The sequence below is a fragment of the Podarcis cretensis genome (assembly GCF_951804945.1).
Source record: "Podarcis cretensis genome assembly, chromosome: 11".
NCBI lineage: Eukaryota > Metazoa > Chordata > Lepidosauria > Squamata > Lacertidae > Podarcis > Podarcis cretensis.
The window spans coordinates 15,631,105-15,766,848 of NC_137180.1; the positions used below are offsets into that span (position 1 = coordinate 15,631,105).

General features: G+C 42.8%; 2 protein-coding genes and 2 long non-coding RNA genes across 4 annotated transcripts; 1 reads left to right on the plus strand and 3 right to left on the minus strand.

The window, feature by feature from the left end:
- Positions 1–22,377: 22,377 nt before the first annotated feature.
- Positions 22,378–32,890, minus strand: ISOC1 (isochorismatase domain containing 1). Its single transcript, XM_079995766.1, has 5 exons — positions 32,309–32,890; positions 27,582–27,701; positions 27,234–27,437; positions 26,773–26,889; positions 22,378–23,773 (listed from the first exon to the last, which is right to left on the minus strand). Exons 1-5 carry the CDS (start codon positions 32,762–32,764, stop codon positions 23,627–23,629), a joined length of 1,044 nt encoding a protein of 347 aa, XP_079851892.1. The 5' UTR covers positions 32,765–32,890; the 3' UTR covers positions 22,378–23,626.
- Positions 23,782–26,097, plus strand: LOC307226914. Its single transcript, XR_013843691.1, has 2 exons — positions 23,782–24,370; positions 24,762–26,097. It is a non-coding gene; the product is annotated as an uncharacterized lncRNA (long non-coding RNA).
- A 7,424-nt stretch (positions 32,891–40,314) lies between the features above and the next one.
- On the minus strand, positions 40,315–43,695 carry LOC307226851. Its single transcript, XR_013843585.1, has 2 exons — positions 42,832–43,695; positions 40,315–41,743 (listed from the first exon to the last, which is right to left on the minus strand). It is a non-coding gene; the product is annotated as an uncharacterized lncRNA (long non-coding RNA).
- Positions 43,696–47,930: 4,235 nt separating this feature from the next.
- Positions 47,931–87,767, minus strand: SLC27A6 (solute carrier family 27 member 6). The gene is made up of 10 exons (XM_079995557.1): positions 86,919–87,767; positions 77,214–77,420; positions 74,438–74,596; positions 71,544–71,668; positions 66,173–66,367; positions 57,311–57,401; positions 55,034–55,232; positions 53,583–53,680; positions 51,288–51,418; positions 47,931–48,766 (listed from the first exon to the last, which is right to left on the minus strand). The coding sequence occupies exons 1-10, from the start codon at positions 87,397–87,399 to the stop codon at positions 48,590–48,592; spliced, it is 1,863 nt and encodes a 620-aa protein (XP_079851683.1). The 5' UTR covers positions 87,400–87,767; the 3' UTR covers positions 47,931–48,589.
- Positions 87,768–135,744: the final 47,977 nt, after the last annotated feature.

Below are 135,744 nucleotides of genomic sequence, written 5' to 3' on the forward strand. Positions count from 1 at the left end.
GTTTTAAAGCCTTGCTTACAATAGGGTTGCCATATTTCAAAAATGTTAAAAAATGATACCCTGAAAGTTTTGAAAGACCTCAAAATTGTTGAGTTTTTTTCTTACAAAAACGTCAAAAGAACCATTTGATTTTTTTGATTGACTTGCCTAAGATCCAGGACAAAACGCTGTCTTTCAGAAATTCCTTCCGGGCATCAATTCCGCCTTTGAAATCCCAGTAATGTCCAGGAAAATCCGGGCGTATGGCAGCCCTAGCTTACAGGGCAAAGCAAGCATTTCTTCCTATTTTTATTGTTTGCAAAAATGTACGTCCAAACAATGTACAAAATCTCCTGTTTATGTTGACAGTTGGTACGTATTGCATAAAGAGGTGAGAAATTGCTCTTACAGGGTCAGGTGGGGTAGGCATGTAGTTCATCCACATTTTATTAAACCTGGTCAGATGGGATGAGAAGCCTTCATAATATAAAATCAAAATGTGGTGGCAATAAGCCCAATTTACCACAAACTATCACCACCTCTTAGAATAAAATTCAGCTTTCTTCAAGGTAGACAGCTGCAAAAAGTCATCACCAAAATATTTTTAAGGTTTACTTTATCTGGGAGTCACACATTCATGACCAAGAGTGACTGGATCTGTCTATTGTGTGCTTCCTCTGTCGTCCTTGTGTTTCAGACATTTCCCTGTGCTCAGTTGGGACTGAAGGAAGAGGGAGGTGGAACAGAGATAAAGTTAGGAGGTAATGTGTGCTTGTGGCGAGATTATGTCAGCCCACATGATGTAAACACCCTGACTTGGGAGTTACAGAAAGAAGCTGTGCTATCGAAATTGCTTTTTCAGTAACGTGTCTGTGCAAAGAGATCAATGCTTGCGTTTGTTTAAAAACACGATCTTAAGTAGAAAAAAGGTTTCTCTTCTTAAGATGAATGTTACATCTGTTATCTATACTATCGGCTTTTCTTTTAAATAATTGCCACTTGAAATCTAGTTCAAAGTTATTTGGATTTCGTACAAAGGGTGATTGGCCACCGATGGCTTCACGGTTTGGATTTTGCTAATTGATCTTTCTTGGCACGTCGTATTACCCCCATTCTTACCTAATGTTACACAAACGTCCAGAGTTAAGACAAAGCCACTAATTTGCATTTAATTTTGTTTAAAATGGCAGCACTGCCAAAACAGCATGCCGTTATAACAGAGTCAACATGTGTGGTCATTGTTTAAGAAATATTGCTCCTTCTGTGAAAAGTTATACATTGAAAAAGAGTACTTTTCATCATCTACAGTGTTCCTGTTCCAGTTACACATTAGCACCCATGGGATGAAGACAGATGCAACAAAGTAGAAGAAATCACAGCTTGTTCGCCACACCGATACGCACAAACATACCCAATGTGTGCTTGGCTTCATAACTTAAATGGCAGATCCACACACAAGCAAGTTGAGCGCTGATTCAGCCAAGGAGTTCCAGACTGAATAAACCTATAGTGGCATTGCTAGTTCCCAAATAAATGTAGCCATTTTCAGGGCGCTCCATTCTTCAAACAGCTCCTGTCCTCCACATGGTCATGCTCAATTGGGAACAGGAAAGAGCATCATTGCCTTTGCAATTAAATTTGCCTATCTTGACTAGTATTTTAAAGTTTGGGCAGCTTAACTTTTTAAACAAAGCAAACCGTGTCTATCTTGGCTGCAAAAGAAGGAAGAGGCATGCTTGGATTAGTTGTTTCACCTTAGATGACCAAAGTCGCCTCCTTCCACTATTTATTCCTGCTTTGGTGCCAATGCTCAAGAAACTGAATATCCTAAAGGAGTTTCTTAATTCCTGATGGTCTTTTCCATGGAGCAGGCAATGTCTTTATTCAGTCTACTTCATTGCTTTGAGAAGCAAAGCCATGTGCAAGAAAAGAATGGAGGAAGCCTCCAGGTGTATAGAAATATGTTTATTCCAAATATAAATCCTTCTAAGTCTTTGGTCTCCAGCTCTGTTGCAAAATAGAGTCCATTCCAAAAGCTTTTGAATGTCAGTTTTATTTGGAGGTTTATCAAAGCACCAACATCCTTATCATATTTCAGAGGGCCTTATTTTTTCAAACATAAAAATACGGAAGTCAAACGGAATCTGTTCCTGAAGTCCATTCGATTTCCAAAACATTCAGAAATCAAGGCACGGGTTCCGATTGGCTGCAGGAAGCTCCTGCAGCCAATCGGAAGCGACGTAAGCCGCGTTGGACGTTTGGGTTCCAAAGAACGTTTGCAAACCGGAACACTCACTTCTGGGGTAGCGGCGTTCGGGAGCCAAAACGTTTGAGTCGCAAGGCGTTCGTCAACCAAGGTACGACTGTAATAGATATATTTTCTAAATTATTTTTACTGCTATAATTCCGACACTTGAACCAAGGGCTGCTTTGCGATACATATCTCAGAAATTGAACTGATTCTGGTGCAATATTCATAAATTATTATATACTGAAGCCAGGAATGAATTTGGGCCCAAGACTCTTCCCTCTCCCCTCCTCTTCCCAAACACACTGATTTTGATGTGAAGATTTCCTGTGTTCTCAGCCACAGCTTCTTTTAGTAGCCTGTTTTACTATTTCATTTTTTGAGAGTGGTTGATTGTTAATTTGTCATTATTCAATTCATCGATAATTTGCATCTTGACAATGCATTAGCAGCATATTTGCTATTTCATTCCTTCACTGGAATTAGTTTTCCACTAGCTGGATAACAAAGAATCAGGATTGCTCTTTGGGGTTTTTAATGGACAATGATGAGTGAGGCAAGTAGCTTCAGATTGTATTCTGCTGCCATGCTTGGGTTTGGATTGATGAATGTCAGTAAGCCAAGAGACTGTCAAGGCCATATGAAAGTTTTCAGCGCTAAGAATGACCTAATCTATCACTTCACATACGTTACATACATTGTGTACTTTCTGTTCAGTTCTTCATGTTGTCCCTTGGCTGGCATGTATGAATGAACACAGTCCAGAGCTCCAGCTCTAACATGAAATGATATGGCTCATTCCTCTAGCAGTAGAACATTCTTGTACATCAGAACATCTGGATTCTGTACATTTTCAGTCCCGTGCAGAAATGTTACTGCCTGCAAACATAATATTCATTATGAAGTACAAGCAGGACAAATGATGGGTGAAAGTTTTCAACAGGGTTTTTTCTCCTGGTGAAGAATCTTATTCTAAGAGGTCCCATTGCTGAGTTTTTGCTAATTGTGCTGCAGTCAGTAAAAAGCCTACTAGTTCTCTGTAGCGTAAGGTGGAGCCCAAGTCTATGTCCGATGATAATAGGGAGAAGGAAGCTGGCTTGTAATTGTAACTCTATTCCAGAAGTTTATAACATGGGGGCATTCTCTGAGTTCACATAGAAGTATGAAATGTGTGTGGCACAGTAAAGAGTGTGTGTTTTTGAGATTTTGAGGAGAGTCTTCTTTTTTAAGAAAACGCTCGACATTCTCCTTGGGAGGCCTAGTTGGATCAACCTCTCCTAGGTTTAAGCAATCATAGTTTCTAAAAAGCTGCCACAATTTCTGGGTCCTGTCATTTCATTATGGAAATGACAAGGGATGAAGGTGGGTGTTTTTCTCACAGCTGCGTTACTGCTTGTTTTCTCTTGAACTTTGTTTTTTTTCAACTTTTTAAATTGATTTTCCACATTTATCACAATGATGACATAGTAAAACGCATAACAAAAAGAAAGCAGAAAAAGAAAACACATTACACTACAAAAAAAAAGAAAACTAGGCACAAAAAGATTGTTTCTTCAAGTACCCAATTCTAATTACATTGATAACTGACTTCCTTGAATACCCTCTGTCTGAATTTCATTGTATCACCTGTATAACAGTTCTCCAAATTCATATTTCTAATAATATTAACTCCTTTCATTTACTGACCTCTTCTCCTTTATTAATATTCTAATCCTTAATCTTTACTACCACATATTCTTATTCTACCCCTAAGCCTATTTATTACTTCCAAGAATATTCTATTTATCTTATATTACAATATTTAACTAATTTAAATTTCTTCCAGTCCTCTTGTATCCCCTCCTCTTTCTGGTCACGGATTCTTCCAGTCAGGTCGGCCAGCTCCAAAAAATCCAACATCTTCATCTGCCATTCTTCTGTTGTTTGTTTTCTCTTGAACTTTGTGAGACAAAAGATGAAGAGCAAAGTTTTGGATTCAAATAAAAAAATAATCCTACTTGAATTGGGGAAAAATAGAGAAGGAAGGATTTGAATAGAAAGTTAAGTCTAGAATACTTTTTTTAAAAAAAAATAGTAGGAAACAATTCAATTTTTTAAAAAACAAACCATAACTTTCCAGACCTAAATATGGGCAATAGTAAAGGTAAAGGGACCCCTGACCATTAGATCCAGTCGTGACCAACTCTGGGGTTGCGGCGCTCATCTCACTTTATTGGCTGAGGGAGCCGGCGTATAGCTTCTGGGTCATGTGGCCAGCATAACTAAGCCACTTCTGGAGAACCAGAGCAGCACACGGAAATGCCGTACCTTCCCGCCGGAGCGGTACCTATTTATCTACTTGCACTTTGACATGCTTTTGAACTGCTAGGTTGGCAGGAGCAGGGACCAAGCAACGGGCGCTCACCGCGTTGCGGGGATTCAAACCGCCGACCTTCTGATCGGCAAGTCCTAGGCTCTGTGGTTTAACCCACAGCGCCACCCGCATCCCCATGGGCAATAGTAGTTAATTTCAAATTCTAGTTCAATGCAACAATGTGTTGCATGCAACTAGTAACCATGCATGGGAGATGCATTTCTGGAAGAGTAAATGTATTCAGGCCATTCCATTGTGTCTAGATGAGTAGTGCAATAAAGAAATGGATTTATATCTGTAGAACACAGTGTCCCAGTCCTACCACAGTTTGAAAGTCTCCCACAACAGGTCAGAAGAACCAAGGACTGTTCTATCTCACAGTGCAGGGCAGACTAAAGAAACTAGCCTCAGGTCAGGAGAGAAGGAATAACGTAACTCTCACAAATTATCACTCACATGTATGGAACACAGTACTAGTAAATAATTTCGACACAACATTCTCATTATGAAACAATGCTAATTAAAACTTTAAATATCAATATAGTAGCTGACGGCATAGCATCAGACATTTTATCATTAGCAGGTGCAAATGCTCCTTTGAAAGAAGAACATGTCCACATATGGGGAAATAAATGATCAATGAAGAGGGAACTTTAAAAGTTGAAAAATGAAATAGAATACGGAATGTGAACTTTCCCTACATCCCTTCATAAAAATTAGATGACCAACTTGCAGAAAGTGTAAAAGACGAGACTTCAACCAGCACATGTGTAAAAGATCTTGCAAATTTCCCTTGCCTCCCTTAATAAAAATGAGATGGCCAACTGCACGAAGCATAAAGATGAGACCCAGCAGCAGATGTGTAAAGGAGCAAGAGATAAGAGCCTTAGGTTTGCTTCTCCTATTATAATGTCAAGAAACAGGAGCACCCCAATGAGTCATGTCTACATGAACATATTGTTCAAATAGCCACATAGGTAACAAAGTTCTAAAATTCATGGTTCCATGGGATTGTCTTGCAACAATTTTTGCACACTGCCACTAACAGTCTATTTGTTTTTCTTCCTTTTTTAAGAAATGGAAATGACCAGCTGGAGTTTTGCTCTCTGGGTTTGAAATTTAAGGCTTCTTATTTATTAAATCTGCAACCTGCCTTTCTCCAAAATGAGTGCAGGGTCGCTGCTTCAAGCCAAGGAAGATAAGTCACTAATATAGGCATTCCGTGTCTATTAGAGTGGGGGGTGGAGAATTGAAATTGATTATAATATAGTAATTGCAAGAGTTTGGAATGTGACTGAGGTCTAAATTTACCCTTTGGTCCACTCAGCCTCAGAAATCATCCAGGGTCACATCTGACCTTGTCCTAATTTCTGCAATATTTCACACTGCCAGATGGGTCTGCAAAATTCACATTCCGACACAATTGATGTTTCTTAAATGAAACTTTTCCTAAAAGACGTTTCCTAAATGAAACCAATCTGAAGTGTTGTCTTTACTACTCATCACATGATATGAACTAGCAAAGATATAAAACACAGATCTGTAACCTCCCCCCACCGACTTGCATTACACATCATGGATGATGTAGCAACCCAGAGGGGCTGGATGGATGGATAGATAGATATTATTGTTATTGTTATTGTTATTGTTATTGTTATTGTTATTGTTATTGTTATTGTTATTGTTATTGTTGTTAACAACTGTGCTGGGAGCTGGCATGTGCATTGCATTCAATATCCAGATTAGGGATGAAGAAGGAACTGATTTATACATGGAATGCTTTAAAATGACTTATACGTGAAATTTGGTGGTTTCAATCGCGTTTTGCTTGGATCACTTCCTGCATCAAGTGCCTGTTTATGTCCAAGCTGGTTTTCTCACTGTCAGTGTGTTTTTTAAAAGCTTGATGAATTAGATGCACAAAAGAATATGTCTGTTACATTTTAAATATGTTTTAGACTGTCAACCCTCATGCTGTATTATATTTCTGCAGCACAGATTTAAAAGTATATTAATACATATGTACTTTTATACAGTTACATGCACTGTTGTGTATATCTGCTTATGTGCTAGTTCATTTAGGAAACCTGGAATGCATATGCAGATATTCCATGTTTAATATTGGGCATATAATAACACATAAAACATGAAGTTTGTTCATATGGAATTAGAAACTGTTAATGAACCTTGGGGGGAGGGGGGAACATGCACAAAAGCTTAGCCTCGAGTTTTCCAGAAAATCCCATCCCTAGTCAAAAGCTCACCATGTAGCACTTTAGATCCCAGACTACATAAATAAGATACCCAGATGCATCCCATTTGTTCTCTCTGACATGGAACATAGCAAAAGGCAAAGAAGTGCAAGCACAGCACGTTCTGTTTCTGCTCAGACTAATTATGTGGCAGGAACATCCACTGAGAAGCCAGAGAGCCAGTTTCAGAGCCTCTGGCCATAGTACTAAAATCTCACAACATGAAGAGCACCACTGTCATGTCTGATGCATGGCAAGAAGTAACCCAAGTCATGGAACTTGGGTTTCATTCAGTTGGTGCACAGCATATTTGAAGGCAGGAGACAGCACATCCAACACATTAGATATTCACATTGATCTTTAACTGTATTAGCTTTTTGAAAAAATAAAAAAATCTCGTATTTTATTGTATTACAATTTGAAATACAGCCATACCTTGGTTTTCGAACAGCTTAGTTCTCAAAGGTTTTGGCTCCTGAACACCACAAATCCGGAAGTGAGTGTTCCGGTTTGCAAACTATTTTTGGAAGCCGAACGTCTGATGGGACTTCCGCGGGTTCCAATTGGCTGCAGGAGCTTCCTGCAGCCAATCGGAAGCCTCGCTTTGGTTTCTGAACGTTTTGAAAGTCGAACGGACTTCTGGAACAGATTTCGTTCAACTTCCAAGGTATGATTGCATGTAAGAAATGAAACGAGCAACAAAAGTACAATTTAAAACCATACAGCGTAGAGTTCAGCTCATTACAGTTGCTACAACAGGCATCAAGAAAGAATCAAGTGGTCCGCCAAGACCCTCAGGTATTTTCAAGTGGTTCATGGAAAGGGGTAAGTCATCACTGGTCTGTGGGCACAGAAACAAGTGCATATGCATGGATGCAGAAGAGACCAAGCCCCACATATTTAGCCCTGCGGAGGAAATGGTTGCCTTTCACCAAGTAGTACAGCAGAGATTTCTACTGAACAATTTTCTCTGCCCACCCCCCACCCCATCTCCTTTAGCATGAGCATCTAATGCACAGCACAGTTTTATAGCAACACACCCAGGCATCTGGTAAATCCTCTTCTTTTTCCAGATGGGTGTTCTCCAATTCACCAGCATCGCCCCCAAAAAACATGTGTTTCAAGAAACAGCACATGAGCTTTGCTATCCGACAGCAGAAAATACAGAACTAGGACAATATTATCACCCACCCCCCTTCCACTGGTCCATGTTTTCTGTTAGAGTTAACTTAGATACTTCTCACAAAGGTTTACTGATTTGTAACTCACCATTCAACAATAAATCCAATAAAAAGCATAGTAAACCAATAACCAGCAATTAAGAAATGATGAAACAAAACAATAATCATAATCATAAAACTCAAGCGACCTAAGGCTCAAAATCATGGATAAATAAAAACTCCTCTTATGTGTGTCAACTGTGAGACCATGGCAGGCGTTATTTGGGGGGAAAGCTGTACAGATAAGGGGTCACTATCAGAAATACCACAGTTTTAATCTCAGTTTAGGTGGTTGGTAGTGAAGAACCTTATTACCACATCTCAGTTCCAGGAAGTACATACATGTGAGAAAACGCACCACCCTCCATGTGTCACAGACCCAGGCCATTTAGGACACTAAAAATCTAAACCAGCATCTTTTAAGACTGGTACTATATGCTGTGTAAAGTATTGCTATAGATTTATAAGTGGTAGAATGCAATTAAGGTCTGGGAATGTCAAAACATTCCTTGGAGGAAATAGCCAGAGCCAAGTGTATATTAGGGCTAGTAAGGAGTTTGGTGGACCTTCTGATAAGCCTCTGTTATCAGCACAAGTAAAAGCTTGTTAAATAGGCACACGTGCTGGGTTGTGTCTTGGACATTGTAATCCTAGCCAAATCAGCAACTGTTGATGAAGTGAGGCAAATGTCTTTGTGAGGTGACCATGGGGGGGTCGGAGTGTTAACCATTAGGAATTCAAAGTGTCAAAGGAAATAGGTGTGTAAACAAAAGGGGGTGGAAGTGATGTAACAAGGAAGTAGAGGGGAACAGCTGAGCTGGAATGGGCCTGGCAGAGCAAGTGAGGCTACCGAGAAAGGATGCTGATGATGAAACTAAGGAATAAGCTGGCGTGTGTTGGGGTGCTGCTGTTGTGAGCCGCTTGAAAGCTTCAGGTCATATATATGTGAAGTGGGAAGCAGTGTCCAGACATGTTGTTGTTGTTTAGTCGGGTCCGACTCTTCGTGACCCCACGGACCAGAGCACGCCAGGCACTCCTGTCTTCCACTGCCTCCCGCAGTTTGGTCAGACTCATGTTTGTAGCTTCGAGAACACTATCCAACCATCTCGTCCTCTGTCTTCCCCTTCTCCTCATGCCCTCCATCTTTCCCAACATCAGGGTCTTTTCCAGGGAGTCTTCTCTTCTCATGAGGTGGCCAAAGTATTGGAGCCTCAGCTTCACGATCTGTCCTTCCCGTGAGCACTCAGGGCTGATTTCCTTCAGAATGGATAGGTTTGATCTTCTTGCAGTCCATGGGACTCTCAAGAGTCTCCTCCAGGACCATAATTCAAAAGCATCAATTCTTCGGCGATCAGCCTTCTTTATGGTCCAGCTCTCACTTCCATACATCACTACTAGGAAAACCATAGCTTTAACTATACTAGCTCCACAACTTAGGGGAAAACTAAGAAAAGCTCAACGATGTTTACATCCAGATTTTCATTTGTTGCAATATGGCAACCCTATCATAAAAACACTATAGCTGCCCTTGTGCCTAATTTCCCAAAGGAAACACAAACGCTGATTAAAAGCAAGTGCCCTGGATTCTCCTCCATAAACAGCATCATATCAGACAACTCCTATAGGCCAAGGTCCCTTCAGCCCCCCCTTAAAATATTTGAGGGGGCCGGGGCCTTCAAAGTTGATGTACATTGCCATTCAAATGGCATGTGTGCACCACATCTTGTGATCGATTACGCAGTGTGGGCCTTACCTGCCCCCCAATATTTTATTCAACTTGGCACCCCAGAACAGCATTAATGTTTGCACTGCACAGTGCTCAGAAATAAGATTGTGGTCTTAGCTTGCCATTCCTTGATTTTCTAAATTTAAGTCTGAAAAGTTAAATCAAAGTGCAAAAGCTTGTTTCTTTAGACACTTCTGACGATTAAAACTTAAAAGCTGTGAGATGAGGGAATGTGGGCAAAGCTATGATGTGACCCCAGCTATGGTGGCCTCCAATGCAAGACAACTTGCAGACTAAAAGTGCACAAGCACTCTGTAGTTCATTTTAAAAAATGCATGTTGCAAAATAATCCTAGATTAGTTTTAATTTGCTTAACGCTACTACCTCCTGCTGGCGAATTTAAATAATTTACAGCATTAGCCAGTTCTGATATAACAACAAAGAATATTTATTGGGGAAATGTTCCATTGCACTATACACATTTGTTTGTTAAATTGTCGTCCATGACCCTGGGATGGCAACTGAACACTAACAGTGTGAAAGATGTACAATAGCTTTTCAAGGTGAAGAAATGGTCAAGAGTGTTGACGGCAAGGAGACTCTCTGCAATTATTCCCCTCTACTGTGGCTATGCTTTTCTTCATTTGTTTTTAATGCATTGCTGTAAACCAGACCATTCTTTCTACCTTACAAAATGTTCAAGGTTAGAGGAAGGAAGTATGTTATGGTACGCTAAGCTGGTACTCATTTTTTGATTCTCTCTGCTTTATTCAGAATAGGAAAAGAGAAGAGAGGAAAGAGTTATGCAGTGAAAATATTATAAATAACTAACAACCACCAAGTCAATTTTGTGAGGCCGAATTTTACATGTTGATATAACAGCTTGGAAAGCTACTAGCATATTTTCTATAGATTTGACATAAATTGGAGGGGGGGGGAGCTTTTCCCCAAGGGATCTCAATGGCATTTGTAAAAGAGCCTGCAAAATCCTTTATTAAAAGGGGGGGGGAGCAAACTCCTCCTCTAATAACTATAATACACACTTTAATAGTAATATACAATGTGCAAGAATTTAATCATTTGTTCAAAAATTTGCATACCACTTAGCCCCATGACTTCTAAGTGACAGTGAGGTTACAATGAGACAGAGAAGATAAGCCAGCTTTTTAAAAAAATAAATAAATAATTGTTGCTTTTTTTTTCAAAATGTGATACAATTACCTAAAGGCAAAACTAAATATATAACAAACCATTATGACTAAAACACTGATTCACAGAGTAGAATAATACACTGATCAGGTAAGACACACAATTTCTCTTCCACTCTCATGACATATATAATATATCAGTACCTATTGGGTATTACTGATGAGAATCAGTAAGAGGATATATTATTTATTAATTAATATTCATTAAATTAATTGTATTTAATTATGTATGTAGGCTAACAGCAAAGGCAAAAACAGGTAGTGCCTGTTTTTAAAACTGTGGGCCTAGCTCAGAGAGCCCCAGTAGCAGACTATTAAATCCCATCCTTAGGTAGACTAATGAAGCATAGAAATAGGCCATTAAACCTTATTTGATTCTGCTCAGCAGCTGACCCCCATCTTGACCCCTTTTCAGTGAAACAGATCACACAGCAAGTTTAAAATGAACTACTTACGGTTTCTAGGTCTCAGACATGCATCTTTCATTATGCAAAGGCAATACAATATTCTGAGTAATACAGCAAAGCAGCCTCAGACACGTGTCTGAGAGGTACATCTGCCTCTGCTGCTTAGTGTGTGAAGAGGCAAGTGGGGGGGACAGGAAATAGGCTTTACTTCCTCCCTCTCAGGAGAAGAGGGGGGCGTGACCTCAGTGAACCTCTTCTAGCAATTAGAACTCTGTGGTCCTTAACCCCTTCATGCACTAACTAGCCCCAATGTGTGGTGCTGTGTAGGGATAGCAGCAGCAAATGAAAAATTGTGAGAGTTGGTAAAAAAAATTGCCTGCTCTGCAATTCTGCTGGTTGCTACTCCTCTCCTGCCACTGCTGGATGGATGGAGATAGATAGATAGATAGATAGATCAGTTAAAAGGCATAGATAACTATCTCTGCCTTAACAAAATATAAAAAAATTCCTTCCAGTAGCACCTTAGAGACCATCTAAGTTTGTTATTGGTATGAGCTTTTCATGCATGCACCCAAAAGCTCAAAGCTCATACCAATAACAAACTTAGCTGGTCTCTAAGGTGCTACTGGAAGGAATTTTTTTAATTTTGTTTTGACTACAGCAGACCAACACGGCTACCTACCTACAACTATCTCTGCCTTTTAGCTGCATAAAAACAAAAACTGAAAACATCCTGATTTGCAAAATAATGCAAGTATACCCCTAGTCATTGTGTTTCTTTGTGAATGCCCCCCGTGATGGGAAACCATTTAGCTTAGCAATTTTCTTTACAGCATCAGGAAGTTATCTGAATCATGTATGAAGCATCCCTAAGGTGTCTCATTGCCCTGTCCTATCCTGCCCTGCTGGCTCAGTGCATGGGAAGCTCTGGGCATTTCATCACAAACCATCCTCTCCGGCTGCAATGTTTAATGCCACACCTTCCCCGAGGCTCCATTTATTACATAACAAATGGACCTTTTGTTCCCAGGGCTCGATCATGTGCAATCTCTGCAGTGCAAAATATTGATTAGCCAGGCCTATTAACAGCAGAGAACTTCTAAAAGCTTGTATGTGGAAACTGGAATGACTCCAGTCCAGTTTCATGACACGCATTAGTTAGGCCAGAGCTCAGGTCCTAGAAGCTATTTAAGTGAGATGTTTTTTGCAAGCTCATGTTTCTCCAGAGGAGTCATTCATATGGGTAAAAATATTTTTTAATGGAAGGAAGGAAGGAACAAAGGAAGGAAGGAGGGAGCACAGTTTGTTTACAGAGCTTTCAATACAATTCAGAGTGAAAATCTTATGTGCTTAGTTTCCCCCAAAAAAATCTACGCTGGAACCAGTTAAACCTCCCCATGGTGGTGCAGTAGGTTTAAGATCACAAGGAAGAAATAATCCATCAACAATGTAGGCTACAGTCATGTGTACACCTACTGGAGAATAAGCCTAAATAGGATTTCCAAAGAAACTTCCATAGATAGCTAATTTAACTGCACTTGACTATGGTGGTACCTATTGCTATGTACTTTTAAATATATTTTTTTTAAAAAATTGTTTATTAAATTTGTATACTGCCCTTCATCCGGAGACCACAGAGTGGCTCACAACATAAAAATGCAAAATGTGAACTCAAAATACATAACAAGAACAGGAATAAGAACAAACCAATAACCTCCCCCCCGCCCCATGAACACATTTTAACAGACATAGAATGCTAATCAGCCAAAGTCTAGGTTAAAGTAAAGGTAAAAAAAAGGTAAAGGGCCCCTGGGCAGTTAAATCCAGTCAAAGGCGACTATGGGGTTCTGACGCTCATCTCACTTTCAGGCCAAGGGAGCTGGTGTTTTTCTGCAGACAGCTTTCTGGGTCATGTGGTCAGCATGACTAAACCACTTTTGGCACAACTGAACACTGTGACAGAAACCAGAGTGCACGGAAACACTGTTTATCTTCCCACTGCAGTGGTACCTGTTTATCTACTCGCACTGGCGTGCTTTCGAACTGCTAGGTTGGCAGGAGCTGGGACAGAGCCATGGGAGCTCACCCCATTGTGGGGATTCAAACTGCCAACCTTCTGATTGGCAAGTCCAAGAGGCTCAGCGATGGAGGTGGTGCTGTGGCCTGGTTAAAGATAAACGTGCTTACCTGGCGCCTAAATATATTTGATGAAGGCAGCAGGCAAGCCTCCCTGGGGAGAGCATTCCACAAACAGGGAGCCACCATAGAAGTCCCATTCTCATGTTGCCACCTTCTGGAGGAGGCACATGAAGAAGGGCCTTAGATGGTGATTGCATGGTCCGGGTCAGTTTCTATGGAGAGAGGTGGTCCTTGAGATATTGTGGTCCTAAGCCACTTCAGGATTTATAGGTCAAAACCATCACTTGGAATTGGGCCCAGAAACTAATTGGCAGCCAGTGCAGTTGGACCAGGATTGGTGTAATATGCTCAAACTGTCTTGTCCCAGTGAGAAACCCCTAAATGATTAGGGTAGATCAGTGTTTAGGCCAGAGGAAGCCAACATGGTGCTTTTAAGATGGACTATGGGGGTTCACCCCAAGTATATGGAACTCCCTTTCTGCAATACTGTGTCAAATTTTCTTTACAGCTTCCATCTCTTGCTAAATTTGTGCCTCTTTCCTATGGCCTTCGGAAACGGAATAATTTATTTTGGTGTCCTCCTTTTAGTATTTTAGTATTTTACCTACACAAGAAGCGAAGCATTAGACAAACCAATTCCTCACATTCTTTCTTGATAAGTAGAACATTTATAATGGAGCGACACTGGCAACAAACATTGTCAGTACCATCTGCTCAACAGAGGGCACTCTAAGCCTGCTTAAATATGGGGTGCATATGGCTTTATTTTCGTTTACAGTAGGGAATCTGTCACTTTAAGTTTCTCTCACTCTTCCTTTTCCCCATCTTCAGTTATCCACATTTCCATATCAGTTTGTGAATTATTTTTTTTAAGATCTCCTGAAAATTCACCAGCATTTTAGTGCAAATTTATCCTAAAATGCACATTTTTGTATACAATTTTGCCTAATATACACATATTTGCAAAGCAATAACATATTATGTTATTGCTTACTAACATCCATATTTTATGCACACTTTACCATAGTATATTCATGTTGATACACATTATTTGGCTGGAGAAGAGCACTGCAAAATTCTGCTAAGTGCAAATTTCAAAGGATGGCAGTGTTTCTTTTGCATATTGTCTTGGAAGTGTGAACTAGGTAGGTTTGCCTTTAAACATAAACAGAGTCAAATTATGCCACTTCATACTTAATCTGTGATTAAATATCTCCCATAAAAATATCTAGTTCTGTAAACTCAAGTGTAGGGAACCTCAGGTCCAGGGTCCAGTTTCAGTCCGCTAAGCACTTCTGCTTGAATTTCAGGACTCTCCATAAGCCACACACTTCCCTAGGTCACATCATTCAGTCACCATGCCCTGCCCTTCAAGTTCCTTCTGTCTGACTGGAACGAGTCCTTAAACACTGATAATGCCTTGCTTGCCTAGATGGAGAGGTTACTGCATGGGTAGAGCCCTCCGGCTTCTGCATGGCTGAGATGTAATCTATGTTCAAAGGTAAGAGCGACATCCCTGGCTCCACCCAGTTTTGCATCTGGCTCCACCCACCCCTGGAACGGTAGTCCTCTGGCTGAAACAGGTTTCCCACACATCTTAAAGGTGAAAGTACCCCTGACCGTTAGGTCCAGTTGCGGATGACTCTGGGGTTGCACGCTCATCTCGCTTTATTGGCCGAGGGAGCCAGCGTACAGCTTCCAGGTCATGTAGCCAGCATGACTAAGCCGCTTCTGGTGAACCAGAGCAGCGCATGGAAACGCCGTTTACCTTCCCGCTGGAGCGGTACCTATTCATCTACTTGCACTTGACATGCTTTTGAACTGTTAGGTGGGCAGGAGCTGGGACCGAACAACAGGAGCTCACCCCGTCGCGGGGATTCGAACCACCAACCTTCTGATCTGCAAGCCCTAGACTCTGCGGTTTACACCACATCACCACCCCATCTTAGGTGGTTATAATTGTTTTCACATAATGTGCAGCCAGAATTTAAGAATCTTGAATGATAAATTCAGCACATAAGGCACGTTTTTCATTTAGCCTTGTGTTTGAATAATCTTATGTGGATGTTAAGAAGCCTGGGGTGTCTCAACAATTTCCCCAGTAACAATATCACCTGTTAAGGTAAAGGTAAAGGTAAAGGTACCCCTGCCCGTACGGGCCAGTCTTGACAGACTCTGGGGTTGTGCGCCCATCTCACTTAAGAGGCCAGGGGCCAGCGCTGTCCGGAGACACTTCCGGGTCACGTGGCCAGCGTGACATCGCTGCTCTGGCGAGCCAGAGTCGCACACGGAAACGCCGTTTACCTTCCCGCTGGTAAGCGGTCCCTATTTATCTACTTGCACCCGGAGGTGCTTTCAAACTGCTAGGTTGGCAGGCGATATCACCTGTTAGTAAAGCCCAAAATCTGCCACTGCATGGCTTATCATGACTGTGAACCATGCCTTTGGACGACAGTGGACCAGATAAATACTTTGATCTGGTATAAAGTGACTTCCTATGATCAAGTAGAAGGGAAGATAAAGCAGGCCAGATGAATTAAACTTTATATCACCTGTTAGTAAAGTTTAATTCATCTGGCCTGCTTTATCTTCCCTTCTACTTGATCATAGGAAGTCACTTTATACCAGATCAAAGTATTTATCTGGTCCACTGTCGTCCAAAGGCATGGTTCACAGTCATGATAAGCCATGCAGTGGCAGATTTTGGGCTTTAACATTTCTGTGGGGCCCTGGCTCTCACCTTCCGTTGTTTGTCGTTGTTGCGATGCCCGCTGCAGCACCCTCTCAGCTCAGTGTACACTGTGGGCAAACTGGTTGTGCTCCCTTACATCCGTCTCTGTGCATTGCTCCCATTTATAATCTACACTGAATCATGTTATTTAGAATTGTAGAGTTGAGAGGGAACACAAGGATCATCTGGTCCAACTTTCTGCAATGCAGGAATCCTCTGGCCAACGTGGTCCTCGAACCCACGTCCCTAAGATTAAGAGTCTCATGCTTTACCAACTGAGCTATCCCTCGGATGATGTGTTTTAATGCAAGACTATGGTTACATTAGGATTCCCACAAAGCAAATAATCATGCCTAATGATGCTCAGCTCCACCAACTGAACACTGGAAGAACACAGGTCAAACTACCGTATTTTTCCGTCTATAAGACACCCCCATGTATAAGACGCCCCCTATTTTGGGGGAGGGGCTCAGATTTAAGAAAATGGGGGGAGATGGCCCAGAGTATAAGATGCCCCCTAATTTTTGACATTATTTTTTAGAGGGCAAAAACCTAGTCTTATACACGGAAAAATAGGGTATTTGTATATCGATCCCACTAGGGTCTGAAGCAGATTCTTTCCCATTACCTGCTCCTTTTCACCAGAAACATCAGGCATTGAACCAGAGACCTTACGAATTCAGGGCATGCGCTCTACCATTGCAAGTCAGATCATATTTTACCAAGTGACGCTAGGGCTTTCACTCTTGCTAGAAGCTTGGCCTTGCCCTCACTGGTTCTGGAAGGGTCCTATAGAAGAGTCCCGTATGCACAGAGACTTTGCACCTGCCCATTAGGGGAAATAGGAAGCCCCAAACATATATATATATTAGATGTCCTTTTTATGTTGAGATTCATAAAGAAACCATTGATCCTTTGCTGAAGAGGCTCGCCGATCTTTCAGACAAGTCTAAACTTAGTTCTCTCCTCTTAGGCAAAGATCACAAGACGACCTGGCTGGTAGCCAGATTCTGCGCCCAGATTTGTAGGCACAGATCATCCTCTAGAATAAAATATCTTACTCGGGAAATGCTGAAGTCGCCCTTTGGGGTGCCTCAGGGTCAATTTTTATGGTAGCCCAAATCTCAGTTGTACGGGTATATGTATACAGTGGTACCTCAGGTTACATAACGCTTTAGGTTACATACGCTTCAGGTTACAGACTCTGCTTACCCAGAAATAGTGCTTCAGGTTAAGAACTTTGCTTCAGGATGAGAACAGAAATCGTGCTCTGGCGGCACAGCAGCAGTGGGAGGCCCCATTAACTAAAGTGGTGCTTCAGGTTAAGAACAGTTTCAGGTTAAGTACAGACCTCCAGAACGAATTAAGTACTTAACCTGAGGTACCACTGTATATCTCAGTTTTAACTCATGAGCTATTGCTGCAGTCTGCTCTGACTGTATATTTTATCTTTATGAATGCTGTTTTTATTGTGTTATGCGAGCTGGTCTTTGACCGTAATAAATTATCTATGAAGGTACCAAGTGACACTATTAAACAAAGCCTTGTGCATTTGAGCTTCTGGTCCAATTCCTGAATCTGGTAACATTTCGCCTGAGTCTCATCATGACAATAGAACTATCTTCTGTCCCATTCTTACCTTTAGGAGGAACAGCAGAGCAAAGCATATGGTTAACTAAACAAATGCTTGCACGCATATAGAGGATTTTTAAATAACACAAAAAAAAACCCTGTATCTGTTAAGATGATCGTAAGTAACAGAAGTAATTGTTACCGCTCGCCAGAAATTGAAACAGCAGCACCACTAATGAGATAATAAATTCCAAGTACAGCCATAGCAACAATCTAGTTTAAAGAGAACGGCTCTCGTTTTCTACACAATTAGCAAAATGTGGCAAAAGAAAGCAAGCCAGGGGTGTAGTGCCTTTGGAAGCTGTGCACACAGCGTTGCGTTGCTCTCCTGAAACCCAAATACTGCACATTGCTGCCAATTACCTAGAGGGAGAATTGCACTGTGAAGGATTTACTCAGTCTACTGTCCAGTTTGGGTTTGCTTCTTTAAAAGGCACAGATACACTACTTGCCTGTAAGCACTTACAGTATTCTCCCGAGTCCTCATTAAAATGAAGCAAACAACACAATTGCTCTTTTGAGCTTTTTCAGCTGCAGCCTCTTGCTGTTTTACTGAGAAAGAGCCTTAATACTTCAGGGGCATAACACTACCAGTCTTTGATACACTTCGTGTTACTTCCCTTTGTGGCATCATGATTGCTACAGTCTTTTCCCACCTTTAAACGTGTTTCTACCGGCCAGTAGCATCTACCCTTCCCTTCACCTCTGACTGCATTGTATACCAATTTTCTCTACTTCTTGACTTCCTATTATCTGAATTTTGCTACTTCAAAACAGCTTCTGTGTGTGTGTGTGTGTATGTGTGTGTGTAAATTTGTGAGGGTTTAATAAAGGAGGATACCTGCCTCTCAAATTCAGGTAAATCAATGGCATTTAATCTATAATATAGAGGTGGGAAACGGATTCCAAACCAATATACTGAATCTCTGAATCATAGTTACAGGTAGGTAGCCGTGTTGGTCTGCTGTAGTTGAAACAAAATAAAATAATTCCTTCCAGTAGCACCTTAGAGACCAACTAAGTTTGTTATTGGTATGAGCTTTCATGTGCATGCACTTCTTCAGGTATCTGAAGAAGTGTGCATGCACACGAAAGCTCATACCAATAACGAACTTAGTTGGTTTCTAAGGTGCTACTGGAAGGATTTATTTTATTTTGTTTCTCCGAATCATGTCAGATCAGTGAATGGCATACAGTATACTAGTAAAGAAGGGCCTTTATACTCGCCAGAAGCGCAGCTCTTCCCTCGCCGGTCCTGGATGGAGCCTTTAGAAAAGTCCCCTATGCCCAGAGACTTTGCACCTGTCCATTGGGAGAGATAGGAAGCCCAGAACACTTGTTCTTTAAATGTCCCTTTTACGAAGAGGCACGCAGTAAGTTCATTGATCCCCTACTGGTGAGGCTCGCCCACCTCCCATAAAAGCAAAAAATTGACCTTTTGCTGTTAGGCAAAGATCAGAAGAAGACCTGGATGGTCGCCAGATTCTGTGTACAAATCTGTAGGCGCAGACCATCGCCCAACTCAAAATAGTCCGGCATGAAAATCCCCAAACTCGGTTCCATAGGTGGCTCTGAGTCAACTCCCTGGGATAGTTTATTGTTGCACATTGTTTCTAAATTTATTGTTGTACACTGTTTTAATTGTCTGTTTTAACCATATTTGCACATCAGTTTCTAATGCTGTGAGTGTCCTCTATTTCAGAGGCTTCTACTCTGCAGCCTCTTATAGTTGTTTTAACTGTGAGTCTTTTAGTTCCTACACTCTTACAGTTGTTTTAACTGCATGTTTTTATTTGTTTTTAGCTCTTATCTGTTTTAATTATCAGTTTTTATCCATCCATTATCCATGTTTAAACTTGTATTTTAGTCAGATGTTTTATCCTATGCTTGTTTCTTTGTCCTTATTTGCTCCAACATTTATCAGTTAAAAAAAAAAAATCCTAACTGTTATTTTATTTATATGTTGTTGTTTTTTTATCCTGGTCTGTGACCGTAATAAAGTTCATTCATTCAGTATACTAGTCATAAACCTACATGGTCTGCATCCTCCGGGAGCAGGACTGTGGAGCAAAGTGGGCTGTGGATTGCAGCAAATGGATCAACTTCACATTTTTTGGTTACATTCTCGTTGACCAAACAATCAAGGCCACAAAAACACACAAAATCAATGCCTGCTGAGATTTGAAAATGTGATATAAGCATTTGCACTGCAACCCTGCACCCAATTAAATGCCCTCTGCACATTTATTTGGAAGAATGTTCTACAGCAAGCAATGTCGTCTGCTTCCAGGTAAATATATTTAAGATCAGGATGAAAATTCTACTGAAGTCAATGGGTTGTTTCCAACTAAGTTCTACTCAAAGTAAACCTACTAAAATTAGTGAATCAGTCACGTCTATTAATTTCAGTGGGTCTACACTGAGTATGACTAATGTTAGATACAACCCAGTAAGTATGTATACCATTTTAACACACATACCTGAAATTTTGTGTCCTATCAGACTACTCAGTGGGCTTCCAAAGAAATAAAAAGGTATTATTATTGCAGTTTTGAAATCAAAAAGTGGGTCTTCCTTGCTTTCAAGAAAGTCAGTTTTGTTTTATTTATTGACTGAATTCAGATTCTGCCCTTCAAATTAAAAAAACATTTCCAGGGCTTTATAAAAATATGCTAAAAGCAACAGTAAAAACCACTAGATAAAATATAAACAGAGCAAGAAACAGCAGGATGAAAGTGGCAGTTAAACACAATTCTGCCAGGTTTTGGGTTTTTTTCAATGTCTCAGGGAAATAAAAATAACTTTGTCTGGAAATTTTAGAATACTTTTGATTAACCAGTTGGCTAGGAATGGTATTTTAAATGCAAGTTAACAGCTCAAGGTGTGAATATTCTAGCTATAAAAATAGCCTTTCTTATCTAGAGTGGCATATCCAGTTAACAGCCACAGACCTCTGTGTGAGAGCATAATCTTAAGGATGGACTGGTATTGATGTTCAGCACAGAACAATCACCTTATTTGTTATAACATGCAAGTTTCCTGGACAACTTCTTCACCGAGGAAGAAAAATAATCCTTAACATATTTTTTTCAGGTGTGAAAAGGTGACCTCGACTGCTCCTGTTGAACAGGGTGAAGAATGTAAACCATTTCACATGAAAAACAACAGGTAACAGCTCACCTTGATTTTCACTTGTGCTTCGAGTGGCATTCCTACAAATTCCTTCTTGTTAAGCATCACTGAACCTAGTGGGAGTCATTTGTGAGTAAGTATGTATATGATTATATTCCTAATCATAGGTAAGGGGTGACACAGAGCTTAAGTATCAATGGGCTACATTAATTTTGTATTTGGGACATTGCATTCTGCAATGGTTTATCCCTTATTCCAGGAAATGAACAGCTTTGTCGTTCTGTAAGATTTTTATAAATATGGCTTGAAATCTTACAGAATTGTAAAACCGACAGTTATGATGCACACAAAAACCCGTTAGCAACAACCCTTTTCCTCAGCAGTGAAAGAGATTTATACTGTATATAAATAGCCTAAAAACTGCCACCTTCCTGTCTCCCCACACAGAGCCATTAAGTCCTATAATGACACAGAATGCTTATGAGAATTTTTTTAATGGGATTTGTGGAGCAGGGATGCAAATGTTATCAGCATACAGTGGTACCTTGGGTTACATACGCTTCAGGCTACAGACTCCGCTAACCCAGAAATGGTGCTTCAGGTTAAGAACTTTGCATCAGGATGAGAACAGAAATCATGCTCCGGCAGCACAGCGGCAGCAGGAGGCCCCATTAGCTAAAGTGGTGCTTCAGGTTAAGAACAGTTTCAGGTTAAGTACGGACCTCCGGAACAAGAGGTACCACTGTATTGGTCCAGCAGCACAATGGTGTGTGTTTCTCAATCGAAAGCTCTTCCTGTTGAATTGAAGACCACTTGAGGAAACTTCACAGGCAAAAATGTGATTTGGCATAGGTGTCTGTTGTTTGGTTGGATGGAATATAAACTCCTGCAGGTCATGAGCACTATATCTAGGGCATACCTAACAATAAATTGCATCAGTGATTGATTTGAACTAGACAATCAAATCTTTGTCTACAAATATGTCTGGTATATGGTGTAATATGTTAAGATGTGTTTTCAGTTTGGTTCGAATGTTGTTGGGCTGTTTCTGCTCTTTGACAGCTGTTCCTTTATACTTTACCCTGCTTGAAAGCACTAATAATAAGACATTAAAAAGTAGGTCACTAATGTGGGGCAGTGATTTCTTCAACTCTTTCGTCTTTTGTCTCCAGTCACATCTTGTGCCTGTTCTAAACTGTGACAAGTTGTTTTCGCTTTGTTTTGTTTTGCAGAAAATGAAAAACAAATTGCTTTCATCCACATGCTTCCCTCCACAGATAGAACGAGACTTTTGAAAACACAATTAAAGGAAGTGTAGAATGAAGACTGAAGTTTTATATCACAACAAGACACAGTAAACATCTGCATTTATTTGAACATACCACGATCATTTTAAGAGTCAATGTTTGTGGGAAATTTAATAATTTTCCATCAATACATGGTTTTTGTTTTTTTAAAAAAAACACATCAGTATTAGTACTGTCATATTGCAAAATATATTCCTATAAAGCCACAAACATACTTGATACAAATCCTAGAACAATTTGAACTCGGTTCTAACATGAATTAATTGGCCTGTATTAAGGGCACTGTTATTCAAATTTACTTCCAGCTATAAAATTATAGATGTCTTTTTCAAAATATACTATTACACCAGACTCCTTTTAAAGCCTATTTAGCATCCATATTGCAGAATACTGCATAAAACTGAAGAAGCTGATTCCCCCCACCCCAAAGCTTGCTTGAACTAATGCAGAAGCCAGATGGAGTTCATTAAATCTAGGCATACAGGGATTAAAAATAAATCCCCCAACGCATCCAGAAAAAAAAGTTATTTTAGTACTTGGAAATGAAGAGTTTGAGCATCTTACTTTGAACTGTCTACAAGTGAATTAACGTCACTCACTTCAGTGTCATCTGTCACTCACTTACTCCCATTAACAAGCTGACAGAATTGCTCTTTATTTTAAAGTGAACATCAACCCGCAGACTTTTTTTTCCAGTTAGAAAGGACTTTGTAACACCATTTAGTAATAAAGTCTTGGATAATCAAGAATCAGCTTTGCTAAGTTACCTTCTAAAGTCCTACATCTATATTGCCTGTTCCCTTAGCTTGTTCTTCTGACTATAAAGCACCATTCCCCCCCACCCAAAGAATATATATATCTATCTCATTTTATTTAAAATATGATTCTATTTGTAGAATGGCAAAACGTTATGTATCACATTTATCTATGTCACTGTATTATTAGTACAAAAAGTAAAACAATTCCAAAGTACATTTGCACAATCGAGGTTTCACAAAAATATGCACTTTTCTGAACTGTGTTACAATCAGTGGGTACAGTAGAGACAAACAGGCACCTCTGTTTTAAAAGTTTGTTTGACAACAAAAATGATCCTATGGTACCCAGAGCCTTGGGATGACTGTGACTAACAGAATACACTCGCACCTGAACAGCGTAACCAAACAAATTCTGCTAAGGCAAGCACAATTACATCGATTTGCAGGTGATGTGAGTGTGTGTGTGTGTACGCGAGTGAGAAAGTTTACATCTTTGACTCTCCGTTACCAATGGTCTTTCAAGAACGTCGTCTTTTACACTTTGGAGAGGAGCCCAGACTCTGGAGCACTTGCCTTAATGAGGTTCTGGATTTCTTTGAATTTGGGGTGGTCTTTGTCGGCTATTAGCTGAAGCAATATAGCTTCACTAGTGGTAACGATAATCCCGGTGCGAGCTAGACGCTGAAAAAAAAAAGCAAAAGACGACAGCTGGGGTGAGTATATGCTGCGTACCTAGTGAGAAACTTTTCAACCACAATACCACTGCCTCTGCAATTTCTCATCACAGGTGAGGGAGGTCCCAGGTAAGGAGGACTGGCAACTTAAGATGATAGACTATGCAGAACTAGCTGGCCTAGCGCACAGAAGAAGAGAGCAAGAAGAACGTATATTTAAAGAGTGGGAGGAGTGGGGAATTTTTTGCCGAGTATATGGAAAACCATTGCGCACAGCTGGAAACACTGGCAGCATTAAGGTAAATTCAACAGTGTAACAAATACTTGAGCAATGTAAGATGGGAGAATAAAACGGTTATGGCAAAATATGCAGGAATGGTGGATAAAAGTAAATGGAACCATGGAAGGGAAAGGAGGGAAGTCATCAAAAGTATGGTACTATGCAAGACGCTTTTTCTGAGATGTAAAACTGAAAACTTAATAAAAACTATAATAATAATACAATTTCTCAGCACAATATAGTATGGTTCGTTATTTTAAAACACGAGAAACATCCATTACCATTTGCAGGGGGAAACTTCTGTTCTCTTTCACTGCAATGTAGGTAAAAGGTAAAGGTAAAGGTACCCCTGCCCGTACGGGCCAGTCATGACAGACTCTGGGGTTGTGTGCCCATCTCATTTAAGAGGCCAGGGGCCAGCGCTGTCCGGAGACACTTCCGGGTCACGTGGCCAGCGTGACATCGCTGCTCTGGCCAGAGCCAGAGCCAGAGCCAGAGCCGCACACGGAAACGCCGTTTACCTTCCCGCTGGTAAGCGGTCCCTATTTATCTACTTGCACCCGGAGGTGCTTTCGAACTGCTAGGTTGGCAGGCGCTGGGACCGAGCAGCGGGAGCGCACCCCGCCGCAGGGATTCGAACCGCCGACCTTTCGATCGGCAAGCCCTAGGCGCTGAGGCTTTAACCCACAGCGCCACCTGCGTCCCTGCAATGTAGGTAGGCTGGATTAAAAATCCAAATGGCTAGGACTTTAAATCATTTATATGGAATAGTAATACACAGGGCTTTTTTTTCCTGCCAGAACTCAGTTCCGGCACTTCTCAGGTGGGCGCCATTGCCATTATAAGATAACAAGGGAGGCATTCCTGACGAGTTCTGGCACCTCTTTTTCTAGCAAAAGGGCACTGGTAATACAAAATTACCTATGTCCTTGGTGAAATTAAACAGGATTTAACAGCAGGAGGTCATATTCCATGTAACATATTAAATTTGACAGATCCTTATTAGAGGAATACCTATTTCCCTGATATCAATTTATTTTTGTCCTGTAATGCTTATTAGACAATCAAGATATTTTAGCTGCTGGTGGGAGAAAAATATGCATAATATATTAAAGAATTCTCGATGGAAACACTGGGATCAGATGCACACCTTTGCCAATGAAAAATAAGATTTGATAGGTTTGTCAAATGGCTGTATTTGTGGTAAAGAAGTGGGTGAGAAATTATACAAAAAATGCCTAGTTTCTAGAGAGATGCTATGCTACTCTGGAACAGCAAAAGAAAGCCTTGTGGTATCTTAAAAACTAACGTTATTTATTATTACAGCATAATCTTTCATGGCTCAATCAGATGTGATACCTGGATACTCCTAACTCTTAAACATTCCAAATATCAACACAAAAACACACACAAGGAACAAGCAAAAATGAGGAAGCAGTAAATAATGCTTTCATTCAGAAAATGAGGCAGTAATTAAAAGAACAAAGAAACTTGCAAATGCAAACTTCAAAAATGTTTGGTCCAGGTGACATTTAAAACAAATAATGACACAAAGTCAAAGTTGGGAATTATCTTCTTTGAATATGCCCGGTTTACAAGGCCATAAGAAATCGTCCTAAATCCCCTATAAGAACATGACTGTTGTCCAGTATGTATTAGAAAAGTTGAGGGCAAATCGCTTTGCACTGAGAATTAGGCAGAAACATTTGCCATCACATATGAAAATTGCTCTCTGCAAGCAGGAGGATAAGAAATAAGTATTACTTAGTGTAGACTTATTTAAAATTAATGGACATAACTTAGTCATGTGGTCAGGAGAGCAATGCTTATGATGGAGAAACAACAACTTCCTCATTGAAAGAAAAGTTAGGGTGGGAAAGTCTGGCCTTTTGTTTTTTGTATAGCTGGACAGCTCAGTTCTAATAGTAAGATGGTTAAACAACATGTCTTAATAACATTTAGTTCCAATGATTTTTATTACAGCAGTTGAATGTTTTGTACCCAAACAAAAAATCATAGAAGTATTTATTAATACTTTATGACATCAGTCCCACTGAGTAACCCACTGAAAACAGCAGAATTACTTCTTGTTAACTGTGCATAGGATTGTACTCTAGGGATGATACAATGAAGAATCAGAGAGGGTTGATTATTTTAATGCTAGATAAAATCAGAGGATAAGTCAGTTGTGGTACAGAAAGGAATTTTTATAGTAACACTATTAGATCGGCAGTCGAGACAGAAAGTCTGGAAAAACACATCTATTATAACCCAACCATCCTGCTATGGTAGAATTCCCTAAATCAAAAACCATTCTTGATTGGCATACTGACCGACTTCCCCTCACAAACTTCCAAAAACAATTTCTTATTTTCTCCATTGTTGGTCCGGTCTTAATATTAAAGCTTAGTAGTTAAAAACAGTAGTGTACAAAACGATCAGCCAAAAGCTTAGATAAATAAAAGAGGCTTTACATGTTTTATGAATTCAGATAAAGAGGGCAACTCCTAGATATCCCCAAACTGCATGACTTGGACAAAATAAGCAAGACATATGGATCTTATCGGATTTTCTACCATTTTTGGTTACAATATGGTTCCCACTTCTCTTCCATGTAGTATGAATCCTAAAGTCTTTTTGATAGGTTATGCCCGTCTTTTTGACGGGTTATGCCCGTCTTGTAACAATTAAAGAGATCAATCTAATACACATCTCAAAGTAGTTACCTCTAGGGCAAACATTCTGTCCATCATACTTCTTGAAGATGTTGCATCGGCCACAATATGAACTTCGAGACCTCTGCCTACCAATTCCAGAGCTGTCTGTTGGATGCAGACATGAGTCTTGGAGAAAAACAAAAATTAACTTCATCAACCATCACATAGACAGAATATCAACGACTTCAGGACAAGCTAGCTGCTTGTGTATTTGTTTTCCACACAGTTAGACAAAATGTTCCGAATATAAGTGTATATAAGTTCAGCAAGCTGTATTTACAGATAGCATGTAACCTATTTGTTCTATTATGGAATAACTTACTGGTTTTCATACAGCTGTTCGTCTCTATGTATATAAATATTTTATAGGATTATTGCCTTGACACTAATAAATACGAAAACGTCACTTTTATCTAAATAATAATACTTCTGCAAAAAGTCTATAGGCAAGTTATGAATGCAGTACTTACTTCTACCCCAAATAAAACAACACTGCGAACTCCAGGGATCTCTGCTATTGCAGACTCAACTTCAGGCAATACCATAGAAAACTTTGTTTTTGGTAAGACAAGTTTAGCTGCAGTTAAATCTATTTCTTGCACTGTGCTTCCAAGACCTTTAGGATACTGTTCCGTTACAATAACTGGGATTCCTAAAATTCGTGCACCTTGAAGCTGCAAATGGAAAAAGCCCACACAAGAATTAAACTTTTATTTAAGCAATAAAGTAGTCCATAACAATAAAAACTATACAGCAGCAGCAGCAGCTGATAACATTAGAAACCAGGTATGTTATACTAAGAAACCAAGTAAACTTACTAATCGTTGGCCTACGCTGATGATATCTCCAAAATACTTGATAGCAGGTCTAAATCTCTCTTGCATATCACAACAGAAAAACACAGTGCTTGAAGGTGTGAGATTGCCCAATGTAGTTAACTGAAATAAAGGAAAAATCAGAAATCACGGTCAAACAAGTCCTATTTGAGGGGAAGTATTTTACATTGGCTAGAAGCCAAATACCCACTTTAGGTGAGCCCAAAGGGCTAGGTGTGTCCAGCAGGATATTGGACTTTTTTTTCTTTGAACAGCATGCGCCCATGTCATATAGTCAACTCACAAATCCTCCGTTTCAAAACCAAGATGTAACAGCAAGAGGAAAAAGAAAAATCAAAAGCTCCTTCAAGTGTGTTGAACTGGTTACACAATTCTTTGGATCCCAGTCATTATCTGCTGCAATAGCTCTGGCATGCAGTCTTCCAGCACCTGAAGACATGTGCAATCCAAACACATTTCAAGATAAAGGTAACAGGCATCGACAGAGATTTGTAAATACAGCAACACCGAACATGACGTATTGCAAATACTTGATAAATTAAAAGCTTAATTTAAAAAACAAATAAGTAAAAAACAGCATTCTAAAGTGAATCACACTAGGTTCTTCCCCTATTATGTGATCCCAACTTCACTATTTACAATCAGACTACTAGCACTGGAAAATTGTTCCCCATTCTAAGGAGCTGTGTCAACCCACCACTTTTGCCCCAGGCAGACTGAACCCTTTCTTAAAGTTGCTCTTTTGAAGTAGCACACAAGAGACACAGACACACACACCCTTCACCATAATGAAAGCCCCACCCCCCAAAAAAAAAATCACAAAAAGTTTAAATGCAAAAAACTGGCACTCGATGCAGAAGGCTTCTCTCCGGAAATCTACAAAACAAGTTTTTCATTTCCCCGAAGCTAGCACAGGACATAGAACTGAAGGAGGGCGGAGATAGCACTCTAAAACCATCTTCACCATCCTTTAAAGCACTGTCAGTCTTTATCCTTACTAATGTCACTCTGAATACGGGAAGAACCCCTGATGACCTTTACTAATACAACCATGTTAACCCCTATGCATAATTCTGCAACTCACACTTTCCAGTATATGTCTATTTAAGGAGAAGGGTTGCAGCTCGGTAGTAGAACTCACATTTTGCGTGTGGAAGGTCAACCTTCAGCAGTTTCTGGAAAGACTCCTGTCTCAAACCCTAGAGATCTACAGCTAGTCAATACCCAACCAGGTAAACCAATTGTCCGAGTCGGTGTAAAGACAGCTTCTTTTGTTTCTAAAACATAGGATGGAATCCAGGAAGCTGTGAGCAATATTCTGCTCATGAAATGGGGCTTTCCCAGCTATTCCATCTCACTGCAGTCCCTTGCACCTTCCCAGGGGCTGCAGCTAGAAGAAATCAAAACTCACCTCCCTTATGTTAGTGGAAGTGGCTCTCTGGACTGCACTCGTAATTTTTCAACAGTGTGAGTAACTACTTGGGAATTATTTTATGTCCGTGATAAGAACACGTAAAGTTGCTTAAAAGATGAAAGTTTAAGCTGGAGCTGACTCACCATCATTAAATGCAGTGTGGCTTAACTTTGTAACATCCTTCCAAGAACCCTTTTTGTGCACACTGGCACAGTTCGTACATCACATTTAACTAAACTTTAGAAGAAACTATGGTTTGACATAGACATAAGACAGCATCTTAAAAAGTAGAGACATCACCTTGCCAACAAAGGTGTGTATAGTAAAAGCTATGATTTTCCCAGTAGTGATGTATGGAAGTGAGAGCTGGACCATAAAGAAGGCTAATCGCCAAATAATTGATGCTTTTGAATTATGATGCTGGAGGAGACTCTTGAAAGTCCCATGGAATACAAGAAGATCAAACCTATCCATTCTGAAGGAAATCAGCCCTGAGTGCTCACTGGAAGGACAGATCCTGAAGCTGAGGCTCCAATACTTTGGCCACCTCATGAGAAGAGAAGACTCTCTGGAAAAGACCCTGATGTTGGGAAAGATGGAGGGCACAAGGAGAAGGGGACGACAGAGGACAAGATGGCTGGATAGTGTTCTCGAAGCTACCAGCATGAGTTTGACCAAACTGCAGGAGGCAGTGGAAGATGGAAGTGCCTGGCGTGCTCTGGTCCATGGGGTCACGAAGAGTTGGACACGACTAAACAACAACAACAACAACATGGTTTGACATAAATGAGAAGCAAGCTGGTGCCTGCAGCTCAAAGGTTCCCTGGCAGTGCTTCCCCCTGTTCCTATCACACTGTAGACAAAGCAAGCCAGCCTGACTTTTTGCGATGTCAAAACACCAGTTTGTGGCAAACAACCCATAAGCAACAGGCCCAGAACAAACCTTGTGGTTTGTCTGAAGAAAAACAAACTACAAGCCTCAGTTCAAAGGACAAGTCAGACAGAGCAGCAGCCGGAGCACTCAGAACTTGCTTCAAACTATGGTTTTAATGTCTGAACAGGGCTAATGTGTGCTATCAAGGTAAGGACAGCAAACCAAAACAAATGTTTAGCATGGTCTCCTACACTCAGTCTGTTCGGCATCTTTCAATTCAGCCTCCCTTTCATGAGCAGCAACACACTATTGATTGTTACTGGGACTTAAAGCTTGCAGCTGTGACAGGATGAGAATGCCTAAATACTGATCAAAATTGGGTAGGGACAAGTAGAGGAAATGAGCGCTTGCACCTCTATTTTGACCAAATTTGTGGAATAGTTAAGTGCAAGTGATCCGAAGCAATATGTTTAAACTAGTCTGTTTTTTAAATACGGTGTCTGACTCTGCACAAGATCAGGCTGTTATTGTTCCTCAAAACACGTTCCCTAACTGACAAAGAGGCATTACTGAATGTACAGTTTGTACTTGTATGCTGTGGCGGTGGATGAAAGTTCCCTGCATTCTCCTGAGGTTACATGCCCTTACACACTTGCTTTCTGGAGATGTATTCTGCACTCAGCTATGTTTCCAAGTGGATGCTTTGCGTAGATTTTTTATATGACTAGTCTCACATACCTAGTTCAAATTGAATGCATTACCAAATGCCCTTTCCTAAATCTGCAAACTCTTACTTTAATCTTGGACTGAGAATACTTTCCTTGCCAGCTTCAGGATAACATCAGTCCAAAAGAAGGCTCTCCTTCGTATTGCCTTTGAGTCCATTTCTGGCTTTCTGGGGCAGGAGGGCACTTTGTCCCTGGATTATCAGATGGGTGAGGTGAAAGGCACTCCCAATTCTCAGTTGGGGTTAGATGAGAAGCCCTTACCCTCATCAAAATTGAGTAAGCTGAAGTTGAGACGTGTCAGGAAAGTCATGCTCCACCTGCCAACATTATTCTCCTGCCTTCTGGAGGTGGGAAGAATCCGATTTCTCCTCCCATCTTCAGGGGATTTCTTGCTACTCTGGCCAGTAATTTAAATGAGGAGATGGAAGCAAGCCGCACTGAAATCACTGGATGGCATGGTCTTAAAATTAAAAATGCTTTGGACTAGATTACCTGATGGGCTGTGCAATAGAGCCCCCCCTTCACATCTCACCTGAGCCACAAACACCTTACATGGCTCTAGGAGGAAAGCCCTCCTCTCTTTTTTGCCTGTGCTACCCAAGCACATACCAACATTTCTCTGATGAAAATAGGGAAGTCCTATTCCATGATGTTGATGATAATAGTAATTAATATATTTATACCTGCCCATCTGACTGGGTTGCCCCAGCCACTCTGGGCAGCTTCCAACTAATGTATAAACAAACATTAAACATTTTAAAAACTTCCCTATACAAGGCTGCCTTCAGATGTCTTCTAAAGGTTGTCTAGTTACTTATCTCCTTGGCGTGGAGGGGTCACATAACTTCATACCCTCCAACATTTCTCTAATGAAAATAGGGATATCCTACCATACCCGCCAATGAAAATAGGGACGTCCTAAGGAAAAGCGAGACCTTCCGGGATAAAACCAGAAACCAGGATGGCTTCTGTAAATCCGGGACCGTCCCTGGAAAATGGGGACACTTTTAGGGTCTGCAAGCGCCATAGTGGCATTGGCCTACCCTCCAAGGTTGGTGGCAAGGATCACTACAAATGGGCATAGCCAGGATTTCTGTTCTGTGGGGGGACGGGACCTATGCGACGGGTCAGTTAGTTATTTCCAGTGCTTTTTTCTGGGGGGGGGGGTACGCATACCCCTAAACATTTTGTGAATCTAAGATCGGCCTCAACGAGGGGCAGTATTTCAATATCAACAGGAAATGAGAGTACTCCTAAACATTTTTAAAGGGAAAAAGCACTGAGTATTTCTATTGTTTTGATGGGGGGGCAGCTGCCCCCCTCTGCTACGCCCATGTCACTACCCTCTTCAGACCTGCACCTGGCAGCTGTTTGTATAAGAGAAAAGGAATGAGAGAGAGAGAGAGAGAGAGAGAGAGAGAGAGAGAGAGATTTATGCTTTTCTCTCTGGGCAGGAGGCAGACCTGGAGTTTGTCCCGCGTGTTTGGGCGGCAGGGAACCAGCAAGCTGCCAGCCGGGAGAGTTCACCTCCTCCTGCCAACAAGAGAGGATGATGGGGGCGCAGGGATCTCCCCCTTTCCGGGACGGGGAAAGTGAGCTGGGGAGACCCACAAGGCGCCCAACCCACAGCGCCAAGGAACGGGTGTGGGTGCGCAAGGCTCGCCCCCCTGCCGGCTCTCCCCCCAGCGCCCACCTGTATCTGCAGCGGCACCAGGCGCACTTTGCAGCGCTCGCCCACCAGGAAGCCCTTGGGCAGGTCGATGTACTGGCTCCACTCGTCGGAGAAGAGCTGCACCACGAACTTGCGGTGCATGTCCAGCTGGTCGCCGTAGAGGCTCAGGAACTTCTGGATCAGCACCTCGTAGCCCGAGCCGTGCGGCACCGTCGAAGGCCTGGCGAACACCGAGAAGCAGAACAGCACCGGCACCGAGCCGGGAGACGAGCCGGCGGCGGAGCCTTGCACCAAGGGCGGCTGCTGCTGCTGCTGCTCCGCCGCCGCCGCCGCCATGTTCGCGGGCAGCCGCTCCAGTTCCGCGCCTCCGCTGCTCCTCCTCCTGCTGCTGCTGCTGCTGCCGGTGCCGCCTCCCGGCCAGACGGGGCGCGCCGGCGGCTCCCAATCGCGGCTCCTGCTCCTCCTCCTCCTCACCATGGGAGCCAGCCCTGCCTTGGCTCGCCCGGCCGGCCGGCCGGGGCGGAGCGCGCAGGTGGCCGCCGCGCTTCGCTTCCCCTCGAGCCTTCCGCGCCCGCCCTCAGGCCGCGTCCCCGTTATCGCCTCGCCGTCGTCTCCTTCGCCCCCCACGCAATCCACGCGCGTTGTGCTGGCTGGCGCGGAAGGATACGGGCTTGCGCTGTGGAGGGGGGGGAATATGAGGTGGCCAGTGACGGCGCTTAGAGCTCTGGCGGCTGCGGCTGCTGCTGCTGCTGCCTCAGCCGCCTGGCAGTCTGAGGGGAAATTCGGGATGGGGTGGAAATGCCCCTTCCCTCGTTTCCTCTGCTCTTGTGGTTTCCATCTGCTGGCGAATAATTGTACCACCACAAGCAGATGCCAGCACCACCCGCGCCAAAGAGAGGCTGTGCCACTTTGGGGTTTTGGCCAGTCAAGTGTTCTCAACATTTCCCTGATGAAAATAGGAACGCCCTATTCCAGAGGTTTTTGACTTTTGGGGTCCGTGGCTCACCTGCCAGTGCCGGATTTACTTATAAGCTAAACAAGCTATAGCTTAGGGCCCCACTCTCTTGGGGGCTCCAAAAAAAAAAAAAAAAAATTAAAGGAAAGAAAACAACTTTATGTACATTTCCAAAATATAAGATAAAAAACAAATAAAATAAAACCTACATACAGCAACAGTGTTTTGTGTTGTGTAGGTTCCTACGATGGAAGTAATGGGCCCTGCCTGCTCCCTAAAATATCCCTGGTTTGCTCATTTCTGTATATAGGGTGCCTACATTCTGCATGTGCAAATGGGTTTAGATACCTATTAAAGGTAAAGGTACCCCTGCCCGTACGGGCCAGTCTTGACAGACTCTGGGGTTGTGCGCCCATCTCACTTAAGAGGCCAGGGGCCAGCGCTGTCCGCAGACACTTCCGGGTCACGTGGCCAGCGTGACATCGCTGCTCTGGCGAGCCAGAGCCGCACACGGAAACGCCGTTTACCTTCCCGCTGGTAAGCGGTCCCTATTTATCTACTTGCACCCGGAGGTGCTTTCGAACTGCTAGGTTGGCAGGCGCTGGGACCGAGCAGCGGGAGCGCACCCCGCCGCAGGGATTCGAACCGCCGACCTTTCAATCGGCAAGTCCTAGGCGCTGAGGCTTTAACCCACAGCGCCACCTGCGTCCCGCAGAGATACCTATTAGGTCCATAAATTATCATATAGCATATATTCAACACAAAGAACAGGGACAATTTGTTGTTGACAAAGGACAGCTGGATATACAGGGTGACAAAGGGCAGCTGGATATACAGGGTGAACTTGTGGATACAGAGTACACATGTTCCACAGGGCCTCTTTTAAAGGACTCGCCCTGTATAAAGGGCCCCATTACCTTCAGTAGCTTAGGGCCTCATCAAACCTAAATCCAGCCCTGCCCTTGACCAACTGCATTCTTTCTGTGGCACCCCTGTGGGGCAGTTATGCTACCCCTTGCCTACAGAGCAGGTAGCCTCTCGCCCTTTTCCAAACACCCTCCCTTGGGGAGGGTTCCCTCAGCTTCCTCTCCTTGGGAGTCCTCTAGGCAGCCGCTGCCAGCACCCCTGGTCTCTGAGCTGCCCTTCCTGCCCCAAAGAGAGGTGCTGTCTCGCACTGCCCCACAGGGGCCTGGGAAGCACCCCCTGACCAGCCCCCGAGGCACCATTCGCCTGGGGAGCTTGTAGCCAGGGCTGCTGTAATAAACAGCTGTGGAAGCCTTTGGGGAGAGCCTTTAAAGGAGGGAGGGAAGGAAAGAAGGGCAGAGGCGTGACCAAAATTCAAGGCACCCCAGGGCCCACAGCACACTGGTTGAAAACCACTGTCCAGATTCTATTATTATTATTATTATTATTATTATTATTATTATTATTATTACCCTGCCCATCTGACTGGGTTGCCCCAGCTACTCTGGGTGGCTTCCAACATACATAAAACATAATAAAACATTAAACATTAAAACTTCCCTATACAGTTCAGATGTCTTCTAAAGGTTGTCTAGTCACTTAGCTCCCTGGCTTGTGGGCCACATAATTCCATGCTCTTCAACATTTCTCCGATGAAAATAGGGATGTCCTAAGGAAAAGCGGGACATTCTGAGGTCAAATCAGAAACTGGGGTGGCTTCTGTAAATTGGACTATCCCTGGAAAATAGGGACACGGAGAGTCAGAAATACATCAATTTTTTTCAGTGGCCAGCTTAATTACTCAACAAGGCTTATCCTAATGCTGATTGAGTTCATGACTGCAGCCAATAATTTAATGCTGTTATGACAGAAGCTCCTGAAGTGGTCAGCTGTATGAGCTAGTCATTAACCAACTTGAATCAATTCCAGTTCCTTAATTAAAATATGATAGTGTCAATCCTATTTAGCTCATTTGATTTAATCAGTCTTAATTTGCCATGTGTTACTTTTAAAGACTACTGTAGTAATTTAGCATTCAGGATGGCATAGTAATGACCAGCATGTTACAGTTTTATTGTACATCTATTGCAATTCCTAATTGCAAATATAGTGTAATGTATTTTGTTGCTTCCCCCCCCCCCAACTTTTCTAGCTATGATGCTAAAATTTTGGATTGGATGCAATGTATTGTGTCAGTGCAATACAAGTCTGGAATAACTCAAGAAGGGCTTGGTTAAACATAATATACTGCAGAGGCAGTCTAGGGCTGTGGCAATATGAAGTATAATCCAATCCATGCTAACCAGCCCAGGTTAGCACTTATGCAGTGCTATTTTCACAAGGGATCTTTAACTCAGGATCAACTTACCTGGAGCTAATAACCAATGTCTCATACATCACACAAGATTGGCACCTCCCATGTTCTCTGGGCACAGCTTTCCACAAAACAGAAATAAATGTGGGATACAGGATGTTGAACAAGATGAATCCTTTGTCTGTTCCATCAGGATTCATGTTTTTTATTTTGACAGCAGTTGAACTGGGAGCAAATGAGCCTCTACAATATTTAGGACAGATAGTCAACCAGCCCAGAAAAGGCCAAGAAAGAGCAGTTCTAGAAGTGTTTAATATGGGAATACCTATCTCTTATTGAGCACCCTATTTCCAGGTCAATGTGGGTGGTAGAAGCGACTGCAGACATTGCCCAGCATTAATTCAATAACATGAGTACCTATTTGACCAAACAGACTTGTTCCTCTGCAAATGCTGATATAGCAGCACACATATGGATATGTATGTTCTTGAGAAAAGGCTTGCTTGCATCATTCATCTCAATTGATCTCTCTCTATTTGTCCATTGAATACATGTACTAAATATTTTTTGCAGCAAAATATTTTTATCCAGCCTTCCTTCCTCTTAGAGTTTAGTTTCTTTTTTAATCAGTCTTTTCTACAAGTCAATTAAATTGTAGCCATTCAGTTTAAACCAGTTTAGTTTCATGGTGTCTGGTCTGACATTTAGTGGATAACATACTGAAGGCTGCTTCAAACATACGTAAGTCTCCTACAAGTATATTTTTTGTATAGCAAAGTACATGTACATTATGCCGTGAAGGTACATCTCTCCCCCCTCCCCCGCTTTCATATGTGATGGTGTCCACACAGGACATGTGTTATCCCTTATCTGTCTTGTGAGAAGCAACCCTGACAAAATTTTGTTCCTTTGTCCAAGAAAAACTTATGCAATCTTGCTGAGGTATTCTTTTCACCACTGTGACCTACTCTTCTTCCTTCCATCATTTAATGTCAGCCGAGGTCTGAACTGATATCCTCATTTTGTCTATAGTCTCTGGAGACCTGTCAAGAGCTTCCTCAACAAGCTGAGCTCTGCTCAACAAGATTTTCTTCCATCCAGTTTCTTTAGTGTCCTGAATTTTGAATGATAGATAAAGCAGTGACTGCTGTCGAGCTTATTTCCCCAACTATATTCTATGTATTGTATCTGTTTCAAGTCTGTAAGTTACCTTACATTTGCCCTGCTAGCTCCGCTGAACTTTTTAAACCATGTGAACTTGTCAACTTGTTCTACATACTTTCCACTGAATGGTACTTCTGCACACTTTTCCTCTTTAATTTCAGCCACTGTATTACCAGCCTTTATTATGAGACCACAGCTGTATTATCCTCTCCATCCAGGTAGGTATATTATTGTGATGGGAGCACCATTAGGTTCTTAAAATTAACATTGCCTTCTGTGCCCCAAGATGTGGCAGCTGGGCCTTGGTAGATTCTATACATTTTGTTTAATTGATTACCGCATTCATTACTTTGAATTGTATACCACCTTGGGAGTTCAATCTGAACTTGCAGAGCCACTGGCTGGAGGAGATTTGAATGGTGTGGAAGTGTTCCTTTGCTAGCAGAGAAAAGTGCTGCTGGGAAGGCAGATCTGTGGCGGATCTCAGCACACCCATGGAAAGCTTAGTGGGTGTAGATCTACCACTGGTGGTTTCTACTAGCAGCAGACCCTGAAACAAAACATGTTGACATCTGTTGAGTCCAATACCCCTTCATTCTCCCATCTACTGTTCGCAGAATACTTCTGAATACAGTTGTACCTTGGCTTTCGAACAGCTTAGTTCTTGAACGCTTTGGCTCCCGAACTCCGCAAGCCCGGAAGTGACTTTTCCAGTTTGTGAACTATTTTTGGAACCCAAATGTCCGACGGGGCTTCCATGGTTTCCGATTGCCTGCAGGAACTTCCTGCAACCAATCGGAAGCTGTGCTTTGGTTTCCAAAAGCGTTTTAGAAATCGAATGGACTTCCGGAACAGATTCTGTTCTACAGGTGAAACTCGGAAAATTAGAATATCGTGGACTCATGAGAATATCATGGACTCAATATTGCTCTATTTGCAGTCCTTGTTTTGATGATTTCATTTAATATTCTAATTTTCTGAGATTGTTAATTTGTGGTTGGTCACTGTGGGAACAGAAGGCTGAACTAAATGGGACTTTGACCTCATTCAGCCCTTCCTCGGCTTCTGGGCAGGGGGTTCAAAACAAAGTTGGAAAGGCTTTGGATGCAGCTGTAGCTCTGCCATGTCTCTACCCACTTCTGATTACTGTGAATGTCTTGCCCTCAAATGCAGTTTCAAAATTCATAAACGAATAACTGAAGTTTGTTTATTGGAGGGATTTTTACCTTGCTCCTCAGCCAGAAAAGGGTCCCAGTTATCTTCCCACAAGGGCCAACAGTGATGCCAAAATCCAGCATCACCTGAGCTCTGTGACTGAAGTGCAAAGTGTCTGAGGACTGCAACATTCACAGGGAAACCCAAAATGCTTGTTTACAAAGCTATTCTACTACCAACCTTACTGTATGCTTGTGAAACATGGACCACTTATAAACGCCATCTCCAACTCCTCGAAAGATTCTATCAACTGTGTCTCCGAAACAATTTACACATCACTTGGGAAGACAGGCAAACTAATGCCAGTGTCGAAGCAGCGATTCTTCAACATCAACTTCGTTGGACTGGTCATGTTGTTTGGATACCTGATTATCGTCTTCCAAAGCAACTACTCTATTCCGAAATTAAAAACGGAAATTTTTAAAGCATGATGCTGGTGGTCAACAAAAGAGGTTTAAAGACTCTTTCCATGCAATTCTTTAAAAATGTAGTATAAATACTGGGAAACACTGGCCTGCGAGCGCTCCAATTGGAGAACAGCCTTTATCAAAGGAACATTCACAACCTCTCTATAGTTTCTAATTTGACTGAAGTGGTACAGAAATCAAAATTGTTTCTGAAATAATGTGTTTTGTTAAATCTGGCCTTATCTTTAAATTTTGTGCATCACTTTAGGCAAAAAGCAAAATGTATTATTATTTTTTGAACATGGAGATAGAAAAGGGAAGCACAGTTCTTAATTTGACAGCAGGCTTCTTGCCTCTAGAAATATATTATAATTGGGAGCAGGAGGGTAATTGCTTTAGGGATTTTGTGTAGAAAGCTGAGTTGCTGGCTCATATCAGACTCCTGAGCTTGAATTACTTTTTAATACATATTCCTGCCTAACACATTAGCAAAAAGAAAAACTCTCATGCATGCAATTGGTGTATTTCTGAAACAGCTTGCCTATTTAGTGTTAGACATAAAGATCCACCATGCTGATTGTTTCTGCAATTATTTGGGTTTCGATTCATTCATCTTCAACTACTTTGCATTTCTTATCACTTGAATTGATCTAAAGGAATTTCATCAGTTCATTTTTTGGGAGGGTATTGTAGTATAGTAACAAAGGGAAAGATTAGAATGTGAGAGCCAAGCTTGTATTCAGTTAAGAGTCTTCCCTTTCATATTGCTTAAAACTGAAAAAGCAACAGAGTTAATTCAGGCCCATTGCCATTTCTGTAAAGTATGGAAATCCTAACAAAAACACATTTATATAAATAGATTGGTACTGGAAAAAACTGAAAATGAAGCATTAACAGAGGGGATTGTTACAAATGTGCTTTATATCTGATCATCGTATTGTATTTGTACAATTCTTACTTGTACTAAATGGAAATCAGATTATCTTCTAGCTTTTCCTTATAACCATAATGAAATGAATGGGGAAAATCCATTAAAACTGAACCACTGAACAGCCTGCAGATGGACAGCAGGATATAACTGTTTAAATAAAACAGTGTAGGCATGATCCAGTCAAACATAAACACTTTTATGTTAAGCATGCTTAACTCTCTTCCACTAGAGTCAACATGACTCTTAACTTAACTTTGGCTAGATAGTAGCACAAGTATTTTCTTCATACCTTGGGAATAAAACAACACATCATGGAGATATAAACTGGTATGCTGATATGCATAATATACAATTACCATTAAGAATGGAAAATATTTGTAGAAATGTATTATTATTTGACTCGGTCATTATTCAATAACTTGAGTCTCATTTTTATTAACTGAAAGTCTAGAGTTCTCCCAACCAACAGATCTGCTGTTCCATAACATGATATTTCAGGGAAAGTTTGTACATCATTAAAGAGGGGCATATTTTCCTCATAACTAATCTGGAAGTTTCTCTGCTCAGAATTTGGTGGGATTTTCCCATATATTCCTGAGCCACAAAATTGTAAACATACCATAAATAAGTGCTGGACCATAAAGAAGGTTGATCGCCGAAGAATTGATGCTTTTGAATTCTGGTCGTGGAGGAGACTCTTGAGAGTCCCATGGACTGCAAAAAGATCCAGCCTCTCCATTCTGAAGGAAATCAGCCCTGAGTGTTCACTGGAAGGACAGATCCTGAAGCTGAGGCTCCAATACTTTAGTCACCTCATGAGAAGAGAAGACTCCCTGGAAAATACCCTGATGTTGGGAAAGATGGAGTGCACAAGGAGAAGGGGACGACAGAGGACGAGATGGTTGGACAGTGTTCTCGAAGCTACCAGCATGAGTTTGACCCAACTGCGGGAGGCAGTGGAAGACAGGAGTGCCTGGCGTGCTCTGATCCATGGGGTCATGAAGAGTCGGACACGACTGAACAGTTAAACAACAATAACAACCATAAGTGCCTGATTAAAACTGAAACAAAAATATGTTACATTTTAAAAATTCTGGTCCTTTATTATTTATGAAAGCAGCTTATTAATACATTTTGTATAATAAAAAAGAAATCACAGGAACACAGAAAGCCTCATATCAAGCTGGACCATTTGTCCATCTTCGTCCCATACCACCTACTCCGACCAACAGCATCCTTTCTCAAGCAGAGAGCAGGAACATCATCCTTTTAACCAGAGGTGCCAGGGAATAAACATCAGGCCTCCTGCCTGAAAAACATGTACTCTACAACTGAGCTATGCTCCCACTCCTTTATCTTCTACCTTTATTTTTTTTATTAAAAAACCAAACCTCTACAACTGAGCTATGTTTCCACTCCTTTATGTTCTACCTTTATTGTTTATTTAAAAAACACCAGTTAATGTGTTTGTAAAATGAGAAAGGAGCTTGCTTTTAATAAAGTCAAGAAAAACAGCATTTACAGAATTGGTATTTTAGTTTAAGATCTCAGAGATCCATTGTTCATCACTTACAAGGAGTTAATGGGCACTTCTGACTCAACAGCACTGGGTCAAGGGTATGAGGCGTTTATATTGCCTCTCATGCTCTGAAGAGCTTACAATGCAATCAGTGTAAAATGGTAGGAAGGGAAATGCAGTATACTTCTTTTTAAAATGTGCTGAGGTTTCTGTACGGGTGTCTTCTTACTGTCTGTGATTGCACTCAGGGATTTTGGCGTAGATCCTAATTTTCATTCTGTGAATGAAGCTAGATGTTCCCAGCAGCCCCTTTCCTCTTAAACCCTCTCTATCCTCTGAATCTCTGCTCCTGAGGACTGGGGGGAAACTGCCAAAACAGAATGGCATATGGCATATGGCTAGCAGCAAGAAAGGGAGGCTGCGTGGGCAGAAGAGCCTCTTCACTCACACAGAAATCCTTTGAATCCATGCCCCAGTTCAGGGGTAGGCAACCTAAGGCCCGGGGGTCAGATACGGCCCAAATGCCTTCTCAATCCAGCCCGCGGAAGGTCCGGGAATCAGCGTGTTTTTACATGAGTAGAAAGTGTCCTTTTATTTAAAACGCATCTCTGGGTTATTTGTGGGGCCTGCCTGGTGTTTTTACATGAGTAGAATGTGTGCTTTTATGTAAAATGCATCTCTGGGTTATTTGTGGGGCATAGGAATTCGTTCATTTCCCCCCAAAAAATATAGTCCGGCCTACCACATTGTTATGTACTGAAGTTCTCACCCTGGGCCAGCAGGGGGATACTGTAGATAGTTATGCAAATAAGGAATCGAAAGTGACATTCAGTGATTGGGTAGTTTTAGAAAATTGTTACAGTTACATTGTACTGGAGCTCTATATAACCAGGCTGACTGAACCCTTTAGTTCAGTTCTGTCCTGGCCTGTGAATAAACAAGAGCTGTTTGAAGAATCGCTGTGTCGTCTGATATGTTCACCCACAACTTAACACACATAGTCTGAGGGACGGTGGACCGGCCCACGGCTGAAAAAGGTTACTGACCCCTGCCCTAGTTTCTAAGGCAATAGAAATGTAAAGGAACAGAAAGTGGATCGGATAGCTAGTTTCTACAAGAATGGGATTGTGTGCCAGGTGGAGTGTCATAATGCATAGGAGGGAAATTTATCAATCATTCATTGTGCGCTGCCATGAATCTGGCACAGAAGAATGGGACTTAAAAATGTATTAAAATAAATAAGTATTGCTTTACAACTAGGAACACCTTCAAGCGAGGGCTGCTTTACAAATGGCAATTCTCTTAGGGGCAAGGGTTTGGGGTTTTTTAATGAACGAACAAAAACACCTGTTGCGTACATGTAAAAAAGTTTTTGTTTTACTACATGTATATGATAGGAAATTCCTAATGTGCAAGATACAGGTACCCAGTGTGCAAAAGACATCTGCACAACCTTCTTGTATTATTGCAGACAAAGGTATTCTTCCTGTATATTGGCATAGGAACAGAAATCAACGTGTTATCTTTGTTTCATGCTCAAAAACAGAACACTAACAGCACAATCCTATGTGTGTCTAGTCTGAGGTAAGTACGTACAGGACTGCAATTTAATTTATTCAGTTTCGGAAATAAAAGCATTCAGAAGAGTTCTGTGCAGAGAGGGACTACAAGCTGGTTCTAAGTTTTTAAACAAAGAATACTACTGTAGTTCAGAGGCCATTGAGATTAGAAAACATTAAAATAAGGAGGATGTGAATAATTTCTGTTTCAGTAAAATAAATAATGTTGCAGTCCTGCGTGTCAGAAGTAATAGCACAATACTGAATATGTCTACTCGGAAGCATGTCCCACTGTATTAAGTAGTGGCTTGGCCCCAGGTGTACAGAATTGCAGCACAAATTATCACAGAGGTATTAACTTTGCAGAGTTAACAAATCAAAATTGTGGCAGGATTCTCTCTTTTCAACTGTTTATTGCTTTTTAAAAATAAATGTTTATAGACATAACTTGGATATATGGTAAGTTCAGTTCCAGACCACTGCAATAAAGCAAATATTGCAAAAAAAGGGAGTCACACTATTTTTATTTTTGTTTCTCAGTGCATATGAGTGTTATATTTACACTATTAAGCAAAGACTCCCTGGCTGTAGGGGCGGGAGGGGAAAAACCTGGCTCAGCCCTGGCCAGCTCCATTCTCAGGAAGAGAGGCAGTATAGTAAGAAGGCCTCCTTTCCCTGGCTGGGCTTCTTGCTGCTGAACCGACATCCTCACAATGATATATTTCTGTAAAGCACAATAAAGCACTGTGCAATAAAAAGAGGTATGCCTATATAGTTAGGAGGTGACCATTAGGAACAACGGCCGTCTACTGCTAATAGTGACCAGTTTTTGTTCAGCAGAGGGAGATTATACTATAAAATATGAAGCACAAGGCAGCGAAAGATAATTTCACTGTAGCTTTGTTATTCTCTCAATGTCATTTGTTTATGTTGATCATAAACAACGTTTTATTAGGAGATATTTATACAAAAACTATAAAATACTGAACCAATGATAGTCTTGTTAGGGTGTGAAACCTAAGACGCTGGCAAGTTAGCAATGTCATGTGACTTTAAGTAGTCAAGCTCGTTAAGTTGTTAAGTTGCTCAGTATATAAAGAGTGTTTGTTTTCTCTGCCTGGGGGGCGTGAAGCAAAAATGTCTGAAAGCTCTGGAGGTGTTTCTGTTATCTTTCTGCAATAAACCTGTCTTTGGAAAGACAGGCTTCCCTGTGTCGTTATTTCTTTGCTGCTGAGACTCTGAAGCTTGTACTGCAACAAGAATCTCTGCACTGGACTTAATTAATGCTCTGCAAAGAGAACTGTTGCTGGTTGCGCAGCGGAAGTGTTTACTGGACCAGTATACAGACTCTCTTAGGTTATGGATCCTTCTACGTTCCTACAGCTGTATTGTGTGCAGAGAAAGTGAGAGCAGCTTTCGGATGAGAGAAGACCAGCTTGGTAGTAAATCCAGCTCTTAAAGGAACTGAGAGGCTGCAGAAAGTTGAGAGAGCTGCGTAAGTGAAGATTTACAGCTTCATTAGGCTGCAAAAGGCTAGCTTGACCTCCCGTTGTGTTTTTGTTTTGTTAATAAAAACAGAGGACGGTGGTAGGTTGCTAGTGAAGAGACGGAGGGAAAAAAGTTTAAAAGGCTTCAGAGAAGGCTGGAGGCATCTGAAAAGTGAGTAAAACAAATCCCAAGGGGAAAGAGAAGCAAGGGCACACAGAGGGAGTAGCAGCCGACCCCAAGAATGGCTGTGGAAAATTTCCAGGTTCCCTTTACAAAGTTGAACTCTGCTAATTACGTGCAGTGGTCTAAGAGGGCTCAAGTCTGGTTAGAAGCCAAAGAAGTGTGCGCTGACTATGTCCAGAGGCAAAAGCCGTTTGTGGCTGTTGCAGCAGATGCCACAGCAGAGCAACAGGCTGCTGCACATGCTCAGAACAGGGAACATGATAAAATGGACACTAAAGCTAGATGCATGTTGATGGTATCGATAGACGATTCCCAATTACCTCATGTGGAAAATTTAAGGTCTGCATTTGAAATTTGGGAAGCTCTTAGGCGAATTCACCTTAGAGCCACCATAGAGCGTGGGGGAACTAGCAGGCAGAGCTGTAAGGAAGCCTCACAAGTGTCTGCTATGGCCAGCAAGTCATGTTTTCGATGTGGCAGCAGGTTTCATTTGATAGCAAAGTGTCCAGAAAAGCAACAGGAATTTCAACAGTCCAAGGCCAGTTTCCGGAGCTACAGGGGAAGACGAAGTGAGAACTACAAGAATCAACGATCCAGAGGGGGAGCAGGTGCTGATAAGGGACTATCTGCAATGGCAGCACAACAGAGTCCTAAAAGGAGCCAACAAACCTTGAAGTGGATTATTGACAGTGGAGCAAGTCACAGTTTAGTTCCAGCGACATCTAGTGGCAGCTTGATGAACTGCAAGACATTGCCAGTTGCAAAAACTGTGACTATAGCAGACAATAGTAAACGAGAAATGAACCTTAAAGGCACAATTTATGTTAATTGTTTGCAAACTAACCTTCCTGTTTTCGTTCTTCCAGGAATGAAGAATGGACTTTTGAGTGTGTCATGCCTGGTAAAAAGTGGTTTTAAGGTTGAGTTTGAAAATGATGTGTGCACCATTTCGAAACAGGGGAAGGAGCTAGTTAAAATTCCCTGTGAGGATGGGCTTTTTGTTTTGGATGAAGAGCAGTTAGCAGCAGGTAGATGTTCAACAGGTGAAGCACAAGCTAAGTGTGTAAATAAGGCTCCTCATACAGGTTGTGCACATCTACTACACAGAAGGTTAGCTCATATATGCTTTAAGTATGTAAGCAAGATGCCAGATTTAGCTGAGGAGTGTAACATTAAACCCTGTCCAAATTTTCTGGATTGTTGTGCTTGTAAACATGCTAAGGTTAAGACATATAATTATCCTAGATCTGATAGAGTAAGCAAGAAACCCTTTGAACTTGTGCACACAGACGTGTGTGGCCCTATGCCAGTCAAATCGCTTGGAGGTGCGAGATTTATGCAAATTTTGGTGGATGATTTTTCAAGGGCTAGTTGGGTTTTCTTTCTGAAAGAAAAATCACAAGCAGCTTCCATCCTGATGGATTGGATTGAAGAAGTCGAATGTAAATTTGACACCAGGGTGCGTAAAATACAATCAGATCGTGGTGGGGAATATGTGAACCACACGCTGGAGACGTGGTTAAAAAGGAAAGGTATAGTTCATAGACTTACCAATCCCTATTCACCACAGGAGAATGCAGTTGCCGAAAGAAAATTTCGAACATTACAGGAAGCCATTGCTGCTTTGCTGTTTGATTCTGGACTTCCACAGTGGTTTTGGGCTGAGGCTGCACTGTATGCGAATTATACTTTTAACAGAGTGTACAATAGCACAGTAGGCAACACTCCTTACTTCATGCTATTTGGGAAAAAACCAAAAATTGATCATCTAAGAGTTTTTGGATGTCGTGCTTATGTGCTGGTGCCTAGGGCACAACGTAGGAAAGGCGATCCTAGATCTAAAGAAATGTTTTTCTGTGGTTATCGAGCAAACACAAAAGGTTGGAGATTTGTGAATGTAGAAGGCAATCAAACAAAAATCACAATCAGCAGAAGTGCAGAATTTTGTGAACAGGATGGTTGGAATAAAATTCATGGAAATCCCGACATACTATTTGATGTGGTGAACAGTAACAATGAAACTCAGGCCCCAGGGCAGGTATTAGTTCCAGAACAGGCTAAGGAATTTGAGTCTGAGGACGAGGGTGAGAAATCGTCTAGTTCACCCAAGTCTGTAAAGTCAGAATCTTCTAGCTCTTCTAGTTCACCTGTACAGCAAGAGAGACCTGTAAAGTCAGAATCTTCTAGCTCTTCTAGTTCACCTGTACAGCAAGAGAGTGTAAAGTCAGAATCAGAAAGTTCTTCAACTACTAGTGACAAACAGGTGACGACTAGTGATTCTGGGTCAGAGGGGGAAACTGAAGGAACATCACAGGAACTGTTAAGGCGTTCCAAGCGTACCAACAAAGGTATACCTCCTGAAAGGTACCAAGCTATTAGTGTTTGGGCTGGTTTGGCAAATTGCGAACCTGAAAGTTTTGAGGAGGTTTCGCAATTACCCCAGGAGGAGGCCAGTAGGTGGCGTGAGGCCATGCAAAAAGAGTTGAATTCTATGAAAGAACTGGGTGTGATTTCCATCACCAAACTGCCAGAAGGTACCAAGGCAGTAAGTTGTAGGTGGGTGTACAGGATAAAGACAACAGCGATGGGGAAACCAGAGTACAAAGCAAGGCTTGTAGCTCGAGGTTTTACGCAAAGAGAGGGGTTACATTATTCCGAAGTCTATGCACCCACTTCAAGGAGTGAAACCCTTCGGGCACTATTAGCAGTTGCTGCTCAGAAAGGGTTCAAAGTGAATCAATTTGATGTCTCTACAGCTTATCTTCATTCAGACTTGGCTGAAGAGCTCTATATGGAGCTACCGCCAGGATTGAAAGTTGGTAAATCAAATCAGGTATGGAAACTACATAAATCTATTTATGGACTCAAGCAATCTGCTCATAATTGGAACGAGTGTTTGAATGACGTTTTGGTAGGCATTGGTTTTAGCAGGAGCAAGGCTGACAATTGCTTATATTTCAGAGGTTCAGGAGATGCTCAAGAATCTTTGCTTGTTTATGTAGATGACCTGATTTATACTTCAAAGACACAAGAACATGTAAAAAAACTAGCCAAAGAATTAAATAAACACTTCAAAGTTAAGAATCTTGGTGATATAAAGGTCTACCTTGGTGTTCAGATAGATAGGACCAAAAATGGCAGTTTTCTACTGAATCAAAAAGGCAAGATATTGCAAATGTTGAAAAAGTTTGGCATGACGGAGTGTGCAGGTGTTAGAACACCAATGGAAATGGGTTTTGTAAAAGACAATGAGTTCAAGGATAGTGCTGAATTCAAGCGTGCTGAAATCTTTCAGTCAGCACTGGGAAGCTTACTTCATCTTTCGCAATGGAGTAAGACCAGACATTGCTTACGCTGTTAACTTACTCAGCAGAGAAGCTTCAAAACCTAGTGTAAATGCATGGAAAGGAATTCAAAGAGTGTTAAGATATTTACAATACACCAAAGATTTTTGCCTTGAATTATCTTCTGAAGGACAAGCACAGATTACTTGTTGGGCAGATAGTGATTGGGCAAATTTAAAGGATAGAAAATCAGTGTCTGGCTGTGTAATAAAATTTGGTAACTCTCTGATTGGGTGGAGATCCAAGAAACAGAACCTGATTGCTTTGTCGTCAACAGAAGCTGAGTTCTGTGCTTTATCTGAGTTATGTAGAGATCTAGAATTTTACAAATGCTTGGCACAAGAGATGTATGAAAAGGCCATCACTCCAATCACTGTATGGGGTGATAATCAACCGTGTCTTAAGTTAGCACAAAATGGGCAGTTTAAAGGTCGTACAAAACATTTGGATATCCGCTTTCAAAATGTATGTCAAACGGTAAAAGCAGGAATTGTTAAATTAAATTACTGTCCCAGTCATGAAAATCAAGCTGATGGTTTTACAAAACCGCTTGGGTTTCAGCGGCATGAAAACTTCTGTGAAGAAATGGGTCTGAAGTAATTTTGTTTTTGTATTGCCAGCGAGAGGGGGTGTTAGGGTGTGAAACCTAAGACGCTGGCAAGTTAGCAATGTCATGTGACTTTAAGTAGTCAAGCTCGTTAAGTTGTTAAGTTGCTCAGTATATAAAGAGTGTTTGTTTTCTCTGCCTGGGGGGCGTGAAGCAAAAATGTCTGAAAGCTCTGGAGGTGTTTCTGTTATCTTTCTGCAATAAACCTGTCTTTGGAAAGACAGGCTTCCCTGTGTCGTTATTTCTTTGCTGCTGAGACTCTGAAGCTTGTACTGCAACAAGAATCTCTGCACTGGACTTAATTAATGCTCTGCAAAGAGAACTGTTGCTGGTTGCGCAGCGGAAGCGTTTACTGGACCAGTATACAGATTCTCTTAAGTCTAAGGCTAGCCTTGGAGTAAATCTTACTGAATTCGATAGGACTTACTTCTGAGTAGACATGCCTAGGATTGCACTACAAGAGGTAGATTAGTATGCACTGATGGTCAAAACACAGAAAGATTAACACAGCACAATCCCTCCCTAATATTTACTGTAAAATTCAACAGTGTACATCTCTTCACCAGGAGACCATACAGAATATAGCTGACAAACATGTTTAAAGTTTTGTCTTGTCTTGTGCAGTAGCTTGTAAAATCCTTATTAATAAACTCTAAAGTTTCACTTGTCCAGATAAGATTCTATCGTGCAGTTCTTCAGTTAATAAAACGTAAGACTTCTTACAACTGTCCAAAAAATATAGTGGGTCACTGATTTCAGATGGATTAAATCCTTCCTGGACCAACTGAAATTTTTGTTGCTTGAAAGTTCCTGTGACTTCCATTACTTCCTACAGGCAAAAGAGAAGATTTTTAGTTTGTTTACTGTAAACAAAACAGGCTCACCAAGAGATGTGTTACATCTTCATCTGAGGGGAGATGAATATCTTCAGAGTCTGAGGCTACCTTTGAATAACTCATGAAACCATGATGCAGCATGATGCGAATGAACCACAATGACCTTGGGTTGCTTATAAGGCCAAGAATCTGGGAGGTTTTGCCTCTGTTTTTAGTTAACCACAATTTGCCATATTCTCCAGACCTTGAATTTTGATTAACACCAACTGTAGTCAGTTTCAACAAACTAGTTCCATAACCCTTGGTTTGAATTTGACATGTTTGAAATTAACAGTTAACGTTAATGACATATATATTTTTAATGTCCCATGACATTACAAACCAGAAGCAAAACTAAATGCTTCTTTAACTCCTCAGCCACAATGCTGGAGGAGAGAGAGAGAGCATATGATTGCAAGGTTTGTTCTTGCTCATGTACATCACAATAAACCATGGTTTAACATGAAATGCAAAATGCAGGTTCATTAACTTGGTTCTCACAAGAAGGAAATCCAAACTATGGCTTACTGAGACCACATGAAAGTCTGAGCTATGAGTTGTAGTCAGTAACAAACTTTGAACACAGCTTGTGATTAGTGAGGAAATAAATCCTGGGAGGCTGCACATTTCAACTGTCTCGGTAAGCTATAGTTTGCCTCATGGAGTTCTGAAGCTTGTGTATGGGATCTTTGAAGCAGAATTTATAAAAGTAGCTTTATAATATACCCATATGCTACAATTTGCTGAACTTTTAAATCTATAAATTTGTTTGGAAACTGTAAAGATTATATTTGATACAAAGATTGATACAAAAGGTTTTAGCTGCCCACATCAATTTCCTCTGACTCATACAACTGTCACAGAAATCAAAGATGGAAAAGGCAGTGAGGCTCATCTCTATACTGACACATGGCTTATTCAATTTTTAAAAATCCTTTGCCCAACCAAAAAAGTGTTCTGCAAAAGCCAGTAAGGACAACTAGGTATATCTACCAAGGCATGTGGTCATATATACCGTATTTTTCGCCCCATAGGACCCACTTTTTCCCCTCCAAAAATGAAGAGGAAATGTGTGTGCGTCCTATGGGGTGAATGCAGGCTTTCACTGAAGCCTGGAGAGCGAGAGGCATCGGTGCGCACCGACCCCTCTCGCTCTCCAGGCTTCAGGAAGCTATCCGCAAGCCTTGCAAGCCCGGTGGGAGTTGCTGCGGGCTCACAAGGCTTGCGGGCAGCAGCCTGCAGCCGCGGCGAGTGTCCCCAAGCCTTGCGCGCCCGGCGGGAGGTACTGCCGAGCGTGCGAGGCTTGGGGCAGCAGCCTGCCGCCCGAAGCACAGGGAGCCCTCCGGAGGGCTCCCCGTGCTTCGGGCGAGCGTCCGCAAGCCTTGCGCGCCCGGTGGGAGGTCCTGCCGGGCGCGCAAGGCTTGGGGCGGCAGCTTGCCGCCCGAAGCATGGGGAGCCCTCTCTTTTTCCTGTTTTACTGTGTGAGGAAATACACAGAGATGCATTTGCTCAATTCAAAAGCAATTCTTAACGGTCTTCCTATTAGAAGCAGAGCAAAGCTAAAGTCTTGCAGGATTCAGTTCTTAGTATGTATCTTTCAGTCTCACCCAAGAGCAGCCTTTATTACCTCCCAGTACCCCTCCCTACCAGATATTGATGCAGGCAAGGACTCCCCCCCCCCCCAGTCCCCCTGGCTCACAATATTCCCATTTACAAAACGTGGTGGCCAACAGATGTAAGCTGAGACTGTATTTATTTTATGGATAGCCAACACAGTGCATTCCATATGCTGTCGAATGACAACTCACTCCTGCCCATTGGCCATGCTGGCTGGGGTTGGTGGGAATAGTCCAACAACAACATCCAGAGGATACCATGTTGGCCAGCCTTGACCCAACTCTTGATTCAGAAGTCACCACTACAAACAACTGTTTAACTGACTTCACTTTTCAAAGCAACGTGACAGTCAGTAGCAGCTGGAACTACTGACCATTGTTGCTGGAACTACTGACCATTGGCAATGCTGTCTGAGGCTGATGGGTACTGTATTTTAGGTCAAAGGATCTGGTGGGCACCAGCTGTGGGGGGGTTGAGTCTGCTATTATGTAATTTCTAATATGCTCTGTTCTAGATGCGGAATCTCTACATTCCAACATTATTTCTTTTGCCAGTCGAAATTTCATTTTGTTATTCCTGATTCATGTTTCTAATCCCACTAATCCCTTTATATTATCTTTCCTGGGGTACACAACTCTTTCCAATTTAGCATAATCTGTAGTTTTCATTAGTGTGCTATCTAATTCCAACTTGTTAATGGAAATGGTAAAGAGGACTAAATGTACAACTGATTAGGTAGCTTTCTCTGAAGTCATCACTTAGTGCTCAGTATGTGTGGCTTAGTAGATCACTGAACTGATTTCCTGCTAATGATTAAGAAGCTTGGAGACATGCCTACGGTGCTTCGTATATTATTACCTGGAGTCTTAAAAAGAGCGGACAGGCATAGCTGGGCAGATACATCACCACATGTTGATAAAGTTGTTCCAGATCTAAAGACTTATTAGGCTTTAAGATGACAGAGGCCATTCCTGCTTTTCCTTCATAACCTGCAGGGGATTATTAATGTTATATCCATTAAAATTCAAAAATGCCCAGCTATCAAATGATATAGTCAGTACTTCTGATATTACACCATAGTATTGCTTTTGGATAAATGAAGAAAACACCATAATAATTCATGGTTGTGGTTGCACATCACCACCCTGTTTGTCTGAGCTTCTTTCCATAACTGTTTAAGCCAGAAAGCTGTATGGGTCACTTAAATCTGTGCTTGCTACAGTGAAGCGTATCTGGTTCAGATTCCAAGCTAGCAACACAAGGACAGACTTGTGTTAATAGAGTATACAGTCTGTTGTTTCTTTTTCCATAAGGGCCCTTCTAAATGCCTATTCTAGTTTTCAGTATTGGGAGTGAAAAATGCATTTTACATTAAATGGATGCTCCTGAGCTTGAGGGGGAAAAAGGGGGGGGGGAAATGAACAAGAATTGTTTTAGTAATACTGCAGGGAGATGGTATTCTTGCTGGTGCATCGAATCTGTTTCCAAACATTTTAAATAGCTATGTGAGTGCTCCTATAGGAATAGTAAAGTTGGGAGCATTCAGGTTTCAGCAGTTGACACAGTGACTTCTACCCATGGGAAACAACTGGGGTTTCTCTATGGTATTTTCGATAGCTTATGGCAATGAGGCAGCAGAGATGGCATTAAAGCGAAGGAGCATAAGACTTGATTGTGACTTCATAGGTTAGAGCTATGTGAATGTCAGACCTGTAGCAAAGGCAGCGGTTAAAAAACTGTACTTCTCTTTCATTCTGTTAGATGCTTAGCATAAAAACAATGCTAATTTCAAATGCAACTCCCCACCTCTGCAAAACTGTCATAATGATCCCAAATACATTTATTGTAAGCTTTGTTCACTGTAAGCTTTCTAAGCAAATATTTCCTCTGCTGATTAACAGAATTAAAAATCTGCAAATTAAGTTATTTACATTTTAGCTAGCCCTCTGTGTTGTTTAGTTTTCGTTTAGTTTTACGCATGCGACGTTCAATGCATGTGTGAACATTTTCTTCCGTCCTCCATTCCAAAATAAGGCCATATCACAAACTACTTAAGGCTAAAATACTATATGCACATTTAATGTGGCTCACTTCTGAGTAAACACGCACATAGGATTACATTGATAAAAACTGGTTTCCCGGCATAGGAAATTTTCTCTTTTGAAAATAAGAACAAAGCCTCAGTATGGGAGGCAACTTAGGGGGCAATACAAACCTCGTTGGAGCACAGTCACCAGCACATCATATACAGATCTATTACTGATGCTGGCCAGGGTGGAAGGTGGAATGGCAGGAAAAATGCTGTTTTGCTGTGCTAGTTCCTAGGCTGATGCACTGACAATACCTTTACCAGGCCTGTTGCTGCTACATGATAACAGCAGGGATGCAGCTGCAAATGCCCCATTTCCATTTAGAGGAGTTCCACTTTGGGGTGTTCCTTATTGGTGGGTCAGCCTCACTGTCAGTGAAACCCCTCTGGCAGATATAGGTGGGTTCAGTTGAGGAATGTGTCCACCTCGTCAAAAAGCCCTCCAGCAGAGCTGACTGGGAATTTAGATAAGTGTGATGCAAATGGCATCTGCTAATATCTCTGGATCATATCATAAGCTTGTTTGTTACACACTGATGTAAAGGTAAAGGTAAAGGTACCCCTGCCCATACGGGCCAGTCTTGTCAGACTCTGGGGTTGTGCGCCCATCTCACTCAAGAGGCCGGGGGCCAGCGCTGTCCGGAGACACTTCCGGGTCACGTGGCCAGCGTGACATTGCTGCTCTGGCGAGCCAGAGCCGCACACGGAAATGCCGTTTACCTTCCCGCTGGTAAGCGGTCCCTATTTATCTACTTGCACCCGGAGGTGCTTTCGAACTGCTAGGTTGGCAGGCGCTGGGACCGAGCAGCGGGAGCGCACCCCGCCGCAGGGATTCGAACCGCCAACCTTTCGATCGGCAAGTCCTAGGCGCTGAGGCTTTAACCCACAGCGCCACCTGCGTCCCACTGATGTACACTGTACACACTGATGTACAGTCTTTCAAATTTCATTACTGACTTCATTTTTTAAAAAAGCTTCCTTCTTAATGAATGTCCCTTCGATATTAGCAGATGCCATTTGCATCGACACTATTTACAAAGTAAAATGCGGAATATTATCCTTACCTTGTACAGAAACCCCATACACGTTGGCTTCCTGTATGAAATCCAACATACCGATGACATCAGAAATTTCGGTAGTAGCAACGTTTTCCCCTTTCCATCTAAAATGAAATGTGTGCAGATAAATATGCATGGTACCTCATGATATATGCAATTCTGCTTTTTTAATTTTAACCATGCAGAAAAATACCAAGTTTGCATTTCTTTTATGGACTGTTCTCTGCAAAACAGGAATATTGCACTTCATTTGGGATTTTGACAGTATCTGCTCATTACTGATAAAACTATGATTTATTATCACTTAAAGGCATGATGAGCTTTCAGGCATATGCACCCCCCTTTTCCTTCACGGTCATGTGAAGATTGGCTAACTGGAAATAGATGGGGGAGGGGGGAATCGAGAGCTGAGCATTCATGTTCAAACCCTAAACTGTGGTTAATAACCGGATTATTGAAATAAACTTTGCTTAATTTTTTTAAAACTTGGCTTGTTTCAGTAAACCATAGTTTAAAGGTAAAGGGACCCCTGACCATTATGTCCAGTCGTGGCCGACTCTGGGGTTGCGGCACTCATCTCACTTTATTGGCCGAGGGAGCTGGCACACAGTTTCCGGGTCCTGTGGCCAGCCGCTTCTGGCAAACCAGAGCAGTGCATAGAAACGCCATTTACCTTCCCACCGGAGCGGTACCTATTTATCTACTTGCACTTTGATGTGCTTTCGAACTGCTAGGTTGGCAGGATCTGGGACTGAGCAACGGGAGCTCACCCCATCACAGGGATTTGAACCGTCGACCTTCTGATCGGCAAGTCCTAGGCTCTGTGGTTCAACCCTAAGTGCCACCCGCATCCCAAACCATAGTTTACTGGACCACAATTGATCTGCTCCAGACATAATGCTTAACTGCAGTTAGTTAAAAAGCTTACAATCTCTTATCTGCTGCTCCAGAGAAGAAGAGAGAATGAGTGTGTGGGATGAAGGCTTCCCCAGGCTTTTGTGAATGTAACAAAAAAACACAGTTGTAGCCAATGTCAGCCCTACTCAAAGTAAACCCATTGAAATCAAAGGACAAGTTATTTTTTAATTGTTCTACACTGAGTAGGACAAATACCACCCTTTATCATTACCAATACACCTTTTGACTTCAATATCTTGTGGAATTAAACTTACAAAGTTTAGCTGTGAATTTAAGTGTTAGAAAAATCAACCTGTAAACTTCAATGCAAAGCATATTATTAGAGCATACAGGTGGTGTAGTAGGCAAATGTATTCCCTGTTTCTTACGATTAGCTATTTCCAAGGATTTTTATTTTTAGGTAAAATATTCCCCCCCACTTGGTGAAAATGTTTGTAGTCAGATGTAGGGTGCACTGGGCATAGAACAAAAGTGTAAGCAGCACTATCTGTTCACACCCACACATATTCAGATGGTTTAAGTTTTAATAGTAGCTGTACCTGAATGTATCTCCTGTCCTGTCCCAAAAATAAAGGAAGTTATCTTGATCTTGAAATATCAGGTCCCCTGTATTGAAATAAAAATCTTCCTTCTTAAACACGCCACATAGTAATTTCTTTTCTGTGTCTCTCTTATTTCCAGCATAGCCAAAGAATGGATTCTTTGAGTGTACTTTGGATATTAAGAGGCCAGGCTCACCTGCGTGTAAAATTGTGGAGGAGAAGACAGATGAAAGTTAGCTCAGCACAATCTGTAATTATTTACCAAGCTGTCTAAAGCTATCAAAAGGACAGAATGCCTCTTGAGTATCATAGCAAAAAGTGTTTGCGTGTATGCGAGTTTCTCTTGCATTGCCTCTCTTGTCAATCCAAAGTGATCACAAAATGCTGACCAAGAAGCATGTTGATTCACTCTAAAAGATCCTAAGAAAAACATAAAGGCAGCTTTATTCTAAATTATTATACTATGGCCATGATAAATCAAAAGCAGACTGTAATCAACATACAAACTCAAGACTTCTCAGGAAGGAAAATATGCCACCCATGTACAGAATCCAACTGGACTAGGAGTTAAATCTCACTTTAACACTGGTGATGGGATAACATTCTCCACCAGACCAGAGTGCCGCAGACTAACTTAGGGAGCAGAGAGAATGCTATTTTGGAGGACTGGGAGAATGGTTCTGTCACCTGGCATTTAACAACTGAAGCAGGTGCTTCATTCTGCCTACTGGTAGAGTGGGCCATGCCAGAACTCTCACATCCAGATGTACTGCAATTTGATAACTATGTCTCTGATACATTTGGGCCAAAAAAATGGGGGGGGGGATATATATGGAGAGAAATAGAACTTAAGAGGGACTGCTTATCATGTGGTTTTAAGGCCGCATTTGGGTTGAAAAAATAATAATTCTGGGCCATTTAGAAAAACTGAAGGCTCTTTCCACATACAGGAGTTTGAACCTCGACATTTCAACACCCAAATTTCAGGGCCTGTGCATAATGCATGCTACCTTGGTCTTCAGATAACTGAGTATGCCCTTGCAGTGGTTATTTTTTTTGGGGGGGGGGGAATAGGACAGAGTGGATATTATAGACATGGATTTCCCAAGATCAGGTTGCGTATATTAAGCAAAATCAACATACAAAAGGGAAATTCCAATCTAGAAAAAAAAAACCAGTGTAGTTTTTCTAGCAAAAATGTCAAGTGGAAGCGTTATGAGATTGCCTTCCCGTGGTCTCATTATTTTCCTTAAATATGGATTAAAGAAGAAATAACAAAGAATCCCAAATAAACTGAAACAATATGAGCTATAAGCTTGTTAGAATTAAATAATTGTAAATATGTAAATAATGTACAAATAAAAAGAAAACTGTTTCACAATCTGGCCACCAGATGACAGCAGTGGCTTGGCGTTATTTGATCCCTAGCTATGCATTTTAAAATTCTGGAGACTTTTCTAGCAAGTACAATAGCAACCTCTCTAAGTATGAATAACGAGTAAGGCTTTATATCAGAGCAACTGTTAAGAATTTGCATCGCTGACAGCATGGAAACTGTGACAGGCTTGGCGAAGTACTCAACGCTAGGGTCTCATAAGCACATTCAGTTGTGATGCCATCTTCGCTGGAAGTAAACTCATGTAACACAGTGGTTGTAATATAACTGAGTTACACATGGACTCCACTAATGCTTTTCTAGTTTATTAAGTTCAACAAGCAATGTGACGACGTTTTACCAGAACTCCACAGTGTTTTTCTGATATTTCAAATTTGTCAATTTCTGTCTCCTTGTCCTACAGAGCAGGACTTACCGTATTTTTCCATCTATAAGATGCCCCCATGTATAAGACCCCCACCTATTTTGGGGGACTCAGTTTTAAAAACAGTTTCAGGTTAAGAACGGACCTCCGGAACGAATTTACTTAACCCAAGGTACCACTATATATAATTTTGTTGTAATGTCTATGTGCATCTCTGTGTACAAACAAGCCCTACACCTTTAGCAAAACCTGCCTTATTATATTTAGGTTTTTCTCAGCAATCCTTAAAAATTCAAGCTAAGATTCTCAGCATCCTGAATGATACAGCTTGGTCCAGGGATTCACAGTACAACAATGGCCAAGGTGGTTTCTCTCGATACGACTAAGGAACAGTGACTATGCCTGTTAAGAAACCGCAGTCCTATTAAAGTATGTGTTCTTGTTTTCATTTCAATTAGGCATCCAATACCTCTGGAGTATCTATTGCCATCAAAATTCAGGATAAAATCCTTACCTTTCTTAACTCTTTCACACCATCCGTGTTTGTTTCTGATTGGCTCTCCTTTTTGCAAATCATACTTGATTAAGTCGAAAGGGAAAAAGAGCTTAAAGTAGAAAGAAAAAATGGGCTCAGTAATGTTTAGACAGTGACATCTTGTGGCAACATTCAATAATGTACATTAAATGAGTTGTGTGCTCTACTTAATGATTGTACTTACCTAAAAGTAAGCTTTTATGAAGATGCAACAAATACATTTTAATTGTAATATTCATATTGTAAACTACTCATAGTACTTTTGTTATTGTCTGTATATTTGTAAATAAATAAACATGGGGAATATGTAAAACCTTGGGCACCAATGCTGTAAAATGAAGTGATTTCATATACCACTTTCAAAAGCTCTAATGTGCTTACCAAGTTATACAAAATGCATTTCAAAACTTTCTCAAATGTCAGATTGTGAAATTCAAAAAATGTTAGAGGTAAATCAGGGGGTGGGAAACCTGTGAGCCTTCAAACATTGCTGAACTACAAACCCTATCATTAGACCATAGCTGTCAACTTTTCCCTTTTCTTGTGAGGAATCCTATTCGGAATAAGGGAATTTCCCTTAAAAAAAGGGAAACGTTGACAGCTATGCAATTAGACATGCTGGTTCAGTCTGATAAAGAGTTCAACAACATCTGGAGGGCTGCAGATTAGTCACCCCTGGAGTAAAGGAATAGATAAAATTGTGGCAGTCAAAATATAGATCCACTAGCTATAGAAAGCTGCATTCTCATGTCACATTTGCATGTGTTTCTAGACAACAAAGTGAAGAGGCTCTTCAGAATATTACAAACGGTTATAAATAGTCAATGAGTCAAAGTATTCCTTCAATGACCACCTGTTGACTTGCTTCCCTGCTAGCTCAACAGGAAGGCCACTTTCAACCTACACAATTACATACACTATATACACTATGAAAAGGGAGTCACCTTACAGTATCAATGACATACAATAAGATACATATGAGTAAGTTTCAGATATAACATGCAACTTTGGATCCATGTTAATTTGCAGAATATATCGAAAAATGTCCTGTTTCACAACTCATGCTAGATTAAAACAAAACTAAATAAAAAAATGTTCTTCCATTTGCAGAAGAGGATGTGTATTTTTTCCCTCACAAATGGAATCCTAACAACTGTTACAGAACTTCCCTCTCATAAAGGTAAAGGTAAAGGTAAAGGTAAAGGGACCCCTGACCACTAAGTCCAGTTGTGACTGACTCGGGTTGCGGCACTCATCTCGCTTTATTGGCCGAGGGAGCCGGCGTACAGCTTCCGGGTCATGTGGCCAGCATGTGGCAAACCAGAGCAGCGCACAGAAACGCCATTTACCTTCCCACCGGAGCGGTACCTATTTATCTACTTGTACTTTGATGTGCTTTCGAACTGCTAGGTTGGCAGGAGCAGGGACCGAGCAACGGAAGCTCACCCCGTCGCGGGGATTCGAACTGCCAACCTTCTGATCAGCAAGTTCTAGGCTCTGTGGTTTAACCCACAGCGCAGCATGTAAAATCTTCTGCAAGCTCTTGTGCTGGTATTGCTAAATAGCACTAGCATTTATTTTCCTTCCACTCATTCTTTGAATCCAATCCATTCAGTATGACTATTTGAAGCAAACCATGTTTGTGAATTGGTGTATAACAGCATAAAACATGCCAAGAACTATGTTACCTCCATCTTTAGAAATGAAATTCTAAACACACTTTCTAGGGAGCAAGCCCCATGAAACAAAATGTGACTTACTTTTGAGTAAGCATGCACAGGATTTCACTCTAAATCTATTAGGATTGTGATAAGATATTACATCTCAACCATCTGTGATACATACTACAATATTTAAAAAAAGTTGCAATGGCTGCATTGGCATGTTAAGGCAAGCCATGGTTAATGGTTTCTGTAAATGTGCAGAAGAAACCTTGGCTTTGAGATGGCCTGCCATAACATGTAGATACAGCCAGTGCATTCTCCCACCTAACACAACTGCTCTTCTTCTGGGTTCCTGTTGCTATTCCACTCCCTTTCCTTAAAAATAAAATAAAAATCAATTGACATCTCATGATAACTAATTCACTTGTTGTGAGCATGTGCCTTATTTGCAAAGTCATAAAAAGGAATCTCATCATTTGACAAACGGAAAAAAGATTCTGTTTTGAAAGTTCAGGGTACCCATTGTCTTCCAGAACTTCAAGCGCTTTCCGGAGTCAGAAAGCCCTTACATCTTGGAGGTTGAATTACTCTCTTTCCTTCCTGCTTTTCATTCCAGTAAAATAATTTTGTCTGTTTGTTTTAATCTCTATTACTATTAATTTTAATTATTTGTAAATGCTTTAATTGCTTTTATTGATAATTTTAATATTTCCTGTAAACTGAGTTTTAGGTATTACTACCATCAAGAGTTACATAGGTAAAGGTAAAGGGACCCCTGACCGTTAGGTCCAGTCACGGACGACTCTGGGGTTGTGGCGCTCATCTCGCTTTACTGGCCAAGAGAGCCGGCGTTTGTCCGCAGACAGCTTCCAGGTCATGTGGCCAGCATGACAAAGCCACTTCTGGCAAACCAGAGCAGCACACGGAAATGCCGTTTACCTTCCCGCCGGAGCGGTACCTATTTATCTACTTGCACTTTGACGTGCTTTCGAACTCCTAGGTTGGCAGAAGCAGGGACCAAGCAACAGGAGCTCACCCCATTGCAGGGATTCAAACCGCTGACCTTCTGATCGGCAAGCCCTATATTCTGTGGTTTAGACCACAGCGCCACCCGCGTCCCTCAAGAGTTACATAAATTATGTTAAATAAAATGATCTTGTCATGAATCTTTTTTTCTTTTTCACAATGAAACTCCAGTTAGGAATCAAGCTTCAGGAACATGTTTCAGATAACACAAAACTGTAGGATCACAGACATAAAACATGCTTTTCCAGATGTAAAAGCATAAACGTTTCCTAATTGTTTTGCTGTTACTAAGTGGAAAAGTACCCCCCGCACAACACTGAAAACTTTTGGCTACCCATTTCCATTTAATAGTTGCTGTCCAGAAAGTTGCAGCTTGTACTTGTTATCCAACACCATCAAAAGAGGTTCTTCTGTGGTTGTGTGTGTGTGGAGGATCAAATGGAGAACAGCTTGGATAACACTTTAACAACTGTAACTCATCATGGCCTTCAGATGCTAGCACCACATTTTTAAAAAAACTGAAGCTGAAGTCAATTCCTCCACAGCCAGACCCTCTTTCACCAGCGTCAGAACAGGGAAGAAGAGGATTGTTATCAAGGAAATTATATCTTCCAACCAACAGCACACAGCAGCTTGAGTAAGAGCTGTTCGACAGTGGAATTTGCTCCCAAGGAGTGTGGTGGAGTCTCCTTCTTTGGAGGTCTTTAAGCAGAGGCTTGACAACCATATGTCAGGAGTGCTCTGATGGTGTTTCCTGCTTGGCAGGGGGTTGGACTCAATGGCCCTTGTGGTCTCTTCCAACTCTATGATTCTATGAGTGCTGAACAAATGTAGTTCTCCTGAAGCGGATATACCATCTGGGAAACGACACTTGGATTCTCTCGTTGGATTTTCCCATTAACAAGGCATTGAAGAATGACCCACTTGATATCTTTGAATACAGCAGTGGGAGATACTGGACTGGTTGGCATGTAGTGCTAAGGTAAACCATGGCTTAGAGTAGGGGTGGGAAATCTCTGCCCAGAGAGTCAAGATCAGACCGCCAGGGGTGCAATTTAGCCCACAAGGCCATTTCCCCTAAAACATGCCTACATGCCCATTAGCGGACATCACTGGTGGTATCAGTTGATTGGCAGGAGGACAGGGTTAAATTCTGCATTGATTATGCACAGCTTATTTTGGTTTATAGTTTACGGTTTGCCTCCATCCTCCAAGAGGCCAGCCCTTTAGATATTTGAAGATGGCTATTATATCGCCTCTTGGTCTCCTCTTTTCTAGATGCAGCCCTTTTGTATAAGGCTTGGTTCTAAGACCCGTTATTATCTTGGTAGCCCAGGCTGGAAAGGGGTTAGTTCAACCCCTGGTTTGCTAGTAAAACTGAATTGCTGTGTCGTAAAATATGATGCAGGTCCAAAAAGTGTGTCACCAACATGAAAAGTTTGGAAAGCTCTGCCCATCTGAACAAAATAATTTAACATTTCTTTAAGCTGAAAAACTAACATTTTGGAAACAATGTAAATAAAAAAGGAAAAGAACTTTTTCTTGCATTATCCACAGGATGGGGTAAAACTGCATTGTTTTATTTGGTTGAAATATAATACTTATTAGAAACTCAAGAAGCCCAAGACCCAAATGATACAGCTGTCACTGAAGTCTTTTAAGTAACCCCTGCTACTAATAATGTTTAACAGACAACAAAATCAAATAACTAATATTTTAATTCATAGAAAGCCTCAGCTGGCATAAATTAATACTCCCAGATGGGAACTGACTAACCCACTAATTGAAAAACTAAGGAAATAAGTATTCCTGTTTCTGCTTTAGTTGACAGGAAAAGGAAATGTAGCATGACTAAACTATGCTACCAGGATATTTAGTTTGAAGAAAAGCAGAAGAGTTGCGCCATCCAGTGGCCTTGGGAGAGAGAAATGTTTATTCTTGGGCCCAAATTTTCTCAATTTCTGGTGTTCTGGTGCTCATATAACCAAAACTGCTCCATCTATAAACAATAGGAGGGTTACGAAGCAGCACGGTAAACATCTAGGAAGTATGTGTCTACTCAGAAGTAAGGCCCCCATTGAGATCATGGGAACACACTCCCAGGTTGGTGTATTTAGAATAGCAGCTGAAGGGGAGAATGTCTCAAAACCAGCCTAATGCAAACTGAGCATGCTCAGTGGCCACAGAATGATGACTAACTGGGGCAGAGGGCAAATGGAAAACTAGAGCGAATGGAAGGGAGTGGCTAGAAGCGTGAACAGCAGCACTCCACACTGCAACATTTCATTGTAGATCTCACTTGTGTTTTCACAGCACACAGGAACTACTATAGTTTAAAGCCACAGCCATTTCTGTGGTTTGGAACAGATGAGCTCCCTTAAGACTAAACTGGTTAAGGTAGGTCAAAGGGTTCTGGAGCGACATACACTCAGAACTAAAAATAATGTTAAAGGTAAATTTCCCTAAAAAACCAGAAGCGTTTCTTCTGGGTATTACTGGCATTGACATTCCCAAGGGCATAAGAAAATTCTTTTTATACACAACGGCGGCTGCGAGAGTGCTCATTGCGACATATTGGAAAAATGACCAACTCCCTACCAGAGTCGAATGGTTACTCAAATTGACAGAATACACAGAATTAGCCTCCCTTTTGGAAATAATCAGAGATAAACCCAGACAAGAGTTCATTCTAGAATGGGATAATTTCAAAAATTATTTGAAAAATAGCTGCAACTTAAACACGGTAGTTGCCTTTGAATGATTTCTGTAAGTAATATATACAATGGAAAATGATATTGAAATAGAAAAGAGAATTTTTATAAACTAATAATTACAAATCAAAGCAAGATGTTTAATATAAAGGAAACATGGAGAGGACAGGAGGTCATGGGTTCGTGTAGACAGCACATAGTTAAAATTGCATGTATCATTTGTGATATTTTTATTGGATTGATGATAGTGAAGATGACTAGGTGTTGTGTATATATGGAAAATGAATAATAAAGCTTGATTAAAGACTGGAAAAAAGACTATAAACTGGTTAACTTATATCAAGAGAAAGAGCAATACATTAATTTAATGTGGGGGGGAAAATATTGCTTCTTTTTTAAAAATGTAGAGAATTTAAATATTATGAATAATGTATGAGTTCTTATTTCAGCAAAAGTCTGGCAGCCTTATAAACTCTCAAGATATTTTTTTTTAAATCACAAAAATACAGACGTTTTAGAAGTGATCTTGCACATACTGGATTCAATGGGAATGAGTTGTCAACAATATGAGTTGGCTGCTACAATCCTTGGTTCAGAAATAATCTATTTCGCTATTTAGCTTGTAATGCAATGTATTTCCACACAGGACTTTTCAGTACAAGTAAAACATTACTGAACAAGCATGATTGTCCAGAATGCAGACTTCTCAAATTTCATTGTCAAGCTCTTAGACCATGTTTCTCAAGCCCTGCAATTACATATTCCTTTTGGACTTTCACAGCTTGTCACTTACTACACAACAATACCCATTTAACTGGGAAGAGATCCAAAATGAAAACTAGATGAGTAACTGTTCAAAAGACTTGTAGTACTCAAGGAAGTCAAGGCACTCAGAATGCTGAGCATGTTGCTGATTCAATCGGTATCTTCTTTTCAATTCCTTTGTGAGAAGGGGGAACACACAAAAAGTACTAAGAGCCTTCCATTGGACCAACATCCTTTGAGTTTGCAGTCTTTCTTGCTTCACAAAAATGAGCCACTTTGTAAAAGAGGCCCCAGGAACTTTAATCCTTATGTTTTATCCACAACTAAAGTCATTCCAATATTAAGCCATTGCAGGGTGTATAAAAATCAATGTGTTTAATGAAAGACTCTTTGATTATATGATTGCTCCCTTTGAATGGAAGCAGGGGTCTAATTTTCTTCAATTCCTGCTTCCCTTTGCAACTCCCTGTTGTTGTTGTTGTTGTTTAGTCGTTTAGTCGTGTCCGACTCTTCGTGACCCCATGGACCAGAGCACGCCAGGCACTTCTGTCTTCCACTGCCTCCCGCAGTTTAGTCAAACTCATGCTGGTAGCTTCAAGAACGCTATCCAACCATCTCGTCCTCTGTTGTCCCCTTCTCCTTGTGCCCTCCATCTTTCCCAACATCAGGGTCTTTTCCAGGGAGTCTCCTCTTCTCATGAGGTGGCCAAAGTATTGGAGTCTCAGCTTCAGGATCTGTCCTTCCAGTGAGCACTCAGGGCTGATTTCCTTCAGAATGGATAGGTTTGATCTTCTTGCAGTCCATGGGACTCTCAAGAGTCTCCTCCAGCACCATAATTCAAAAACATCAATTCTTCGGCGATCAGCCTTCTTTATGGTCCAGCTCTAACTTCCATACATCACTACTGGGAAAACCATAGCTTTAACTATACGGACCTTCCCTGTGCAGTCCCACAAATCTGCTCCAGAGTTTGGGGAAACCCTCCAAAACAGTATGGTGAAATGAAAACTGAACAAGAAATGGGAGGAAATCATCTCCTTATTTTCATAGAAACATCTGCTGGACCAAGGAGCCTTCTGTTAATGGATTCCGACTTCTCATAGTTAATTTTTAACTCATCAGGGCAAGGTTGTGTCACCCACCTTAGATAGCTTCTCCAGAAGAATACCATAGGTGATGGAATCAAACGTTGCTGAGAGTTCAAGGAGAAGCAAGATAGTCCATTGTGTGAGGGAGGGAATAATGACTTCAACATGTGATGTTATTCCTCGTTTGGTTGGCAATGCAAAATGACCATTCACTGGCCACCATCTAAATGATGGATGGTGGGAACACCCACCCATTGGTATTATTACCTTAGCTTTTTGTTCTGATACTGTTGTACTTTCCACCTCACTCCTGGGAGTGCAGAGGATTAAAACTATGATACATTGGCATTGGTCCGGGCATAGTAGCTGCTAGCACAGCAGAACCACATTATTGCCCTGTTAGTCACGATCACACAAAAATAAGTGGATTTTTGAAAGAGTTTCACAATGAGTTGTTGTAAGTTGGGCTTGTTTACTGTTTGCTATGCTAATGCATGCACTGACAACTCTCTGTTCTTAGTATTCATACATCCACACAAAGGGAGCTTTCTATACACTGATCTAAATGTATCCCTATCCCACAGGAGTCATGCTACTGGAGGGTTTAATTTTATTAAAGCTAAATGACAGCAAGTCCTGAGAAGCATTTCAGAGAAAGGTGATTTATGAGCAGAATCCCAGTTTGACAAAGTATTCAGTGATCCCCAAACCAAGTTTTTCCATGAAACATCACTGGAAAACAATTTTTTAAAAAATCCACCTCCCCAAAAAAGGAATTTAGAAAGGGAAGGGAAGTAAATATTTAGATCTGCTTCATGGTTAAAACCATAAAGCAAAGATTCAAACAACTGTATATATCATAGGTAAAGGTAAAGGGACCCCTGACCATTAGGTCCAGTTGTGGGCAACTCTGGGGTTGCGGCGCTCATCTCGCTTTACTGGCCGAGGGAGCCGGTGTACAGCTTCCAGGTCATGTGGCCAGCATGACTAAGCCGCTTCTGGCAAACCAGAGCAGTGCACGGAAACGCCGTTTACCTTCCTGCCGCAGCGGTACCTATTTATCTACTTGCACTGCGTGCTTTTGAACTGCTAGGTTGGCAGGAGCAGGGACTGAGCAACGGGAGCTCACCCTGTCGCGGGGATTAAAACCACCAACTTTCTCTGGCAAACCAGAGCTGCGCACAGCAAACGCCGTTTACTTTCCTGCCGGAGCGGTACCTATTTATCTACTTGCACTTTGATATGCTTTCGAACTGCTAGGTTGGCAGGAGCAGGGACCAAGCAATGGGAGCTCACCCCGTCACGGAGATTCGAACCACAGACCTTCTGATTGGCAAGCCCTAGGCTCTGTGGTTTAACCCACAGCACCACCCGCTTCACTGCATATATCATATCTGACCAAAATAATGCAATTAATAACTAGATTATTGATTTAGGGCTTGATTCAGAGTTAAGTTTAAAACTTGATTTTGTATGAACAGCAGTTTCCCACCGAGTGATTCAGACTCTGAAGTTGCCAACTACTGTGCTATAAAAGTCATGTTAATCTGGCATTCCTTCACACAGTATATACATGTAAATAGTCACCTTATAAAAGAAATTAGTTCGACCCACAGATCCAATTTTGCCCGTGTGATTCATGAAGCAAATGTTTCCTTCCGTTGCACCATAAAATTCACATATCTTGATGTCACCAAATCGGTGTAAAAATTCTTTCCAGATATCTGTTCTTACTCCGTTCCCAACTGCTAGGCGAACTTTGTGATTCCTCTCTCCCTCTTTCTGAAAGACATTTTAAAAACACACATAGACATCCTTAAGATGAACCCATCACATTTTAACCTACAGCAGATTCCAAGCTCGCATTTAAAAAGAAAATTAAAATCCGGCCCCCGTCTTGAGTTTATCTACAGATCAGAAACCAGCTGCAGTGTGACCCATCATAAAAATCACAGCCAATTCCTCGGAGGTTCCTGAGGGCAGTCCTGGTATGGGATGGCTCCTTGTAGAGTTGGAAGGGAGCCAAGGGTCATCTAGTCCAACCCCTTGCAATGCAGGGATCACAACTAAATCATCTATGATGGGTGGCCATCCAACCTCTGCTTAAAAACATCAAATGAAGAAGAGTTGCCCACCTTCTAAGGGAGTCCATTCTACCACTCTATACCTAAGGCTAGAGGCAGACAATAGGAGTGTATATTTGTGTGCATGTGCGTTTGTGTGTGTTTAAGTTAGTATGGCGAAAACACCATTCACAATGGTATGTACAGTCATACCTCGTGTTGCGTTAGGTTCATGTTGCGTCTCTTCGGCTTGCGAACGCAGCAAACCTGGAAGTGTATACTTCCAGGTTTCGCCATGCGCGCATGCGCAGAAGCATTCTACGTGCTTCGCACATGTGCGGAAGTGCTCTATCACGCTCCACGCTTGCGCAGAAGCACCACTCTATAGTTGCGGACTTTTCGGGGTGCGAACAACACCCCGGAACGGATCACGTCTGCAACTAGAGGTACCACTGTACACTTATTCCACTTTTTAGTTTCTCAGGTTTTTATAGTGTTTGAGAACCTGCAAAAACTCTTGGATTAGAGATGATATCAAGACCAAAAAGAAGTATGTATAAATCACTAACAATGTAACCTCTGTTTGAACCACAATCAGTTCTTAGGAACAGCCTATGTGTTTATGTACTTGACAACTCATCAACATTTTTAATGTGTGTTTTTTTATCTGCAGAATTTACACTGCATTTGGCTATGACAAATGGCCATAAGTGACAACCAGCATATGCATTTTTAATCATCACCACCCCAACCTAGCTAGTTAGCTTTAAATAAGGGCTTATCCACATTTATCTTTTGCTGCACAAGTTCATGCTTTAACACTCTTGCTTTCTTTTCTTTTTCGGCCTGAGCTCTCCCTGTGAAAACTCACTCTTTAAAGCTGAATAGGAACAAACGTCAATTTGGGTTTTCTGCCAATTGACCTTTGCTCCAATTGAGCTTTAAACAGCCGGGCAAAAAGGAAGTGTGCATATGCCCTAGGTCCCGCTGTGAGCAATGAGATTATAGTTAGTTGTTTCATTGGTTTCAATAAAGATTTATGCTGCAATTCTAAACACACTTACATGGCAGAATGCCACTTATATGGCAGAAAGCCCTGTTGAGAACAATCAGACTTGTTTTTTATGCAGACTGTGCAAAGAGTTGCATTCCTAGCCACAATTCCCTTTAGTTGGATCAGGGCAACCATCTTTAAAATGTGCAGAAAAGTCATTTAAACCATGTTGCTTTTTTGTTTATCCTGCTTATTTTCCTCCAGGCAATCAACTAAAATAGACTTGATTTGAGCACCTACTTTTAAAAGCACCTACCTTTAAAGGAATCTGATTCCTTGCTAATTTCAAATTGGCATGTCATCTGCACCACTGCAGCTACCCTTTGCTGAGGTCACTGAATTCTCTGTTACTGAAATGCAAATCCTGGTAACACCAGACTAAAAACAACAACAAAGACTTTTATTGTGACCTTTTGTTCAGTGATGAAAGAAGACCAGTAGAGAAACCCGCTCAATTCAGACTGAATGGTTTATTCATATCCCTACAGAAACCGAAACTCTCTAGTAGCCAGTTTGATATGCAGGTAAACTTTGTTTCCATTTATCCTTTTCAGTAACAAAAGAAAGCTTTGTTTATTGTAGATATCCCACACAAGGAGACAGATTAATTCAAAGCTGCTATGGCATTGTTTGCAACATCACAGTTGCTGTCACAAGTCCATGCAAAGTAACTAAACCAATTCAACACATCTCAAGGCAGAAAATACTTTTGAGGAGACAGCCAGGGCCAGGGGCCAGCATTTGGGATTAAGAATGTAGAGTAAGGAAAGAGACCTATAGAGGCAAGTGCAAAGTTGCAAACACTGGAAATACCCCCAGGACATCATGGAAACCTTATACAAATCTGAGAGCTATTAAGTGAGCAAGATTGGGCGAGGTGGCCCTACAGAAACATGACAAGAGTTAAGCAAGTCATGCAATTTCATAAATATCATATCAATCGACTTTAGAAACTTTTTTTAAGAGCAGTTTGGTTTTATTGTTTATGTGAATGCACTGTTACTGCAGTAGTTTGTCGTTATTACTTTCACCCTAATATCCCATGGTGGGTTACAACAATTAAAATACACTATTAACCTAATTGTATGCTTTGGGCGAGATTCATCTAAGGGGTCAGCAAACTTTTTCAGCTGAGGGCCAGTCCACAGTCCCTCAGATCTTGTGGGGGACCTGACTATATTTTGGAAAAAAATAAATGAACGAATTCCTATGCCGAACAAATAACCCAGAGATGCATTTTAAATAAAAGCTCACATTCTACTCATGTAAAAACACGCTGATTCCTGGACCGTCCGGGGGCCGGATTGAGAAGGCGATTGGGCCGCATCCGGCCCCCGGGCCTTATATTGTCTACCCATGATCTAAAGAACACCGTCAGCGGGAAGCCCTGCACTCGGACTTTCACTTGTGCAATGAGGCTTCCCCCCTCTCCTGTGTGCCCCCTGGAATTGGCTCAGGGGGAGAACCCTCAAACCAGAATGTGGGGGACGGGGAGGGGTGTTGTTTCATCTGGCAACCTAATAGGCTTGCGTAGACCGAACATTTGTAATAGTGTGACACTGAATTCTATCTACCTTCGTTGTTTTAAATTATACTAGTTTGTTTCTTTCTACTCTGTTAGCTGCCTTGGCAACATACATTATGTTGAAAGTGTGGAATGTGTTGTGTAAATAAATAAATAACACAACATATTGTTGTTGTTTCTCCTTCAGCAGTTATGATGGCCCTAATAAGAGGGAGGCAGCTATTACAAAAAAAGAAAACTGGCCTTGAACCAAAGCTTTAGCACTCCCAACGAGACCTTGTTTTATTTTCTGCACAAACCCTGTCTTCAATCTGTCAATTGCTATTCTCAGTTCTACACTGAAAAATATGCAACCTAAATCAGACAGGGCTCATACTAGGGTGTCAACAATCCGATCTAATCCACATCCTTCTGAATATAATAGTGTAGTAAAAAGAATGGGAATCTACTGATGCTGATTAACACTGGGTGCATATAAGGAATTTGTCTGGCAGGAGTGGCTGTGCCTTCAAATATTGTTTTGTAATTCTTCATCTGCGATATGAATTTGTAGGTGCTATTACACATTTACGTAGGACAGTGGTGAGAACCAACAATTTGTATTTCTCTTGCTTTAAACTTCCCTATTGTTCTCTCTTGATTTATCTTTTACAGATTTATCTTCTTAAGTTTTTACTTACTTACATGTTAGATTTATAAACCCTTCTTCATTAGCAGATCTCAGGGCCGTTCACAATATAAGATGACAGACAACACATTTTTCGGATGTTTGTGCATGACATGGCAGTAATGCTGTGAGTCCCAAGACAGGCATTTCCATAAATAACTAAGGAATTGCCATTTTGTGGGGAAGTTGCGGAGCCAGAAACTAACTACAGTGGTACCTCGGGTTACATAGGCTTCAGGTTACATACGCTTCAGGTTACAGACTTCGCTAACCCAGAAATAGTACCTTGGGTTAAGAACTTTGATTCAGATATTGTGCTCCGGCACTACAGTGGCAGCAGGAGGCCCCATTAGCTAAAGTGGTGCTTCAGCTTAAGAACAGTTTCAGGTTAAGAACGGACCTCCAGAACGAATTAAGTACTTAACCCGAGGTACCACTGTATGAGAAATCTGAATCACTCTGCTTAAATATTGGCCCCAAAGTGCAAATGCATATCATGCATGCCATGGTAAAGGTAAAGGGACCCCTGACCATTTAGGTCCAGTCGTGGCCGACTCTGGGGTTGTGGCGCTCATCTCGCTTTACTGGCTGAGGGAGGCAGCGTACAGCTTCCGGGTCATGTGGCCAGCATGACTAAGCCACTTCTGGCGAACCAGAGCAGCACACGGAAACGCCGTTTACCTTCCCGCCAGAGCGGTACCTATTTATCTACTTGCACTTTGATGTTCTTTCAAACTGCTAGGTTGGCAGGAGCAGGGACCGAGCAATGGGAGCTCACCCCGTCGCAGGGATTCGAACCGCCAACCTTCTGATCGGCAAGCCCTAGGCTCTGTGGTTTAACCCACAGTGCTACCCACGTCCCTGCATGCCATGGAGACTGCGTCTAACTCTGCTTTCACGTGTAATGTATTTTTCCGTGTACAAGGCATCCCCTATTTTTGGGAGTCTAAAATTAAGAAATTTTAAAATTAAGGAAGTTGAGCTTTTTGGCGGAAATCACAAAAACAGTTGTTGAGCTTCTTTTGTAATTTTGCTGAGCTGTTGAGCTGTTTTTTGATGACACCCCTCCCTGGCAACTGTTCCCTGCTACCTGCTACCAACAAGGCTCCAGCCTTATTTACCATATTAACCCAAGTATAAGACAACCACCAATTTATCACTAATTTTTTATAAAAAGGCTGTCTTATACATGGAAAAATACTGTCCTTTAGAAGCAGGTAGATTTCTTTTAGAAGCAATAAGATGCTTGCCTCATAATATTTTTGGCTGGGATCCTTGGCTCAAGAGAGATTTATGGATGCTTAGCATGACTGAAATTCTTGCATCACCCATTTTTTCTTACTAAAAAAATATGTTGACAATCTTGCAGTCTTGGGGACAATTCCAACGCTGTTTACCCAGGCTAGATACCCAGATAGCAGGAGTGTTCTAACTCATTCAAAATTGTTCAGGTAAATCGCAACCAATAATGGAAGTCAGAGCTTTGTGCTCTGAGGTTTTCTGCCGCATATGTTTTAAGCATGGTTTTAACAATTTTATGATGGTATCTGATTGTGTTTTGTATTGTTTAAAACTATCTTTCGTAAACTGCTCATTAGATGAAGAGTGGGCTATAGATAAAACTAACATATAAATATAAATGGACTTACCACAGGCTGCTTGCAAAGGTAACGACACAGTTCCCCAATGTATTGAATAACTGTAATATTATACTTTTTGCAATCAGTCCAGAACTGGCTAGCTGAAAACTTCTTTTTTAAAACACATGTCGCACCTTGGGGGAAAAACAAAACCACAGTTTCAGGATTAACTTTTGGCTGACACTATGCACATCTTATTTAGGTCTAACATCCTTAAGAACAGATTTGAATTTAATTGATACACACTTGGTTTAATTTTAAAAAATCTATGTACATGATGCATTACATTGGGGCAGGGAACCTCAAAGCCTTGGGGGCAGAAAGCAGATCCCCGCACCTCTCTGTCTGGCCCTTGGACTCTCCTCTTAGTGTCTCTGCTTTGCACGCTATTTTTGAATGATGGGAATGGGTCTTTGAACTCTGATCATGTGTCCTGCTTGTCGGGATGGCTGATTGTGGGGTGAAAGATTGTGTATAAAAACCAGGCTCCTGTAGAACGGTAAAGTTGACATTTGTTGCCTCACCCACTTTCGCCTCTTTCCCCACCTACCACTGGTATGTGGCCTCAAATGGCTTAGAAGGGACTATGGCCTCAGGCTGAGATGGACCCCACCCCTAAATCACACTGTGCCTTTGCATGAAGGCTGAACTGGGCACAGTGACTCCGCTCTGTTGCCAGAGGAGAAGTGTGTTAGTGTGTTGTAGCAAAAGCAGCAACAGATTTATTATGGCACAAGCTTCTTCAAACACTTAATTGGGTGCATAAACAATAAATCTATCCTTCTCTTGGGTGTTTTCCCACTGCTGGCAGGCCACGATTGGGGCAAGTCCTTGATATCAGGGGAGCAGGGTGAACTGGGCTGTGCATTTTGAGCCTTTTATGGTTGGGGGGTTGTATCTCAGGAGCTGACAGTACTAGCTAGGCCTGTGCACAGCACCCTGTCTCCCACAACCAGATTGATCACCATGCCTGAACAACATGTTCGGTGTGCCTTTGAGGTAATTGATTCTACCACAACACCCTTGTAATGCTAAATATCCCTTAAACTATGATGGGTTACCCTACTGGCATGGCCAGATCCCTTCTCTATGATAATAATAATTTATTATTTATACCCTGCCCATCTGGCTGGGTTGCTCCAGCCACTCTGGGTGGCTTCCAACAGAATATTATTATTAATAATAATAATAAAGCAATAAAACATCAAACATTAAAAACTTCCCTAAACAGGCCTGCCTTCAGATGTCTTCTAAAAGTCAGATAGTTGTTTATTTCCTTGACATCTGATGGGAGGGCGTTCCACAGGGTGGGCGCCACTACCAAGAAGGCCCCCTCCCTGGTTCCCTGTAATATCACTTCTCGCAGTGAGGGAACTGCCAGAAGGCCCTCGGAGCTGGACCTCAGTGTTCGGGCTGAATGATGGGGGTGGAGATGCTCCTTCAGGTATACTGGGCTCCCAGGCTGCGCTCCTGGTCCTTCAGGACTGTGCTCTGAGCCAGGCCATATTGGCTGCCGCCCTTCTGGAAAGTACTGGTAAATTTCCCTTGAGGTGAAAATGCCTGTTTACACAGAAACGTGCAGAATGCTATATGAACCCAGAAGGGATGTTTAATTTGTTTGCTGCTCCTTAGAGTTTGGATGCCCTGCTTATCCAACCGCACCAAAACTGAAACTTTTTTGTGCATCCAGGAGTCCTCTACGTATCAGAAAGTTACTACATGTTATTAGTGTGAACTTTCATCCATTTTATGCAGAGGAAAAACCAAGACCCAGCTTTTCAGAGTAATTCGTTTGGCTGATTAGGAAAAAGTGAAACTGCAGTAAGTCCCCTCCCCCCCCTTTTTTTAACAGAAGATGTTTTCATCTCTGTCTTTTTCCCAGTGGATCACGGAAACAAATTATGCTTATCACCATATGATCTGTAGCCAGTACAGAACCATCTCAACAACATAAAGCTATCCTCAGAGACCTGTAATGGAAATCCTATGGGAGCAGCATGTATCAGGTGGAAGAGGATATTCTCCAGAGTTTCTTACAGCTGCCCTTTCCCATGACCCAGGGCTCTGACTCTCCATCCTTATAGCGCTGGGCCCCTTTAAAAGTAGCTCTGCTCACAAGCAATGGGGGCTCAACTGCTCAGAGAAAGCAGCAGTCCTATTTAAGGTTCAGTGTAGGGTTCCTGGTTGTCGTAGGGATATTAAGGCCTGCACTGACTGACCTGCAGCCTAAGCTTCAATTGGATCTATCCAGATGATACCTCTATTGCTGCCTTTTTGGAACTTGACCTCTGCTTTGCCTGACCTTGCCTTGATGGAACCTAACCTGTAACTTTGCATTCCTACAATATGCCAAGCACACATCCGAAACATGGACTAAAAGTTAAAGCAACTACAAGGCACACCCCATTAATGTGATTATTGATTGAGGATCTTTTCTTGGCTTATTTTAACTATTTCAACTATTAGTTGATCATTCATCTCCTTTAGAAACACTTGTTATGTAGTTTAACAATACATGCTTTCCATCAGCATGACTAAAGACTGTGGACATGCAGAGGGCCAGGAGGTCAGCTGGCAAGCCCCAGCTGTGCCGTCTCCTTCCATCGGCCTGTGCTTAGACGTAAATCAGCGACCAGGGCACGCTATTAGCAGAGTGTACTGCGCACACAGAATAGGCGTGAGGCTTGTGAAATCATTCTACAGCTACAGTTTTATTAAACATAAATCAGGACAAAGAAACATGTCGTCTCTCTCTTGTGTCGTCTCAGAGAGAACAGCAAAAGCAAAAGCTATACACAAATGGAAGTTCCCAGCAACCTGTGCTGGAATGTAAACAGACATGTGACATGCAACAATCTCATGCCTGTTCCTTAAGGTGGAATGGAAATGTCAACTTGCCTTACCCAGTTCAATGCATCCACCTATGCCAAGTAGAGCGGCTGCACTGTGGTAAAGAGGGAGAGTAATATAAATTATGTCATCAGGAGTAGCACCAAATGCCCATAATCCAGCAGCTCCTTTTAGAACTTGCAGATGACTGATAATTGCAGCCTTTGGTAAACCTGAAATAAAGAAATAAAATATACGCAAACATTTTTTTTTTCTTTCAAAGGAAGTAAAAAAAAAGCTTAATTACAAAATCAATGGCTACTTTTTCCACTCCAGGGTGAAATTTTCATCTATATGCTAAAATAGGTTATGTAATTTGCACAAATTGTTCTGGGATATTACTAAGTAACATCCAAAATAAATAAACAAACCAGTTGCTCCTGCTGAAGCCCACTCACTATGTATTCTGCGAAAAGATTAAAATAACAGGCAAGTCAATGCATTAAGAAAACATTATTTTGAAATGGGATATTGAAATTTGATGTAAAATTATTTTATTGTTTGAAGAAAAATGAAACATTTATTTTTTTTTAAAGAAAACTTCTTATTTCAAAACAAGTAGCCAGTTTATGGAAGCTATATACTCCCTGCTACCCAGGTATATAAAACAAAAATCATCAATGTTTTTTTCCCCTCAGAAACTATTACAGCTTTTTACAGATTGGACATCCTGATGTTCTTTCACCTATGCCACTTTCCTGATCAAAATTCAGGCATCACATCTTGAAGCTATAGGCATCAAAGGCATTACAGGCGTGAATTAGATTAGGAAAACTGCTTGGTTGGTGGAGGGAGGGGAACAAACTGTTAACCAGCTCCCTTTCCCCTCAGCTTCATTTGAATAAAAGAAAAAAAAATGTCTGGTGATCCAATCTCCGATATTCTATCACACATATAGTTGGGTCTAATTATTTCCTTGGAAAAGAGCTTCTCTTCTGGTCACACTACCTTCTTTGCTTGAATGATGTAAGTTGTAAATTTTTAGGCAAATGATGCTTTTGCAAATTCTATATGTATGTAAGTAATAAGTAAGCAATTTTTTATTTATACCCCGCCCTCCCCGGCCAAGACCGGGCTCAGGGCGGCTAACATCAAATGTCAAATACATTAAAACACAATCAAACAATTCATTAAAATACAGCTTAAAAATTAGAATCAGGATAAAATTAAATGACTGCGCATGAAATTACAACCATAGGGGTCGAGAACCTCAAGTATTAATCAGGGCCAGCTATCCATGTTGGTCCCACATGAGCCGATTAAAGGGCCAAAGAGGTAGCTTACAGGGTCCCATAGAGGGGGTTCAAACTGGGCCCGGACTGAAGGCCAGGCAGAACAGCTCCGTCTTACAGACCCTGCGGAAGCATGTGAAGTCCTGCAGTGCCCTGGTCTCCTGCGATAGAGTGTATACATGCAGCATGAATTAAACTGACTTACGCTTCAACCTGATCCTGGAAGATGTGAGAGGTTGTTGTTTTTTCCCATTTCAACATTCTGCATGTGCTGCTGCATTCATTTCAATAGGGACCATGCACACAAGTGTGGCTTTAAATGTATGCAAATTTAAGATTTAAGCACTTGACACTTGGTTTCAATAACACAAGTAAAAAGGGGGGGTGTATGCTACATCATTGATCAGGAAATATTATGGGTAACGGAGATAAGACATGTTCTGCAAGCATCAGAGAAGAAAACGAAAAGGCATCTATAACATTGGTATATGACACAGACACACAAATTAGCCTTTGCTGTTAATTAAAATGTAAGGAAAGTATGGCAAATAGGGCCTTTTAAATAATATTTAATACAAAAATAATTGTAAAATTTAACAAATAACAATAATACTATGAGTGGAACATTTGTTTTTAATCAGCTATATAATGTTGCTTTTCATGTCCTCCGATAAGGAGTGTTTCAAAACAAGCACATAAAGATCTTAGCTTCTTAGCATCTGTACCAATGGCAACAAACCTGGCCATCTGCTTGAAAACTAAAGGGCTAGTTAGTAACTTAATCCTATTTTCTTTCTCCACAATGACCTGTAAGCTCAGCAAGCTTGGACAGGAAACATTTCATAACAGATGTATAACAACATGCTAAGAAAGGAGATTATAAAGCTCACGAAGCCAAATTCCAAAGCTACATCACATGATCAGAAAATATGCTGCTATTTGTTCCAATGTTCAAAGTAGAATTAGTAGGTGCTGGATGTTGTTTTGCAATATTAAAAGGTAAAACAAAAAGTAGTTATTTCTTAAATGAGTAGGTTTAATGTCCTGGCCATCTGGAAAAACTGAAAAGCTTACTACGTGCTATATAGGTTTATGGGGTCAGAAGTATACAGTAGGCAGCTGGCTTTAAAAAAGAAAGAAAGAAAAGTTTTAACTGTTTTCCAAGCCAAGAGCTTTTTGAGGTGGGGCCCTCCCATATCAGTGTAGATTTGTAGTGTGTTTGCACTAGGTTAATCATTAACCTAGTTAATGAGAAGAGAAGAGAAGAGAAGAGAAGACTCCCTGGAAAAGACTCTGATGTTGGGAAAGATGGAGGGCACAAGGAGAAGGGGACAACAGAGGATGAGATGGTTGGACAGTGTTCTTGAAGCTACCAGCATGAGTTTGACCAAACTGCAGGAGGCACTGGAGGACAGGAGTGTCTGGCGTGCTCTGGTCCATGGGGTCACGAAGAGTCGGACACGACTAAACAACTAAACAACAACAACAATCATTAAAAAAAACAAAAAAGCACAGTCACTTCTGACTGTGTATCGAAAACCCTTATAGAATGTTGTACCTGTTGTTCCAGAGGTAAAAATGTAGAGGTGAGGATCCTTCAAGTTATTAGCAACACAGAGATTAGCGGGTACAGGATCATCAGAGGCAACTTCCAGCTTGTCCAAAATGGTATCAACATGTGGCAATGTGGATTCTTTCGCCATCACCCAAATCCTGATATCTTCTTGGAGGCTAGGAAGAATTTCCTCTAAGGTTCCAAGCATATCTAAAAAATAATATTGCAACATATTAAATACAATACTGGATTCAATAAATAGATATCAGTAGTGAAATGTCTGTCAGGATTGGAGACTGGGGCAGGAAGCAGGTCAGGTATGTGTCCCAGATTACAATCTTCAACAGAGCCCAAAAGGAGCCACTGAGAACAAAATATACTATCATCTAGAAAGCACCGTTCTGCTTTTCATTTCTTCACTGCACTAGGGTATGAGAAAGACATGATGATTAGCTTTACGCAACACTAATCCAAAGTTTGACAAAAGGGTAACTAAGCTATGCCTTCCCCTAGATGTTGTCTGACTACCGGACCGTTAGCTATGCTGGCTGGGGCTGGTGGGATACAACAACTTTAGCAGGGCCACAAGTCAGCTAGTCCTGGCTTAGCATTATGACAGAAAACACATGAAGAAGAGTTTGGATTTGGAGTTGATATCCCGCTTTATCACTACCCTAAGGAGTCTCAAAGCAGCTAACAATCTCCTTTCCCTTCCTCCTCCACCTGTGAGGTGAGTGAGGCTGAGAGACTTCAGAGAAGTGTGACTAGCCCAAGGTCACCCAGCAGCTGCATGTGGAGGAGCGGAGACGCGAACCCGGTTCACCAGATTACGAGTCTACCACTCTTAACCACACATGCATGCACCCCTGCTTCTCCTCTGATGTGTCTGTGAAGAGGCCAGAGGATTCTCCTTGGCAGATCTTAAATATAAGCTCGATTTGTACTGGGAGAGGTGGTTTGCTAGGTATCCTTCTCCCAAGTGGCTTAGGCTTTAAATGTTAACAAAACCCTGAACATACCTTAATGTCTAATTAAGATGTGCCACATCTTTCAAAACAGGCACAGTACCTCTACAGCTGGGTGTCCCACTGAGCACTCTAGCAGCAGCATTTTCTTTTCTTTTTTTTAATAATATTTTATTAAGTTTTCTCAAGAATAAAGACCACAAAGATAACAAAAAAAACAACAACATCAGAGACAGAAAAAGAAAAATTACAATAATCAAAAATCAAAAATTCCACACAAAAAACAAAAAGATAAGAAAAATAAAAATAAAAATCTCTCCTTTCAAATTCTCAACATTCTTTAACTTATTTTCCTGACTTCCTCTCACCTCCCTCCTTGTATTCCATTTTAAATTTAATTCAGCAAATTCATAGCCACTTGTCTTACCCTTAATTATATGTCCCCATGTAATATTTACCTCATATTTTCATTTATAATCAACCCATTCTTACAAATTCTTATTTCCCCAATTTTATCTTGTCCTCAAATCTTTAAAATTCTTAGATTTAAACCATTGCTAAAGCCAATTACTTCCTTTCCAGCATCTCAGTATTTCATTAGAATTACACTAATTCCATAAATATGAATTTATTACAAAAGCATTTCTCATTTTAAGTTTCTCCAACGTCCCTTTTCCTAGTTCCGGATAATGTCAGTCCTTAAGTCTTTAACCCTTGTCAGTCCGGCGTTCTAATATCTGAGGCACTCAAGTCACCTCCAGGCCCCCTCTGCGAGTTTTCTTGTTTCTGTTTGTAGTTACATAGATCCTTGTTCCCTGTTGTATTCTTTCGCATTTTCTTCTCTTTCTCTTTGGGGAGCCAATCTCTGGAGGACTCTATGCAGTAAAATTCTTCATCTCCTTTTATCCAGTTGTCCCATTCCCCAGTGTTGCACTCCCCAATATCTAGTTTGTAATCCAAAGGGTAGTCAATCCAAGGATAATCTTCCCCTTGTTTCACAATCCCACCAAAGATAATAACTCTCTTAAGTCCACAATTTAACCAGTGTCCTGCGAATTCCATCTCACAATGTTGCGGCTTCTGATCCTGTAAAACTTGAAGACTCTGTGTCTTATGAGATACATTCATAACTTCATGCGCTTGCCCTAAGTCAATATCCTGGGTAGATTGTTGTGCAATTTCTGTAACTGTACATTCCATTGGCACCTCCTTGTTAACTGCAGCTAAAATGTAGGCCGTCTCTTGATTCATAAGAGACACTTTCTCATCCATCTGTTGCAGCACATCATATATTTTGTCCAGGGCAGATAAAACTTCCTCTCTCATCATTCTGTCAAGGTCAGAAAGCTGGTCCCACAGTCTGATTTTCCCAGCTGCTATGTTCTCTTTATAGAATAAAACAAAAGCACTGGCAGACCTCCTCTAGGGGGGATAGTTACTTTTTAGCATCCATTTTTACAGTGTATCCAACAAGGGAAAATAAAAGTTACTTTCGATTTTCAGATATTTTGTTTCCTTTCAATATAAAACAATCAGGCAGAAGGCAGCATTGGACTTTTTTTTCCCCTTCCAACTCTATCTGTCAGATTTCTTATATTCCTGTTATAGGCACCACCGACAGTTTCTTTCCTTTCATTCCGTCCCCAGGTCAGGAACAGTGAAGACTTATTTTCTTAAATTACTCTCTGCAGGATTTGCAAAGTCACGATTTATTTTCCCCCTATCCTCCTGCTGTCAGGGGGGTTTGGTAGTTAAAAGAGCAGGAAATTCCAGGCTGTCAATTTACGGCTTTTAGCTTGTAAAGTCTTTGCTTTGATCTTTCTACAAAGAGCGGGAGGCAGACTTCCTATTTACACTTCCCGTCTCGGCTCTATTTCAAAGGTATACTTTTGATCCACAAGTTTCAATTGTCCTACTCACGGGTTGTTGTTTGAAATCCGAATTGGCATAGGAAAAAGGACAGCGCTCTCCGACTTTGGCTGTGCAGCTTCACTCCACAGAAGTAGCGATTGACTCTCAGCACCACGGCAACCACCGTCTCACTCCGGAGCCCTTTGTAGAGCTCCTTTGCCAAACAGAGGGGCGCAAACGGTGCCCGCTGAGTCCCACGGTCGCAGGCTTCTTCCGCCTGCGATTTTTGAAGGGGTCCCCGCTTCGCTGCAGCGGTAAGACCCGGTTTCTGTGGAGCTGTCTCCCTCTAAATCAGGGAGAATCCGCCATTGTCGGAGGCGCCACCTCCGGAAACCAGGGTAGCCCCACGTACAGCACATTACTGTAGTCTAATTGGGAGGTTACCAATGTATGGACCATCTATGCAAAGCTCTCAGTGTATAGAACTGGTTGTAGATGGAACACCAACCAAAGCTGGTAATGGGTGCTTTGAGCCACCGAGGCCACCTGGGCCTCTAATGAAGGCAATGAATCTAGGAGAAACCCCAAATTACACACCTGCTCCTTCATACGGAGTACAACCTGATCTAGAACTTGTACAAAACTCAATTTCCAGACATGGCCACTATCTTGTCAAGATTAAGTTGCAGTTTATTAAGAATGTATTGTCCCACCCGATTCAGATGTTACACAGAAATAGAGCTTGCCACCGTCAGCATACCAGTGTCATCTTGACCCACAGCTTTTAATGACACTCCCAGCGGCTTCATATGGACATTAGATAGTACTGTGGACAAAATTATGCCCTATGGCACACCACAGAGGGTCAAGGCACAGTAATCCAAGAGCATTTTCTGGAATCAATCTTGTAAGCAGAACTAAACCCACCATAAAATAGGGCACTCATCCTGTGACTCGGGGACATCCCAGGAGGATACCACGATCAACAGTATCAAAACCTTATGGAAGTACGTAGAGTTCACAAAGAACTGGCAGATTGCAGCTGCTCCCATTGTCTTGACAGAATAGCATTTCAATGATGCCTAGTGATTATGTTTCCGTATCATCTTACATCACTTCCTAAAGTACAGTACTTTTCAAAGCAAGTCAATTTTGTTAAATAAAACCCATTTCCCCTGATTCTAAACACACATTAGTTTCTCCTTACTTTTTCAGATCAGAATGAATTTCATCAATGCAAGAACTTACTCCCATCAATCTTTAATTTAAGACAGCTGCATTCATCTGGTAATATGCAGGCTCATAGAACTTTCAGAAGAAAGACTTTTAAAGCAAAATATTAAACTGAAACATGCTAAAAGAATAAACAATCCAAGTACAACTCCAGATGTCATTCATTTCTACTTCAATTTCGGCACAATTTTTTAGAGTACAGTCAGTCTCACAGTGATCCTATAAAAGTCAATTCAGTAATTTTTGTGGAGATTCAACAATATACCAAACTGTTCCTTAAAAGACAAATTGAATTATCTAGTGATTTTTTAAAATGCATACATTTTCTCCTGTTCTTAATAACTATCTCATAGAACAGCGAGTCATGCTCCACGTAGGCACGACAAAACAGGAAACAAGTCTATTTACCATATGCAACAAATGACACATGGAATTTGTACAATGTTAACAAGGAATTAACTACCATGCAAGACCACTTAGTCTTGTGTTAAGTGGTTAAAGAGACAATGATCAGGATTCTTGAAATACAATTAATCTTTCAGAGAGTTTTTACTGGTGACATTTTACAGAAATCTTTAGCATCAACTAAAGTTAAATTTGCGGGACGCGGGTGGCGCTGTGGGTAAAAGCCTCAGCGCCTAGGGCTTGCCGATCGAAAGGTCGGCGGTTCGAATCCCCGCGGCGGGGTGCGCTCCCGCTGCTCGGTCCCAGCGCCTGCCAACCTAGCAGTTCGAAAGCACCCCCGGGTGCAAGTAGATAAATAGGGACAGCTTACTAGCGGGAAGGTAAACGGCATTTCCGTGTGCGGCTCTGGCTCGCCAGAGCAGCGATGTCACGCTGGCCACGTGACCCGGAAGTGTCTGCGGACAGCGCTGGCCCCCGGCCTCTTGAGTGAGATGGGCGCACAACCCCAGAGTCTGTCAAGACTGGCCCGTATGGGCAGGGGTACCTTTACCTTTACCTAAAGTTAAATTTAAAAATTATGTTACTCATGTGTCTTCTACATGATAATCCCTATGTATAGGCCTATATGTATCAGCTATTTCAGGAAAGCATGTTATACATGCTCAGGACCACAATGCCCCAAGGACCACCTCTCCTCATATGAACCAACCTGGACCCTGCAATCATCATCTGAGGCCTTTGTCATCTGCCATTCCATCTGAGGTCAGGGGGGCAGCAACACAAGAACAGGCCTTTCCTGTGGTAGCTCCCTGTTTGTGGAATGCTGTCCCAAGGAGGCTCGCCTGGTGCCTTCATTACATGTGTTTCGGCGCCAGGTGAAAACGTTTTTCTTCAACCAGGCATTTGGCTGATTAATATTCTATGGCTTTTTAAATGTGTTTGTAAAGGTAAAGGTAAAGGGACCCCTGACCATTAGGTCCAGTTGTGACCGACTCTGGGGTTGCAGCGCTCATCTTGCTTTATTGGCCGAGGGAGCCAGCATACAGCTTCCGAGTCATGTGGCCAGCATGACTAAGCTGCTTCTGGCAAACCAGAGCAGTGCACGGAAACGCTGTTTACCTTCCCGCCGCAGCGGTACCTATTTATCTACTTGCACTGCGTGCTTTTGAACTGCTAGGTTGGCAGGAGCAGGGACTGAGCAACGGGAGCTCACCCCGTCGCGGGGATTAAAACCACCGACTTTCTGATCGGCAAGTCCTAGGCTCTGTGGTTTAACCCACAGCGCCACCTGCGTGTTTCTGGGACGGGTTTATCGGTTTGTTTTTGTTTTATTATGTATTTTGTATTCTTAATTTGTATTTATCTGTGTGAACCGCCCTAGGATCTTCCGATGAAGGATGGTATGCAAATTTAATAAATAATAATAAAGTAATTCTCAAATACTTATGCCTGTCAATGGAAATCAGCATATACTGTTTTCAATAATCAAGATCCTTATTGATCACTGTATTCTTTCCCACTTGGTAATTCTGCATCAGGGAGAGGCTTTCATATTGGAAGGCAAGTATGCTGGGAGTCTGCAAATCTTCTAGGAAGCTTTCTTTAAGAGGCTGGGTGATGGGAGATAATTTGGACACTGAAACCTTTACAGCACCGTGGAAGGGTTTATTTATTATTTATTTGTAGTCTGCCCTTCTCACAAGTTCCAGAGTACATTGTAAATCATAACTGATAAACATGTAAAACAAAACAAATCAAAGAGCATCATAAAATTAAGTTAAAATCACGGTATAGAGGGTTTAACAATTGCAAGCATGTGGGGATAGCTGACACTACAAGGCACCATCCTCTGCATTCTGCTGTCCATGCAACCATGCATAGGGAGACCGTAACTGCTGTCTTCAAATATCTGAAGGGTGGTCATACGGAAGATGAGGCAAATTTGTTCCCTGCTGTTCCAGAGAACAGAACTAGACTCAGTGGGTGGGAACTGCATGAAAGCAGAATACAGCTAAACATCAGGAGATGCTTCCTAACGCGAAGAGCTGTTCCATCAGTAGAACAGGTTAGTATTAACTCTCCTTCACCAGAGGTATTTAAGCAGATCTAACCCACTGAGCCTCTTGGGCTTGCAGTTTGAATCTGCATGACAGTGGTGCGCTCCCGTTGCTCTGTCCCAGCTTCTGCCAACCTAGCAGTTCAAAAGCACACCAGTGCAAGTAGATAAATAGGTACTGCTGCAGCGGGAAGGTAAATGGCATTTTCGTGCACTCTGGAACTCATCATGGTGTCCCGTTGCGCCAGAAGCGGTTTAGTCATGCTGGCCACATGACCTGGAAAACTGTCTGTGCACAAACGTCGGTTCCCTCGGCCTGAAAGCGAGATGAACGCTGCACCCCATAGTCGCCTTTGACTGAACTTAACCGTCCAGGGGTCCTTTACCTTTTTACAGCATTGAACAGGGGAGGTTCAATTACATTAAAGAGAGAGAAATTTCTGTATTGCAGGAGGTTGGACTAGAAGACCCTTTGGGTTCCTTCAGCTCTACAATTCTATAATTCTATGAGTCTATATCCACAGTGCCTCCCAATTCTACTAATTTCACCCTGCAGTCACGCCTCTATAAATGCCCCTCTTCATCCGCATTACCTTTGCAAACCCAGGTTTGGAACTGCCAAAGATACATTTTCTGACTTAACGTGTATTTTGCAGTATTTAATAAAATCTGTATACCACTTAATTGTAAACAAAGCCCCTGGCATATATTCAAGGTAGTGCTAAGGTTACGTAAGTGCAAGGAGTTTCCTTGAGGGATGGAAGCTTATCCTCTGTCCTCCCTCTGTATGCCCCTAAAATCTGTTCTGGGTTTCCCCCCAGACCCTTTAGAGCAGATCTGGGGATGGGATGGGATGCAGGGAACAGGAGAGGGAGCAATTTCCATTGGGCTAGCAGGAATCCTTGTGCTGGCTTCTGCTAGCGCATCAGGTTAACTGAATATAGCTTTCCATATTGGAGCCATAACGAATAGAATAAACTACCACTTGTTGGCTCAAGCCGGTATGCAACAAGACATATAAGAATAATCAATCCTACAGATTCCAACACACAAAAAACGCTTATGTCCCTGTGGAGATGGCAGTACCGAATCAGTGGTGCATGCCTTTCTGGCTTGCACTCTTTATAAAGACTTGAGGAATGAAAACAAAAAAAATTCCTTCCAGTAGCACCTTAAAGACCAACTAAGTTAGTTCTTGGTATGAGCTTTCATGTGCATGCACACGAAAGCTCATACCAAGAACTAACTTAGTTGGTCTTTAAGGTGCTACTGGAAGGAATTTTTTTTGTTTTGACTATGGCAGACCAACACGGCTACCTATCTGTTTGAGGAATGAGATTATCACCCCTCTCTTATTGTCCATTCCAGGTCACCCAACCACTGCCACAGTGTCCTCCTGGCAGATCAAGAGTAGCATTACCTTGACAGCAAAGGTTTCAAGGTTTTTAGCTGGGGCACTTAGAATAAGGTCCACTATTTGACTGCTGATTCAGGACCCGGAAGTGTGTTTTGTATAATCGACTTTTTATTTCTGTTCTTTGTATATTGCATTGCTGTTCTGTTGCTATGGCCGATGGCTGATGCAAATAAAGAGTCATTCATTCACTCATTCATTCAAGACTTCTAAATTGGCTGCTAAAGCTTAACTGAGACCAAGTAATGTTGAGAATCTGTCCCAAACCCTTAAGATATGAAGAAAATCGCTGTGCATGCTGCATGTAACTTCTAGCAAAACATGGGACCTCTTTGTTGCTAAAGGACCTTGTCCTTGTGATTACAATTTAGAACACCCTCACCTACCACTATAAGTTTATATATTCAGAATAGTGCCAAAGCTTTTTCAGGAATCATGTGTGTGTGTGTTTGTTTGCATGCTTGTATGTAGCATACAGTCTCCACGCACATGCAAAACTAGACTATCAAGGAGAAGGCTTTACCCTATCAAACCATTTTCTATGCTCATAGACCTTTCTACTCTAAGAAGTATTCAAATACGCAATCACTGATCTGCATGCAGCCTGAGTTGGTATCACAGGAACAAACTCGGAGAGGCTAAGGTCCATTCCCCCCACCCCAATATTTGAGGGGGCAGGGCTCCTGCAAAGTTGACAGACATTGCCATTCATACGGTATGCATACAGCATGTCATGCAATTGATTATGTGGGGCGGAGCTTAACTCCCGCCCCTCCCCCAATATTTTATTCAAGTGGGCATCCCTGGTTGACATAACCACTCCCCCTCTCTAGATTCTCTAGAATGAATGTCGGTGTAGCCAGGAGTTTTGTTAGGGGTGGCAGCACCGATGTGATTGGTCAGTTAATTAATGAGAAGGAATAAACTATACGGCACGTTGAGGAGGGAGAATGAAGTGCACTAGGATAAAGGGGCAGGCAATATGCAAATATCAGGTGCAGCGTTAGAAACAGATATGAAAGCTAGGAGCTAAATGGCGCCTTAAACTTAGGTTATGGGCGCAACAACGGAATGTCTAGGCGCACTTTTTTTAAGAACAAGAATACAAAGCTGAAAATGAATGACCCGCAGCTAAAATATTTTGTTCATTTTTCACATGGTCAATCCTACCCTAATATTCTTCAGAGGGTCCCTTACTTTTGTTTTTAATTTTTTAATTTCATTTCGACAACGTAATAATCATAAATAAGAATAAAATGTGCACACCACCACCAAGGCCATTCCATTGTAACTATCCCACCTCCCCAAATTTCAACACCACTTGTGATGGTTTGACCCTTTTCCGTTTTAACAGTACAAATTCTACAGACACCCTCCGTATCTCCTCAAAATAATTTCTCCTGCATAGTCCCCATCTTACCTTAATGGCACATGCTAATTTATCATTAATAGCTATATTCCACACCACTTTATACCGTCCTTCCATTTTATATTTTACTTGCCCCTTCCACTTCCTGGCTATAATGATTCATGCAGCTGTTGATAAATTTGTGAGGAAGTCCTTCACAGCCTGTGAACAGAGGGTGACTTCTCCAGTCTTCAGAGAGCAGCTGGAAGTGGGGAGGCAGAAAAAGCTCCTCCTCTCCTTCCACTCTGCAGTTTTAATCAGAAATCTCAGGGGCAGTGCTGCTCCCAGAAACTGCTCTCGCTAAGGAAATTCCCTGTCGCCAAAGGCGCCTAGAACAACGGGGGAGTTTCGAACACAGATCAGGCGCCCACTTTACCTGCTCCCACCACCAGCATCTTGGGCGCGCAGCTGGCGATGCAGTGCAGGAGGGACCTGGCGCGGACGTTGCAGTTGAGGAAAGCCACCACGCAGCCCAGCTTGGCCAGCCCAAACCACGCGTGGATGAAGTCGGGCTCGTTGCTCATGAGCAGAGCCACCGTGTCGCCCCTCGCCAGCGCCCCTTCCTCGAGGAAAAGCCGCGCCACCCGGTTGCTCCTCCGGTCCACCTCCCGGTAGGTGTGCACCTGCTCTTCGTAGATGAGGAAGGGCTTGTCGGGCTGCCGGCGGGCCAGCGCCCCGAAGCGCTCCAGCACGGTGGCAACGCTGCCGCGCAGCCTGTAGACCTCCACCCTCAAGCCATAGCGCGCCACTTTCAGCAAGTACCTCAGGTCCGCCCAGAAATAAGGGAAGAAGAGCTTCTGGAGGAAGTGCAAGGAGACCAGACCGGCCGCCACTGCCGTCGCCCAAGAGGGAAACATGAGCTCGGCGGCCAGGGCGAAACAACAACGACGGCGCGCGGATTGGAAAGTCGTTTTTCGGGAGACCAAACAGGCGGACAAACAAGCGCCCGCCGCCCGCCACCGCCCGGCCAAGGGAGCGGGGAGGAGCCAGGCGCCCGGGCAGCCTTCGTAAAGGAGCCGGGAGCGGAGGGAGGGCGCTCGAAGGAGATGAAGACGCCGCGGCTCTCCTCTGGAAGGGGCTTCGGGCCCCGCACCTGCGCCTGCCCCTGAGGAAGCGGAGGGTCCTCGTCCCCTCAGCGGACTTGAGCCAGCGGCAGCGACTTCCCCCGGCCGTCCAAGTAAAGCGCCCCCGGCGAAGGCGAGGAGAGGCTGTTGCGCGCGCGCCTCCTTGGTCGTCTTCCCCTTCACGCCCTCAGCCCTTGCATAAGGCGTCGACTCCGCCCCTGCGCCCGAGGCGGCGGCGGCGGCGGGAAAAGCGAGCGGACTGCTGCCCTCCTCTCGCCTCACGATACGGCGGGAGCAGAGGTGCCAGCTTGCGCGCCTGCGTAGGAGCCAAGGTCCCTTCGCTCGCCCCCATAAAGTATCTGAGGGGACCGCCCTCCCCCAAAGTTCATGGGCACTGCCATTCCAACGGTGTGCGCCATCAATGATGTGGGGCGGGGCTTACCTGGCTGCCTATATTTTATTCCCGTTGGTACACGTGTTTTATTCCAGTTGGTACCCCTGCCTGTGACATTACAGGCGCATAAGGTCACCCCTCCACCATGCCGTGCCCCCCATCTGTTCATGCCACTGTTGCCGCTCTTCGGGACCCCACTGCTTGTTAGGATATAGTTCCATTCCACCTTTAGACCAGGCATGTGCAGTTGTTGTATGTCACATGTCTGTTTACTTCCAGCGCAGACTGCTGGGAACTTTCGTTGTATATAGCTTTTGCTATACTGTTTTTTGCTTGGACACGAAGGGAAGCAGACATGATTTTCCTTTGTTCCTAATGCTGAGTAAAGGTAAAGGTAAAGGGACCCCTGACCATTAGGTCCAGTCGTGACCAACTGGGGTTGCGGTGCTCATTTCGCTTTATTGGCCGAGGGAGCCGGCGTACAGCTTCCAGGTCATGTGGCCAGCATAACCAAGCGAACCAGAGCAGCGCACGGAAACGCCGTTTACCTTCCCACCAGAGTGGTACCTATTAATCTACTTGCACTTTGACGTGCTTTTGAACTGGTGGGTTGGCAGGAGCAGGGACCGAGCAATGGGAGCTCACCCCGTCACGGGGATTCGAACCACCGACCTTCTGATCTGCAAGTCCTAGGCTCTGTCGTTTAACCCACAGCGCCACCCAACGCTTATAAACATGCTTACATATGCCTCTGTCTGCCACTTCCGTTGTGAAGAGTTATTCACTCTGCTGATTAGAGCGCGCTCAGTTTCTGAAGGCTTCTGAGGCTTGAGTCGCTGATTGATGCTGTTCCGAGAATGGAAGTTCACCTGGCTGCCGGCCGGTGGCTGGAGCCAGCTGGGGGCCTGCCAAATGTCCCCGTCTCCATCCCAACACTGCTCACCTCCCTGCCCCTCGTACAACCTCACCGCTCACTGCCACTACCCACACCGGTCCACTGCTGCCACACGACCCTGCCACTCGCCTCCCTGCCGCATCTGCCAGACCACATGGCTCTGCCTTACCTTCACCAGCTGAGATCTTTCTCTGCCCGCTCTGCCACCGAGGAGTGCCGCGGCAAGACCTGGCAGCCGCTGCCGCCTCTTACCGCAAGGACTGCCAAGCCACTGCCACCACATTGCGCTAGGCCTGTCACGCTGCCGGCCTGCTTGCTAGGCTGCCAACACCCATGCGCTTCTGGAAGCCGGCGCTCCTCCTTTCCACTGCCCGGTAGGTGTGAACCTGCCCTCTGCTGATGCTTTTGGCCCAGCTTCACAAAGCACTCCAGTGTGGCATGAACCCTGCCCCGTGACCTGTAGACCTCCAGGGTCGGGCCATGCCACATCACTTTCAGTGAGTACTTCAGGTCGGCCCAGAAGTAAGGGAGGAAGAGCTGCTGAACCACCCTTACCTTCACTGGCTGAGCTCTTTCTCCACCTGGTGGGTCTGATGTTCCTGCCGCCACCTCCTGCTGAGGCAAGCTCCCCCCCCCCCCAGCCCGCCAGTGCAAGGCCTGGCAGGCCGCCGGCATGAGTCCTGCCAGGCCGCTGCCAGTGCTGTGAAGCTTGACAGGCTGCTGGCAGGCCTACTAGGCCAACAATAAGCAGCCTAGCAGGCCAGACAGCAGCCTGGCATGCCTCAGAAGCAGCATTTTGGATGGAGGCTCCTGTGGGAATGTTCAGGGATGCAGGAGAGGATATATTGTTTAATTATAACCTTTCCAACTTGTGTAAACAGAGTAGCTTGTGTAGCAGAGTAACATTCTCCTTTTTAACTCACAGCGGATGCATTTGCTCAGGCTCACTAAAGCCTCTGTAATAACTGTTCTGGTATTTTCCCCTTATTCCCTCATAAAAGATAAGACACGACACAGTCTTCTATAAAAGTATAAAAAGAGTTTACTCACATTCTGTTCACAGTCGGATCCCAGAAGGCAGACTTAGCTTAGAAAAGTAACATACACCTGGAAACTATCCCATAAAGAAAGAAACCAGTAAGGGACAGGGAAGGGTGCAAATACAAACAGGAACAAGAAAATCCAGAGGGGGCTTAAAAGAGATTCAAGAGCCTCAGACATTAGAACACCAGATTGATGGACTGGATGTAACGGTTAGAAAGGACTGACATAACCCGAGACCAGGAAAAAGGGACGGATAAAAATAGAAGGAAAAAGAGAATTTCTTTTTATATTTGGAATTAGTGTAATACTAATGAAATATTAGGGAATATGCTGGAAATGAACTAATTGGCTTTAGTAGAAAGGTTTGAAGGAGTTATGTATAAATATGGTTTAAACTTTGAAATTTTATGGTTTTTAAGGTAAGATATGGTTAAAGAAATTAATAGTAAATTGAATAATAGAATACTGTTAAGATAAATTATTTAAATAAAAATTGAGAAACATGGGAAGAAATTGCTGAAATAATGAATTAAGTTAGAATACAAAAAGGGAGGTCCAAGAAACAAGTAAATGAAAGGATGTAATTTGGATTTGTAGTTTTCTTTTTATCTATGTTTTTTAATCTTTTTTCTCTTTTGTTGTTGTATTTTCCTGATTTTTTCTTTTTTTCTCTTTTTTCATCCTTTTTTATATGTTTATGTATTTTTGAAAATTTGAATAAATATCATTTTTTTAAAAAAAAGAAACTATCCCATAAAGAGACAGTCCCTTTGTCCTCTCTTGGGTGGAGGCCAAGAGAGCATCTTTGGCTAAGCAGATGTTGCTTCTTTGATGCATGTAGTCAAAAAGAGAGAGATGGCTGTCCTGACCCTGTGCTTTTGTTGTTACCTGCACAGGTGAGGCCACGCCCACCTCTAGTCACATGCAGAGGAAGTCTGTCCCAGCCTAGAAGGAAACAGGAAGTTTACCTGCTGGCTGGACAAACATTCCTCCCCATTTGTAAACATGTTCACACTAGGAATGTTGTACTTGACTGCTCTTTGTGTTTCACATCCCACATCTCCATGCTAGGCCCTCAGTATTGGGGGGGGGGGCTGAGACCCTGCTACAAAATATTGAGGGGACTGAAGACACGTCCGCTCATAGGAGTTTGTGCCCCTGGTTGAGAGGCAGAGGGACTGGTCCAGTCACTCACTGAACTTCAGGGCTGAGCAGAGATTTGAACCCTGGTCTCCCAGGTCCTTGTCTGACCACTACACTGCACTGGCTCTTCACATATGAACAACAGTAAAAAGTAACACATTCCAGGCTAAACTATGTTTCTAGCGTAACTTGCGAAATTTCCTTGCTCCTTTCACAAATGTGATGGTGGTTCCACTCCATAATATAATGTGAGACAAAAGACACAAAAGGGGCCTGTGTAATCCCTGTAAAAGTAAAGGTAAAGGGACCCCTGACCATTAAGTCCAGTGTTGACCTACTCTGGGGTTGCAGTGCTCATCTCGCTTTACTGGCTGAGGGAGCTGGCGTACGGCTTCCAGGTCATGTGGCCAGCATGACTAAGCCGCTTCTGGCAAACCAGAGCAGTGCACGGAAACGCCGTTTACCTTCCCGTCAGAGCGCTACCTATTTATCTACTTGCACTTTGACATGCTTTCAAACTGCTAGGTTGTCACCCTGAGGGGGTGATAAAAGGCACACCACGGGGGCAGCACTTACCACGGGGCCTGGCCTGCAGTGCGCCCAAGCCACGCATCTCTCCTGGGAGTGAGGCGGTGGCTTGGGGCCCCGAGCTGCCCGAAACGGCAACGTGGGGCTTGCGTCCGCCAGGCGGACACCGTGGGTGGATCACCACGGCGCCCCCCTGGGCAGATCGCCCTGCCTCTGTGGGCGGCTTGCCCCGCCCCCGGCGCTCTGTGTGCCGGAGCGGCTAGCTACGCCCCTGCCTAGGCATCACAAAAGTATCACTTGTGAATGGATTCTTTCTTTAATTTCCGATTTACAGTCCGTCTTTGAGTAAGATCACTGCATTACCGCTTTCATGCTACATTTTTCCTGAAGAAGTCCAATACAATGTGTGAATTGACCATAAGTTACATATTTTTCCACCCTCCAGGCAGAAATGAAAAGCAGCGAATTGGGTAATGAAATTAAGCGCTTTGGTAAGTTCATTGAATAACAAGGGAGCAGCCCAGGGTAGTTGAGTGGAACTTGAAAAAACAGCTAATTCTTACAAAACCTCTTACATATACAGGTCTGGGAGCTGCTGGCTACATTGTCACACACTGCAGTTTAATATGGTTGGTTGTGATGATGCATGTGATTTTTTGTGAATATTTATTATACCATCTGACTATCATCAGCTAAATTACCCATTTATCTGATAAAACAGGCTGACCTTCTGTTGAATATTGGACAGGTTCCAATATAATGTTTTACAGTTAGATAATTCATAGATAGCATATAGGACAGTGTTTCAACATTGCCATATTTTCTTGAAAGCAACTGTAATTAAATTCCATTCCACTTCTGTATAAGTAAGTTAGTTTAAGATCCACATGACAATTATTTGTGTATCAGCGGGTCTGATAGTTATTGCAAGAATAACTTGTTACAGTTTTTCTAAAAAGTTCACTTACCTTTTGAAGATGACTTTAAATGGCATGGTGGTTTGTACTGTATATGGTTTGCAGTTTGTTCTGCGAAATGTAGGTTTATAGCACTTTTTTATTTTTTTTAGGTGGGGGAATGACGACACATTATGAAAATGCACCTTGGTCAAGTGTTGAATATAAATATTATTTCCCTCCTTAAATAATACAATTTCATGCAAGTCATGCTGCAAATATGCTATTTTTCAGCTGCCTGTTTTGAGGTGTATAAGGAGGCGTCTGATTATTGAGCAGTCAGGGGCCTCACACTTGAAAAATCCTTTTATCCTCTTCTTATTGTTTAAGCTTCAGATGAAAGAGGGCTCAGAAACAATTAAGCAGATTTTGTTTGTCCATTCAGAACACGTCTTGCATTGTGTAATCGTGTCCCAGTTCTTTGAACTTAGGAAGTATAAATGATAAGGATTGCTTTTTTTGTAGATTATAGTTTTATCTGTAATTCAAAACCTTAAATGAATATATAAGAAAGTTAAAAATGTTAGATGTTTGTGAAGGTAGCAACATTGCTACCTGTTGACACTGCTGTTTATAGAGCTGGCATTTGTTTGGTTCTGAACTAACTAAGGGTAGAAACATCAGGTTTCAAAATGCTTATAACAGGTATAGAGAAAATTAATAATAGGCCACAATGAACCATGGGAGCAGAGATTAAATCAATGGGTAACAATGGGATAATTTTTCCTACAGTTAATAGCTGGAGGGGGGGGGGGAATTCCATGACCTGCAGGAAGGTTGTGATGAAAATCATCATCCAACAATTATTACTATTATTTCTTAAAACATGACATAGTTTCTAATAAAGAATTTAGGGTCACAAATGAGAGAAATTTCATTTCCCCCACATCAATATGACTTAAATGTAGTCAGCAACTTGAACAGGATGGTCACCTCAGCAATTGTGCAGTGCCTGAACTCATGTACCCATGATAAAATAAACACTCGCAACATCACAGTTCACAGATGCAAGCGTATATATTTTTCCTACACAGAAATTATCTCTGTGCAGGAAAAGTATTATGGGGAAAGTGGTCAGAATCAAAACAGAAATTTACACAAATCTGAAATGAGGTGGGGTGGGATCAGATAATGGCTTTAACTTTTCATTTTTGATTTGCATAAGTTCAGATCTGAAAACGAAAGTTACATTAACAAGAAGATAAAATGTGATGAGTTTATGTTACGGAAAAATTCCGGGTGCTGATTTACCTTGCCACCCGGCTCGTCGGACAATGTCCACGGGTCCTAGCGGAAAAATGAGCTCAGCCGGAGACAGGAGCAAACAGCAGAAGATCCAAGTTTATTGCGCAACAGGTTCAAGGCAAGATTGAACAGTGAGAAAGGGGTGACATGAGTTTTTGAAACTCCCTCCATGTCCCAGAATACAGTGCAAAACACGTCATGAATACATTAAAGAGAGGTTTGGTTACACAGATTACATCATGAATATATTAAAGGGAGGTTGGGTTACACAGATTAACATATGGAGGAGGGAGGGGGGAATATGCAGAGCTGGAGATATGCACAGATAAACACTTCCTGGGGATGAGAAAACGATGTCCCAAATATGCATAGTCTGGCACCTGACATTGCCTGGAGGAAAGGCTGATCAGAGCGATTTGACAGGATTAGGGTCTTAACACCTTGCTTGAGGGATTATGCTGGACAGGGGGGTGTGATGGAGTCCTAGAGAAATTGAGCAAACTGGCACGTTGATTTTCTATGAATTTTATAGATTTTAGTCCCTTTTGACATTGACAATTGGAAATAAATTGATATATTGTAGCGAAGAAGAAGGTGAAGAAGACATGCCCCCCCCTTTCCGTAACAGTTTAATGTGAATAATGTTAAATAGCAACAAATATATTTCTAATGTTCCAATATCCAACCACAGGTTTAACTGAGGGTGTTAGAAAACATTCCAATTAGGAGAATCATAAATGTGCATTTTTGCAAGTTTAAATTATGAAAATCTTAGATTCCTCCCCCCCATTCAGTTCATATTAGTTTTAGAAGTGGCATTTTGATTCAAATACTTCCTGACTTCATTAAACCCAAGGCTGCAATCCTAACCAAACATTTTCAGGATAAAGTTCAATTGAACTCAGTGGGATTTTACCTCTGAGTATACATGCTTAGGGGGACACGGGTGGTGCTGTGGGTTAAACCACAGAGCCTAGGACTTGCCAATCAGAAGGTCGACAGTTCGAATCCCCGCGACGGGTGAGCTCCCATTGCTTGGTCCCTGCTCCTGCCAACCTATCATCTTGAAAGCACGTCAAAGTGCAAGTAGATAAATAGGTACCGCTCCAGTGGGAAGGTAAACGGTGTTTCTGTGTGCTGCTCTGGTTCGCCAGAAGCGGCTTAGTCATGCTGGCCACATGACCCGGAAGCTATACGCCGGCTCCCTTGGCCAATAAAGCGAGATGAGCGCTGTAACCCCAGAATCGGCCATGACTGGACCTAATGGTCAGGGGTCCCTTTACCTTTACCTTTATACATACTTAGGATTGTTCTATAAGTTATGTTCAGGGGTAGGACAAGCCTGTGTTTTCTTATGCTGGAGGAGAGATAATGCCACTACGAAGCCAATGGCTAACTCTTTTACCAGTTGCCATGTTCTCTGGCCCCCATCCTTCATGAAACTTCCTGTACACTGAAGAAGGAGAAGAGGCACCACCTAAGGAACCATCACCCCTCATTTCAATACCTTTCAGGCCATAGAATATTATTTTTCACAACATCTCAGACACAGAGAGCCCTGGGACCTCTGTTTTCACTGCCTTGACGTTAGAGCCTGCAGTACCCCTTAAGAAAGAGATCCTTAGCGGGGGTGAGGTTAACAGCAGATCCAGAGCAGGCAGGCCACAGGAGGCCCCAGCATGCTGCTGAGACAACAGCTCTCCTTGGGTGAGTTACTGCCAGTCTTTGCCACAGAGATCTGTCCAGGGTACTGAAAGATCTTGCCCGTTACAACCCTGCACTTTCACCTTGACTGCTGAATGTGACCCTTGCTTCAGCCCAGCATCCCTTGGCTTCCTTGAGCCAAGCTCGGACAGGGCACCAAGGACTCATCGGAAGGAGTTAGGGCACAGAGCAGCAGACAGGCACCAGACTCACACTTCAGCCCGTTGCCAGTCATAGATGTCAGGAGTTGCAGGGGGAACACTGGCCAGGCAGAATGGTTGATATTTTGCAAGAGGGGTTCCTAGATTTGAATCCAGGGTCTGGTATAGCTCCCTCTCAACTCAGGCACACCTAAGCCAATTCAGAAAGACCAAATGCCAACCAGTTCTTTTGGCCCACCATTCCCCTTTTTTAATTTTGCTGGGTAAGGCAGCCATGCTGAGTCCACACCAGGACTCATTGCCCCCTTTCCCTTTCAGTTCCTCGCTGTAGTTTAATAAAACTGTTTTTTAATATTGGGTAATAGAGTGTTTTGATAGTAACATTGGGTTTTAGTTGTTTTAACTTGCCCTTGGATCTTAGGGTGAAGATCAGGCAATGAATGAATGAAATATTTGCCCTTAACTTGGGTTTTCTAATCTACATGGTATCCTCCAGATTATACTGAACTGCAGCTCTTATTGTCCCTGACCATTGCCCATGCTAGGTGGTACTTATGGAAGTTGTAGTCCAACACATTGAATACCCCTGTCTGAGCTGAAGAATACACTTCAGATAAGCATATCGGTAAACAGAGACTGTGGGTGCATTTGGGTTAGCCAGGAGCTCTTTGGGCACATTGGAAACACAGGAAACTGCCTTATGCTGAGTCAGCCTCTTGGTCTATCTAGCTCTCACTGGTGCCAACTCCAGGGGGCCTGGGCACCCACTGCCATCACGCACTGCCCACCATTGCCACAAAGCTGGTGGCTATGATTGCCTCCTATGGGACTGAGTTCTGTACTTTAATCCGTGCTGAATCTTCCAACATTCAGTTTCATTGGAAGTTCTAATCTTATGAGAAAGAACAGATCTTGGATTGGCAACTCATACCAGGGGCGGATTCCTCCTACTGTCTGTACCCTATTGCTTAGGAAAATCCTAGTTGTTTCCTCATCTTGTTTGCCAGACAGAGAAATTCGCAAACAGCTGTGGGTTTGCTAAACTTCCATATAGGCTCTATTTGTTTGACACATTTTTGTAGTTTCTGGATCTGGGTGGATGAGAATTTTATCTGCTGGTATCTTTTAATTCTTGCTTCATCACAAGGGAATGAGAGGCAACAAAGATAACATAAACAATAGGCCTAGTGTATGCAATTATGAGGGATCAGCGTTACATTATGAATAAACAGCTACATTTTTGTTTTCCAAAGGATCTTTCTTGCCAAAGAATTTGACTTGGATTTGGTATAACAACTGTGTTTATATTCTACGTAAATTGTCATGGTCCACGGTGTCTTTTATAGCAAGAGTAATTAAGGCTGGATTCCTGTCAAGTGAAAAATCCTGGGTACAACAACCAAAGTTTTGAAAAATGGACACAAACCCTTAAGTACTAAAAATGCATTTATTTGTTTTTGTAGCTCTTTTTTTAATTGCACAATTCCAGCTTCCCTGCGATGGTTGCTGTTTCCCAGAGCCAGGAAATAATTTCCCTACTTTGCAGGTTTTGCCTTCCCCGTAGCAATTGTCACAACTTTGGCGGTTTTAGGCCTTGGACAGTATTCTTTAGTCCATCAGCAGAATAGAGGGGGAGTGTGGTTACACACCCCTCCTGCGGTGATGTTAGCCGGGCCCTGTTAGAGGGGTTTTCACAGGGAGCCACTAGCCATGAGTGTTTGGTGTATGTATGGTCAAACTCACAGAACTGAACTCAATTTCATTCTTCTGTATGGGACAATGACAATAAAGATAAAGATATTGTATCGAGTGGGGGGCCAGCTGTGTAAGCGTCCATTTTGCAGTGCCCCCATATTTCCTGCCTTGCTTCTGCTCAGCCTCAGTCCCCAATTGGGGGCTGAGAAGGACACCTACCTAATGCCTAAAGATGCACACCAAACTACAATAGAATTAAACTGAAGTTGGAGAGAAGGGAGTATCTCTTCCAACCACTGGCTGTTGATACAATGGAACGGGTGATCAAACTAGGTCATACTGAGGAGCAGACCTACTGAAATCAATTGATTCAGGCCTGGTAATTTCTATGAGTCTACTCTGTGTCTGGAGAACATTGCATATTATCCAAGCAGCAAAACTTTGTCTATTGTGGCCAGTGATGAGGGATGTTGAGAGCTGTACTCCAGAAACATCTGGAGGGTTGCAGGTTTCCCACCTAAGGGTCAAGGCTTTTCCCTCAAAATGTAGGAGGGCAGGCGCTGGCCAGAGGCAAAAATGCCAACCCACAGAAGCAGCCCTTCCACTGATAGTCATTATTGTTATATAGCCTGGCATCCGTCTGGCAGAACCTCCTAGGCTGCACTAGGGAGTTTCCCTTAGTGCAGCCTGCCCTAGTGAGCCCCACTTGTGAAGGAACAATTTGGACCTCAGTTTGAAGCTGTGCCCTTCTCTGCCCCACATATATGGCATTAGATGTGGGGCTAGTAGGCATGGTTAGGAGAAGGTGGCCTTGAGGGCTAAATTGGGGCATTATGGATCTTTTTCAGTTTTCCATCTTAGCCTTCTTGGGTCCCAATTGGGCAAAAGGTGTGAGATTTATAGCCTCAAACTGGGTATTACATCTTTTAAGATATTTTATAAATATTTTTCCCCAGTGAAAGTTAATCACTGATGGACAACGTGGTCAACCATTTTTCCAGGGTCATAGGCTATCAAAATAAAACCTAGTTTCTTCACTTAATTTTTTTAACCCTTGGCCCATTCCCTAATATTTCCATAGAAGCTCACAGTCCTTTAACTAGGCCATTGAGATAGTATACTAAGAGCAGGGCTTTTTTTCAGCCAGAACTCACTCTTGAGCTCAGTTCTAGCACCTCTCAGGTGGGTGCCATTGCCATTACTGTATAAGAAAACAAGGGAGGCATTTATGATGCGTTCCAGCACCTCTTTTTGTAGAAAAATAGCACTGACTAAAAGTATTTTCATTATTTGTGAAAGCCAGTTAGAGTAACTTACGCTTAAAACGCAGCAAGGTCATTTTTAATATTGTGTGTGTACACTAGAGACAGGGAATGAATGAATAAATCTTTATTTGCATCAGCCGTCGGCCATAGCAATAAAACAACAATACAATATACAAAGAATAGAAATAAAAAGTCAATTATATAAAATACATTTTAGGGTTTTGAATCAGGGAATGTTTTCACCCAGTGTGCATTACCCCCAATTCAGTGAAGTTGTCACCTGCAACTGCTGTCTCAAATGTGCACACCTCAGCTTAACAGTGGGTTACATTTTCAAATGGGTTGGAATTCTAAAACAGCAGCACTACAGGATAAACCTGGATTGCTGCTAATGTTATTTGTACTTGGCTTCAAACACCAGCAGTAAACAGCAATGTGTACACTGTGTCAGATGTCTGGACTTAGACAAGTTTTTTGGGGGGAGAAGCTCAACAACTCTGGGGCTTGTCTAAAAAAAAAAGCTCAACATTTTTGGAGTGTCCTGGTTTTTGCTTTTTGAAATATGGCAACCCTAACAGTGATCAACTGTTCCCTGAAGCTCAAAAGCTTCCCTTCTCTTTGATCAACAGCAAGTTTTCAATTATACAGCCCATGTTTCACTTTGTAGCAAGAGTGGGTCTTTTTTTTAAAATATCTAATTTCAAAATAAAAATGAAGTTTTTAAATACTGCCACCCTGTGGTGGTTGGGAAACTTAACACAACTTTCAGTTCAAGTTCCACAGTATGCCATATTTATTCCAAACTTTCAGAGCAGTTCCTAACTAGGAGTGATTCTGTCTTGCTGGTGTCAGCACATTCTACACTTTTTGGCCCAAAGAATCCACACCTGTGTACAATAAAAACTACAAAACTACTTTATAAACTTGCCCAACTTGCTTGCAACCACCCAGGCCTTTTGCTCCCACAAAAGTTTCAAAGATGCCATTTCATAATATTGCATTTCTACTTAAAAGCCTGTTTCCGAATGTATTAGCAACTGTTCTGTCACCAATTACCTTTTGTATCCATCTTTAATCGAAATAGTCCATCCCAATATTCTCTTAAATATTATACAGTGGTACCTCGGGTTACATACGCTTCAGGTTACACACTCTGCTAACCCAGAAATAGTACCTCGGGTTAAGAATTTTACCTCAGGATGAGAACAAATCACGATGCAGCAGTGGGAGGCCCCATTAGCTAAAATGGTGCTTCATGTTAAGAACAGTTTCAGGTTAAGAACGGACATCTGGAACGAATTAAGTACTTAACCCGAGGTACCACTCTATTCATAAAGATAAGTGTTGTTTATTTCTTAAGCAAAGGCAGGGAACCTCAGACCCAAGGACTGGATGTGGCCTTCAAGTCATGCCCCCTGCAGGGCATGCCCACCTCCCCAGGGCTCACACATCCTATCACCAAACAACACTTATCCCCATGGACCCTGCTCTGTGCCCTCTTAGTGCTTTTGCCTGGCTGCATGGTTGCATGGAAAATACTGAGGGTATCAGTGGGGCAGGCAGGCCAGAAACCTCTTATTTTTCCATGGCTCAAATGTAGCCAATTGCTGAAAACTAAGGATCACAAAGGTCCGCATAGTTAAAGCTACGGTTTTCCCAGTAGTGATGTATGGTAGTGAGAGCTAGACCTTAAAGATTGCTGATCGCCGAAGAATTGATGCTTTTGAATTATGGTGCTGGAGGAGACTCTTGAGAGTCCCATGGACTGTAAGAAGATGAAACCTATCCATTCTGAAGAAAATCAGCCCTGGAAGGACAGATCGTGAAGCTGAGGCTCCAATACTTTGGCCACCTCATGAGAAGACAAGACTCCCTGGAAAAGACCCTGATGTTGGGAATGATTGAAGGCACAAAGAGAAGGGGACGACAGAGGATGAGATGGTTGGACAGTGTTCTCGAAGCTACCAGCATGAGTTTGACCAAACTGCGGGAGGCAGTGGAAGACAAGAGTGCCTGGCGTGCTCTGGTCCATGGGGTCACGAAGAGTCGGACACGACTAAACGGCTAAACAACAACAACAAGGATCACATCTGTTCTTCTGCCATTTTTTGCCTCTGACATGGCATGTGGTCCCCAGATGGTTGCCATAAGGGAATATGGCCCGGGCCTGAAAAAGGCTTCCATCCTTAGTTTATTAACAATCTGTTCAGCCATTCCAACAAATGGTCTTCTGTTTTCCTATGTAAGGTCTGGCTTTAGTTGCTTAGGGATAACCACTCCTGCGTTGCTCTGCATAGCCATAAACACAGTAGAAAAGGAGACCATTTATAGGTAGATGCTGTGCCACCCTAATGAGAAGATTAGGAACACCTGTATTCCCTTCCTCCCCTCCAACCTGGCTTCTATATGTGACACCCATAAATGAGCTTGTATGTCTCTGTGTAAATCTAGAATATGTTAACGCAGGCCTTTCCCTTTCCATTTCCTTGACTGCTGTGCTGAGTCTGCTAATATATTTGCCAATTAGCTCACTTGCACTGGCAGGGTTGTGTGATAAGGGCCATGCTGAGAGAGACCACCCAGATGTTTCACTGGCTGCTGAACAGCTCTCCATCTGGCCAGCTGGTAATAGCTTTCCATTCCTATGAACCTGCGCCGGATTCAAGCATATTACTCAAAGCAGCTTTTGCTCTAGATGCCAACATTATTCTAAGGTATTCACTATTCGATAGAGAAACCTTAATGAGAAATTCCTCATTAAATATGTTGCTTTAAGCTTTGTAATGAACTTTGCTCTCCCCACTTTATTGCCAATGAGCCCAGCCATTATGCACCAGATCAGTGACCTTTAACCTTTAATTTTTACAATAGCAGATATAGACTTTATCCCTGATCCTGGTGTGGACTTTGGTATTATGGTGCCCTGAACAAGGACAAAAATTGGTGTCCTAAATATTTATTTTGTGCACTCTCTCCTCTTACCTTCCATTCTGTGCATCCTCTCAAATGAACCACGTCCTAGTTGTGGCAACTCAGTCATCCATCTGACTGGGCCTATCTTTGAGTAGATACCTGTACCCCTCAGCTCAGCACCCTATGCAGAAGAATCACCTGTACTAGCCTAAATCTGGTCTGCCTGATCCAAATATTGTTGCATACAGATCTACTCAACAGATAGCTGAAGGCAGTGTTGACAGTGCAACCTATCCAGGGATGATGAGGGGAAGTTTGTGGTATCAGTCTCCTTTTCCTCCCAAGGAGATGATAAATATAGATGGATCAGATCAGTTCTGCATTCACAGTCCTGATGCAACACTGGCAAAGTCCAGCAATAATAATAATACTAGATAGGGTTTTCAAGTGTTCAAAGTGCTTCACAAGTATTATGTTGTAATCGCTGCACCAATAGGCTGGATTATATTTGAGCTCAGATTTATTTTCTGTGCACTCATCCAGGATTCAAAGGTCTGCAATTTATTAATGCAGATGAACATTCGCTCAGATACCAGTGCGCTTTCACAGTTTTAATGCTGGAATCCTAGAATATCGTTCAAGTGTGTTTCTAAAGTGGTTTGCCACTAGAGGGCATTGATGTGTTAAAATAAAATAAAAAATGGCATGGTAATGGATATGGAAAAGCCCAATCTGCTTTATTAAGTGTTGCAGATTTCTGCATTTAGAACTCAAATTAACAAATGCAAGGGAATGCAAGCTTTGGCAGCATTTTTTTTTTTTTGGGGGGGGGGAAGGTTATGGATTGCATAATAAAATAAACAACAAAGAATCTTTGGGAATTGTGATGACGACCCTTAATTTTATTGTAGCATGTACATTCCTAGACTTTGTCAGACGGAGAGTTCTGTCTGGTGAAGGTTCATAAAGTCCACCGCACCATCATGGGTCAGTAGCTTTCACTGTCAAATATAAATCAATCCTCTCTGCACTACATCTCTTTTTGAGCTGCTTATAATCTAACAAGTATGTGAGTATGTGGATACCTCTCCAAGAATTTGCATGCATTCTAGTAATGCTTACTGCCGTTTATTGCCACACTGTATCAGGCAGTCCCTGAGTGACCCTCACAAAGTTGCTTAGCTAATCCAAAAGGGTAGTTCCCTGGACTTCAGGAACAAAGCTTTCCAGTGGATGTTGAGCGGAAGCTTGCTCAGAAACCCAATCAAACTGGCACAATCAGACTGGATAACATTTCCAGCCATGTCACCTTTGGCTAATTCAGGCATTGTTCAGTTTCCTTCATCCTATGGCTGGGCATCATTTTCGTCATGGCTCTTTGGTGTTTGCTTGAGGCTGGAAGATTGGCACCCATAAAACAGCTTCAAAAAATGCCAAACTCCTTTGCCTAACTTGCCATTTATTTATTTTTTTATCAAGAAGATGTTAAAACGAATATCAAAACCCACAAATACCTGGGCCTTAAAGTTAATATTGCAGATGCTAATCGAGAGGCAAAACAATCAGTTGTAACATTTCAAAGCATTTTTAGTGAGAGGTCAAGCACTGGAGGACGAACGTGGGGGCGGGGGAAGCGGGCCACCCTGGGTGCCATCCTGGGGGGGGAGTGCCATCATGGCTGCCCCCCGGGATGCACACCACTTGCTGCACACCCATGGGGTGCGCACCACGCCCCTGTGACACGCGCCAGCCACAGCTCTGCCATGGATGTCAAGTAATATTCCGTGGAATAGTTGTGGGCATCCATCTGTTTTGGGAGACAATGGAAGCGTGTGCCTTTGGGAGTAAAGTCAAACCATTGGAGAGATACAGCACCTGGCTGTAGAGACTGATATGGGAGCGGCATTGTCACAGTCCGGTCTACAGGCAATCGAAGTCCTGGCTGAGGATGTCGGGACCGGGGTCAAGATGGCAGGGTGGGAGCAGGAACAAGAGTCCAGAAGTCAGGGGTCCGAGGGTCAGGAAGCAAGGAGTCACGAAGTCAAAGACAGCAACGCAGGAAGCGTGTTGCTGTGGCAAAGAGCCAAAGGGAAATGCTGACCTTATATCCCTCCCCAGCTCTTGCCACCAGGTGCAGTGAGTTACCAAGCAGCCTCACCTGTGCCTTGCCTCTCCAGAACAAACTTAGGAAGGCCCCAGTCCTGCGAAGCCCTACTGGTCACAGGGCCTGGCTCCTGCACGCACTCCCGACAGGCATGCTTTATTGCAGCTGGGGCAGATGACAGTGTCTGGTTTTGCTGCCACAGATGCACAATGGCCTTCCTTCTCTCTGTGCTGCTGCCAGCAGTAGCAGGCTCCATGTCCTTAATGCCGGTCTCAAACCAATTGGGGATCTCCTGTTCTCTTTTGTCAAAAGCTTGCATCTTTGATGTGGTTCCACCTTGGTTCAACGCTTTCTCTGGGGCAGTTCAGTAACCAAAGAACCATTGTGGGCAATGTTCTCCATGCTGCTAAAAGGCAGATAGGGCCAATGAACCTGGAAGTTCCACTGCTGAGGGCAGACAGTTTCATACAGTGATCCAACCCATACCTAGAGATAATATGTCAAGGGGATTGCAAGGCTGTGTAGGCCAGTCCCATTCTCGCTTTCGACGCTCTGATTAGGGACCTCCCTTGCATGGGGGAGCTCTTTTCACATTCCTCAGCATACACACAGAGCCCATTCATATACACACAACACATGGCAGCAGCTGAACTAACCTGTGCTCCCATGTTATTTCAGTGATTAGAGGATGTTCATCTGAGCCCTCCACACTTTTGTTAGTGGTGGGAGAGTTTTTCTACACAGCCAAATATCAATAGAATATGCACTGTTCTGCTAAGTGTACTGATCTAATGTTTCCAAGAACCAACTGCTAAAGATGTCGCTTAGACCTTTCTGAAAGGAACACCAGTATTTGCCAATGGTTCTTAGGGTTGTTCGTAGTGGTGGCCTGTGTGTGTGTGTGTGTGTGTGTGTGTGTGTGTGTTTAAACAATCAAACACTATATAAACTATATGGTATAATTAAAGTTTCCAGAAAACTTTGGTGTTCACCTGGTATCAAAGATGCCACCCAACACTTGGATAATGAAACCAGTAATTTAGTGCCAATAAAGGTAAAGGTAAAGGGACCCCTGACCATTAGGTCCAGTTCGTGGCCGACTCTGGGGTTGCGGCGCTCATCTCCCTTTATTGGCCGAGAGAACCAGCGTACAACTTCCGGGTCATGTGGCCAGCATGACTAAGCCGCTTCTGGTGAACCAGAGCAGCGCATGGAAACGCCGCTTACCTTCCCGCTGGAGTGGTACCTATTTATCTACTTGCACTTTGACGTGCTTTCAAACTGCTAGGTTGGCAGGAGCAGGGACTGAGCAACGGGAGCTCACCCCGTCGTGGGGATTCGAACTGCTGACCTTCTGATCGGCAAGTCCTAGGCTCTGTGGTTTAACCCACAGCACCACCTGCACCCCTCTTTAGTGCCAGTATGTGTTGGCAATTTGACATCATTTGGCAGCAATGTCACAGCTTGACAAGGCATCATAGTGTGATGAGGCTGTGGTGCAGAGGAACCAATAACTAAAAAAACACAAAACATGATGGGGATTACTAGGTGCTGATGCAGGAGACTTTGTGTGTGTGAGAGAGAGACAAGTTTGACTAGGTGTTGGTTGATTTCTCATCAAAAAGAAAAAAAAACCCAAAATAGTTGCAATGGATACATTTCTGCATTTTTGAAAACTAGCAGCTTTGATTCTGACTCTTTTTGAGCATGCTATAATCGTATTTTGAAGTTTTCCCCTGTTATAGATATGCAGGTTACATTATAGTTTTAAATGAAAACAGATAGATTCTGTTTTTGTTTTTTTAAAGGGAAAAATCACCAGGATTTTAGGCTTTTCGAAGTCTCCAGAGTTATGAGACACAGGAATTGTCCACCCTGCCAATTTGTTTGGATTCTGTGTTGAAAAGCTAGCCTTTCTGTCTGGGTTGTCTTCTTGATGAAGCCTAGTTATAAAAGCAAATAAACGAAAATGCTTTAAGTCTTTTGCCATCTAACATTTTCCTTTCTGTGCGTTTCTGCTGGGTGTGATGATGAGGAGAGAAACATGCAGAGGCTGATGTACATAAAGCAGGTTCTTGTGGCGTAATTCTCTCCTGGAATGTATGATAAATATTTTTCCCAATGGCCTACCTTAAGACAAATGATCTATGCGGTTGGATGACATAATTTCTGTAATGGGATGGGATGGGGGCAAAGAAATGGAAAATATGACTGCGGCTGCCAACGCATAATGAATACCCTTTTGAAAATGCGAGGTAAAACAAGTTTGATTTGCAGTCACTAATGATGACTGCAAATGATCATATAGACCTTGCAGTTTCTGTCTTTCTCTCGTATTGAGAAATCTCACGCACGTTATTGAATTTATATTCTGCCTTTCGTCTATCATGACACTCAAGGCAGAATACATAGGGTTCCCAGGTGGTTTCTCATCCAGTCACTGACTGACCCAGATCCACTTAGATTAAGCGGGAAGGGGGGGCATATCGTGTGTCCTCAGACCACGCCCTGGGACGACATGCTGTTACTCTCAGGACAGAGGTTTCCATGCACAAAAGTGACTTTACCAGCAGCTTCCCCCCCCCCCCAGATGTGTGTAACCTCCCTTGAAAAGAACGAGGCTCCACATTGGGCACAGAATATATTCCGATGAGCGCACAAGGTACTTTCATTTTCCACTTTAAAACTCAGTATTAATTTGTTCAGTATTGTATGATCCAATTCTAATTTCTGAATTTGGCCCACATGGATGGTAACATGTTCTGAGGTCTGGTTTTGTTTCAATCCCATTATTTATTGTCTTTTTTGAAGCAGTTTTGCTTTCATGTTAACTCAGAGCAGCTAAAATAAGATTTCCAGGTCTTTTCTCTGGGCCTCTGCTCAGGATCACACCTGCTTAGTTTTATCAGTTTCACTGTATCCTGTGCTTCTAGAACATTCACTAGACTGCTCTTAAATCATAATCATAATAATCATAGACAGTCTCTAACTTGTTCCATCAGCTCAATACAGTGGTACCTCGGGTTACATACGCTTCAGGTTACAGATTCCGCTAACCCAGAAATATTACCTTGGGTTAAGAACTTTGCTTCAGGATGAGAACAGAAATCATGCTCCGGTGGCGCGGCGGGAGCAGGAGGCCCCGTTAGCTAAAGTGGTGCTTCAGGTTAAGAACAGTTTCAGGTTTAGAACAGACCTCCGGAACGAATTAAGTTCTTAACCTGAGGTACCACTGTAGTATTTTTTTGTACAACAGAACCGCCAGCTCCCTGCCCTGGTCTTCTGTCCCTGTGTATGCACCACACCCTCCCCAAATCTGCTTTGGAGATGGAGGGAAAACCCATAACAGATTTAGGGGGCATGGGAGGAAGAGAGTGGTGAGTTCTTTTGCTCAAGCAGAAATTGTTGCGCTGATGGAACAAGTTAGTTGGATTCCACTCAATATTATTTATTCACTTATTTAACTTGTTAGTTGCTTGCTTCCCAAAAGGTCTCCAAGCAACCTGCAACAAATTGAAAACATAAACATAAGTAAAAAAACGTTATATATGCAGTTCAGGAAAAAATCACAAAGCATAAATTCAGCTATACAAGCAGTTGGTGTAGTCAACGGTTTATCACACTGAGCAACAAATCAATTCACAGCTCCTTTGAGTGGATTGTTTAGAGCCCAGCCCTGCTCCAGTTTAAGACAGTCTTTGTTGCGTTTTTGCTTTTATCCAGAATAAAGTTCACTTTCCCCAACCTCAAATTATTCTGATGTAGTTTGGTTTTCCCTTTCTGGGACATAGTCTAAATCAAATTCCCGTATGGTTCTCTGCCTAATTTAAATTCATCACTTTGAAAATAACATCACTACCTTATGTAATTCTGGATACAAAGGGAGATTTGTATTTCTTAGAAGTGTCCCATACAGAAACGGTCTTTTGCTGCCGCCATAGAGAAGTTATGTTGTAGATGAAGCATCTATGCCATCACCCAGTCCTCCGGAAGTCCCTCCATGAGATTTATCTCCATCAAAAAGAGATGGGAAGGTGGGTGGAATTGCACAAGCAGATCCATAGGGCCACATAACGGATTGTTTTAATTCCTGAGCAGGTGCAAAGGTTAGTGCAACCCAGTACATGTGCTGAAGTCTTTTTGACTTAGCCATTGATGGTGGAAATGCAGAAGGAGGGGAGGGACCAGAACAGAGGCTCAGGCAACCACACCCAAAATATTTATGTTCCAGGCCAAGCTTAACAGCACTTGCTTAATGATTTTTTAAATCACAGTCCTACCAGACCTGCAACTGCAGACGAGAAAGGAGAGGGGAATAGCAGTTCATGCTTTGAACAATGATACACACATGTCCACAGTATGGTGTCTTAACCTCTAGCTGAATATCTTTCTCCTAATTGCCATTTTCCAGCTACATAGTCAAGAATTATCCACACATGCAGACAGAATTGTCTTGCTTAGAAAAACATACTTTTCAGAGGTTCTCTGATTTGGATTTTTTTTTTTTTTTAAAAAAGTCTGCATTACATTCCAGTGTAAACAAAACCCCAGATGTTTTAGCACATGGATGTGAAGTAAAAACTTTCTATTCTTTATTTACACATTCTAGCAAATATTTTACCAAGAAAAAGTGGCGAATGTTGACTTTTCACCACTTAGGCCCCAGTTGGAACAACATCCTGTATGCCACAACATCAACATTCCTTGTAAAGTTTTCTTCACATAAATCTTTGGGGACAAACATCTGACACTTCTCCTTTTCGGTCAACAATGGCGATTACCTTTTAAAGCACAATGGCAAAGTGAGCCCAAGAACAAAATAGCTTCTCTCATTCATTCTTTCCCCAATGTTATTTCACCTGTGGGGAATAAAATCTCAGCCTGGCCTCAATTTCTCCTGTTAAAACCCTTTCCCACTGTCTGTGAGTGTATGGAATCTGATAGGAAATGTTACTTTGTCAGATTGCGGTCTGCAGTACATTTGCTTCAGAGGAGGTCTGTTGAAGTGAAGGATGCTATTAGTCTCTGAAATGTCCTGTGCTCAAAAAAGTGAGACTTTGGGGCAATGGTAGCAATGACAGACCTCCTTCTGTCTTAATAGAAACACATACATTGCATCCTGAAAGACCTACATTGGCTCCCAGTAGGTTTCCGAGCAGAATTCAAAGTGTTGGTGCTGACCTTTGAAGCCCTAAATGGCCTCAGCCCAGTAGACCTGAAGGAGCATCTCCACCTCCATTGTTCTGCCCAGACACTGAGGTCCAGCCTTGTGGTGGTTCCCTCACAGCGAGAAGTGAGGTTACAGGAAACCAGGCAGAGGGCCTTCTTGGTAGTGGTGCTCTCCCTGTGGAACGCTCTCCCATCATTTGTCAAGGAAATAAACAACTACCTGACTTTTAAAAGACATCTGAAAGCAGCCCTGTTTAGGGAAGTTTTTAATGTTTGATCTTTTATCGTGCTTTTAATATTCTGTTGTGAGTCACCCAGAGTGGCTGGGGAAACCTAGCCAGAGGGGCGGGGTATAAATATTGTTGTTGTTGTTGTTGTTGTTGTTGTTGTTGTTGTTGTTGTTATAAGTATCATTTGCCATCATTGAGATAGAACCATGGATGAGGTATCATGTCTTGCACTAGGAGAATGTGATGTGGGCATATTCACTTTCTGCGCATGACTTGATGCTATGACATCAAGTTGACCAACCATGCAGACTTTTGACACAAATGGTAGTAGTTACACATCCCTGTCAGGCTTGTAGCACTCTTGCGCAACAAAAACGACAGGTAAACAAACGGCACAGCTAAAACCTGAATTTCTACCTTTGATACAGCTCTTAAGACATGTTGTAGGGGAAAAAAGGAGAAGATATCAATTCTATTGAAGGGTTGCCATGTTGGGCCAACAAAAACAACCCAAAGGCTTGTGGCACCTTCAAGACTAACTCATTTGCTGTGGACCTGCATTCACTTCTTAAGATATGCATCAGAAGCACATGTGTACCAGCAGCCATGGGAAACAGAGAAAGAAGAAAGGAAGAACACCAGAATTCTTACAGTTATAGATATCCTCATTATGAGTATGCTCACAGCAGATTATTTGGTTATTTCTTGCTCATAGCACTCACCTGGAAATAATTAGATAGAAAGTTCATTGGTTCAAAGTCCACTTTATAAATACTTCAGATTTCAGCGTATTTATTTATAAAAGTATGTCTATACCGCCATATCATAAAATATCAAGGCAATGAACTCCCAGGGAAGGGATCCTGGCAGAATGGAGGTCTTCCATTGGCTCCTTACTGACAGAGATACCAGTGTGGTGTTTGATGATAGCCAGACAAAAGTTGGGCTGTCAGCTTTCACTTCTGAAAAGAAGCTGAAGCGAATGGATTGCCTTCTTGTCATTTTGAAAAGCTGCAAAGGAATTGGCAAAGCAAATAGTGATACAGCTAATGCCCATCATCATGGCAAAGGTATGGGACAGCTGGGGAAACCTGTGGCCCTCCAGATGTTGCCAAGCTACATATAATTTCCCATCAGCCCCAGCAAGCATTGCCATGGACAGGGATTATGGGAGTTATAGTTCAACAACATTTGGAGGACCAGAGGTTCCCCACACCTGGTATAGTATCTGAGTTGGAGAATGTTCCCTAAAGGTAGGAGAGGTTAAGGCTAAAATCATGTACGTACATACATAAACTTCATTGAATGTGGAAGGACTTACTTCTGAGTAGACACATAGGATTTCACTGTAAAATTGAAAAAGTTGTTCCCAAAAATGTGCTACAGAAAAATGCATCTATTCACAGGTTGACACCACACACACAGGAAGATTAAATGTGATGGTAAATCCACCTTCTTACCTAAACAATGGAATAATTTATACAACCTCATTCAAAGCTCATACAAGTGCATGGCAAACTGTGTTTCTGTCTTTCACCCAGGGACACCAGCGTTAGAAGAGAAGCTCAAGTATTTTAAATGAAAACTGATCTCTTTGAGTAGATCATATTGAACTTTACTGACAAGGTTTTGCTTAATTTGGGGGGAAATACAACAGGGAACAGAACAAAGAATAAAACCAGAGTAAAAGGAACTGTGAATAAGTGACAAATTAGAGGGGGGAAATTCACTCGACGCTTTATGCTTTTGGAATACTTTTATGAAAATGAAGTGCTATAACACATCATCAAAAAGCTTTGGAATGTTAGAGAAATATGTCAAGGTAGGTCAGGATAGGTTAACTGTGTCCTCATTGTTTTAAGTGCTACACTTTTGCTTTAGCCAAATATAATGCTTGTGTACACACCATACATTGAAAGCACATTATTTCCCACAAAAAAACCTGCGAACTCTAGTTTACCACTAACAGAGCTGCCAAAGCCCAGCACCCTTAGAAACTACATTTCGAATAATAGGTTTTTTTTTGGGGGGGGGGAATAATGTGCTTTTAATACATGGCATGTACGCAACCCATGAAACTGTTTGATTGGAGCTCTAAAACCAGACATCTCTGGCTCAAAATTCAGTCTTCAGGGCTCCCTCTTGGTCTACTTGCTGCCTGCTAAGGTTCTTTCTGCTCACATGAGTCCTTGCCAAACAGACATGGAAGATTAAGAAAGCCAGGAGGGAAGAACGATGTGAAAAATGAAAAACAGCGAGAAAATGGGGAATGAGAGGGAAAAGAATGTGTTAATGATGGAGGAAATGAGTGGGAAAGTTGTCCTGACAAAGCTTACCCCAAATGACACACAGTCTCTGGAGTTGCATGAGAAGTCTGGAAAAACCTCTCAAATTGGAGTTACCAGGTCAGCAACGTACTATTCCCAGAGGTTCAAGGGCTGGCAACATCTCATTCCCTAAATCTTAAAGGCAGGGCCTGGTGATATCACCCAATGTGTTTCATCTCTGTGTATCCAAACCACCAAGTTCCTTGGCCACCTCTCCTGCAGGGATGGCTTGCGCGGCAATTATTTGGCATGCTGGAGGGCACTGGCGTTTCCCACAGGAAAGGCTAGCAGGGAGACTTCCTCAAAGGAGGTAAAATTTGAGGGCCATAATTTTCAGTCTGGCTAGCAATGCTAGTCACAGATTTAAGGACCATATTGACAACTGTGTTGATGTGCACCAACATATACCCGTTTCCCCAAGCCACAGCAGTTCACATTTAGAGGGCAATGACTGCATGAATTTTTCCAGAGAGATGAGTTATTTGGGAAAAGGGCATCTCACAAAAGTTGTACCAACTACGTATAAAGTCTTGTACAGGCCATTTGGACCCAAATGTAATAGCTTCCTCCTCGCAATTGCCATGCCTTCTTTGTTCCTTGTATTTTTAATTCTAAAAGTTTATGTCTTTCCAAAGTTCTCCTATCTCGGAGTCCTTTTCAATAAAGAAAGGAAAAGGAGGAAGAAAGAAATACAGTGGTACCCCGGGTTACATACGCTTCAGGTTACAGATTCCGCTAACCCAGAAATAGTACCTCGGGTTAAGAACTTTGCTTCTGGATGAGAACAGAAATTGTGCTCTGGCAGCGCGGCGGGAGCAGGAGGCCCCCTTAGCTAAAGTGGTGCTTCAGGTTAAGAACAGTTTCAGATAAAGAAAGGACCTCCGGAACGAATTAAGTATTTAACCCAAGGTACCAAGATTCATACCCAAGGTATTTTTCTATGTGTTCCCTCCTTGACCACTTTTTGAAAGTGCACATTTTAAAAAAGTTACCACTAGGCTATAAAGGGACATAAGGGGTTGTATTCAGCACAGAGAATTTCAAAATTTTGCAAACCTCAACATTTCTCAATATTTAATTTCACTCTCATTTTATTATGGCATATTGGTTGTTGAATGGAATCCATTCCGGAAGTCAGTTTGACTTCTGGAAACGTTCAACAACCAAGGTGCGGCTTCCGATTGGCTGCAGGAGCTTCCTGCACTCAATCGAAAGCCATGGAACGTTGGACGTTCGGCTTCCAAAGAACGTTCGCAAACCGGAACACTCACTTATGGGTTTGCAGCATTCTGAAGCCAAAACGTTCGACTCACAAGGCGTTTGGCTTCCAAGGTACAACTGTACTGCAGCAATGATCACTGGTCTAGAAAGTCATTCCCTGGCATGTCAGCAGTGCATCTGTATGAGCCAATGCTGGGCTTTCCCCTAACATTAGGCATAGAGTGAGATGGCCATCTCAGGCACCAGATGTTGGGAGGTGGAAAGTGGTGGTCAATAGTTGTCATACAGATTTGTGTGTGCCACACAACCCAGTCTACTGCCTTCAGTTGCAACGGAGGATGCGGTCCCACTGTCAGTGTTCAGCTGCCATGACAGTTGGTTTCTGTACACGGGTTGGGGCAGAGATGCCCTCTTGTCCTTTACCTTGAGCAACCAAATGTCTTGCTCCATCCCTGAGCCACCACACGCTGCAACAATATTTCAGATGGAGACCATAAATGCATGAGAAAGCAAGCAGTCAACACCAGCTTCCACATTTCCTCATCACTCATTTTTCAAAATTGGCCCCATGAAGCCTTGGGACTTTGGGCTCCGGCCAGTTAGGAAGAGAAAGCCGTGACTACAGTGCAAAGGCAAATGACAAAGTAAGAACATGCAGGTTAACTAAATACTATTGAGGTCTGCCATTTGCTTTGCAAATGTTATATTTATTTTGCTCTGTAGCTCGACTGTTTACAGGGCACAATTTATGATGCAACTTCTCACATTCGGGACAACGAAGTAACTGAGGGAGCAGAAAATAAATGGAAAACAAAAGAATATCAATGCAGTGAAAGTTAAATAAACCGTTCAGCTTCTAGCCAGCTATAGTGCTGTGTGCTGGGATTTATGACTTGGACTTAAACATGCCCTGTGGAAGCCAAGTATAAAAATCAGACATTTACTCTCCTGTGAAAAAGTTAAACGGCTACATTTTCCATTAAGTAGAAACTATCTAGATGTCCAAAGAAAATGCATCCCATTTGGGTTACAGTTCAATGGAGAAGAGCAGGCATGTAATTCCTGCTGTGACACTTCAGGCTGCATAAAATCCAGCAGCGTAAAGACATAATAAGGCAAGGGAGTCTCACAAGAATTGCATACCATTGCATACATTTCACAATGTGGAAAGAAATTTATACCAGTGAGAAGTTCAGTGCAAGCCAGTTATCATACCAGGAGGAGTATCACTGGTACTCATTCACTGCTTTATAACACATCTGTTTTGAGAGCGATATATTCTCAGTTCTTAGAAGATTTTAAAAAGTCTTATTAGAATTTAGTATTCCAAGATACTTTCCAGTATAAAGTTTGGGGTGTGTGAGTGAGGAGCTAACCCCCTAAAGCGCAGTGGTCAGGGCCGGATTTAGGTTTGATGAGGCCCTAAGCTACTGAAGGTAATGGGGCCCTTTATATGTCCAGCTGTCCTTTGTCAAAAACAGGTTTTCACTGTTTTTTTGTTGAAATACAATTAAGAAGAAATATTATATATATATATATATATATATATATATGGTATTATAGTAGCAAGTGGGAGTAATAGGGAACTGTACTAGTAAATAATAAGCACTCTTTAATATTAGATAACAGGTACAACAGCTTGGCCTACATTCAACTGTGCTGCACTGCAGTCTGCAGCTCCATGCTACGTGTTGCCCTGCAACCAGTCCATGCAGAATGTAAGGACCCTATGAGCAAACCAATGATATTTTAGGGAGCAGGCGAGCAGGCGGGGCCCATCACTCACAACACAAAACACTGTTGCTGTATGTACGTTTTATTTTATTTGTTTTTTATCTTATATTTTAGAAATGTAAATCCAGTTTTTTTCCTCTTTAATTTTTTGCCCCCCCCCCAAGAGAATATAGCTTGTTTAGCTTACAGTGGTACCTCAGGTTACATATGCTTCAGGTTACATACGCTTCAGGTTACAGACTCCGCTAACCCAGAAATAGTACCTCGGGTTAAGAACTTTGCTTCAGGATGAGAACAGAAATCGCGCGGTGGTGGTGCGGCAACAGCAGGAGGCCCCATTAGCTAAAGTGGTGCTTCAGGTTAAGAACAGTTTCAGGTTAAGAACGGACCTCCGGAACGACAGTTCTGTAATTAATGATGGAAAGAGCGCTGTTAACTATGAAGGCGATGATATATGGAAACCATCTCGATTTGAGGATTGGAAGAACGGAAAATTCACACAGGATTATTATTGGTGTTTATCGGCTTAAGGAGACTATCAGAAGAGATCATAAAGAAAAAAGAGAAAATATATGAACAAGATGTGATGTGGAAACAGCAAGATAAGACTGGATAGAATTATGAACTTTGTTTGGACTGATTTGGACATAAACGCAGTGGCAAGAAGATGATCAGAATCCCCCTCCGGATCTTGAAATATGGGTTCCCTCAACAAAATTTAAAATTTGGCTTTGTAATTTGGAATTTATGTGATGTGATGTGATTTGATTGGCCGGTTAATAAAAATTATTTTTTTAAAAAAAAGAACGGACCTCCGGAACAAATTAAGTACTTAACCTGAGGTACCACTGTATACGTAAATCTGGCACTGACAGTGGTTTATGACTGTATGTCAGGTGTCAGCAACCTTTTTCAGCTGTGGGCCAGTCCACCGTCCCTCAGCCCATGTGGTGGGCCAGATTATATTTGGGGGGGGGGAATGAACGAATTCCTATGTCCCACAAATAACCCAGAGGTTCATTTTAAATAAAAGCACACATTCTACTCACACACCAGGCAGGCCCCACAAATAACCCAGAGATGCAGATAAAAGGACACATTCTACTCATGTAAAAACACACTGATTCCCCGACAGTCCGCAAGCCGGATTGAGAAGGCGATTGGGCCGCATCTGGCCCCCGGGCCTTAGGTTGCCTACCCCTGTTGTATGTGAACCCTGAAAGCAGGATTAACTATGTTGGTAGCTCCAGTCATTATTGTCCTCACTCCTAGCAAGGCAGAAACAGCTCAGGTATTTAACCCCCCCTTCACCTGGTTCTGATGTTCACGCGCATTGCACAGCTGCGTGGGATCACACGACAGAAAAAGCAGGTCTTGTACAAATGCATGTTTCCCTGAAGAGGGTGTTACTACTGAAAGTATAATTTAGAAACTCAGGTTTCAAAGTACAAAATTAAGTTTTCAAAAACCGTAGTCTGCTGTATACAGTCTAGGAAACTGAGCCAGACCGCATATTTGGAGGAAGGCTATATGGCAATATTTTTGGTTTGGAAGCCGGAGGGTATTTTATTGAAGCTGGTCCAAAGAAATCTCCTTGCACTTTCTCAATGATTGTTAGAAAAAAAAAATATAGTCAGCTACACTCATCTTGTTACTTAGCCAGTTACATTGTGAGTGCCACATCCCTACAGACCTCCAGAGCCATAAATACCGCTTCCAATTAAACTAATAAGGATGCTCTCCATCAAGGGCCATTTTATTAAAAGTTCTTTGTGCGGGGGGAAGGCAAATTTCATTTATGGAATTTATTTCTACTCTTGTCCAGTGTGAACTGGAAATCTGCTTCTTTTTCAAAAAATAAAAATGGTAGGAAGATCATATTTTGTATGTTCATTCCACTCAAGATACGTGCATTGGAGAAGGTCTTATGGCTCCCAATACTAGTTCCTGTGTACAGCCAAAATAGAAGAAACAGCATTACTGGGAAATAAAATATGATGTGGCATGTGCGTTTTCACACCCACTTCACTGATTCTCTCATGCAGTCTCCTCAGGCCAGGGCAGCACTGAATTTCTGGTTGTATCAGGCACTTTGTCACAAGCAGGCATCTGCCGAACCTGTGCTGGATAAATTCAGAATTAAATCCATATTCTGCCATGAATAGGGTTGCCATATTTAAAGAAGTAAAAATCTGGACACAAAAAGTTGTTGATGGGAAATCACCCAAAGTTTCAAAAACCTGGACATTTTGCCAATTTCCCGAAATACACCCCAGATGCTAATTCCATCTTTGGAATCCCAAACATATGGCAACCCTAGTCATGAAGGTACCTACAGTATATAGCTTTGGGGCAAGTTTCTGCAATAAGAAGCCCCTAAAAGGGTTGTTGTGAATATCCAAGTTCCACGAACCCCTAGGAAGAATCTCTCTCTCTGTGTATAATTATATAAATATATATATGAGAATGAGAGAATATTGGCCTGTTCAGAACCACACATGCTATTTTACTTTGTCTTAACATGGAGAATATTTTGGAAATCTGTTACAAAAACTTGTCTGGATTTTTACTTCTCTTTAGAGCGCTGCGGTTATTCCATTTGCTTCCTAGTAAGAGTAAAAAGACTGGTCCATTTTGTGGCCTGCACTCAGCTGAATGGGGCCAGTAAAATATACACCAGAACTGGTTTTCTTCTATGTGTTTTTAACAACTCGGGTGAATACACCATTTCCTCTTCCTTCACCACAGAAGTGCCTTGAAAAGGGATCTGAAGGAAAAGCGTTTCTAGGGATTTGTTCTTAGAAGGATGACGAAAAAGGAGAGGGAGGGGGAATTCCTTTCAATTTAAGGGAAATTGGAGGATCATGGCATCTTGAGGTTTGGGACAGCTAAACCATACTAATCCTCACACTAGGCCTCCTGGCAAAATTCTTAAGGCTGCTGGAGCAGCCAGTCATGGAGAAAGCCAGAAGCAGAGAGTGGAATCTGGGCAGGAAGGCTACAGTCCTTGATATCAAGATTGTGAGGAGAGAGGAGGGGGTTACATTCCCAGTTTTGGCATCCATCTTTTGACGCTTGCCAAACACACCCTAAGAATGGCCACACATGCGCTGGTGTCCATGCCAGAGCACACCAAGGAACAAAATGAAAACAGGAATACGGCTGACGCCACAGTGCCAGCAATAACAGCTACTAGGGAGCCAGATTTCTGCAAATAATATGTGTAGGTGCCTTTTCTTTCCTGTTCCCTTGTTACTTATTTCTTTCAGCAGGTGAAATATCATAGATTTTGTTTCTTCTTTTCAATTAGAGAGAAGGTACATTTATTTTTTAAGATGTCGAAAGGAACTTTATTTTGGAATTGTAACCGAGGAATTGTAACTCCTGGACTTCAACTGCAATTTTCTGCCATTCCCTCAGGCCAATTGATTTTAGCTCTTCTAAAAGTGAGTGCTGAGATTGTGCCCTTTAGTGAATCCCCGCTTTTTGCTCTTTGGTGCTGGGATAATTATCACTTTATCCCAGGGCTTTTCCCCCCAGCCAGAACACACTGGAACACAGTTCCAGCACCTCTCAGGTGGGTGCCATTGCCATTATAAGAGAACAAGGGAGACATTCATTGTGAGTTCTGGCACCTCTTTTTCTGGGAAAATAGCACTGCTTTATTCTAACTATGCATTACCATTATAAAGTGGACATTTTCTAGTTACCCACTAGTCATAGCCACATTCAATAGCTTCAAAAATAATCCTTCCACAAAAGACAGGACTGTTGTTGTGTGGTTGCATTGCAGATATTAATATTGCACAGCATGAAGTGACTGGATGCATAAGAAATGACTCCTTTTGGAAATAAATAATTGTCCAGACCTATAAAATATTGTTCAAAGTTTACTTGCAGAACTTCCTTCAAAAGCATAATGAAATACAGTAAATTATACCTCCAAAATAATCATAAGATCTTGTGCAGTGTCCAGCACAGGCTCAGCATCTTTTTAGAAATAAAAGATACATACAAACTGTCTCTCTCCCCCATTCCAGCATGCACTGGAGAGTCATTCACACCCTTTTGCTCTCTGTGGCATTCAGAGAAAGACTAACAGGCAACTCCCTTCAAAATGGCAATTTGCAGTTCAATACCTTTGTCACCTGATCTAATGTTACAACACTTACATATTAGCTAGCAAAAAACAACAATTCATTAATTATCAACTCAGCAAGAGCTCAGAGGGCTCTTCTTGCTTTTCTAAAGCTTCAGCGGAATCTCCTCATGTTAAGCCTTCATTAATACACAGACATTTTCCATTTCTGTGTGAATTAAACCAATTCTACTAAACAGTTTGTTTTCATTGTCTGAAAGCATCTGAATTCTGCTAAAGTTATAAAGAGTTGCTTTATACTGAGTCAGACATCTAAATCGTATAGGCTTTCCAAAGTCTAGAGCATAAATCTTTACCAGCTCTTCTACCTGAGATTTTTCTAACTGGACATATACACTCCTGGTGGACTGTAGCTCACACTTACAAGTTGTGACCACTGTGCTACTGATACTTTGAGTCGCTCACACATTTAATGGGATGGGGCAGTTGCCTTTATCATTTGCTACTTTGGCTTCTTGGAGGCAAGTGCTTGGGCCCCCATGACCCTTCCTCTCCCTCAATATTTGTGAACCACAGTCCCGCCCCCCCACCACAAATCAAATCATATAGCATCTGAATAATAGCATGAAAAGCATGCGTCCATGTGAGGGTTTTTACTTTTCTGTATTTGCGTTTTGATAATACACTGAAGGAAGGGTTTACAAAGGGATAGCATTTAGTATCTGTTCGCTGGCAATAAATTGGCTTTTAACTGTTTCACACAGCTGAAGTTGTTTGAGTTGTGCTGTGTATCTGCACATGCAAATTATGAGAGAATCAGATCCTGATCCGCTGACAGCCATAATCAATTTAATTACGTCACTAAAGTTTAACGATGAAGTTAATTGCAAGTGAGCCATCAAAACCGTTATTCCATTAATTCATGCAAAAAAGTGAAGGAGTTAAAGAGTTCAAACCAAATGCCAAGATTTAAAATTCAGGTGTGTGTTGGCTACACATAGTTATGTTACTGTTTCTCTCTAACTCTATTCCCACATTATTTTATGTTTAAGTTTCACTGAACTTCTTCATACTTTTGTGTAAGGGCATGTCATTCTATATACACAAATTGAAAGTGACCTAGAATAAATTAGAGTGATACAGCTAAATAGCACTTTTAAGTTGAGCCGGGTATCCTAGAAAACATCTGTGTTCAGTTAAGAAGTCCTCTGTTTTACAGTAGACCATGTTCTTTGTACTAAAATGAACTTTTGTTCTGGCAGTAGGCAGATGGTGTTAACAGTGTTTAATTAGGTGGCTTTCAAAACTTGTATACCTCCTCTTGCCTCAGACAATATTTGCCAAGAGTTTAAGGTTATTATCAGAGGAAAGTGCAGCAAACTGTGTTGCACAACCATTTCTCATCTACTAAATCATGTTGAAATTCAGGATAATGATATAAAATAGTCTGTGCGTATTTCTTGCTCTAGCAGCACAAGGACAAATGTAAGAAATACAAGATATCCTATAAATACCTCCAACCTTCCTGGGTCCCATGATTCACGCAAAAATGTCAAACACAAACGTAAAGACCCGAACAACAATCAAAAGTGATGCTTTAGCAAAAAAGCTTAAGATGTAAATTGAACGTTATGTCTAGTTCTATTATTTTCTATTTGTGATCCATTTACATATGAATTATATGCATGTATATTATCAGATAATCCATTTCCATACACATACAAAGAAAAATACTAGTGCAGAACAATCAAACATGTTTACTTGGAAGTAAATCTAACCATATTCCATAGTGTTTACTCTCATGTAAGTGTGCAAAGGATTACAGCCTGAGTTATACACTTTTTCCTCCATGGTGGAATCCACGTAAATACCACATATACATGAAGAATCTGTGGACATTTCCCTGAAGGTTTTACAAAAGAAATTGGGTTTTTTTAAAAAAAAATTGTTGAAAGGAAAACAGGTGGTAGGATTGTGAGCAAACCAAATTTCGCTTTCAGGTAATCTGGTTGTACATCTGCTAAAAACAGTTTGAAATATTAACACTGGAGTAGATTTTGCTACAGCACAAAAATGCATGCTTTCCTATAAAATCCAAACCATCCACATGAAAGGTGGTCACAGTTCCACAAAATCCTTTCACAAAGTCTAAGACAAGGATTTCCGGAATATTGGCCCTGTTTCGCTGTTCTGGGATTCATCAGTAATTAAAGCTCATATGTGATATTACAGGACAGTGGATCTTATGGCATAGTAGTAGCTCCAAATGAGGATGGCGAAACAAGGCAAATATTCCTTATGGTTTGGACACCATTACACCTTATGCATGAACTGACGATAGAATGATCTGATCCACTGGGTCTTCTGCCTTGTTCGTTTATTGAACTTTATGAGTTACTTCTGTTGAAATTTACAATTTGATACTATGAATAGTATATCTTATTTATCTAAGAACACAGCCGGTTATGTCTAATGTGTTTATTGAATGTGCCAGTTATTGGCATCCGTCCATATGAAAATACTTTTCTATTTCTAGCACTGTGTTTCATTTGTTATAAGCCTGGTTTCCGGTTTTTCAGAATATAGTTTTGACAAAGCAGCAGAGGTGTATCCAACTGCACATTCCTTCATCTGCTGTTTGAATATAGTGGCAATTCCACCCCACTCTGAATTCCTAGGCACTTCACATATTATGCAGTCGCATACCTATTGTATGCGTTTATTTGTGAATATGCAACAGGAAGCTACAGCAAATCCCACCAACCTAGCATGTGCAACTGTATGACTCATGCAGGTGAAAACAGATTTGTCATGTGAATGTATTGCGTTTTTAGGTTTGACAGCAAAAGAGTTTATGGGCGCCTCTTGCAAACGTTCCTGTGTGAAGTGGCCTTACAGAGTCTGTACGAACTTTGCTCATTTGTTCGCTTGGTGGAGTTTGCATGCAAAAGGGCCTTGGTGCATTTGTTCCTTTCAGCAGTTGGCTGTTCTTTCAACAGCTGATTATGAATACACTGTGTCAGGGTTCAGGTCCAGGGTTACATCCATACAATGAATGTGGATAATATGCCTTAAAGCCAGTATATATATTTAGTTAGACTGTGTTTATGATGATGGTTACAATGACAGCTTTATTTTATTTTTGTTTTAAGGAAAAAAAACCCACAAAGGAAATAGCGAAGATATGAATCATTTCACTAGTATTAAGGCTCACTAGACTGATACATGATTTGGAAGGGTGAAAGTGAAATGAGTTTAGACTCAAATTATCCTTCAATATTCCTACAATATTGAGATTTTCTGTAGGAAGCCTTCTAGAAGCAGAAGAATGGGCCAGTGTTGTTACTGAGTGGTATTCACAGGATTCAGACTACAGTAGCTCCCATGCTGCTAAAGACATCATCAAAGAGGACCCTGAATCTACACAGGCAATGCCAGATTTAAGCACAAGCTAAGTAAGCTGCAGGGACGCGGGTGGCACTGTGGGTTAAACCACAGAGCCTAGGACTTGCCGATCAGAAGGTTGTGGTTCGAATCCCTGCGACGGGGTGAGCTCCCATTGCTCGGTCCCTGCTCCTGCCAACCTAGGAGTTCGAAAGCACACCCAAAAGTGCAAGTAGATAAATAGGTACCGCTCTAGCGGGAAGGTAAACGGTGTTTCCGTGCACTGCTCTGGTTCGCCAGAAGTGGCTTAGTCCTGCTGGACACATGACCCAGAAGCTGTACGCCAGCTCCCTCAGCCAATGAAGCAAGATGAGCGCCGCAACCCCAGAGTCAGCCACGACTGGACCTAATGGTCAGGGGTCCCTTTACCTTTTCCTTAAGTAAGCTGCAAGGGACGCGGGTGGCGCTGTGGTCTAAACCACTGAGCCTCTTGCGCTTGCCAATCAGAAGGTCGGCGGTTCAAATCCCCACGACGGGGTGAGCTCCCGTTGTTCGGTCCCAGCTTCTGCCAACCTAGCCGTTCGAAAGCGCGCCCAAAAGTGCAAGTAGATAAATAGGTACCACTCTGGCGGGAAGGTAAACAGTGTTTCTGTGCATTGTTCTGTTGCGCCAGAAGCCGCTCAGTCATGCTGGCCACATGACCTGGAAAAACTGTCTGTGGACAAATGCTGGCTCCCTCGGCCTCTAAAGTGAGATGAGTGCCTCAACCCCAGAGTCGTCTGCGACTAGACTTAACTGCCAGGGGTCCTTTACCTTTTTAAAAGTAAGCTGCAGTTTAGGGCCACAGGTTATTAGAGACCTCTAAATACAAAAACAACAGCCCAATACAAAACTTCAAGTTTTACATAATTATGTTTTCGTTCGCTTGTTAGTTCACGGTTCGTTAAACTGCAGATGTAACAGTTTGTTATTTCTATTATTCATTGCCCTATCTGTTAGAATAACATGAATTTTTTTTGGTAACGTCTTGGGTCCTGTTAAACTTGGCATAACTTAGGGGCCCAACATATCTTAATATGCCCAGATACACAGGTTAGCATTTACTTATGCAATGTATGGGTTGCATATGTCTGCTCTGTCTCAGTTTGCTAGACATAATATATTCATAATTGTTTTATTGCATCTTTGCATTATGGATGTTTGTGTCAATGGCTTTTATACTTGCAAGCCACTTAGAAGCCTATTTTGTCATTAAGCTGCACATTTCTTAACGAAGTAATTTTAATATTAACAACAACAATAGTATTTCCATCTTGGTGAGTCTGTCATTCTTGCCTGGAATTGGCATTTCCACTCTTCTTTTTCCTCCTTCAAATCCTTCCTTGACTCACTTGTACAGTAAAAATCATACCCAGAATACAACTGAGGGTATTAGGTTTTTCATACTATTCATATTTAGAATACTCTGGCTCCTCTTCAGATTGTATAAATCTTTTGCCTTTTACCTATTTAGGGTATCTAATTATCCTGTGCACAGTGCCTAAGAGAAAGCCATGTGACAACCAGAAAGGTCTGATGAAAGCCCAGCTAACATAAAAAAACCCCTATCACCCTCAGTTATCTTTTCAACTTTCAAGATCCTTCCCCCCCCCCCCCAAGATCCTTATTGAAGTCTTCCATATTCCTAGCCTTGGCAAATCAATTTTCAGTAGGAGTGTGTGTGTGTGTGTGTGTGTGTGTGTGCCTGCTAACTAGGGAGATAAATTCATCATCATCATTATTATTATTATTATTATTATTATTGCAGTTTTATTTATTTATTAAAGTTCTTATGTTACATTGGTAAACATTATCATATTACATCAGAAGGCTTATTATACTATAATTTTCAGCATGTATACAAAGTTTATATACTTAAAGAAGAAAGAAAAAAAGAAGAAAGAAAAAAAACAAGGACAAAAAACTACTCCCAAATTATATATATACCAACACTTTGGACTTCCTGTCTATCCTGTTGTATATTCCTTTTTTAAAAAAACAAATAGATGTACTCTTATTGTTGTATGTTTCTTTACATTTTATCTAATACATTCCTATGTCAGTATGTACCCTTGGTCTTATTTCTCAACTCAGTCTCTCTCCAAAGTCAATTGAATGCTAGCATAGATAGCGAAACCTTCCTGTATTTTTGAACATATATCTTATATCTATCCCACTTTTCCATAATTTTTTGTTTTGAATTGCCTCTCGGACTATTTGTCAACTGCGCCATTTCAGCAAATTCTTGTAGCTTGTTATGCCAATCCGTTATTGTCAGAACTTTTCTTCCTTCCACCCCTTTGCCACCAAAGTCCGAGCTGCAGCCGTTGCATATAAAAATACCTCCCTAAAGGCATTCAGGATGTCCCTGCCAACAATACTTAACAGAAATGCCTCTGGTCTTTTTAGAAAAGTTATTCCAAACATTTTTTTTAACTCATCATAAATTAAGCTAGGGAGATAAATTTAGCAATGCAGTTCTTTGGAGCAATGCTCCAAATTTAGGAATGCAGTTCTTCAGCCAAGCCATGTGTACAAAAATGCATATAACTAAGGTGTAGGCTGCACAAAATGCATATATTAGTGAAAATAGCTGTCAGGGAACTGACATCAGAGCGAAAAGCGGAGGCAGGGCTCCAGAGCGATGCCAGAGAGGGAACCAGTCGGGGGAAAGGAATTCAGCGTGACACCAATAGAGAGGAGATTCAACCGAAACCAGCGGAGAGAGCGCTGGCACGCCCTTGCCATCCCCTTACTTGCGCAGACGCGTTCCGCGCAGGGAACATAGGTGGAGACTTGGGGTCAAGCAGCTTTTATGCTGGAAGAGGTTCAAGAAACGCCTACTGGCAGATTCTGCAAGTGACTAACAGGTCACGGAGGGCGAGCTCTAACCCTAAACATGTTTGAGCAAACCATCTAATTGAAGTGGAGGCAGTTTACGCACGAGTAACCACACTACACCATTACAGCAAGCTGCCAGTCTCTTGCTGTTACTCGTGAGTAAGCAGTGGAAACATGAGCCAGACAGGAGGCGCCGGGGCAGCGGAGCCAGCTGCGGGGGCGCAGGACCTGGTGAAGAGGAACCAGGAGCTGGAACGGCATGTAGCACTGCTGATGGCGCGGCTGGACGAGAGGCGTACCCAGGACGCGGAGGTGAGACCCACCCCAGTGGCAAAGAAGGTACCCGGACTGGTACACAAGTTTGGGGGAAAACCCCAAGAATATAATGGATTCCGGACAGAAATAAAGTACGCACTGCAGCTGCAGCATGATGATTTTGCTGACGAGGCGGCGCAAGTGGCTTATATCGTGGGGCACCTTGAGGGCAGCGCGAGGGAATGGGTTAGACCCCTAATGGCCGCGCATAACCCCGCCATGAAGGACGTCCGGAAGTTTTTTCAGGCGATGGACGCTATGTATTCCAGCCAATTGGGGGAGAGTGTGACCCAACGGGAGCTGATGAGATGTAAGCAGGGGGACCTTTCCATTAGAGACTATTGGTCCCGCTTTGCGATGCTAATACACAGGCTCGAATGGGATATGGACAGCCCGCCCATACGGATGCTGTTTGAGGAGGGGTTGTCCCCAGCCGTTAAAGATGAGCTCTCCCGCGCGCCCCGCCCGGAGACTATGGATCAGCTGACGAAATCTGCGCTGGCGATAGGCTCTCGCCAGGAAGCGCGCGCTTTGGGAAGGCGGGAAGGGAGAGGGGAGCGTTGCCCTGACTACCGCATTCCTGAGATGCCAAGGCAGCCTTCCGATGATGTGGTGCCAATGGAAATCGATGGGGCGCGCGCACGCGAGGTGCCGAGCGCCCACCAATTAGTCAAAAGGGAGGCAAAGGCTGGGAGAAACTCCAAGAAATGTTTCCTCTGCCAACGGCCAGGACACTTTGCCAGGGTCTGCCCACAAAGAAAGGCTTGGCAAGGGATGGTGGGGGCCGCTGGAAATGAGGGGGAGGGGCAGAGGACAAGGTGCAGGAAAACGCCAGCGCTTGACTGCCCACAGGGGGGCACAGCAGCCAAGTGAACAACTAATTGAAGTGCCCCAACCGGACCCACCCAAGGTTTCTATAGCGATAGAGGTGACGCTAGAACTCCCAAATGGACACCCAGTCAAGGTGAAGGCAATGTTGGACTCAGGGAGCTCCTGTAATTTTTTTAGTAAGGAGTTTGCGCTGGAGCACCAGATCCACTTGCTGCCACTGGATTTCCCACTCCAAGTCACCATGATAGATGGCAGAGAGTTGCTAGGGGGGGGAGGTGACACATCAAACCCCGCCAATGAGAATGAGTGTGTCCAGGCACACAGAAACCATAGCCTTTCACGTGGCCACACTGGCGGGACCCCCAATAATACTGGGGATGAGCTGGCTAGTGCTACATGATCCAGTGGTGGCGTGGCACCAATGCACGGTCACCTTCGGGTCAGCCCACTGTTTGGAACACTGTCTAGGAGGGGAGAAGCCCAGGGTGAGGTTGGCCAGAGCAGCAGCAACTACGCTGGAGCAGAAAGGGAAGGTGCTGCCACAGTACGCAGACTTACAAGAGGTCTTCAGCGAGAGGGAAGCGGACAGGCTGCCGCCACATAGGCCCTTCGACTGCCAAATCAACCTTCTCCCTGGGGCGCAGCTGCCGGTGGGTAAGCTGTATGCCATGTCCGACAGAGAGATGCAGGAGTTGCGAGACTTTATAGACAAGAACTTGAAAAGGGGGTTTATAAGAGAATCTAAGGCAGTGGGGGGCAGCCCTGTGTTTTTTGTGGATAAGAAAAACACGGATCAGCCGAGGCTCATCGTGGACTATCGAAAATTAAACCTGGTATCGGAACCCGTGACCTTCCCAATGCCCAGAATTGATGATATTCTGACCAGGGTAAGGAAGGGTAAGATTTTTACCAAGCTGGACCTTAGGGGGGCCTACAATCTGATTCGAATGAGAGAGGGGGACGAATGGAAAACCACCATGTTCACCCCCCTGGGGGCCTTTGAATATTTAGTTATGCCATTTGGATTACAGTCAGGCTCTGCCTGTTTTCAAAGCTTCATGCACCATGTGCTGGGTCCCCTGCTGTACAAGAACTGCGTAGCATTTCTGGACGACGTCCTGATCTATTCGAACAATGAAAAACAGCATGTCCAGGACGTCAGGGAAGTGCTGAAAAGGCTACGAGAGCACCAACTGTGGGTCAAGCTGGAAAAGTGCCAGTTTCACGCCAAGGAAGTGGAATTTCTGGGATACAGGTTGTCAGACAGAGGCCTAGCCATGGACCCCAGCAAGGTGCAGGCGGTGCTGGAATGGAAGGCCCCCAAAACCCGGAAGGATGTGCAGAGGTTCCTTGGGTTCAGCAACTTCTACCGGAAGTTCATCAAGAACTTCGCCCACTTAACCACACCCATCACGGATTGTCTCAGTAGCAAAAAGAAGTTCGTCTGGACGGAAGGTGCCCAACGTGCCTTCGAGGGGCTAAAGCAGACGTTCGCCTCGGAGGAACAGCTCCTGCACGTGGATCTGCAGAAACTGATGAGGCTAGAGACCGACGCGTCGGACAGAGCGATAGGAGCGGTGTTGCTCCAGCCGGGAGCGGCCCAAGACACATGGAGGCCGTGCGCCTTCTTCTCAAAGAAGCTGAACGAATCGGAACAGAACTACACGGTGTATGATCGTGAACTGTTAGCTATTTATGCCGCGTTTCGCCAGTGGAGACATCTCCTGATAGGGGCTCAGCACAAGATCCAGGTTTGCACTGACCACAAGAACTTGGAATACTGGAGGACAGCGCGAGTGCTCAACCAGCGACAGATTCGGTGGGCACAGGAGTTCTCCAAGTTCTTCTTTGAGATCAAGTACGTGCCAGGGCAAGAGAACGTGAGAGCAGACGCGCTTTCACGGAAACCGGAGTACACGGAAGGAGGAAGAGCACCGGACGCTTGACATGTGTTCCCTGAGGAACGATGGGTTTGTGGGGCATTGGTTGGGAAACGAGAACTAACCGAGTTGATTCGCCAGGACGAATTTGCCCAAACCAGAATCAGGGAACTAAGGGAAAAGGGAGAGACCGGGGGAACTTCGAGGTAAGGGAAGGGTTACTGTATTACAAGGGAGCAATGTATGTGCCCGGGGGGGCCTTACGGGAAAGGGTGCTCTGACAACTTCACGACAACCCTACAGCGGGACACTTTGGGCAACACAAGACCATGTTACTGGTCACTAGGGAGTTTTGGTGGCCGAAGGTGAGGGAAGATGTACGAGAGTATGTACGAGGGTGTGACCGCTGCCAAAGAGCCAAGGGGGAGCGGGCAGCCCCGGCAGGGTTACTAGAACCCTTGCCCACGCCGGGGAGACCCTGGGAGGTGGTATCAATAGATTTCATGACAGATTTGCCCAAATCCAGAGGTAAGACAGCAGTCATGGTAGTAGTAGATCTGCTAACCAAGATGTGCCATTTTATAGCATGCTCTCATGCGGTGACAGCCGAGGAAACCGCACAACTGTTTGTTACTCACATCTTCAGGTTGCATGGGGCTCCTTCGAGGGTTATCTCTGATCGAGGGAAACAATTTACCTAGAGGTTCTGGAGGAAGCTTATGAGCTTATTGCAGGTGGAGGTGGGATTCTCGACGGCGAGGCACCCGGAAACTAACGGGCAGGCAGAGAGGGCAAACAGCATATTGCAGCAATATCTCCGCTGTTACATCAACGAGAGGCAGAACGACTGGGTAGATAAGCTAGCACTGGCCGAGTTTGCGTATAACAATGTGGAGCATGTGTCCACGGGGATGAGCCCATTCTTGGCTAATTATGGGTGTCACCCCAGGGCCTTTCCCGGGAGAGGGGAGGAAGGGTGGAGCGTGCCCGCCGCAGAGCAGTTCATGGAAGAAATGGAAGCACTGCACCAGCAGCTTAAGATGAATCTGGAAAGGGCCAAGGAAGAGTACAAGAGGCAAGCGGATAAACGTCGCCGGGAAGGGGAGACCATTAGGGTGGGGGACCGGGTGTGGTTATCCACTCAAGGATTGCCCTTCAAGGGTGGGTGTAAGAAACTCCGGCAGAAGCGGCTGGGGCCTTTCGAGGTGATACACCAAGTCAACCCGGTGGCATTCAGGCTCAAGTTGCCAGACAACATGAAAATCCACCCGGTATTTCATAGGTCACTGCTCTCGCCATACCGAGGGGAGCGGAGAGTCCGGGAGGTAGGAGGAGAATGGCTCAGACACCCACCACTGGAAGAGAAGGAACACCACCAGCAGATAATGGAGATCCTGGATTTGCGGTGGCGGGGGCGGCAGAATACCTAGTAGCGTGGGAGGGGGAGCCCGAGTCAGAAAACACGTGGGTTCCAGAAGGGGAAATAGATGATGGGTATCTAGTGGAAGAGTTCCACAACAGGTATCCGAGGAAGCCCAAACCTCTGGAGAGATTCTGGGAGGAGCAATTTGCCACCACCGATGATGATGAGGAGGATTTTGTGGGTTTTCCAGCGTCCCCAGAGGAAGGAGGGGAGTCGTCAGGAGAGGAGGAATCAGATTGGGAAGCCCCTCCCATCAGAAACCGGGGCGGGTGGGAAGCGGGGTTTGAGTCCTCGGACGATGACGACAGCTCCTTTCGAGGGTTCCCTGCATCGTCGGCTGAAGATGGGGACAAGGTCACGTCACCGGGTCAGGCCGGGGGTGGAGGGGGTCCTGGGGGGGAGGTGGATGTCAGGGAACTGACATCAGAGCGAAAAGCGGAGGCAGGGCTCCAGAGCGATGCCGGAGAGGGAACCAGTCGGGGGGAAGGAATTCAGCGTGACACCAATAGAGAGGAGATGGAGGAATCGGTATCAGGGCTCCAAGACCCTTCAACCGAAACCAGCGGAGAGAGCGCTGGCACGCCCTTGCCATTCCCTTACTTGCGCAGACGCGTTCCACGCAGGGAACATAGGCGGAGACTTGGGGTCAAGCAGCTTTTATGCTGGAAGAGATTCAAGAAACGCCCACTGGCAGATTCTGCAAGTGACTAACAGGTCACGGAGGGCGAGCTCTAACCCTAAACATGTTTGAGCAAACCATCTAATTGAAGTGGAGGCAGTTTACGCACGAGTAACCACACTACACCATTACAATAGCTTACCAAAATGCATTGAATTGGGGCAAATATTAGATAAAATATGTGTATATTAAGCAAAATTGCAAAACAAAATGTATTACAAAATTCACTCCAAAATGCCGATGAATTTTCATGAGGACTTTTAGAAAAGAATTCACAAAGTGATGCGAAAATGTGGAGAACTGGACTTCACATGGGAATAAAATGAGAAACAAGCTGAAATAGACAGAGTGGCCACACAGAATTGCTTCTGGCTTCCAGCTTAATATTAAAAGCACTTCCGCTGCTGCTACTGTTGGAGGCGAAGGGCTTCTCAACCTTTTCCTTTTAGGTCATTTTCTCGTAAAAAGAAAGAAACCACCCCAACCTATACCTCCAGCTGAAAATGGTGGGGAAATAGGAAGAGGAGAAAGGGTCGAGAAGCCCCAGCCTCATAACGTCAAACTATGTCCTCTATGGTGCGTTTTTACCACAATTCTATAAAGAAAATCGCAATACTACATGTAACATGGAGTTCCACCCTTAGTACGACTTTCAGCTCCTTCTTACCTGTTTCCTGTTCTTGTCTCCGAGCCTATCTAAACTTAAATGCCTTTCTTGTAACTTCATCACCCATCTATTTTCCAGATCATTAATAAATATATTTCAACAATGCCAGGTCTGTAATACAACTTAGACTCCCTGTTGTTAACCTTTAACTATGATGGAAAGTGATAACCAATTCATTCTTATTCTGAGTTTCCTGTCTCAGAGCCAATCTCCAATCCATGACAATAATTTGCTTCTCGTGCCAAGACTACTGCTCGCTGCTTTTAGTAGCCAGCTGAGGAGCACCTTTACAAATACCATCAACCGTGTTTCCTCTTTTATCCGGGACTACATTGCACATAGAGGAATCGGTGTTATACCAGCCCTTTGAACAAAAAAGAGGCCTTCTGCCAATGCAGCGCTTTTTATTTGAAACATACGCACTTCAAGCTGAAATATCAGCCGAAGCTTTTCTGTATTTTGAAGCCTTTATTATAAGATACTGATCCCCCGTGACAGCAACATTTTGTGTGCCAAGGCAGCCAATTTATATTCCCTTTTAATCTTTCCATGAAGATACAATGGATTTCAAACTCAAACGCCGACTTCTTGGACTCCCTCCTATTCTCACACCAACAGTGCAAACACACGCTTCCAATTGCTTCTTCTCCTGTCTAAAAGTTTCATTTTAACAGATGTAATAACAGATATAGTGTGCGTAGGTCCAAGTACGTTTGGGAGCTGGAAGAAAGCGCAACACTGTCTGCGCAGCAAAGGAGCTTGAAGTCCCAGTCCTGTGCATTCTTATCTGGAATTAATTTCCACAGAAATCACTGGGACCTAATTGGTTTCGAAAAAGGATTGGAAGGGCTGTAAATGCATGGTCTGGAGAGTCTGAGGGATGAGTCACAGAAGTTATAGGCGCATGGAGATGAATGCTGGAGGTATATGCCAATAATATTTGGTTGTCTTATCCATTAATAATGATACACTGGGAAGCAGTGAGTGGTTTAATCACACTAATGACCCATTATGTTACCCTTCTTCTTTTTCAAAAAATTTATTCATTTTATAACACAAATAAACAACACAAACAGAAAAACAAACAATACAAAGAAATTCTTGTCTTGTCCTTATTTTTTCTAAACATTGTTAGGTGGGCTTCCCCAAGTCCCCCCTATCTGATTTTCATTTTACCTCATCTTTAGCAGTTTACATATATCATAATTTCTAACCATTTTTTAAAATTACGCTTACTTTAACCATAAAAATCTTCACATTTTATCACTTACAAATAATACTATTTTAAAATACACTATCTTCTGCTTCTAACCCTACAGCCGATATCCACTTCCAAAGCTATTCTAAGATTTAAATATTAATGTGCTGGTCCCGGGGGGGGGGGTACTGTGAGGCGTGGTCAAAGTCCGGTCCTGGGCTGAGGGTCTGGAGACTGTCCACCAAGGGGGAAGTGGGGTCCAAAGCAAGAAGCTGGGCATGGTCAAGAACTCCGGAAAAACAGGTCTGGGTGCTGGCAGAAACAGGTTTCCAACGTCGTTGCTCCCACAACCTGGGACTGGGCTGACTGGCCTTTATCTCCTCTGGGGCCAGGGGCGGTCCCGGCCCACAGGTGACTCGCCTCTCCTGGCCTTAAGGCGAGCACTCCTCCTAAGAGAACCTAGTTCCCTCTGCCTCTCTGCCCTGAGCCTCTGCAGCTCCGGAGAGGCTGGAGGGTTACTGGACCCAGAGGCAGCCTCACCTTTTCCTGACAGAGCTGGGAGAGGAGCACCTGCAGGCAATGGGTCCTCAATCACCCCCGGAGCCAGAGTGGATTCATCTGGTGTCTGCTCCTGAGGATTCGGCACAGGTGTGGGCCCTTCAGATTCAAGGCCCTGCCCCGGCTCAGCCGGTCCTGGAGATGGGGGACCCCTGTGCAGGCTGGGATTCCTCTGGTTCAGCCTCTGAATCAGATTCCCAGGCCATCACAATTAACATATTTTTTCAAATATTCCTTAAATTTCTTCCAGTCTTCTTTCACCGCCTCTTCTCTCTGGTCTCGGAGTCTTCCAGTCAGTTTGGCAAGTTCCATATAGTCCACATTATGTTGCACTTCTGGAGCAGGTGGCGCTGTGGTCTAAACCACCGAGCCTCTTGGGCTTGCCAATTGGAAGGTCAGCGGTTCGAATTGGCGTGATGGGGTGAGCTCCCGTTGCTCTGTCCCAGCTCCTGCCAACCTAGCAGTTCGAAAGCACAACAGGGCGTGTAGATAAATAGGTACCGCTGTGGCGGGAAGGTAAACAGTGTTTCTGTGTGCTCTGGTTTCCATCATGGTATTTCATTGCACCAGAAGCAGTTTAGTCATGCTGGCCACATGACCCAGAAAGCTGTCTGTGGACAAACGCCAGCTCTCTCAGCCTGAAAGCGAGATGAGCGCCGCAACCCCAGAGTCGTCTTTGACTGGACTTAACCGTCCAGGGGTCCTTTACGTTTTACCTTTACTTTTGGAGAGTTCAACAATTTTGGTAGGTTATTTTGATGACCAAATTAAATATGAAGATTAATGTGGAACTTAATAGCTGCTGCTCATATGTTAGTGGTCCCAAATTGGACCACTCTTCCACCTACGATTAAAGAATGTCTAGTTAAAGCTTGGGCAACAGCAGAAATACATATACTCTCCCTGTTTGTTCGATTGTCAGATAACAGATGAAAGAGTCAATAAAGAAAAAGAAAGAGGAGCAGGAGGAACAGAGAAAAGGATACATTCATGCAAACACTTTCTCCACATTCCCAATATCTAAGGAAAAAGTAAATGTAATATTTGGAGGAAAGACTAAAAATACAATTGTGTTTCATTGATGAGATATTATTAATAAAATCCATTTAGACACCAAAATGTGTTGGGCTACCTGTGCATATTCCAACATATTCACCACTTATTCCATCCAAAACAAACCCTATAAGTTGCAGTTCCATCTCAGGGCCGGGCCTGTCATAGGACAGCATGGGGCAATTGCTTCAGGTTGCAAATGTTGGGTTGGTTGGGGGAGCAGCAGCAACCCCTACAGCTTCTTCCTCCTGAGCTCCCTAGCCATTACCTTCCATTGGAGATCAGAGCTATGTATGCCATAGGCTTGTCACCCCCCCCCCAAACTAGCCCAGTTCCCTCAGGTGTGCAGCGGGACATGGTCCTGTTGCCAGTGCGGAAGTAAGAGTCAGCTTCTATCAGTGCTATCAGCATGGGATGAGGGTGAGGCGCCATCTTGCCTTTTGCCTCAGGCAGTAAATATCCTGGATCTGCCCTGGGCCATGCCATAAACTAAGATGAAGACTAGGATTTCAACCTAAAATTTAACTCTTATTAGCTACTTAAGGGACTTGGGTGGTGCTGTGGGTTAAACCACAGAGCCTAGGACTTGCCAATCAGAAGGTCGGCAGTTCAAATCCCCGCGATGGGGTGAGCTCCCGTTGCTCGGTCCCTGCTCCTGCCAACCTAGCAGTTCGAAAGCATGTCAAAGTGCAAGTAGATAAATAGGTACTGCTCCAGCGGGAAGGTAAACTGTGTTTTCGTACGCTGCTCTGCTTTGCCAGAAGCAGCTTAGTCATGCTGGCCACATGACCTGGAAGCTGTACGCCAGCTCCCTCAGCCAATAAAGTGAGATGAGCGCCGCAACCCCAGAGTCGGTCACAACTGGACCTAATGGTCAGGGGTCCCTTTACTTTACTTAGCTGCTTACCTTCAAATCTGTCACTCAACTGTATTTAACACGTCAATGTTAGCCTGCTTTGAGAAACATTCATTCCATGACTGCTGCAACCCATGTGGGATAGCTTTTAAAATAGTATTGGTACACAGGGAAAATAGACTCGTTTGCTGGACAACATAAAGCGTAAAATCAATAATTTCCCCATTTGCTTTGAGAATGGCTGTAATCACCACACCGAACTTCTCACAACCAGCTGTGACTAGAATAGAAACAGCTCCCCAAAGCCAAATTCGCAAGAGAAGGCCTGATTCTTTTTTTTTTTTTTTTTTTTTTTGACAGCCTATGCAGCATGCAGAAGCAATTGTACAGCTATTGGCAGCTAACAAAGCCTTGCGCCAAGAAGAACCAGATGCTGTGTCTGGACAGATACCAGCAATGCCTCGTATATATATGGTTGTGGGTACTAAAGAATGAGACAGGACAGCAAATAAGGAGGAGAACGGGCCCTTTGATCCTTTTGCTTCAGCTGCAATTAATATGACAACACGTGTGAAATAGACTTGGAGTCGAATGTGAATTTCATGCTCTTTATTCAGCTCATAGTAGCAATGAATGAATCTTTCCTCAAAACGTCTAGCTATATATACATTATCACAATGGGCCCCACGTGATTGGCTAATTCTGGGCTGCTCCTGTAGGCCAATTAGGTTGCGGATTCACCTCCTCCAGAAGCCTGATTGGCTGCTCCTGCAAGCCAATCAGGTTGCTGATTCACTTCCACTGATTCACTTCCACCTGGAGCTGGATTGGGTGGCTCCTGCGGACCAATCAGACTGCTGCATTCTGGATCCTACTGGAGGCGGGGACTCCTGTGCAGGCTGGGATTCCTCAGGTTCAGCGTCTGAATCCGATTCCCAGGCCATCACAGATGCCTTCTAAAAGTCTGGTAGCTGTTTTTCTCTTTAACATCTGGTGGGAGGGTGTTCCACAGGGCGGGTGCCACTACCCAGAAGGCCCTCTGCCTGGTTCCCTGTAACCTCACTTCGCGCAGTGAGGGAACCGCCAGAAGGCCCTCGGAGCTGGACCTCAGTGTCTGGGCTGAATGAAGGGGGTGGAGACACTCCTTCAGGTATACTGGGCCGAGGCCATTTAGCACCAACACTTTGAATTGTGCTCAGAAACTTACTGGGAGCCAATGTTGGTTTTTCAAGACCGGTGTTATGTGGTCTCGGCGGCCACTCCCAGTCACACCTGGGGTGTGGGGATTAGGATATTAGAGATGCTTAGGTGGGGCATGGCCAAGAAGAGGTTGGGAACCACTGGTCTAATCCTGTTTTAAAGCCAACTAAAAGATGTGAACAGAAGAAAGAGAAACCCACCCTCTTCTTGCTGCTTTCAACTGATCATGTAGTGTCTTTCTGCACCCGGTGAAAAGGTTGCTTTCTGCTAGCAGGCAAAGACATTTTTATTTATTTATCGAGCAAGAGCTTTATATTGCCAGATTAAAAAAAATAATAATCTCTGAGCGGTTTTTATAAATAATATAAAACATTCATTAAACACAGA

What these genes read in the sequence shown, in the direction of transcription:
- ISOC1 (XM_079995766.1), bottom strand. Translation starts at nt 32,764, where the DNA reads ATGGTGAGGAGGAGGAGGAGCAGGAGCCGCGATTGGGAGCCGCCGGCG. An exon ending in TCAGCGTAGGCCAACGATTA is followed by an intron (nt 27,438 to 27,581) that starts GTAAGTTTACTT and finishes TTCCATTTGCAG; the next exon opens with CTTCAAGGTGCACGAATTTT. An exon ending in ACAGAATGTTTGCCCTAGAG is followed by an intron (nt 23,774 to 26,772) that starts GTAACTACTTTG and finishes TTTTTTTTTCAG; the next exon opens with CGTCTAGCTCGCACCGGGAT.
- SLC27A6 (XM_079995557.1), bottom strand. Translation starts at nt 87,399, where the DNA reads ATGTTTCCCTCTTGGGCGACGGCAGTGGCGGCCGGTCTGGTCTCCTTG. An exon ending in ACCTTTGCAAGCAGCCTGTG is followed by an intron (nt 66,368 to 71,543) that starts GTAAGTCCATTT and finishes AATGTCTTTCAG; the next exon opens with AAAGAGGGAGAGAGGAATCA. An exon ending in GAACTAATTTCTTTTATAAG is followed by an intron (nt 57,402 to 66,172) that starts GTGACTATTTAC and finishes TTCTACTTTAAG; the next exon opens with CTCTTTTTCCCTTTCGACTT.